We start from the raw sequence: 117,008 nt of genomic DNA, 5'->3' as shown, positions 1-117,008 counted from the left end.
GCCACGCCCCCCGAGCCGGCTTTTTCTAGGGCGGCTCCGAGAGCCTCTCCGCCGGCTGCGCCGCTCGCCTCCAAGGGAGCGCGCCGTGCTGGCCCCTCGCTCGGCTCCGCTCCGCCTCCGCCACGCCGCTCTCCGAGCTTCGGCAGCAGTCAGCGCCCCCTCCGCGCTAAGACCCCGGCTCTCGGCTCTCCGTCCCTGTAGCTCCGTGCCCAGCACCTCGCGCCCCGCAACCTCGCCGTCTCCCAAGTCCCGGGCCCCGCTTCTGTCGCTGTCCGTGTGTCGCTCGCTCGGTCTGTCTCTCCGCCTCCCCAGCCCTTCCTTCTTCCCTCTCTCCCTCGCTGGCTTGCACGTTCGCTCGCTCTCGGACGCGGCGAAACAGCTTCGCAGGCAAATCCCAGAAACCTTTGCAAAAAGCTTGCAATGAAATTTAAGAAGTTCTTCGATTTCGGCGCCATTTTCGAGTGGAGCCAGAGGTGACATGCGATTTTTTAAAAAGGGACTTGGTGGCTGGCGTCTTTCCCGATTGTAACGTGGGTTACGGCAGGCAGAAAAACATCTGGTGATAATTCTGAAAAAAGTGCTGTGGCGTTTGGGGGTTGTAAAGCACATTTTGCGGGCGGGATGGGGGCAAATCTGACCTTTAAAGTGTTTAACGAATGAGTGCGGCCGGGAAATTCTCAGGAAACGGACTGGGAAAAAAAAAAAAAAACAACTAACATGGAGGGGCGGGGAGAGAAAACTGAGTAAGGGGCAGTGACCGACTGTCAGCCTCGCTAGGGTCGGGAGCGACTGGTTTTGACAGAATGTAAATGAACTTTTCCTCTTATTTGCAAACAGTTATGTCTTGGAAAGAAATGTGTGATTAATTTCACATTGTCTCTCCCGAATTAAAACGTTAAAGGTTGTTTAGTTTTCCCTGTAGGGAACTTGACATTGGGAAATTTGGCTAGAATGCGCCGAGAGAAGGTACATCGTGTGTTTGGGGTGTGGGGGACGAAGGCATATGCAAAACTAAAAGACAACGTTGTAGAGTATGAACAGAGGAAGAGGCGTATTCTTTGGCTCCTAAATCATTTAGCCAAACACATTGCAGTTCAGAAGGGGGTGGGGCTATGGCAACTCGAAAGTATCGATTCTTTGTCTATTTTATCAGCGAATGACCCTCTCCTGAAGTGACAAGACGCCCCATTGTAATCTCTTTTCGTAAGTAAATTTCAGTCTCAGGGGAAATACGTAAACCAGGGGATCCAGGTGGCTTTTTAGGGGTGTAAGTCGTTGTACTATCACTGGGAGAGATGAAAGGGGTTAGGGTGAAAGGTATAAGTGAATTTGATTCCAAGAGCAATCTGGAAGGGACCTTCGCCTTTGACACCGATGCTATTTCGAATGAACTTTTGTTTTTCTAAATAGTCAACTAAGGAAATGTTAAATTAGGCATGACTTTAACTTCTGACATGATGGCTCGTATATTTGTGTGGAACAAAATTGGGAGAAAGTTGTGGAGTTTTAAATTATAATTGTAAATTTGCTAAACATGTTTTTTTTCTTCTTAAGGGCAGTCAACGACATTTTTCTCCATTAATCCCAAAGTCAATGTAAAAGTTGTTTGTAAATATCATTGCCAAAACAAGATGGAATGTAGAGATACTTGATTGTCCCAATTTAGAGAATGGGGTTATTGTTACTAATGACTTTTTTTTTTACCATGACATAGTGTATTTGTTACCACTGGATCTCAGTCTGGATGTTATAAATTCGATACTTAATCTTATTAAATACTCTGCACATTTTATTAACAAATAGGACACTTAACATTCATTGTACTGGTTTTGAACAACCGACACAGTTTGTAAATGTAACAAGATACTTATAGTTGGATAATTTAAATGTCTATTACTTGTGCTGAAATGTATTTAACTTTCAAAACCATTACAGTTAGTGCTGATTTTGTTGTTTTAACTTTTAGGTTTGTGATTGAGGATTTCAGAGTGGGTTTTTTTTTTAATGCCTAATTGAATATTGTATTCAAACAAAAAGAGGGCATGCATGTGACTTGTTGCTAATATGTGTCCATTTTAAAAAGGAAAAAGTGGTATCTAATGAGTTAATCATTAAGGAGTATGCGCAGTGCCGGCCATTTCAGGACATGAAAGAGTTTCTGTGGAGCTGCTTGAAACAGGAAGGAGCGACTTGACATCAAGTATTTAAACTTTTTGATTTATGCTTTGATAGATGACATTGATAGGTATAAGTTATAAATAAGTTTGAGTAACCAGTTTAATATGTAAACTGGTATTTCATCTACAGAAAGTTCTCTGTCATTGTTTGAAGCTCTTAAAAATAACTCAGAGCTGGGGTGTTTAAGAATAAAAACACTAGCAGTGAGTTAGGACATCTAATGCTTTTAAAGATAGATGTATAGGTCGCAACGATAGTATAAGAATCAGCTGAAGCTACCGGTGAGGTTTTGGTTATTTTCTTTCAGTCAGCTGAGTCCATTTCCAATAAAGGTTGCTTTTTTGTTTCTTTTCTTTTTTTTTTTTAATGGGGACAATGAATGAGACTTGTAATGCGCAGCAGGAAGAAGTTTCACCAAGACTTGGAAACTGGCAAGAATGATCCAGATGTCCAATTGCCTCTACTTAACCTTATTTGTCTACCTTCAGAAGTAATTAGATTCTCTTCCACACTAATTCCTATCTCCCATCGCTCTGCTTTTTGCCACTACGTTGTTCCAAGATTCATCCTCGGGAAAAAAAATTGAGAGCCACACCTTCGGCTCCACCTGCAGCTCCTGGAAATCAAATGGTGAAGTTATAAAAAGTATCTTAACTTGGAGTGAGGTGGCCTAGTCATAAGTTTTGCCCTATTCCTTGCCATGGGGTGGGGCGGGGCTTCCTCCAGTTATCCAGTCTTTCTTCACCCGCAGGTACCCCAGATCGATCCCCCTTCATTGACTCCGAGGGGATACAGCAGCAATTCATGTTTTGAAGTGTTCTAAATGGTTCAAAACGTGAGGCGCTGCTATACCCCCTCGTGGGGAAGGTAGAAGGTGGGGGTCTGCCAGACGCGTGTTCCTGCCACCAGGTGCCCACTCCCCGCGAGGCCGGCTCAGGAGCAGGTAGGTGGGCGGGGGCTTGCGTCTCTGTTTCTGGTGGGTCGTCGCCCTTGTTCACGCAGCAGGGCTGTAGTCCGGGGAGGGCAGTATTCCTGGCTAGGCTGGGGCACATAGGCGGTGCGAGTCGAGGAGGGACGCGGTGCCCGCGCTCAGCCGTGCCCTAGCAGCGGGAACAGTTCTGCAGTGAGCGATCGGTGCCCTGGAGTATTGTTTTCGCTGCCAGGGTAAGTCTGGGACTGCCATTCGGGCCTACCCAGCAGGTAAGTATTAGGCCATCGCCTGCGGCGTCGGCCCCGGGAGCAGCGAGACCCAAGATTGCATCAAACGTTTGCCCCGTCTTTGCATATGTGACTGGACGTGAATGATGCTTCATTTTGGCACCCCCTTTCCCTGCTCAGGTAGAATGTAAACAATTGAAAAAAATCCCTTCCCAATCAGAATACCACCCACAGGACAACGAAGAAAACCTATCTTCAGTCCCCAACCACGAAATGCTGGGGGGTGGGGAGGACTGGAAAAGGAGTAAGGGGAGAGGAAGGGGGAGCAGCTGCAAGAAGTCTTCACGCCTCTGCGGTTCCTGGTAAACGCGCTCATGTCCTGGGTATGGAAGGGACTTGAGTTCAGGAAAGAAAGTAACGGGCCTCTTCCCCACTCCCTCGCCCTCCCTTCCCCGCTGCTGGGTTAGGGAGGCTCCGTGGAGCTCCAGCACCCTAGAAGGATCAGGTGAGGCGCGAGGCCTTGCGGGCGGGTGAACCCAAGGCGGGGTGGATGTTCCAACCTGCCCAATCTGAGCCCGAGGCCTGCTGAGAAGCGTGGGGGCCTTGGGATAGTTCCAGAATGAGGATGTGCGTTTCTAGCTTCTTTGCGTCCTCCTCTCCCAAAAATTGCCACAATTCCACCCTGGCGGCGCGTTCCCAAGACTCTTTTGTCGCCCCAGGGGCGGGACCTGAGCTGTCGATTTCAGGGGCCCTTCGCGACTCCAAAAGTCCTGGGCGCTGTTGCTCATGAGTGCTGCACAACTGTCGCCCTCTAAAGCCACCTCCATCCCTCACTGGGCTGGCCTCCTGAGCCTTCGGTGAGGAAACGGGGTTCCGAGTTGCCCGCCTGGGAGCTTAACAGCCTGACTAGAAAAGGGCTAATTCGCTTTCTGTGCAAATCACTTGAGCTAATTATTTAATCTGAAACATGGGCAGGTAAAGGACCATTGGCGGGCGTGGGGAGGGAGGCGTGGAATCTTTCCCACACTTCTTGTCACCTTAAAAACACACACCCAAACCCCTCTGTTCTGAATGTGCTGGCTGGAACTGGGCTTCCCGGGGCCAGGAGTGGGCCCCTAGAAGTTTCCCAGTTTGGGGTGGGGCCGGGGTTCCGGAGTCCAGAGCTGGGAGTCGGGTTGAGCGGCCCGGGACGCTGGCTCTCCCAGACTCCCTTGCGCCGGGGCAGTGCGCGGGGGCGGCTCGGGTCCCTCCCGGGCCGGCGGGGACCCTCAGGCTCCCGGGGCGCCGCCCACCCGCCCGATCCGGCGGCGACTCCCAGGCCTCGAAGCCCCCATTCTGCTCCCGCCTCGCCCCGGACGGCCAGCGCAGGGCCCCTCAGGCCCGCAATCTCCAGGCTCAAACGGCGAACAGGTCCCCGCATCCGCCTGCCTTTGCACTTGGGGGTGGGGGAGCCACTTTGTGACGCCCCTTCTGCCTCTCACCAGCTTCCCCCTTTCTTCCCGTTCCGTACGGTTCCCCCTGGAGCCAGAAGGAAGCCCGGTGCCAGCCAGCCTTCCTGAAAGACCAAGCCCGCGCCATCCGGCTTCCTCCAGTGGACGCCTGCAGGACCCAGGTGAGACACGGAACCGGTTGGGGACGCGAGGGGCGGAGGGCGGCGAGCAAGGGATCCTGACTTGGGGGCGTTGCCTCCCGGAATCCAAGCGGCCTTTTGCCCGGGTCTCCCGAGATGCATCGAAATTGAGCTCGTCCACACAACCCTCTGACTGCGTGGTGCCCTTTTCTGACTTAAAACATTCCTTGTACCTTTATTTACACGATCCAAGTTGCAGTGTGCCTAGATTTTCCTCCAAGGACAAAAATGTGAATAAAGCAGTATTTTAGCCAAACATTTCCGTGTCAATTAAGAAGATTGCAATTCGTTCCAGACTATAAGTTCTCTTTAACAACTCCCTAAGGTATTCTTTTAAATTGTTTTTCAACGTTGCTAAATGTGCATCATAATGTGTGGGAGACTTGTATAAAGTGAATCAATTTATACTCAGCTGATTAATTGACCCGATGTTACCACCTCCAAGGAGGCACCTTTCCACTATTTTCTCATTTTTTCCCCAACACATGTTATTTGTTAGTGAGGAAGCTGCGTGCACGTGGCATTGTATAAAGTTTATTAGACAGATGTGGCCCTTAAACTAGGAAGAGCTTGGTCTAACTCTAAATCTAAAATTCAACATTTCGGTAAGTTGTGAGACAAGATACCCAGGTTGTTTGATAAACCAGAATTGAAGACAATTTTTTAAAAATTTAAATCACGGGAATGTTTTTCTTGAAGGCATCCAGCATCTCCAGTTAGCAGTACTGACTTTTTTTTTCCCCCCCCCAACAAAGGAACACTACATCAACACTCTTGGCGGGGACCTGGACACAGAAGACTCCTGTTTCAAGAAAATGCAATCATCTCTCAAAGGCTGTAATTTATATGCATTTTAAAACTCTCTAGGCATTGAAAACCACCCAAGTGTCCCAAATAGAAGGGTAAAATATAATCAATCACTCAGTGTAATATTATACATCCTTTAAAAATGTTATTGGGAAATGTTTTATGATCTGTAAGTCCAAGGAATCCTCTCCCACCATTTCTTTCTCCCCGCTGTTGCCCCATACCCACACTTCTTTGTTCCAATTGGCATGTAAATTTGGTTTTCCCGCCAAATGAGTCAGTCATGATGGGAACCTCAACTGATTTGAACAGATGTATGTCAATGTTACTTGGAAAACTAGATGTCAATAACCAGGGTCACAGAAAAAGGCAGTGGTCGCAACTCTGTAAAAATGTATGCATGCGCACAGACAAGGAGTAAAGTGGAACCCCACACAGGAAAACAGTGGGCTGTACTCCAGTGCTGGGACATTGAATGACTGTATGCTGCTTTTGATTTCCGTTAATATGGGCAACTGTCCAATTAAAAAAAAACTCCTAAGGACTCTGCAGTGCAAATTGTTTTGCTGATTGTTTTAAAACACCATACCTATCAACTCATCAAGGCAAATGGGGCAGCGGGGTACTGGGTTCGTTCCCTGAATCCTGGACTACATAGAGCTCAGGGCAACATTTGCAGAAAACCTGAGCCTATGAGATGGGAGTTAACTTATAGGCAGCTTTCCTGAGGCTGTGCAAGATGAAAATAAAACTAGGTTCAAAAAATATGTTTGGGGAAGATCAGTGAGTTTATCGATAGAAATTAAAAGACTTGAGTCAGGGGCTATATGCAAGTTGGCATATGTTTTTAGAGACCTTTTTTCCCATTGGCCTGCAGTATGACTTAATCTCATAACCCTAGAATTTTATATGTGCATTTGTATTTAGAGTTATTACATGACTCTTAAGCAAAAAAGAGTATATATACATCAAGTGTAGCAAACGTGTATCTCCCTGCCCCCCTACATCCCGCTCAGGCCCACCCATTAGTTACTCTTCAGTGAATAAACAAGGATTGGCTAGCTCTTTCATAATATTTCACCTATCTGCCACCGTTTCCCCCCTCCCCAGCTCCACAGCTGATCTCTGGCAAGTTCAACCAGGCTTAAAACCCCTGTGGGGATAGTAAATTGAGCCAAGAGGGAGGAGCCCCGAAAGACTTCCACTTCCTGTGGTTGCTTGGGCCTTTGAGCACTCCCCCTTCCACTACTGAGCTCTATAATCTGAGCAGTTGGTGGGTGTTTGGAAACATGGCCTTGGCTCCACTGCTGGAGTCAGGGAGCTCAGAACACTGCAGCAACCTGCCAGTGAGAGTCTTGGTTGCTTTGAAGTCTGAGTCTCCCAAGGCAGCTCCCTCACCTGTTCCCCCATGTCCACCCCCACCTGCCATCCAGACGAGACTATTACCCTAAGACCACACCTTCTAAAGGCGTGGCCACAGAATCATCAGTATCCCAACATCCTGCCTTTGTATCGTGTGTTTACATACTTCTCCAAATACTTCCTTTTTTTTCTTTTTTTTTTTTTATTTGTGACAACCTTGAAAGACAAACAGAGCTAAGGCAGTCCAAAAAATAATTACAGACAAGAAAACTGGGGCCTCTGGAGGTTAAGGATTTGTCTGAGGCTACTCTCTGGGGGCTCTTCCTCCAGGCCTCATACTGTGTTCCTTATGTCATTACCTGTTCATCAGAACCGACTGTGCAGTAGTGACCAGAGCAGGAAATGGAGGTGAATGTGTTTGGTTACAAAAATTCCCGGTGAGACTGACTAGTCTTATGATGAGCTTTGGCCTATACATTGGACACTTCTTGGGTAAGGCCCAAGATTGGCCCCAGGATTACTAAATAGTGACTATAAGTTACCCAGCCATGTACAAGTCAATCTGCACAAACCAAAAAAGCATGATTTAAATTCATTTCAAACTTCTGTCCCATGTTTGCTATTTTCTGTAGATTCAATCAAATTATCTTAAGGAAACAAATGAAGTGTCAAGCTATAGGGGTTGACTTAATCTAGTCACTCACTCAATGGAACCTTTTTCAGCCATTGCAAATAATAATGATAGAGACTATACAGAAACCTGGAAAATGCTTATGATATCAACTTAAAAAAATCAGGGCCACAAAATCACATGGACACCATGATTGAAAAATAGGAACAGAACCTGGAGGAAACCTGCAAAACAGACATACTTGTTACTTAAGGGTGGTGGGATTAGAGCTGAAGTTTCTTCTTTCTCTACTTTTTCATGGTGTGTGTGTGTGTGTGTGTGTGTGTGTGTCTTTGTGTGTGTGTGTGTGATGCCACGTTTTCTTGTTATATTGTCAAAATATAATTCTCTAAAAAGTCTTTAGGGGTCATGGGTGATACAGAAATTTGGGATCGGTCAAGGATGCACAGATCTCAGACATCTCGGGGATCATCATGTCACGAGATACCAGTGTGCACTTGTGACAGATTGATAACTGAAAGGTCTGGGAGCCACTCATCTTCATAGCAAAACACGTGGTAAGTATTACAAGACGAATCAATGAAAAGATCAGGAGGAAAGTGGGCCCTAAGCAAAGAAGAAAGGGGTTGCTATGGGATGGGAGGGGATGAGTTGTGTTTTCATAGGAGTGTAATGGGAATGTCCTTAACTATTTGTGTCTTTATTGCTTTAAATGTCTGTTGAATGAATTGAAACTTACATAAGGTATATGATTTTATACTTGTGCTAGAATGCTAAAATAAAGAATTTATGCTCAAGCAAACAACTGGAAAACACTTTGCTATAAGCATTACAGACACAGGGTCATTTTTAATATGTTGAGTCCACACAAGTGGTCAAGAAAAACCATAAAAACTACATGAACAGAAAGCCCCAGTTTAAAAAAAATGCATAAAGATGCTCATTTCAATATTTTAAGGATGGAAGTTAGGAACATCCTGAATGACCAACAACAAAGGATTAGACAAATAAAATACAGTGTAGCTAGCTAGTACAATAGAATAGGATGCTTTCATGTAAAATAATGTTTCTGAAAGTAATTTTCATGTCATGAGAATGTGCTCCTGATAAAACATTTAGCGATTGAAAAAAGGTGCAAAATATTTTCCCATCTCTGCAATATCAGTATATAGGGAGCATTCTGTATGAATAGTTTTGTATCAACATACAGATAAAAGGCTAGGAGGAAACATACAAAAACTTTATTGTGATTATCTCGGAGTTGTGGTATAAAGGTGACCAAAGAAAGATGCTAAACTATTTTTGCGATGTGTTCCTAATATGTAATATAAATGTATTGGGGACATTTTGCATTCATAGTTTTGTATCAATAATATGGGGAAAAGAGGCTATCAGGAAGTATACCAAAAGTCTAGAGGTGGTTATCGCTGACTTGTGTCACTATAGGCAATCAAAAATGATACTAAACTGTTTTTGCGATGTGTTCCTAATATGCACTATAAATATATTGGGAACATTTTGCATGTATAGTTTTGTATCAATATACAGATGAAAAGATGGAGGGAATAAACAAAAAATCTAACAGCGGCTATCTGTGGTTTACTTCTGTGATAAATGTAAGATGCAGAATTACTTTTGCAATATGTTCCTGAATATGTAATATAAGTGTATTGGGATCATTTTGCATCCATAGTTTTGTATCAGCATATGGAGAAAAGTCTAGGAAGAAATATACCAAAACTTGTAACAGTATTATAGTATAAAATTGTAGGTAATGTTTGTTTTTCTCTTTATACTTTTATGTATTTTCCAAGTAATATTTGTATAAACAACAAAATGCATTACTTTTATAGCAATAATAAAACATTTTATTTTTAAAAAGAGTTTGTATTTTTTTAAAGCATGAACCCCTGACATAAGGGTGGGGGAAGACTTCCTATTTGGCCAGCAGTGGGCCTAGAATACTTTTTCAAACATATCTGGGAAACCTTTGTACAACTTCAGTTGGATCTGCAGTGCAAATGTGTTTTCATTTGCTCTTGGCAAAGAAAAGAGAAAGTATAACTAAAAAATATAACCACGACAGAGTTATAATAGTAATATTACTAAACAAACTGCTATCTATGTCTAATCAAAGTAACATTTAAAGAAGTATAGAAAGCTGAAACAGGCTCCTTTTCCTCTAGTAGCAATTCAGGAAGGCGGTACTTGGATGCTTGCCCAGGGCCTCAAGACACATTGGCCAGTTCGAGACATGCCCAAGTCAGGAAAACACCTTACTTAGGTTATTTCCACTCAGCCAACTTCTTGCAGATGCAGGTAAAGCCCCCCTGCATTTTCCCGCAAATTCAGCTGAGCTCCATAGTAACTCTGGTGTTGCAGAATACATGTGACACCCCAATTTAGGCGATCCCTGTTCTGGTAAGAGATGGAACCATTTGGTCACGTATCCGGCCCGTGGTCTGAAGGGCACCTACCAAGGTTTTGACGTTCCTCAGTGGCACTGATTTGAACAGATACACATTACAGGAGGATCTAAGGTCCTTCCTATCCTTTTAGTAGCATTTTGGGAAAGCGTTCCCCCACCAAGGACATATTTGGCACTCTAGCAAGTCCATATGACTAGACATTACTTTCTTTTTTTTCTTTTCTTTTTTTTTTTTTGAGACGGAGTCTAGCTGGCTCTGTCACCCTGGCTGGAGTGCAATGGTGCGATCTCAGCTCATTGCAAGCTTTGCCTCCCAGGTTCAAGCGATTCTCCTGCCTCAGCCTCCCAAGTAGCTGGGACTACAGGCGCCCGCCACCTCGCCTGGCTAATTTTTTTGTATTTTTAGTAGAGACGGGGTTTCACCGTGTTAGCCAGGATGGTCTCGATCTCCTGATCTCTTGATCCACCCACCTTGGCCTCCCAAAGTGCTGGGATTACAGGTGTGAGCCACTGCGCCCGGCCGACATTACTTTCAAAATAGATCCATCATATTCCTTAAAGGAGAAGCTGAGTTGTGAGGCAAATATATATACAAATATCCATTTACAAAGATACAGGAGATCATTCCTCTAATTTTCTGATGCCCTGCCCTTGTTCTGCTTAAGAACATACAATCATACAACCAAACTGGTCCCCATGCTTAAATGTGTGTACTCCTCTTTAAGAAGCATAAGCATTTTTCTCTGCCACACTCTGTCAATCAGGGCGTATTTACTGGGTGCCTACCTCTGTGCTAGTTACTTGTGGGTAGAGGAGAGGGTAAGGTAGAAGCAGGGATTAAGGTGATACTGAGCCAGAGAGGCCTTGAACACACGAATACTTTGTTTGCCACTGGGTACAGAGCAGGGATCAGCTGAGGCTTTGACCTTCGTCTGAGCCAGGTCAGACCACACAGAGAATCTTTGCTAAGCAACCATCTAAGTGGCCTCTTTTCCCCTAGGGCTCACTCTAGTCCCTGCTGGACAAAATGTATGGAATAGGGGCAGAGTGTGGGAGGGACCCCTTTCTAAATGGGAGATCTCGCCTCTAGGGCTGAGAGAGAGAGAGAAATCATCCCAAATTGAGCATTGATCTTAAGCCCCTTTCGTTGACCAGTGAAAAAAATCTTCAGCCACTGAATTTCTTTCTATATATAGAGAGAGAGAGAGAAAGAGAAAGACAGAGAGACAGGGTCTCACTATATTGCCCAGGTTAGTCTTGAACTCCTGGGCTCAAGCGATACTCCCACCTCAGCCTCCCAAAGTATTGGGATTACAGGCGTGAGCCCCTGCACCCGGCTGAATTTCTGAACCAATGAAGTGTCCTAGAAGTTGGCTAGTACAGAGAGTGCGTCTCAGAGTTGGAAGTATGCCAAGAGGGGCTGAAGAGGGGCAGGTGCAGAAGGTGCTGAGGGCTTCCCTTTGTTAACAGGGTACAAACCCTCATTTTACACAAGTCCAGCCCCTCATTTTACAGAAGAGAAAACCAAGTTGCAGAGAGAGAAAATAAGTCACAGAGAGGTTGTGCAGAGAATTGGGCAATGTTAAAACTTGAACCTTGAGCTTCAGGGCTTTTTCCATTGTAATACACTGGGTCAAAAGGACACAGGGAGTGACTCAGGAAGACTCTATGAAGGATATGGGACTTGATGAGCACCTGCAAAAATGGGTGGGGCTGGGCATGGTAGTGTTCACCTGTAGGCCCAGCTACACCAGAGGCTGAGGGAAGAGGATCACTTGGGCCCAGGAGTTCCAGGCTGCAGTGCGCCATGATTATGCCTATGAATGGCCACTGCACTCCAGCCTGGTCAACAAAGCAAGGCCCTATCTCTTTAAAAAAAAGATGGGTGGGGCCAGAAGAGGCAGAGAGGACAAGGGTGGACATTCCAGGCAGGGGGTAATGACATAAGCACTGGAGGAATGGATGTGGTGTCACCACAGGGCAATCTGGAGGAAATTAAGGTCAAGTCTTCCTTCTCAATGTGGGCTATGCAAGCCCTTGAGGGTATAAGACAGTGTCCCATGGGTTGCCAAAAGCCACAGAATATAGATGGCACAATTTCCTAAAGCACAGCTTGGTATCCATAATAAGTAATTTATAGCATTGTTTTTCTGTAAAAACAAGCACAAATTTAAAAAGATAAAACTGAGGCCTCACAAAATCATTTCCAATTTGTTGCAGGCCCCTCCAGGCCGTCCTAGGCCTCCCACTCCAGTCTCATTCTGAGGGAGTATTTGTGCACTGGTCTCTAGGCATTTGGCTGTTTGTTTTTCCTGCCAGCACTCCTTGTCTTCTGATAACAGTTCCCTGGCTCTTTCCTTTGCTGAACTGCCCCTCCTCCACCGCAATCATGGGATTCTGGAAGGGCTGCCCATCTCTGTAAACTGCTGAGCCTTTCACCAGGCACGTGACCCAGGTCAGGCAAACCACATTATCCCATCCTCTCTTCCACAATGATTGTGGTAAAGAAAGTTCACGTGACCCCAGCCTAACCACTCAAAGTACTTGCCTGGGATTTTTTTTTTTTTTTTTTTTGAGACAGAGTTTCAGTTTGTCACTCAGGCTGAGTGTGACGGTGTGTATGCAGGTCTCTTCAGCCTCGAACTCCTGGGCTTGAGCGATCCTCCCGCCTAAGCCTCCTGAGTAACTGGGACGACAGGCGCACCACCACACCTGGCTAAGTTTTTAATTTTTTTTAGAGATGGGATCTCACTATGTTGCCCAGGCTAGTCTTGAACTCCTGGGCTCAAGTGATCCTCCAGCCTCAGCCTCCCAAAGTGTTGGGATTACAGTGGTGAGCCACCATACTCAGCCTTGCCTGTTTTTTTGTTTTTGTTTCTTATGTTCAATGCTGAAATGGAGAGAGCCTCCCTTTCTTCTGTGGCTTCTAAACCTAAAGCTGTATATGGCTATGCCCTCCCTCACCCCGCTCTGCCATGTCTCTCACCTGAGGAATATTAGCAGGAGAGAATGAGAACAGCATGCACATAAAAAAGTAAAACATGCACATAAAAAAGTAAAACATGCACATAAAAGAGAGAGACGACAGACAGAGACACAGAGACACAGAGAGAGCTAATGACATTGCTTGAGTCTTTGAACCCAAGTGGTTCTCGCGTCAGCTCCACTCCTGTCCCTCAGTGACCAGAGCACATATTGTCCCTTTTGTTTAAGCTAGTCTCATTTATTCATTCAGCAAAACTTATCAAGTACTTTCTAAGTGCTGGGCACTATTCTAGGAACGGAAAAAGAGCGGTGAACAAAAGAGACAAAGACCCTGCTCTTGTGGCATTTCCCTACCGCATTGAGTTGTGCCTCTGTCTCTGTCACTTGCAACTGGAACAGTGCTGCCCACCAGACCATGGGAGGCTTGACATGTTGGCCTAAGGACTATGCTATAAACAACAGGGAGACTTTGCATGTTAGCCCGAAGACTACTATAAACAAGGGCTGGGGGGTGGGCTTTGAATATTTTCAGGAGAGGAATCACATGATCTTTCACAAATGTCTGGATTTGAGGCTGGGCTAAGTTGGAAGCAGTGACTACAAAAAGGCCAGAGTGGCTGGCACTCTGATTTGTTCAATTTTTGAAATACCCTCATGACGAAGGTGGCCTACTGAATCAAGGTCTCTGGAAGGAAACCCAATTTGGGAGGAAAATAAAGTGCTTCTAGGAAGTGTTCCGGGCCCAGCTCTTCCTGCCCTCCCATCCTTCCCTGGCTGGGTCCTTTGGTTCAATCTTCCCGGCTTGCTCCACTCTCTCGCCCTCTGCCCGTGTGCTGCACTGCTGCTTGGCTTTGAGGCCGACCTAGCACTGGATTCCTCTCCCCTCGACCGCACACCTGTCTGCACACGGAGTCCACATGCCATGGATAGGAACATGTGAGCTGCAGAGGAGGCTTCCCTCTCCCTGCCCCAATCCGCCTACCTTTTTTTTTTTCTTTAGACAGAGTTTTCGCCCTTGTTGCCCAGGCTGGAGTGAAGTGGCGCGATCTCAGCTCACTGCAACCTCCACCTCCCAGGTTCAAGTGATTCTCCTGCCTCAGCCCCCCAAGTAGCTGGGATTACAGGTGCCCACGACCACGCCCAGCTAATTTTGTGTATTTTTAGTGGATATGGGGTTTCATCATGTTGGCCAGGTTGGTCTCAAACTCTGGACCTCAGGTGATCCACCCACCTCGGCCTCCCAAAGTGCAAGGATGAGCCACCGTGCCCGGCCTCCACCTATCTTTCAAGACCCATTCCATGTGCCTCCTTCTTTTGAGGATTTCCTTGACCACCCCACTCATACTGAACCTCGTCTGACCTCCTGCCATACCCAGTGTCCAGACAGTGGCTCATAAGATGTCCACTTTTACAGGTGTGCCTCCTGCAAATCCATAGGAGGCACCAAGAACCAGGCCCTTCTTCACCCCCAAATCTGTCATGAAGCCCAGCGCTGTTTCCGGCACAGCAGAGCCGGTGCTCCATCCAGGTTGACTGATGACATTGAGCACATAGATGGCCTGGGGATAAGGCCGTCTTAATCCTTTTCCTGGGACAGTCCTGGCTTAGGCTTACTTTATTGTCATAATTATTAGTAGCATCTTCTTTCACTCTCAAAAGTGTCCCATGATAAAATATATTGTAACCATATTTGTTTAGAAGATATTAAAGGGGCTGTTGTCACAGCCCAGTTGAAGAGATTCCCGATACAGGACAAAGTATTTATACAATCAAAACCTCATTATGGCCCAGAATGATGGCTCATGCTTGTAATCCCAGCACTTTGGGAGGCTGCAGTGGGCAGATCACTTGAGGTCAGGAGTTCAAGACCTGCCTGGCCAAAATGGTGGAACACTGCCTCTACTAAACATACAAAAATTAGCTTGGCATGGTGGCCCATGCCAATAGTCTCAGCTACTCAGGAGGCTGAGGCAGGAGAATCACCTGAACCCAGGAATTGGAGGTTGCAGTGAGCCGAGATCACGCCAGTGCACTCCAGCCTGGGCAACAGATTGAAACTCTGTTTCAACAACAAAAACAAATCAGCATTGTGGCAGGGTGCGATGGCTCACACTTTATAATTCCAGCATTTTGGGAGGTCACAGTGAGAGGATAACTTGAGGCCAGAAGCTTGAGGCCAGTCTGGCCAAAAAGTAAGATCTCATCTGTATTAAAAAAAACAAACAAAACAACAACAACAAGAAAAAACCATTTTTTTAAAAACCAGTATTATGTTGCGATTCCATGCTCTGTCACTTGGAACTGAACATATTCCTTAGAGAACTCCGGAAAGTCTTGCCTACTCAGCTGCAACAGGCTCCCACACACTCTCTGGCACATGAAGCATTAAAGCCACAGTCCAGCCTGTCACAAGACACAGGTATTATCTCCATTAATTTCACACCATGGGTATGCAAAATAGCACTTTTATGCGCCTCCAGGACTGGGAAGGCACACGGGCCTGGTCCAGGACCAGAAAGAATTCAAAGGCAAACATGAACAAACCTCAGGTCTAGCAGATGAAGCAAAGGGTTGCTTCATGGTTCTTTTCAGAGTGGCTTTAGTTTGTGAAAGTCTACCTCACAGGGGAAACCAAAAGAAAAAACACCCTCATCCTATCACCCTTCCATCTTCCTATTCTACCTCTGTCTCCCCAGAGTTGTGGCTTCATCCTACTCCTGCTCCTAGTGTAACCACCCAGTGGGTTCACCATGCCCGCTGCCTAGACAGAGCCGATTTATCAAGACAGGGGAATTGCAATGAAGAAAAAGTAATTCACACAGAACCGGCTGTGCGGGAGACTGGAGTTTTATTATTACCCAAATCAGTCTCCCCAAGCACTCGGGGATCAGAGTTTTTATTTGTTTGTTTGTTTTTTGAGATGGAGTCTCATTCTGTTACCCAGGCACTGCAACCTCCGCCTCCTGGTTCAAGCAGTTCTCCTGCCTCAACCTTCTGAGTAGCTGGGATTGCAGGCGCCTGCCACCACGCCCGGCTAATTTTTGCATTTTTAGTAGAGATGAGATTTCACCATGTTGACCAGGCTGGTCTCAAACTCCTAACCTCAGGTGATCTGCCTGCCTTGGCCTCCCACATTGCTGGGATTACAGGTGTGAGCCACCATGCCCAACCGAGGATCAGAGTTTTTAAAGATAATTCGGCAGGTAGGGGCTTGGGAAGTGGGGAGTGCTGATTAGTCAGGTTGAAGATAGAATCACAGGGGGCTGAGGTGAGTTTTTCTTGCTGTCTTCTGTTCCTGGGTGTGATGGCAGAACTGGTTGAGCCAGATTACTGGTCTGGGTGGTGCCAGCTGATCCATTGAGTGCAGGGTCTGCAAAATAGCTCAAGCACTTGTCTTAGGTTTTACAATAGTGACGTTATCCCCAGGACCAATTTGGGGAGGTTCAGACTCTTGGAGCCAGAGGCTGCATGACCCCCAAATGTAATTTCTAATCTTGTAGCTAATTTGTTAGTCCTGCAAAGGCAGACTGGTCTCCAGGCAAGAAGGGGTCTTTTCAGGAAAGAGATATTATCAATTTTGTTTCAGAGTCAAACCATGAACTGAATTCCTTCCCAAAGTTAGTTTGGCCTACGCCTAGGAATGAACGAGGACAGCTTAAATGTTAGAAGCAAGATGCAGTTGGTTAGGTCTGATTTCTTTCACTGTCACAATTTCCTGTTATAATTTTGCAAAGGCAGTTTTACTGGCACTCAACCTGGGCAGCTCTGTTTGCCTGGGATACTCATATTCTTTAGAGTGGAGCACCTGCAAGACAAACAGACCTCCCTCCAGTGGATTAAAGATGGCCACAAATTTTTTGACATTCCTCCCATAGAGACATGGGGTCTACGTCTCCTCCTTTTAAATCTGGGCTGGCTTCAGTGACTCGCTGCCCAATGTGGCCAAAGTGGCCTCGTAGCTTCCACTGGGCTTCTTGGAGCCTTCAGCTTCCACGTGGGCATCCACCTACTCAACGGGCCTCATGCTGGAGAAACCACATGAAGCAATGGCATGGAGAGGTCTTGAGACTACGATTTGGAGAGAAGGAGCTGCTGGGCAGCCCCTAACTGTTCCAGCCCTCAGCAGTGCAGGTCATTCCAGTTAAGACCCTGGATATCGCAAGTCACCCCTCCCAAACTGCCGATTTGTGAGCAAAAGAAATGATCACTGTTGTTTTAACAAACTAAGTTTGGGTGTGGTTTGTTATGTCACAATTGATAAGCAGAACACTCCCTCTTGCCCGTATTAATTTTTTCAGCTTTATTGAGGTATAATTGATATACAAAATTGCACATATTTAATGTATACATTTTGATGACATTTTGCCAATATGGATCTATCATTTGTTGTAGCATAACTCTGATGCGATATTAAGCTCTATAACAGATGTTTGTATGCCGGTGTTCATAGCAGCACGATTCCCATTAGCCAAAAGGTGGAAGCAACCCAAATGTCCATCGATGGGTGAATGGATGAACCAAATATCCATACAACAGAATATTATTCAGTCTTGGAAAGGAAGGAAACTGAGACATGCTACAAGGTGGATGAACCTTGAGGACATTATGCTAAGTAAAATAATCCAGAACCAAAAGGACAAATATTGTATGATTCAACTTATAAGAGTTATGTCCCCATATGAGTAGCACAACTCATAGAGACAGAAAGTAGAGTGGTTCTTGCCAGGGGCTGGGGTAGGAGGGAGAATAGAGTTAGTGTTTAATATGTATAGAATTTTAATTTGGGATGATGGGAAGGTTCTGGAGATGGATGGTGGTGCTGGTTGCACAACAATGTTAATGAGCTTAATGCCAGTGAACTGTATACTTAAAAATGGTTAAAATGGTCAATTGTATGCCATATAAATATAACCACAATAAGAAGAAATGGGGAAAATAAATGTGTGTTGGAAGGGTCAATTAATTTAAATAATTAATTTAAGAAATTAAATATTTAAATTAAAATATTATTTTTAAAATACTTATATAAAAATAATAAATGGCCAGACACAGTGGCTCACGCCTGTAATCCCAGCACTTTGAGAGGCCGAGGTGGGCAGATCGCTTAGGTCAGGAGTTCAAGACCAGCCTGGGCAACATGGGGAAACCCCATCTGTACTAAAAATATAAAAATTAGCTGAGTGTGGTGGCAGGCGCCTGTAATCCCAGCTACTCGGGAGGCTGAGGCAAGGGAATTGCTTGAACCTGGGAGGCAGAGGTTGCAGTGAGCTGAGATCGTGCCACTGCACTCCTGCCTGGGCAACCAAGTGAGACTCCATCTAAAAAACAAACAAACAAACAAAACAAAACCAAGAGGAGGGAGTCGAAGTGCATGGGGGTGGGGAGAGTCTGCTCATCACAGGAGTCTGTGCCTGAGTGGGTTGACGATGATGGCCTTACAGGGGGATGACCTGGAGCAGGGAGTAAGAGCCCAGGAAGGGTGAAGAGATCATCTGTGTGGAGGGGCCACCCAGTGTGGCATACAGAGCCTGAGGAGGGCATCCACGCATGAGGCCAGCCTGGCACAGGTGTTAGAACCTAGAAGGTCAGCCTGGGCAACATAATGAGACCTCATCTCTGCAAACAAATATAAATAAATTAAACAAAAATAAATAAGCCGGGCATGGTGGCTTGCGCCTGTGGTCCCAGCTACTCGGGAGGCTGAGGTAGGAGGATTGCTTGAGCCAGGGAGGTTGTTGCAGTGAGCCTTGATGGCACCACTCCACTCCAGCCTGGGCGACAGAGCGAGATCCTATCTCAAAAAAACAGGACCCTAGAAGGTCGAGAATGGTGTCTGCAAGCAGGGTGTATAGGGCATCCACACAGGATGGTCTGCTGGGGACTATCTGACACTGAGCAGGGAGGAGAGGGCATCCGTGTGGAAGGGTGGCCTGATGTGAGGTCTACAACCCAAGCAGAGTGAGGAAGACATCCATGCCGGAGGCAGCCAGGCAGAGGGACTCAGAATCCAAGTGCAGCCAGTAGGATGTCCACGTGGCGACTGGCTTGTCCTGGAGAGTCAGAGGCCCAGCTAGGGAGTCAGCATCTCCCTGGAGAGGCAGCCTGGCAAGACGGTGTCAGACATGAGCCGGGTCATGAGGGCATCTACACAGGGGCCGCTCGGCGTGCGAAGCCAGAGCCCAAGTGGAGTGAGGAGGGTGTTTGCCAGGGGTGTGGGGTGGCCTCCTGCAGGTTTCCAAACCTGAGATAAAAGGAGAAGGCGGCCGGGAGCAATGGCTCATGCCTGTAATCCCAGCACTCCGAGGCAGGTGGATCACCTGATGAAGTCAGGAGTTTGAGACCAGCCTGGCCAACATGGCAAAACCCCGTCTCTATTAAAAATACAAAAATTAGCTGGGCGTTGTGGTGCGCGCCTGTAATCCCAGCTACTCTGGAGGCTAAGGCAGGAGAATCGCTTGAACCTGAGAGGTGGAGGTTGCAGTGAGCCAAGATTGCGCCACCGCACTCCAGCCTGGGTGACAAGAGTGAAACTCTGTCTCAAAAAAAAAAAAAAAAAAAAATGGTGTGTGTGTGGGGGAAAGGCATGAACTGGGGGCCGGCATGGTGAGCAAGGTGAGGCTAGCCATGTCGGGGGAGGGCGCAGTGTGGCTGTCAAAGGCCAAGCCAGTTGAGGACACTACTGCCAATGGGGAGCCTGGCCTGGGGTGTCAGGGCTCAAACCGGGGAAGGAGGGTGGGCTGGTGTTTGATGTCAGATCATGAGGTGTCAGTAGCTCATCCATGTGGTCGGGGGCAGCCTGGCATAGGGTGTCAGAGCGTGGGTGGGGCATATAGGGTATCCATGCCATGGGGTGGCCTGGAGCATTGTTTCAGAGCCCAAGCAGGGTTCAGAGGGCGGGCGTACATGTGGAGGGCAGCCTGGCATGGCCAAATCTTGGCCCAAGTGGTCTGAGAAGGCCATCAATATGCAGAGTGGGTAGGACTACTGTGAATTCCAGAACACCAGATCCTAGTCACAGTTAACACAGCTGAGGATGGGAATGATGTGTCAAATGAAAACCGGGACAATTAGTGAAAGTCTAAACGCATGACAACCCCACCATCCCCACCCCTGCTGCCCTTCCCCATTGAGCTCCCTGGAAACCACCTTATTGCCCTGAGGAGTAGGCTGGCTTTTACTCTCCGTAGCAGATGTCTCTAGTACCTCTTGTCCCTTCCCCTTGAGCCCCACCGATTTCAGCTGCTGAAGTGCACTGTTTTCTACAAGATCAGCCTGACCTCAAGCAGGCAGCACAGCGTTTGCCCTTGAGGGAGCATTGAGTCTCTTTCTGCTTTCAGTTTCAAGGCCTTCTCTTAACTGGCTGACTTTTAACAGCAGGCTAAACCATTCTCCCTTCATCCCAGGGAGAAGCCTCCATGGTGGGGGTGGGAGCTTTGGTTTAAAGGCTCTGGCTTCCTGTTCTTCAGTGGACAATTCTGAAAGCTTTGTGGATGTTTCCAAGGAAGCCTCCTGTTTCCTACAGGGATGACCTCATTCATAATGCACCTTTTTACTGGCTTTTCCTCTTTCCCCATCTCACTCTCCTGGCTCCCTCTCCCCAATTTCCCAGGACCAACTCCCAGATAAACTACCTGTTCTCAAATCCTCTTCTCAGCCTCTGCATTGAAAGGAACCCAAACCAAGATAGTCTACATTTGGAGATGCCATAATTAAATGTCTGTGTTCTGGTCCAATTATTTTATTTTTGAGACAAGGTACCCTTCTGTCACCCAGGCTGGAGTGCAGTGGTGCAATCTGGGGTCACCGCAGCCTTGAACTCCTGGGCTCAGGCGATCATCCCCTCTCAGCTTCCTTAGTAGCTGGGACTACAGACGCGTGCCACCATGCGAGGCTAATTTTTGTGTTTTTTGTAGAGATGGGCTCTCATTAAGTTGCCCAGGCTGGTATGGAACTCCTGAGCTCAAGCAATCCACTCACCTCGGTCTCCCAAAGTTCTGGGATTACAGGCGTGAGCCACTGCGCCCAGCATGGTCCAATCATTTTAGAGTGAAGCCTGCGGACAGGTCCCATTCATACCACAGAACTTCCAGTCAGCTTATGGACGTCTCAACCCTAAGTATGGACAGCCAAGATCAGGGCCCAGGGCTAGGACAACAGTGAGGTAAGTGATGCACTCTGGGTGCAAAATGTAAGGAGGCTCTCGCTCTCAGGTGCCAACCCTGGGCTCTCTGCTTGCCTCACCCTACTCCTGGCACTGGCCAAGACACTAATAAAAAGCCTCTAAGGTTGAAACAAACAAATAGAAAAAAAGAAACTCAAATGAAAAAGAAACAATGCAAACAATAAAAAGCAATTCTTAGAAATCCACAATATTCTCAGAGGCATAAGATAATTTATTTATTCACCAAGAAGAAAAAAGGGGGAATTTAAAGAACAAGAAAGAGCTCTAGGAAATTAAAGGTTCAAGATACCACTCAGAGAGCAGAACAAAAAAGGCAAAGAACAGTAAAACAGACCAGAAAAGAAACAGGACATTAGAGGATTGTTCCAGATGTGATGTAAGAGTGCCAGAAAGGGGGTACGAAAAAAGTGCGAGAATATTATCAAAGAAATGATACATTAAAATATCCAAAGCTGAAAGACATAAAGTTCCAGTTTTCAAATAATAAAAACACTGCGTGCCCAATAGAGTGAATGAAGAAGCCCATATCAGGTCACCTTTTTGTGTACATTTCAAAAACAAGAATTTAAAAAAAGATTCTGAAACCCCGTCTCGACCAAAACTACAAAAATTAGCTGGGAGTAGTGGCGTGCACCTATAATTCCAGCTACTCGTGAGGCTAAAGGCAGGAGAATCGCTTGAACCTGGAAGGCGGAGGTTGCAGTGAGCCAAGATCATGCCACTGCACTCCATCTTGGGCAACAGAGCAAGACTCCATCTCAAAAAAAAAAAAAAAAAAAAAGAAAGAAAAAGAAAATATTCTAAGAGCTTCCAGAAGGAAAAATAGGTTATATACAAAGGATCAGGAATCAGAATAGCTTTGGATTTTTCCAGAGAAATACTGTGTTGGCAGATAGACAATAAGGAAGCAATGCCTTCAATATTCTGAAGGAAAATTAATATCCAACAGAGAATTTTTTTTTTTTTTTTTGAGATGGAGTCTGGCTCTGTCGCCCAGGCTGGAGTGCAGTGGCGCGATCTCGGCTCACTGCAAGCTCCGCCTCCCGGGTTCACGCCATTCTCCTGCCTCAGCCTCCCAAGTAGCTGGGACTACAGGCGCCCGCCACTGCGCCCAGCTAATTTTTTGTATTTTTAGTAGAGACGGGGTTTCACCGTGGTCTCGATCTCCTGACCTCGTGATCCACCCGCCTCGGCCTCCCAAAGTGCTGGGATTACAGGCGTGAGCCACCGCGCCCGGCCTCCAACAGAGAATTCTATACCTGGCCAAACCAACAATTAAGTGTGAAGCTTGAATATAAACACTTTCAAACATGCACAGTCTCAAAAATTCCTTTTATTGTACCCTTTCTCAGGAAGCTACTGGAGGGTGGATGCAAAATGAGGGAGAGACACCAGCTTTTGTAAATCGCAGGCTAGGTAATTTGGACTAACACTACTGCTAAAAATATCAGAGAAGGTGGACAAAGTCGTTTAAAAATATCCTCAAAAGTATAAAATACTTAACAAGATAGTGAGAACGTAGTACATCGAGCTCCAAAGAGGGCAAGAACCCAGACAGATGAATCCAAATCTTGGGCGTCACTTTTGCTCAGAGATAGGGAGCAAAAGTCAGGGTCCAGGGTCAGTCAAAAATGGAGACTCTGGCTGAGTGAGGTGGCTCATGCCCATAGTCCAGATATTTGGGGAAGCCAAGAAAGGAGGATTGCTTGAGCTCGGGAGTTCGAAACCAGCCTGGGCAATATACGGAGACCCCCGTCTCTAAAAAAATAAATAAATAATGGAGACTCTGGGAAACCATCCCTGCTTTGGGGTGGTATCCTGAAAGGCTCTACCCTAGGAGTAAGGATGACTTGGAAGTAAACTAGCTCTCACGTGCATTGTAGCCTACATTCCATTCATCTGAGTAACCCAGAAAATCTCATACCTGGAAATTAAATTCAGTCGATTTCAGATAGCTAGTAGCCCCAGACACCCGAGGATAAAAGTACAAGTATTCTTTGGAGGAATACAACAATATCCTGGGCTTCAAACTATTTATTTAAATTAAAATCTAATGTCCACGTCATGCAATGCATGTTTGTGCAAAACCTGGTGCTAAAGCATTTGTAGATGACCTGCTTCTGTGTGAGGGTTTCATCCATAGCGGGGCAGTTCTGTCACTGTGATCTATGGAGAGTCAGCCTTTGATACAAGGGTTTGTAAGAAAAAAAAATTATTAAAAGAAAAATAAGAAAAAAGAATTTTTATTTATTTATTTTTTTTTGAGACAGAGGCTCATTCTGTCGCCCAGGCTGGAGTGCAGTGAAGCGATCTCGGCTCACTGCAACCTCTGCCTCCCAGGTTCAAGCAATTCTCCTGCCTCAGCCTCATGAGTAGCTGGGACTACAGGCGCCCACCACCACGCCCAGCTAATTTTTATATTTTTAGTAGCACACCCAGTTAATTTTTGTATTTTTAGTAGAGACGGGGTTTCGCCATGTTGGCCAGGCTGGTCTCAAACTCCTGACCTCAGGTGATCCGCCCACCTCGGCCTCCCAAAGTGCCGGGGCACGAGCCACTGCGCCCTGCCAGAAACAAGACATTTTAAAAAATAAGAACATTTTAAAGAAAAAATTTAATATCCAACACATAATCAAAGATAATCAAATACATCACATCATAAAGTGTTTTTTTTTTTTTTTTGAGACATGGTCTGTCGCCCAGGCTGGAGTGCAGTGGCACAATCTCGGTTCACTGCAACCTCTGCCTCCCGGGCTCAAGCAATTCTCGTGCCTCAGCCTCCCAGGTAGCTGGGACTACAGGCGTCTGCCACCACACCCAGCTAATTTTTGTGTTTTTGGTAGAAACGGGGTTTCACTGTGTTGGTCAGGCTGGTCTCGAACTCCTGACCTCAAATGATCCTCCATCTCAGCCTCCGAAAGTGCTGGGATTACAGGCATGAGCCACCGCGCCCAGCCTCAAACACATAAAGATTTAAGACACCGTGTCAGTGGTTTGAGGCTGGTATAATAGAATGCCATAGACATAATGGCTTAAACAACTTATTTTTCACAGTTCTGGATGCTAGAGGGCCAAGATCAGAGCAAAGCATGGTTCATGGTGAAGGCCCTCTTCATGGTTATATCCTTACATTGCCTTCATTGGTATTTGGAAAGAGAGTGAGACAGAGGGAGGGAAACGGTGGGCGGGGACAAGAAAAGCAAAACATTGTACAACAAAGGATATGTAATCATAGTACAGTACCTCACTCAGCAGAGAACAATGTTTATTTAGTCATTTTAATGAAAACACCAAATGTAAATTAAGCAAAACTTGGTAAAACTTTGTTGGGAGGATGGAGAGAGGATAAATGTGTGTGCCTATATGACAGCTAAATCCTCATCTTCAATATTTGCCAGTCAATCGGTAATATTTAAAATGTAAAATCAGGCCAGGTGTGGTGGCTCACGCTTGTAATCCCAGCACTTTGGGAGGCCAAGGCAGGCAGATCGCCTGAGGTCAGGAGTTTGAGACCAGCCTGGCCAACATGGTGAAACCCTGTCTCTACTAAAAATACAAAGATGAGCCAGGCGTGGTGATGCCCACCTGTAATCCCAGCCACTCAGGAGGCTGAGGTAGGAGAACTGCTTGAACCCGGGAGGCAGAGGTTCCACTGAGGCAAGATCATGCCACTGTACTCCAGCCTAGGTGACAGAGTGAGACTCTGTCTCAAAAAAATAAATAAAATAAAATAAAATAAAAATTAAAAATAAATAAAAAATAAAATGTAAAATCAGAAAATAGCAACATAAGTACAGCATTTTATTTATTTGTAAATCTAATTTATCATTTAATTTCTTCTTTGATCCATGAGTTGCATGGAAGTATTAGTTGACTTACTACAATGTGGGATTTTTTTTCTATTTTGTTAATTTATGATTTAATTTCACTGTGATCAGAGAACATACTTTAGAAGATTTCAAAGCCGTTATCCTCAGCAAACTAATGCAGGAACGAAAAACCAAACATGGCATGTTTTCACTTATGAGTGGGAGTTGAACAATGAGAACACATTGACCCAGGGAGGGGAACAACACACACTGGGGCCTGTCGGGGGTGCTGGGGAGGGCGCGCATCAGGAAGAACAGCTAATGCGGGGCTTAATACCTAGGTGATGGGAAGATCTGTGCAGCAAATCACCATGGCACACGTTGACCTCTGTAACCAGCCTGCACATCCTGCACATGTACCCTGGAACTTAAAATAAAAGTCGATGAAAAAAATTTTTTAAGACTTATCGTATCTCCCTGAATATGCTCTATCTTGGTGACCATTCTATGTGCCCTTGAAAGGAATGTGTCTATTCTGCTGTTGTTAGGTATACTGCTCTGTAATTAGATGCAGTTGGTTGACAGTAAATTTCAGATCTCCATTATATCCTTATAGATTTATTTTTTTTTTTTGAGACAGAGTCTCACTCTGTCACCCGGGCTGGAGTGCAGTGGGTTGATCTTGGCTCACTGCAACCTCCACCTCCCACGTTCAAGCGATTCTCCTGCCTCAGCCTCCTGAGTAGGTGGGATCACAGGCGCCAGTCACTACGCCCAGCTAATTTTTTTGTATTTTTAGTAGAGGTGGGGTTTCACCATGTTGGCCAGGCTGCTCTTGAACTCCTGACCTCGTGATTCGCCCGCCTTGGTCTCCCAAAGTGCTGGAATTACAGGCGTGAGCCGCCATGTCCAGCTGATATTTTTTGTCTATTTGTTCTCTCAATTGCTGAGAGATTGGTGTTAAAATATCTGACTACGACTGTGGATATGTCTATTTCTCTATATAATGCTGTCAGTTTTTACTCATGAACTTTTTTGCTCTATTGTTAGGTGCATACATATTTACGATTGTCATGTCCCTAGTGAATTGTTTATTTTATTATCTAATGGCCCTCTTTCTTTGGGTAATTCTCTTTGTCTTGAAGTTACTTTGTCTTATATTAATATAACCATGCAGCTTTCTTACACTTTTTGCACATTTTTTCCATCCTTTTACTTTCTTTTTTTCACGAAGCATAAATTTCTCCACAAGGGGAATTTTAATGATGGCTCTAGTTTATTCCCTCCCCAAAGGCCAACTGTAGGCTGGGCATGGTGGCTCAAATTTGTAATCCTTGCACTTTGGGAGGCCGAGGGCGGATCACTTGAGGCCAGGAGTTTGAGGCCAGTCTGGGCAACATGCAGAAACCCCATCTCTACAAAAAATACAAAAATTAGCTAGGTGTGGTAGCACACGCCTGTAATCCCAGCTACTCAGGAGGCTGAGGCAGGAGAATCACTTGAACCCAGGAGGTGGAGGTTGCAGTGAACCAAGATTGCTCCCCTGCACTCCAGCCTGGGTGACAGAGTGAGACTCTGTGTGTGTGTATATATACATATATATAATATAGATGTTTTTTAAATGGCAACTGTAACCAAATGAAGTGAACATAACCTCAAGATTGTATTTTATTCACAATAAAAAAGATCATGCTAGAACTGGATCACTTTGCCCTTTCTCTTCTTATCTCCTCCCAGTTCAAAATGTTTGCATTCTCTGAGAAAAGCAATTGGGCTCAATGCTCTCATGCCTCAGCATAATCTTAGTAGTTTCAGCCTTTTTCCGGAAAATCAACTTAGTCTGCCCACCATAGCCACTCTATTTCCTGTCATAACGCCACTTTCCCCAGGCATACAGAGAATGCTTGCCCTTCTTGTACTGTGTCACTTTGTGGTGTTGGTGATTGCTAAACTTCTTACAGAAAGTCTGGTGACTTTTAGGAATGTTCACCAGGTTTGCGAGAGCGCTATCAGCATAAAAAGCCCATCCTTTTAATCTTTCTGCATCTTTATATTTAAAATTAGTCTCTTGTAGATGGAAGAAATAGGCCGGTCAATTACTGGCTAATGACCTTTATACTTGTGTAGGCTTGATTACAACCGTGTTGGGCAAGATGGTAAAACAGCAATTTATCTGTATCTCTGCCCTGCCCATTTCCTTTCTAATTACAACATTGCTGAATAGCACTTCGCTGCCTGCTCTCCTTGTTACAAAAGTAGAAATTTCGGCCAAGCCTGGTGGCTCATGAGTGTAGTCCCAGCTGCAAGGGAGGCTGAGGCTAGAGGATCACTTGAGCCCAGGAGTTGGAGGCTACAGTGAATTGTGATTGTGCCACTGCACTCCAGCCTGGGTGACAGAGTGAGACCCTGTCTCTAAAAATGAAAATAAAAAAATAAAAACAAGCTGGGTGTGGTAGCTCATGCCTGTAATTTCAGCACTTTGGGAGGCCGAAGCGGGAGGATCACTTGAGCCTAGGAGTTGAAGACCAGCCTGGGCAGTATAGCAAAACCCCGTCTCTACAAAAGAATACAAAAAGAAAAAAATTAGCCAGGCATGATGGTGCCTGCCTGTGGTCCCAGCTACTCAGGAGGCTGAGGTGGGAGGATTGCTTGAGTCTGGGAGGTCAAGGCTGCAGTGAGCTGTGATTGTCCCACTGCACTCCAGCCTAGGCAACAGTGAGAAAAAAAATCCACCACAACACCCAACCTCTGAAGTAGGCTCTCAGGAAAAACCTGTGTTCTTCCACATCTCATTGCCCCTGCCTCTACCACCTGCACCTACCTTCCCCAAGAAACACTATCCTGGCTTTCGTGTTTATTATTCCTTTGCTTACAAAACATAGTTTGTCACATATTATAAACCTATGTTCTGGCCACCTATTGCTGCCTTAAAAACTACCTCAAAACCAGCCCGGCGCAGTGGCTCATGCCTATAATCCCAGCACTTTGGGAGGCTGAGGCGGGTGGATCACGAGGTCAGGAGTTCAAGACCAGCCTGGCCAACATGGTGAAACCCCGTCTCTACTAAAAATACAAAAATGAGCCAGGCGTGGTGGCGCGCACCTGTAATCCCAGCTACTCAGGAGGCTGAGGCAGGAGAAGTGCTTGAACCTAGGAGGTGGAGGTTGCAGTGAGCCCAGATCGTGCCACTGCACTCCAGCATGGGTGACAAGATCGAGACTCTGAAAACAAACAACCAACCAAAAATAACCTACCTCAAAACCTAGTAGCTTAGAGCATCCGCCATTGAATTGTATCTCCTGATGTTATGGGTTAGGAATTCAGGCAGGGTTCAGCTGGGTGACTGTTCTTTTCACACAGCAGATGGGCCAGTCTGGGAAGTGCTAGTGAAGTCCTCTCATCCCAAGTCTGGAGGCTTGGTGGGGTTGGGTTGAAGACTGAGTCAGCTGGGACTGTTTACTGGAGCATGGTCTCCAGAATGACTGACTCGGGGTAAGCTGACTTCTCATATGGTAGCCCAGGACATCCAGAGATGTTCCAAGAGAGCCAAACAGAAGCTAGAAGGCTTCTTACGACTTAGCCTCAGAAGCCCTGGAACTTCACTTCTGCTGCCATCTATTGGTCAAGCCAGTCTCTAAGGCCAGGCCAAATTCAAAGGGAGGGGAATTAGCTTCAGGTCTTAAGGGGAGAATTAGAAAAGCATTTGTGGCAGAGGCTAGTCACAGTGATGGGCACCTGTAGTTACAGCTACTCAGAAGGCTGAGGCAGGATCACTTGAGCCCAGTAGTTCAAGGCCAGTCTGGGCCACATAGCGAGACCCTGTCTCTAAAACTAAATACATAAATAAATTAATAAAAATGCATAAATTTTAAAATAAATGGCATGGGAGAATTGGGTTAAAAAAAGAATTTGTGGCCATCTTTAATCTCTCACAGCCCCTACACAAGATTTATTTTTTAGTGTTTTTAAAGCCAGATGGTGACAGGGGCCTTGTACATGCTGAACGATCCAGAGCAAATGTCACCTTCTTATTTAGGCTTATCCTGATACCGTATTTTTCTTTCCCTTTCTTTCTTTCTTTCTTTCTTTTTTCTAAAAAAAATTTTATTATGGAAAGATTGAAACACATAAAAATATAGTATCATGAACCCCCACATGTACCCATCACCCAGCTTGAACAATTATCAGCCCATGAACCATCTTGTCACAGCCATATCTGCACCCACGTCCCCCAACTCCCATATTATTTTGAAAAAAATCCGCAACATCAAGTCTTTTTTTTTTTTTTTTTTTTTTTTTTTTTTGAGACAGAGTTTCTCTCTTGTTGCCCAGGCTGGAGTGCAGTGGTGCAATCTCGCCTCACTGCAACCTCCGCCTCCCGGGTTCAAGTGATTCTCCTGCCTCAGCCTCCTAAGTAGCTGGAATTACAGGCACCCGCCACCTTGCCCAGCTAATTTTTTTATACTTTTAGTAGAGACAAGGTTTCACCATGTTGGCCAGGCTGGTCTTGAACTCCTGACCTCAGGTAATCCGCCCGCCTCGCCCTCCCAAAGTGCTGGGATTACAGGCGTGAGCCACCACGCCCGGCCCACATCAAGTCATTTTTATCTGCAAATTTAGTATATGTTTCTAAAAGATAAGGACTCTCTAAAAAAAAACATAGCCTTAATATTATTCCACATTTTCAAAAATAATAATTCCTTAATATCAATGGATATTCAAGTCAGTGTTCAAATCTCCAATTGTCTCATAAGTGTCATAAATGGGTGTGTATTTTAAAGTTTGTTTGAACTGGGATCCAAATGAGGTCCAAACATAGCTACTGGTTCATCTTTAAGTCTCTTTTAGTCTAGGTTCCTCCATCATGTCTTTATTCCCTGCAATTTATTTGTTGAAGATACCAGGTAGTTTGTCCTGTAGAGTTTCCCATAGTCTGGAGTTGGCTAATTGCATCCCTGTGATGTCATTTAACACGTTACTCAGTCTCCTGTATTTTCTGTAAATTTTTAGTTGACTCTAGAGGCTTGAATAGATTCAGGTTGATTTTTTCTTTTTGTCAAGAATACTTCAGAGTACTATGCAGCCATAAAAAAGAAGATGATCATGTCCTTTGCAGGGACATGGATGGAGCTGGAAGCTGTTAGCAAATGAATGCAGGAAGAGAAAACCAAACACTGCATGTTCTCACTTATAAGTGGGAGCTGAACAATGAGAACACATGGACACAGGGAGGGGAAAAACACACACTGGGGCCTGTCTGGGGTGGGGTGGGAGGTGGGAGAGCATCAGAAAAAAATAGCTAATGGATGCTGGGCTTAATATCTAGGTGATGGGTTGATCTGTGCAGCAAACCACCATGGCACACTTTTACTTATGTAACAAACCGCACATCCTAAACATGTACCCCTGAACTTAAAATAAAAGCTGAGGAGAAAAATAAAAAGAATACTTCATAGGTGGTATACTGGGTTAAATAGTGTTACCCGAATTTCATGTCTACCTGGAATCTGTGAATGTGACCTTATTTGGAAATAGGGTCTTTGTAGATGTAATCAAGTTAAGATGAGGTCATACTGGATTAGGGGAAGCCTAATCCCATATGACTGGTGTCCATAAGAGGGAAATTTGGACACAGACACCCATAGAGGGAAGATGGCCACATGAATATGGAGGTAGAGGTTGTCATTATGCAGTCATAAGCCAAAGAATATCAAAGCTTGCCAGAAACCACCAGAATCTAGGAGGAAGCAAGGAAGCCTTTGGAGGGAGCACAGCCCTATTGACACCTTGATTTCAGAGTTTTAGCCTCCAGAACTTTGAGAGAATAAATGTGGGTGTTTTGTTGTTGTTGTTGTTGTTGTTTGTTTGTTTTTGAGATGGAGTCTCGCTCTGCTGCCAAGGCTGGAGTGCAATGGCGAGATCTCACCTCACTGCAACCTCAGCCTCCCAGGTTCAAGCGATTCTGCTGCCTCAGCCTCCTGAGTAGCTGGGATTACAGGTGCCCGCCACCACGTCTGGCTAATTTTTGTGTTTTTAGTAGAGATGGGGTTTCACCTTGTTGGCCAGGCTGGTCTCAAACTCCTAACCTCAAGTGATCTGCCCGCCTCGGCCTCCCAAAGTGCTGGGATTATAGGCGTGAGCCACTGTGCCCGGCCATGTGTTGTTTTAAGACACTCATTTTATGGTACTTTGTTATGGCAGCCCTAGGAGATGAATCCAGGTGGTGGGCTGTTTCTCCAAAAGAAACATATAAGAGACCAGCCCCCCAAATACAAAACAATTGTAAAACACATAAGATCTAGTTGTATCTCTTTTTGTGATGCTGGCAGCCACTGGTGATTAATTCTATTCTTCTTAGGCCGGGCGCGGTGGCTCACGCTTGTAATCCCAGCACTTTGGGAGGCCGAGGCGGGCGGATCACGAGGTCAGGAGATCGAGACCACGGTGAAACCCCGTCTCTACTAAAAATACAAAAAAATTAGCCGGGCGTGGTGGCGGGCGCCTGTAGTCCCAGCTGCTCGGAGAGGCTGAGGCGGGAGAATGGCGTGAACCCGGGAGGCGGAGCTTGCAGTGAGCCGAGATTGCGCCACTGCACTCCAGCCTGGGCCACAGAGCAAGACTCTGTCTCAAAAAAAAAAAAAAAAAAAAAAAATTCTATTCTTCTTATTAGCCAGAATACTTCCATAAAAAGAAATATCCCCTCATGTATTATTTGAGTAGTCAGTGGTAGTTTGTGTCGAAAACAGTATAAGTGCTTGTTTATTAAAAAGTTTCCTTATAATTATCTGTCTTTTAAAAATCACTAAAGAACTGGCTTGCTAGCATCTTCCAACAGTAACTAATTAACTGAGTTTTGTTTTGTTCTGTTTTATCTTTTTGGTGCAACAAAATGTTCCAGGCTCTTCCTGTATACTTCTTGACCCAGACCTTGAATTAGCCATCTCTCCAAGGAGACCTGTTCGTTTCTGTGGGAAATCGTGTTTCAGTGTTCCAATCTGAACCTTGCCTACAACCTTGCCTTTCAAATTACAAACTGGCCCATCCTTCTGCCTCTCAGTCTCCTTTATCCTCCTCTATTTTTCCATAGTAATGTTCTCCTCCTGACATACTATATATCACTTATTCGTTATTATTTATTGTATATTAAGTGCCACAAAATTAGAGACACTTTTCTTTTGTTGTTGTTGTTGTTGTTCACTTATGTATCTCCGGTAGCCAGAAGAGTGCCTGGTCCATATGTAGTATTCAATAGATATTTGCTGAATGACTGAATGAATTGCACAGGCTTAAGAGGCTGGACTGGACCATACATTTTATCTCATGTATGCCAAAGATACTGACCATAGTAGAGGAAGGAGGTCTTTTGTGAGGACAGACTTTCAAATGACAATTCAATCTCTTTATAATGATTATTGCATGTTTTTCAGATTTTCCATTTTTTCCTTAGTTCGATTCTAGTAATTTACTCTAGGACCTCAAATGTATTTCTATAAAGTCTTCACAATATTCCCTTATTATAGAACATTTCAAAAATACATAGAAGTAAAAGAGTGTAGCTTTTTTTTTGTTTTTTTTTTGTTTTTTTTGAGACAGGGTCTCACTCTGTCGTCCAGGATGGAGTGCAGTGACACAATCTCGGTTTACTGAAACCTCTACCTCCCGGGCTCAAGTAATCCTCCCACCTCAGCCTCCCAAGTAGCTAAGGACTATAGGTGTGCATCACCAAGTCCAGCTAATTTTTGTATATTTTGTAGAGATGGGGTTTTGCCATGTTGCCGAAGCTGATCTCTACCTCCTGGGCTTAAGTGATCCTCCCAACTCAGCCTCCCAAGTAGCTGGAACTACAGGCATGTGCTACCACCGCACCTAGCTACTTTTTGTATTTTTAATAAAGACAGGGTTTCCCCGTGTTGCCCAGGCTGATCTCGAACTCCTGAGGTGAAGTGATCCTCCGGCCTTGGCCTCCCAAAGTGCTGGGATTACAGGTGCGAGCCACCACGCCTGGCCCCCTGGATTATCTTCAAGGAAATCCCAGATATCCCACCATTTTATAATAAGTATCTCAGTATATATATCTAACAGATAAAGAGCCGGGCGCGGTGGCTCACGCCTGTGATCCCAGCACTTTGGGAGGCCACGGCAGGTGGATCACCTGAGGTCAGGAGTTCAAGATGAGCCTGGCCAACATGGTGAAACCACATCTCTACTAAAAATACAAAAATTAGTTGGGCGTGGTGGCGCATTTCTGTAATCCCAGCTACTTGGGAGACTGAGGCAGGAGAATAGCTTGAGCCTGGGAGGCGGAGGTTGTAGTGAGCAGAGATCACGCCATTGCACTCCATCCTGGGCTACAGAATGAGACTCTGTCTCAAAAAATAATAATAATAAATAAAATAAAATAAAACATAAAGACTTATTTCTAGTATTTTCTTCATGATCTTTAAAATCTCTACTACGTCTATAGTAATGTTCTGTTTTATTTTTAATATTGTTTATGCCTTCTCTCTCTTTTTTGTTTTTTTTTGAGATGGAGTCTCGCTCTGTCACCCAGGCTGGAGTGCAGTGGCGTGATCTCGGCTCACTGCAAGCTCCGCCTCTCGGGTTCACGCCATTCTCCTGCCTCAGCCTCCCGAGTAGCTGAGACTACAGGCGCCCACCACCACGCCCAGCTAATTTTTTGTATTTTTAGTAGAGACGGGGTTTCACCGTGTTAGCCAGGATGGCCTCGATCTCCTGACCTCGTGATCCGCCCGCCTCGGCCTCCCAAAGTGCTGGGATTAGAGGCGTGAGCCACCGCGCCCGGCCTCTCTTTCTTTTTTAAACTTTAAATTTTGATATAAGTTCAAACTTACAGAAATGTTGCAACAATAGTACAAAGAATTCCTGAATATCCTTTACCCAGATTCACCAGTTTAAAAAAACTTGCCCCACTTGCTTTATCACTTGCCTTGTCGCTCTGTCTATCTGTATGTGTGTGTATATGTATATATTTTTTCAGAACCATTTGTAAATTGGAGCTATTGTTCTGCTTCACCTGTGGATATTTCAGTGTGTATTTTCTAACAAAGACATTCTTTTACACACGGCAGTACAATCAGAAAATTTAGCCTTGATGTTACTACTCTACTCCAATCTTGACAACTGTTTCAATACCATCCTTTATAGTTACTTTTTCACAGTCCAGGATCACACATTACATTTAATTGTCTCCTGAATCAGGAAGAGTTCCCCAGACTTTGTGACATTGGCATTTTTGACGCATATAGGCCAGTTGTTTTGTAGAATGTCCCTCAGTTTGGGTTTATCTGATGCCTCCCCACGAACAGACTCAGGTTATGCATTTTTGGAGGACTACCACAGAAATTATGCTTGTTCTCAGAGCAGCATAGTAGGAGGTAAATTGCATCATTTTTTTCCCATTATTGTTGATGTTCTTTCATTATCCATTTACAGTGGTGTCTTGCCATTGTAAAATTACCACTTTCCCCTTTGTTATTAATAATTGTGGCTTTGTTTGGGGGTATGTAAGTATCCTATTCCTCATCAAGCTTTCACCCATTGATGACTCTTGCCCAAATCAGTTATTACTACTGTGGTTGCTAAATGGTGAGTTAGTTTCTTTTTTTCTTTCTTTCTCTCTCTCTTTCTCTTTCTTTTTCTTTTCTTTTCTTTTCTTTTTTCTTTCTTTCTTTCTTTCTTTCTTTCTTTCTTTCTTTCTTTTCTTTCTTTCTCTTTCTTTCCCCTCCCTCCCTCCCCTCCCTCCCTCCCTTCCCTTCCCTTTCCTTCCTTCCTTCCTTCCTTCCTTCCTTCCTTCCTTCCTTCCTTCCTTCCTTCCTTCCTTCCTTCCCTCTCTTTCTTTTCTTTCTTTCTTTGTCAGAGTTTCACTCTTGTTGCCCAGGCTGGACTGCAGTGGCATGATCTCGGCTCACTGCAACCTCCGCCTCCCTGCTTCAAGCGATTCTCATGCCTCAGCCTCCTGAGTAGCTGGGATTACAGGCACCCACCACCACACCCGGCTAATTTTTTGTATTTTTAGTAGAGACGGGGTTCTGCCATGTTACCCAGGCTGGTCTTGAACTCCTGACTTCATCCATCTTCCTCGGCCTCCCAAAGTGCTGGGATTACAGGCGTGAGCCACCGTGCCTGGCCATCAGTTCATAGTACTTTCAAATATCCCTTTTGATTTCTTCTTGATGCATAAATTTTTAGAAGGCATATTAATTTCCAAATATTTATGTATTTTCCAGAGATATATTATTGGTTTCTAATTCAATTCCATCATGGTAATGGAGCATACTTTATATGATCTGAATCCTTTCAGTGTGTTGAGACTCGTGGTGACCCAAAATATTGTCTATCTTGGTAAATGTTCCATGTGCACTTGAAAAGAGTATGTTTTCTGACGTTCTTAGTTGGAATATTCCACAAATGTAAATGAGGTCAATTTTGTTGATAATGTTGTTCAAGTCATATATCTTTACCAATTTTCTGTGTACTTGTACTACCCTGTTTTTCATAGAGGGATACTGAAATCTTCAACTACAGTCGTTAATTTGTCTACCTTCTCCCACGGTTCTTTCATTTATGCTTCATGTATTTTGATGCTCTGTTAAGTACATAAGTGTTTAGGATTATTATGTCTTCCTGATGAGTTGACCTCTTTGATCAATGTAAAATGACCCTTTTCTCCTAGCAGTAATCATTGCTCTGAAATCTACATCATCAGTTTTATAATGTCACTCTAGTTTTCTTTTGATTTTTGTTAGCGTACATCTTTTTCACTCTTTTAATATTCTTAGCTTAAAAAAAGGAAGAAGCAGAGCAGTTGTATAGTATGCTACTATTTGTGTTACAAGGCAGAAATATGTATGTACATGTCTACTTGCATATACATAAAATAGCTCAGGGAGTGAGGAAACTAAAATTATCTGTTGGCTGTTGGGAAGTGCACTGGTTAAATGGAAAAAAGGGATGAGAGGAAAATTTCACTGTATACTCTATCATACTTTTTAAATTTAAGGTTATACAAATATATTTCAATTATTCAAATATAATTTTTCAATTATGCAAATTATGCTAATTTTTTAAATTCAAACATTAAAAATAAAAACAAACATAACTCTCTAATAAAAAGCATTATATCAGAAACAGAAAAATAATCATCAAGCAAATAGCATATGAAAAAGTTACCATGTCCAGGCACAGTGGCTCACGCCTGTAATCCCAACACTTTGGGAGGCCAAGGAGGGCAGAATGCTTGAGCTCAGGGGTTTGAGACCAGGCTGGGCAACACGGCGAACCCCATTTCTACAAAAAAAAAAATACAAAAATTAGCTGGGCGTGGTGATGCATGCCTGTAGCCCCAGCTACTTGAGAAGCTGAGGTGGGAGGATGGCTTGAGCCTGGAAGGCAGGGGCTGCAGTGAGCTGTGATCGCACCACTGCACTCTGGCCTTGTAGACAAAGTGAGACTCTGTCTCAAAAAATAAAAGAAACAGCTACCTGCCTCATTCAGTGAGTATATTAGTTTTCTAGGGCTGCCTTAACAAGTACCACATGCTAGGTTCTGGCTTAAACATGAGATTTGTTTTCTCACAGTTCTGGCGACTAGAAGTCCAAGATCAAGGTGCAGGCAGGGTTGGTTTCTTCTGAGGTCTGTCTCCTCGGCTTGTAGATGGCTGGCTGTCTTCTCCCTCTGATTGTGTGTCTGTGTGTTAATTTCCTCTTCTTATAAGGATACCAGTCATATCGGATTAGAGTCCACCCTAATGACCTTATTAATTAATTTACAATTTCTTTAAAGACCTATCTTCAAATAGTCACTTTCTGAGGTACCATGGTCAGGATTCCAACATAGGAATTTTGAGAGGACACAATCATCCCTCATAGTGAATCACCAGAAAGATTTACACAACTCAAGATCAGTTTATACTAACAGCTAAGAGGTAGTAATAGCAAATGATACAGAAAAGAAAGGAGCTGGAAAAATATATACATCGGGCATGGTGGCTTATGCCTGTAATCCCAGCACTTTGGGAGGCCAAAGCGGGAGGATTGCTTGAGGCTAGGAGTTCAAGACCAGCCTGGCCAACAGAGTGAGACCCCAGTCTCTCTTTAATATACATACATATACATCAGGGGGTCCAGAGAAGCCCAGCACAGGCTTCCAATGTCCCTCTTCATTTGAGAAGAAGCCACACAGGATGTGATCTATCCCTCTCGAGCAGCAAGCCACAGAGCATGGACAGAATGTCTCTGTCCAGGGAAGCCTGTTTGGAGTTTCAGGGTCTGAGAGACTCACATAGGGGCTGGTCACACACATACAACCTGCTAGCAACTGGCCATGGCACCTGAAACTCAGGACCCCAAGCATGGATCCGGGTTCACACACGTCATCGATCTTTGCACAAAGCAACCCTGACAAGCTGGTATGGTATGTTGCATCGCTCCAGGTGTACATAACAAAATCACGAATCAGTAAAAGAACACGCTGAAGGCCACATTCCCGGGGGATAGCTAAGGGTGAGTCATGGTTCCCTTGGAGACGTGAAAGAAATAACAGAGCTGCCATGTTACCTCTTTGCTCAGAAAACCCAACCGGGAGATTTCTCTATTCCTAACTCCCATCACTTACAAACGGGAGTTGAGGTACAGGTTTTAGGGATAGGGAAGTGAGGGGGTGAGGGAGGTAGGGATTGAGCACCACTTGGCCTACAAATTACATATACTCAGGAATCATGTTTTAATTGAAATTATCATCTTTACCATGAAAAATGGATACCTCTGCTTTTCTGGGCTTTTTTCCTAATCATGTCAACCTTCCCAGCTCTTGGAACAGAATGCAAAGTCCTTTGCATGATACACAGAGCCCCATCTGATCTCCCCACTCCGGGATCTCCCTGCCCTCATCTCCATGGCCTTCTTGCTTCATGTCTCTGCTCCAGCCACGCTGGCAATCCTGAGGTTCCTCACACACACCAGGCCCCTGCCCGCTTCAGGGCCTTTGCTGTCGCTGTTCTGTCTGCCTGGAGTGTTCTTAGAAATCCTCTTCACTGTCCCCTCATCTCCTGCATGTCTCCCCTCAAAGGTCACCTCATCGGAGGCCTCCTGGCCACTGTATCTAAAACAGCAGCCCCTGCCATTCTCTGCGCCCTTTCCTCAATCCTCAAACCTGACAATATATCGTTAACCTGAATATTTAATTATTTTTTACCTGTTCCTCCTCCAACTCCCAAGGAGAATGCCTGCACCATGGGGGTAGGGACAGTTTCTGGTTCACAGCGAGGTCCCGAGGCCTAGCACCATGCCTGGCTGAGTGAGTGCCTATTGAGTGAATGAATGAATTCGATCCAGACAGACACTGGGTGGAAGAAGGAAAAGATTTAGGACACGATAAGATTCCCTATTTTTAGCTACAGACTACAGAGGAAATATTCAACTAAACTGTTAACTTTTCTCTCAGGATTCACATATGCAAATATTATATTTAACATAAACTTTCTTTTAGAAAGGTGATTCTTGCTCCCCTTTAAGGGGCTAACCCTCTAACAGTTGATTTATTTCTTTATTTTTTCTGATGACAAGTAACATATTTGTAAAAGAAAATTAAACAATGCAGAAAGGAGTAAAGTAGAAAGTGCAAGTCCTTTGGACTGGAGGTTAGCGGGAGAGGAAGAGCTGGGGCTAACGCATTTTGAAGGGGACAGCTGTCACAGTGTTGGCATCATGGCAGCTGTGTCCATAGGGCTCACCAAAATGTCCCCCTGGATAAAATGGCCACATCAAGCTGTCTTCTTGCTTTGCTGTTTATGCCCTTTGCCTGTGTTTTTAGGAAAATGTCCTCGAATGTGTATTTTTTTTTAATTTTTAAAGTTTTTGTTATATTAAAAAAGTCTTTTGTCTGTCCAACAAGTTACTAATTCTTTTCTCCAAATTATTGCTTGACTTCTAACTTTGTGGTGCTTTCCACCATTCAGAAGTGATTTTATTTTAATTATTATTATTTTTTGAGACAGAGTCTTGCTCTGTCACCCAGGCTGGAGTGCAGTGGCATGATCTTGGCTCACTGCAACCTCCACCTCCCAGGTTCAAGTGATTCTCATGCCTCAGCCTCCTGAGTAGCTGGGACTACAGGCATGTGCCACCATGCCTGGCTAATTTTTTGTATTTTTAGTAGAGACAGAGGTTTGCCATGTTGGCCAGGCTGGTCTTGAACTCCTGGCCTCAAGCGATCCGCCCACCTCGGCTTCCCAGGGCTGGGATTACAGGTGTGAGCCACCGTGCCCGGCCTCAGAAGTGATTTTTATCGGATGGCGAATTCTGTCAATTCTTTGCCTTTATTGTCTCTGCCTTTGGTATCATGCTTAGAAAGGTCTTCTCCCAGCCGGGCACGGTGGCTCATGCCTGTAATCCCAGCACTTTGGAAGGCCGAGGCGGGTGGATCACGAGGTCAAGAAATCGAGACCATCCTGGCCAACAGGATGAAACCCCATCTCTACTAAAAATACAAAAATTAGCTGGCCATGGTGGTGTGCACCTGTAGTCCCAGCTACTTGGGAGGCTGAGGCAGGAGAATCGCTTGAACCCAGGCGGCAGAGGTTGCAGTGAGCTGAGATCATGCCTCTGCACTCCAGCTTGGGGACAGAGCAAGACTCCATCTCAAAAAGAAAAAAAAAAAAAAAGGTCTTCTCCCTGCCTCCCCCGGCCCCCACCCACCCCCGGATTAGAAAAGTGTTCACCTAAATTTGCTTCTAGTATTGTCATGGTTTGATTTTATTTTTCATTTAAATTTTCAAGGCACCTGGAATTTATTTGGTGATAATAGACATTTATAGCGTGCTTATGATGTGTCAGGTTCTGTTCCAAGTGCCTTATATTGATCATCTTATTTGAAAGCTGGTAGAAACGGTGTTTTCACAGGTGAGGAAACTTAGGGACAGGCGGTTGGGTACTTATCCAAGGCCATACAGCTGGTGAAACCTAGTCCATCTAATACTAAAGCCTATACAGGGTTCTTGTAAGGATTAGAATTGGTGTATGTAAAGTTTCTGGAATATAGGAGGCATTCAACAGATGATAGGGTTTAATATTATTGCATAGTTCCCATAAACATAATTTTTGATGGCTGTATTTTTCAAAATGGTATCTTTTAAAGTTCAGTTTATTTCTAAACTATTATTCCTTCACAAGTATGAAAAGCCTTTAGAATTCCATGGGAATAAATGAAATCTTTATGTCCAGAAAGTGTTCTCATAAACAGGGAGGGGAACAACACACACAGGGGCCTGCTGGGGAGCCGACGGGGAGAGAGAGCATCAAGATCAATAGCTAATGCATGTGGGGCTTAATACGTAGGTGATGGGCTGATAGGTGCAGCAAACCACCAAGGCACATGTTTACCTATGTAACAAACCTGCACATCCTTCATATGTACCCCGGACCTTAAAATAAAATAAAAATAATTAAAAATAAAAAGCATGTTGTCATAAAAAGAAATTTTTGGAAGGATGTACATCAACATGTTTAGAGTTTCACTGGGTAATGGAAAAACTGGGTTTTCTTAAAAAAAAAAAAAAATCTTGCCTCGGCAGGGTGCAGTGGCTCACACCTGTAATCCCAGCACTTTGGAAGGCCGAGGTGGGCAGATCACAGGGTCAGGAGTTCGAGACCAGCCTGACCAACATGGCGAAACCCCATTTCTACTGAAAATACAAAAATTAGCCGGGCGTGGTGGCAGGCGCCTATAATCCCAGCTACTCAGGAGGCTGAGGCAAGAGAATAGCTTGAACCCAGGAGGCAGAGGTTACAGTGAGCTGAGATGTCGTTACTGCACTCCAGCCTGGGCGACAGAACGAAACTCCGTCTGAAAAAAAAAAAAAAATCTTGCCTCTATATTCCAGTTTTCTAGAAAGAGTGTTTTTTTATTTTGTGATCAGAAAAATAACCACAATAACTGCTATATATATGTTTTAAAGGCTATGAATGGAAGGAGGTGCTGCGTATGTAGAGAGTGACAGGCTTATAAGATTTTCTTTTTGGTAAATGGTAAGAACCTGAAGCTGATAGGAAGGATAAATGGAGAGAGGGTGGCTCTCCAGGAGCAGAAGGGCAGTGAAGGAGGGAAGGAGGTCTTCGAGGAGGCAGCAGGTAAGAGGAGGTTTATGCAGCATTTACACAATTATATAAAGACAGAAAGAATGAAAGAAAAGATGGAAAAATGGATACCCTGGTATCAGGGTAGTGGGATGATGGTTGCATTTTACTTTTATTCTGTATTTGTATCTTCTTGTGCATGTTTACTTCTTTTATACATTCCATTTCCCTCCATCCAGATCCATAACTTTTTAAAATTTTTATTATTTTATTATTATTAAGATGGAGTCTCACTCTGTCACCCAGGCTGGAGTGCAGTGGTGCAATCTCGGCTCACTGCAACCTCTGCCTCCCCAGTTCAAGCAATTCTCCTGCCTCAGCCTCCTGAGTAGCTGGGAATACAGGCATGCGCCACCATGCCCAGCTAATTTTTGCATTTTTAGCAGAGACGGAGTTTCACCATTTTGGCAAGGCTGGTCTTGAATTTCTGACCTCAACTGATCGCCCGCCTTGGCCTCCCAAAGTGTTGGGATTACAGGCGTAAGCCACCGTGCCCAGCCTATTATTATTATTTTTGAGACAGGGTCTTACTCTGTCACCCAGGCTGGAGTGCAATGGCATAATCACAGCTCACTGCAGCCCTGATCTACTGGGCTCAGGTAATCCTCCCACCTCAGTCTCCTGAGTAGCTAGGACTACTGGCCCGTACCACCACACTTGGCTTTTTTTTTTTTTTGGTAGAGACGGGTTTTCACCATGTTGCCCAGTCTGGTCTGGAACTCCTAACCTTAAGTGATCTGCCCGCCTTGACCTCCCAAAGTGCTAGGATTACAGGCATGAGCCACCATGCCCAGCCAAATCCATAACTTTTAAAATCAGGGGGAAATGTTATTTATCATGAAACCAAAAGTAGAAAATCTGTTTCCCAGTGCAGGAGGACCATAAATTAGAGGTAGCTGGGGCACCTGACTCTGGCACAGAAGCACCCTGGAAGAAACTTTTTTTTTTTTTTTTTTTTGAGACAGTCTTACTCTGTCGCCCAGGCTGGAGTGCAGTGGCACGACTTTGGCTCGCTGCAACCTATGCCTCCTGGGTTCAAGTGATTCTCCTGCCTCAGCTTCCCAAGTAGCTGGGATTACATGGGCACGCAACCACACCCGGCTAATTTTTTATATTTTTGGCAGAGACAGGGTTTCACCATGTTGGCCAGTCTGGTCTCCAACTCCTGACCTCAAATGATCTGCCCGCCTTGGTCTCCCAAAGTGCTGGGATTACAGGCATGAGCCACCGCGCCCAGCCCACCGTGGAAGAAACTGCTAGGGCTTCCCACCCTTCAGTGTTCTTTCTAGTGGCCTGTTGCGTCTGTTTTCTCTCTCAGGCCCTTGGTCCATTTCCCCACTTCTTCCCCTTTCTGATTAACTATAATTATAGAATTATCCATTTCTTCTAAGAGACTTACATTTTAATATCTCAGACATTGGGTTGCCCACCCCCCTCCCCGGCTCCCGGCTCTTATAATCAGTAGCATGTTGTAATAGACAATGTGTCATGCCACCTAGGTTCCCCTTCCTGGACAGGTCATCTTTGAGTAGTGGCTGAGAATGCTGCCAGCAGACAGCCCTCAGTGAGTGGCTGACTCTTTTTGGAATCACCTCTTTTGAAGAAAGCTACCTCTGCTGAAGAGATGCCCATTCCTAAGGTAGCCCACATCCAATGACCAGTCAACATAGGGATATGAAGACCCAATTCACTCACCACAAGGCAGGGCAACACTGAAGGGCCATCTCAGCTTCTCGAGCTCCCCGTGGGGTTGGCTGAGGCCTTTGTTGCGACTGCATGGCATCCCAACTTCTCCCTGTGCCCCATCAACCCTACTTGGTTCTCCTCCTCCAGTATTAATCCCAAGGGTGTTCTCTCATAAATGTCCTGCATTCTCACCTCCTTTTGAGCCTGCTTCCCAGAGAACCCAACCTGCAATACATCCTAACTTCACTGGCAGCATTTTTTCTTCCTTGGTGGTACATAAAATAATGCTGTATCTTATAATTGATAGCCTCTTAGATTTGATGAAACACTGGAATATTTTTTGGTCTATCAAACTTAAAACATTTTCCATGATCCCCATTTTTACCCTAACAAGCACAAAACGCCACTTTCTTGGCACTTGAGACAACAGAGGTTATTTTTGGTTGCCTACCCAACACCAAACCAATTCTCCGCTTCTTCCTTCTTCATCGAATCCTGATTCTGTTCAATGTGTCCCAAGGGAAATGGAGTCTAATCTTAGCTCCAGAAATGGACCTGACTGGGCAAACGGCAATCCCACCCCCAGCTGCCAGTGACTGGTTAAGAAATGGGCGCATGGGCCCATTCTGGCCAGTGGGACTTAAGGAGAGATTTTTCACCCCTTTTAAGAGAGTTGACACAGAAAGATTTTCTCAAAGAAACTTGCACTCAGATTACTATTGGCAGCCCTTGTCTGACCACAAGGGCTGGCCTTAGGATAAAGTTGGCTCTATGGACAGCAGAATAATGGGGCGGAAATCGCTTGGGTCTTTGACATCATAATGGAGCAGTGGATCAAATTGATCTGGCCTGAGCTACCTCTGCACTTCCCAATTACATAGCCAATAAACCCCCTCATTGTTTAAGCCAGTTTGAGCTGGGCAACCTGACTGGAAGTCTAGAACATCCTAACTGGCACAAAGGCCCTCCTGTCTGGCTTTCTCTCTTATCACTTCCTTCTACATCCTCTCTGCCACAACCACATTAGAATACTCACCATTCCCCACACTGCCCTGTGATTTTCTTTCTTTTTTTTTTTTTTTGAGATGGAGTTTCACTCTTGTTGCCCAGGCTGGAGTGCAGTCGCGCAATCTCGGCTCACTGCAACCTCTGCCTCCTGGGTTCAAGTGATTCTCCTGCCTCAGCCTTCCGAATAGCTGGGATTAAAGGCACCCACCACCACGCCCAGCTAATTTTTGTATTTTTAGTAGAGACGGGGTTTCAACACGTTGCCCAGGCTGGTCTCGAACTCCTGACCTCAGGCGATCGCCCGCCTTGTCCTCCCAAAGTGGATTTCTTTTTTTACCCATGCATTTGCCCAAGCAGACTTTCCGGCTAAAACCTTTCCCCTAGCCTTGCATCCTCTATATCCACCTGTCCAAATTTCCCTCACTCTCCAAAGTCTCATTTTAAATGTTGCTTTTCCTTGAAGCTTCTCCTGGAATGGCCCATCCCTCCCTTCTCATTCTGATCATTTCCTCTTTGAAATCCCACAGCATTAGATATGCCCTCCTCTTCCAGCACTGAATCCAGCCTTGCCTCACATTAGAGTCACTTGTACACCTGACCTTAAGCCCCCTGAGGGCAGGGATAGTTTGTATTTATCCCAAAGTCCTGAAACTAGTACAGAACCCGAGACACAGGAAGGCCCCAGAATTGTCTACTGAATAGAACAATGATAGTGCTGAATTTGGTTGCTCCTTTTAACCTGTATGACCCCAGACGTTTGTTTTCTATGAAGGCTCAAAACATGGTTATGTTTCCTAATTTACAAATAACACATGTAAACCCATGTTTTGAAAATGGGGGTGGGGAGGATCAACTGAAGGCAGCCTCTTCACCCAAGTTCCAAAGGCCAGGTGGCCCATTGTGAACCTTGTTTAACCACACAGAACACATGAATAGCTAGAACAAGGGATTTAACAGTTACCAGAATGTTTTCAGAGAGGTGACTTCAGAAGTGCCAAGCTTCAGGAAGACCCAGACAGAGAAGGGATCGGACAACTTTAGGAAAGTAGGTGCCAAACAGCCCCTTTGCAGTTTATACACAGGCCTTGGTGTCAGAAAAATAGGTTTGAGTACTGGTTATGCATCAGAGATGTCACTCTAGACAAGCTTCTTATGCTCTCTGAGATTCAGCTTTCTCATCTAAAAAATGGGGATAATAGCCAGGTGCAGTGGTTCATGCCTGTAATCCCAGCACTTTGGGAGGTCGAGGCGGGCAGATCCCCTGAGGTCAAGAGTTCGAGACCACCCTGGCCAACATGGCAAAACCCCGTCCCTACTAAAAATACAAAAATTAGCCGGGCGTGGTGGCTTGTGCCTGTACTCGCAGCTACTCGGGAGGCTGAGGCAGGAGAATCACCTGAACGTGGGAGGCAGAGGTTGCAGTGAGCCGAGATTGCACCACTGCACTCCTGCCTGGGCAACAGAGTGAGACTGTCAAGAAAAAAAGAAAGAAAGAAAGAGAAAGAAAGAGAAAAGAAAGAAAGAAAGAAAGAAAGAAAGAAAGAAAGAAAGAAAGAAAGAAAGAAAGAGAAAGAAAGAAAAAGAAAGAGAAAGAAAAAGAAAAGAGAAAGAAAGAAAGAAAGAAAGAAAGAAAGAAAGAAAGAAAGAAAAAGAAAGAGGGGGGTTAATAATAGTGCTTACTTCAAGAGGTTGCTGTGAACACCAAAAGAAGCAATACACACCAAGTGCCTACAGATAGTAAGCACTTGGTAAAAATGTAACTGCCATTAAAAATAAATATGATGCTCACAGGGTCAGTGGAAAGTAGGAGTAGTGGGAACAGAATAGGAGGGAACAAAGCACCTCTGAGTAGACCTTTCTGTATAGCTCTGACTCTTATTATGTTTCACCGTAATAATTCATTAAAACTGGGATATGAAGGCTGAGGGTGTATTTGTAATAAAAACACTAATGAACCAAACTGCATTATAAATGACGGCCACACTGAAAGGGATCAAGAAGAAAATAAGTAATTTTGGAAAACATTATTTTGACTGGATACTGTAAGGCAAGCTTGTCCAACCTGCGATCCGGGATGGCTTTAAACGGGGGGCCCAACACAAATTAGTAAACTTTCTTAAAACATCATGAAATTTTTTTTTTTTTTTTTTTTTTTTTAGCTTATCAGCTATCGTTAGTGTTAGTGTATTTTACGTGTGGCCCAAGACAATTCTTCTTTTTCTAGTGTGGCCCAGGGAAGCCAAAAGATTGGACACCCCCGCTCTAACGCTTCGGACAAAAAGATCTGTCCACAAATAATGGACTCTAGTCAATCTGTTACATGCATATGGAACTACTTTATGATACTAGGGTCAAACAAATAAGTGAATAAAGTGTACATAACAAGAGCCACATTTCCCACTGTTGAAAAAGCTAAAAAGAAGAAGAGGGGCAGGCTAGGATGAAGGCTGTGGATTACAGCAGAAACATTAGTTATCAACTCATGTTTATTTTAATATGTATACAGACAGACACAGAAATAGATGTAGATGTGTGTGTATGCATGGTTAGTATGCACGTTTTATTTCCTAATCCTATCCACTGGGAGGACCTACAAACAATTTACAAATTGTTTGCATGACACTCCAATAGAAATGAGCATGCCTAGCACCAGATCCTGGTTTCTAATAGCATTCTCCAATAATGGAACCAGGGCTCCTTGAAGTAATGGCTGATTCTGGGTCAGGGTAGGGAAAACACAAGATGAGCCTATTGTGTCTTGTAGTGCCAGAAAATAGACACACTCAAAAAAGAGCAGGGGCATGACAAGAGGACACAGGGGGCAACGGGAAGATGTGGGGCAGAAACTTCCAAGCAGAGGAAGCCACATGAAAAATAATCAAACCTTTGACTTATGTTCAGAGCTCTCAGATATTGCCATAATTAAAGGAAAAGAAAAAATGTTGGGAAAGGAAGTTCTACTGAAAAGCTACCAAGCTTGAATGTCACCTCACTCATTAATCATGATGAGGAAGTCCATTATGAAGTACATCCATATTGGGTAAAGAGAAAACTTGAAACTTATTTGGCAGTGTTTAATGCTTAAAGTTGCAAATAATAATGAAAACCATTAAAACATCATCACTCTTTCAAGTGGTTTAAAGTGTCTATAAAATTCACATTTGAAAATGGCAGAACAAGCTGAGCATGGTGGCTGATGCCTATAATCCCAGCACTGTGGGAGGCCATGGCGGGAGGACTGCCTGAGCCCAGGAGTTCTGAGACCAGCCTGGGAAACATAATGGGACCGTATCTCTAAAAAAAAAAAATTAAAAATTAGCTGAGAGTGGTAGCATACACCTGGCCTGAGCCCAGGGAGGCAGAGGTTGCAGTGAGCTGAGATCATGCCATTGCACTCAGCCTGGGCAGCAGCAGAGCAAGGCACTGTCTCAAAAACAAAACAAAACAAAACAAAAAACCCAAAAAACAAAAAGCAGAGTAAATACAATCCTTCATACCAGAAAGTTATTTTGTCTGAAGCTGTCCACAGGATCATAAAATAAGCCAGCAGAAAAGTCTGAAGAGAATGTTGGAGAAACTCTCTTAACAGTCTTTGAAAATGCTTTCTAGTGCCAGAGGAAATCAGTTTACATTCTTAGAGATCAGCTGTGACCTCAAAAAGCTGTGTTTAATGTACAAGTCATCCGGACTTATTACATTCAACGAGCTTAATGTTTTCCTCTATGTTATCAGTGTATTAATTTCTACACAAGAGCTGGGCACTATAGGTTAAGTGGCAATGAACTAAGAGGGCAGATGGTGGAATACAACTGCCTGGGTTCAAATTCCTCATCTGCTACTTACTAGCTGTGTGATCCCGGGCAAATTATGTGACCTCTCTGGACCTACACTTCTTCATCTGTAAAGTTGGGACAATTAAAAAAACCCAAACAACCTACCTTATAGGGTTATTGTAAGGATTCAAAGGCGCTAAGTATCATTCCATTGCATATAGAATTCAATACATGTTAGCTATCCTTAGTAAGTTTTTTTTTTTTTTTTTGCTTAACCTGAAAAATGTTTTGCTTCTTTCTAGGTAATACAGACATTATAATTTTCAAGTATTTTAATTGCTTTTTAACTTCCTATCATTCTATCATTTATCCAACAAATATTTATTGAGCACTACAATTTTCCAGGCACTCTTGTACGTGCTGGGGATATAGCAGTGACCAGGACTGGCAAGGTCCTGCACTCACGGAGCTGACAGCCTACTAAGAGAGACAGACAGTAAGTAAGAAAGGAAAAGATCAATTTAGTAGATGCTTCTAAGGGAACAGCTCTGCCATGAATGTCTCTGCATAGGCCACATAGACAAGGTCAACAGCAGTCTCACCCATCTTGGAGGAACGCCATGTGATCCTCCCAGGAACACTGTAGCATAACCAGTCTTGGGAAGAAGCTGTCCCAAGGCCATTTGTCACCCACCTGCCTATGTTGTGGGAGCTGCCATAAGGCAGTTTCTCATCTGCCTCCCTGGTTCTGACAAGACATGGGACTTTCAACATTGCCTCCTCACTTCGGGGAGAGCTGCAAGGTTATACAATCATTTAGCTAGAGTCTGAAGCTGACTCCTCCAGGACATAGCAACCCACCACTTGTGTCATTCATGTAAATTATATAACATGTTATTAGGTTACACAGCGCCAAACTGCCTATCACCGGCCATTTTTTACCTACAAAAATGGTAATTTCATATGGTTCAACTTACTAGAAGGTGGTAAGTGCAACTGAAAAAAAAAAAGAGTAAAGAGGTTCAGCAGTGGGAAGCTGGATGCAGTATTCAAGAGGGTAGCCAAGTGGACCTCAGCAGGCTGACATTTTAGGAGAAGGGGATTCAGGAGTTCTGGATATTGCACTCACATGTGGTAACACCTACCTCAACCTTACATGGGTATGAACATCAAATGAGATAACAGAAGTAAAAATGTTTTGTAAACTAAGAAGTTCTAGGACTATAGAAAATTATTTAGTTTGAGTCTCCTACTTTGTTGCTGGGAATTACAGCAAACTCTTTTTTTTTGAGACAGGGTCTCACTCTGTCGCCCAGGCTGGAGTGTAGTGGCACTGTCAAGGCTCACTGCAGCCTTGACCTCCCAAGCTCAAGCAATCCTCCCACCTCAGCCTCCCAAGTAGCTGGGACTACAGTTGTGCACCACCACACCCAGCTTTTTTTTTTTTTTTTTGTATTTGTGTAGAGATGGCGTCTTGCCATGTTGCGCTCAGGCTGGTCTTGAACTCCTGAGCTCAAGTGATCCCCCACCCTGGGCTCCCAAAAGTGCTGGGACTACAGGTACGAACCACTGTGCCCGGCCTACAGCAAACTTTTTAAGGAACATGTGTAAGCTAGATGGCTCCTAAGGTTGATAGTTCAAACCTCACGTGGAGCAGATAAACAATTAAGAGTTTTGGCTTAAAACTTTTCTCCTGCTCCCAGAAAACAAAAGGTGTTGTTGTCATTGTTCTTAGTCAATAAAGCACTGTCTACACAAAGAAGGTAATAGGACATATCTGAGAACAATCTGTTGAGATGTAGCTGAGATTACAATCTGAAAAACTGAACAGAATTCCAAAAGAAAGCCGTGTTATTTTAGCATAGTAAAATGTAATATAAAGTGTAGCATGTGTCTGAAATTTAATGTCTCTCAAGTAGCTAGGAATTTTTGTAGCTCCACCAACCCATTCTACCACATAATCATTAAGATTACAATTAAACTAGCTACTAAAACTTAACAAACAAGGAAAATGGAACCAACAGAAAACTAAACTAGGTTAATTTGTAGAGAAATGATAACTATGCATAGTTTTTTTTAAAGAGACAGGCCTTATTTTAAGGATTTTTAAATTGAAGAATTCATAAAGCGGTAAATTTTTGGGAATTTATTGATTTGCATTTAAAAGGAACTGCTGACAAAGATTCACCGGTAATTATTTGAACAAGTTGGAAAATACAGTTAACACTACTGAAACACTACTAAAATAATTCCAGGACAGAACAAAACTTCTTATATGCTGTCTTTGATGTGAAAATTGACTGCTTCTTACTTTTCTAAACACACGGTGGTATAATTAACAATATTCAATCACTTCTGTTCTTTCCTGCATATATAAAAATTAAAATACCAATTAAAAAACTAATATATCTTCTCTTTATTTCTTACAGATACGAGTTCAATGTTTCACTCAATAGTGGTGTGGTTTAAGATAATTTTTTCATTTACAAGTTAAACAACAATCCACCCAAAGGGAACTGATAGTCTATAGGCTCATAGTGCAAATAAACAGTTTAGGAATGCAGCAACTGACATTTCTAAAGTACAAAACAGATAAAATTCTTAGAAGATACATGCAAAAAGCTCTACTAAGCAGATGGCCACAGAACTAGAACATTGATAATTTTACTGGCGATGTCAATAGGACTCCAGATGTTTCCAAACTCAACTTGAACTCTCATCTTAGGCTTTGTATTTTGCTTTTCCAGTTTCACTAATGACACAAACATGCTATAAAAAAAATCCAGAAATTCACATTTAAAAAATATATTCTGAAATGAAAGGCAAGAACAGCATTTTACATATAAGAACACTATTAGTTGTCAGGGTTCTTACTAAACAAACAGAGATAGTACTACTGTATTTTAGATCAGTAACTTTTGGGGAGTGTATCTTTTGAAAACAAAGCAGTAGTCTAACACATTAGTTTAATTTGTTTCTTGTCTTTTTTTTTTTTTTTTTGAGACAGAGTCTCGCTCTGTCACCCAGACTGGAGTGCAGTGGCACGATCTCGGCTCACTGCAAGCTCTGCCTCCTGGGTTCATGCCATTCTCCTGTCTCAGCCTCCCGAGTAGCTGGGACTACAGGCGCCCGCCACCACGCCCGGCTAATTTTTCGTATTTTTTAGTAGAGATGGGGTTTCACCGTGTTAGCCAGGATGGTCTCGATCTCCTGACCTCGTGATCCACCTGCCTCAGCCTCCCAAAGTGCTGGGATTACAGGCGTGAGCCACCGCGCCCTGTCTGTTTCTTGTCTTAATATGCAGTTTTTTGTTTTTTTGTTTTGTTTTGTTTTTGAGACAGAGTCTTGCTATGTCACCCAGGCTGGAGTGCAGTGGCGTGATTTTGGCTCACTGCAGCCTCTGCCTCCCGGGTTCCAGTGATTCTCCTGCCTCAGCCTCCCAGGTAGCTGGGATTACAGGCACGCACCACTACACCCGGCTAATTTTTGTATTTTTAGTAAAGGTGGGGTTTTATCATGTTTGCCAGGCTGGTCTCGAACTCCTGACCTCAGGTGATCTGCCTGCCTTGGCCTCCCAAAGTGCTAGGATTACAGGCGTGAGCCACCGCAACCAGCCTCAATATGTAGTTTTGAAAGACAAATCAAGGAGAGAATTTTAAGCATATCAAAGTGGGAGGCCAGTGTAAGTGGCAAAAAAAGATGGAGTGAAAAACCTGCTTTAGGTAGTGTGCTGTTGCAGTCTTCCTAAATCTTCCTCAACTATGTTCATAAACACATCCATGGGACTTCTGCCTCCAGAGTAAGAGGCAGGTATTCAAAAGACAGTGAATTAAAAGACTAAACTCGATCATTTATTCCTTACTTATGACCACATTTATCATCTGAAATAATAATACAACAATTATTGTATATTAAAGCTGTTCAACTATTTCAGCCAACAAGAAGTGTCACCCTAGCCTGGCCAGGTTCCAGTTCTAAGGACGTCTGTACTAGACTACAGCTTTATGTGACTAATGGGAACCATCAGTCTGTTCAAATTATGAGGTGCTGGAAGGAGAAAACAATTCTCTTTCCTAAATTTTTATGCGGGTTTTGAAAAATGAGTGAGAAAAAGAAGCAATTACTTACATTCAAATCCCTGAAGTATTCATTATAGTCAAGGGCATATCCTACAACAAACTTGTCTGGAATTTCAAATCCAACAACTAAAAAGAATCATAATTCATCATTTAGATAAAGAAAACATCACTTTCAAATCTAATACTGGCAAATGTGCCTCTCTACAAATATTCTCTAAGCAATTATAAGCCATTGCACACAAAACTCTTAGGTTAAAGGTGGTTAAATGATTGACAAAAAAGGAATTCACTTACAGTCTGGCTTATATCCAACACTTCGTGGGGTCCTTTTCACCAGCAAGCTGTTAATTACAAAATGTGACATATAACATACAGAGAGACTACAGGGCATTACAAAAGAGAAGATTAATGTTTCTAAACACTATTTCATTTCATCCGTGCTGAGTGTACCATGGTCACTTTTAACACACCCAAGGAAAGACTATGAAATGGAGAGCTAAATTATGGGGATTAATAGGAAAGGGCAGCAATGAGTTGACACCACAGACAAGGCCCTTGGTTGATCACCTGGAACCTGAAGGGCAGTTCTGAGACCTGCACCCTGACTACCCATGTGTCCATTGAAGGGGAGCTAATAAGAGAATGAATGGGTACAGAGTGTCAATGAGCAAAGATGAAAGGGGCTCTCAGTCCAGAAACCTTGGAAATACAATCCCTAAACTGTAAAAGGGTGTGAGAGAGGTGAGCATCACCTTTTTCACAACATTCATTTCTTTTTTTTTTTTTTTTAGACAGAATCTCGCTCTGTTGCCCAGGCTGGAGTGCAGTGGCATGATCTCCGCCCACTGCAAGCTCCGCCTCCCGGGTTCACACCATTCTCCTGCCTCAGCCTCCTGAGTAGCTGGGACTACAGGCACCCACCAGCATGCCTGGCTAATTTTTTTTTGTATTTAGTAGAGATGGGGTTTCACTGTGTTAGCCAGGATGGTCTTGATCTCCTGGACCTCATGATCTGCCCACCTCGGTCTCCCAAAGTGCTGGGATTACAGGCGTGAGCCACCGCGCCTGGCCACAACATTCTTTTCTTTTCTTTTTTTTTTTTTTGAGATGGAGTTTTGCTCTTGTTGCCCAGGCTGGAGTGCAATGGCTCGCCCAACTCACCACAACCTCTGCTTCCCAGGTTCAAGCGATTCTCCTGCCTCAGCCTCCCAAGTAGCTGGGATTACAGGCATGCGCCACCACGCCCGGCTAATTTTGTATTTTTTTTAGTAGAGACAGGGTTTCTCCATGTTGGTCAGGCTGGTCCCGAACTCCCAACCTCAGGTGATCCATCCACCTCGGCCTCCTAAAGTGCTGGGATCACAGGCGTGAGCCACCGTGCCCAGCCTCACAACATTCTTTTTTTTAAAGAGATGAGTCTCGCTCTGTGGCCCAGGCTGCAGTGCAGTGGTGTAATCACAGTTCACTGCAGCCTTGACTTCTTGGGCTCTAGCGATCCTCCCACCTCAGCCTTCCGAGTAGCTGGGACTACAGGTGTGTACCACTTCGCCCTGGCTGCATCACAACTTTTAATAACTGGCTTACAAAGAAGAACTTTAGGCTAAAACAACTAGTGTGCCAAAAGAACCAGTAATTATTTTTGAGAACAAAAGCTGGAGGTGGTATAAGTCAACTCTACCAAAAGCTAATTTTATAACCCAAATGCTGCCTGTTGAAAAATATTCAGCCATTTAAAAAAAACTATAGAAGCTGCTTTGAAAGTCTTTATAGATGTTAAAGGCAGTCTCAAGAAAACTTATGCTTTCATACCTTCCTAGATAAATATATATGTTTAAAGAGCTGGAAAGGGCCCAAAGTGATCTCAACCTGGACTGCACATCAGAATCACCTGGGAGCTTTAAAAAAACAGAACTCAGCTACTCGGGCCACAGCCCTGACCAATTACATCAGAATTGCTGGAGATGAGACACAGGCAGAAGTTATCCTGGGTTTTTTTTTAACTCTCAGGTGATTCAAATGTGCAGCCTAAGTAGCTAACCACTGACCTAAGCCGGAGACTCCAAGGGATCATCTAATCATGTCCCTCATGACTCTTCCAATAAATGGATAGAGGAGACACTTCAATTCTATTTCCATTTAGAAAGAACATAATAAGCCAATCACAGCAAAAACCCTTCTCTCTACCTGAACTCAGGAATGCTCCAGAAAAGATATCATTACGCTCAGTGCAATCTGTATTAGGAGTTCAAGAGAACTCAGCACTTCATATACCTAGAGATCTGAATGTTTAATAAAGCTCCATCTCTAAGGCATGACTACAGTTGCATCTGAAGCATTTTCCATACTGTAAATGGGTAACCGCTCTTAAGAAGATATACGTAAATGGCCAACAAGCAGATGAAAACATGTTCAACATCATCAGCATCAGAGAAACACAAATCAAAACCACAATGAGATACCACATCACAGCCACTAGGATGGCTACAATAAAAAGGACAGTAACAAGTGTTGTCAAGGATGTGGAGATATTGGAACCCTCATATGTAACTGGTATAAAATAGTACATATACCTTGTTAAATAGTCAGGCAATTCCTCAAAATGTTAAACAGAGTTACTATATGACCTAGCAATTATATACTCAAGAGACCTGAAAACAGGTATTCATACTTGTACACATTCAAATCAACATTATTCATAAAAGCCAACAGGTAGAAACTCAAATGTTCGCCAACAGATAGATAAGCAAAATGTGATATATCTGTACAATGAAATATTATTCAGCCAAAACAAGGGATGAAGTACTGATACATGCCCCAACCTGGATGAACCTTGAAAACACTATGCTAAGTGAAAGAAGACAGGATATTGCATGAGTCCATTTATATGGAATGTCCATTATACACAAATCTGTATGGACTTTCTGTAGAAAGTAGATTAGTAGTTGCCAGGGGCTGGGAGAAGGGAGAATGACTGCTAATGGGTACAAGGTTTCTTTGGGTTCCAAAATGAAATAGTGGTAGCAGATGCACGACTCTGAATATATCAAAAACCACTGGATTGTACAACTTTAAAAGAGTGAATTTTATGGTACGTGACTCAGATCTCCGTAAAAGAGGAGTATGTTTATAGTTCCAGAACCAGCTACATATATAATGTGTGAAAAATCTTACTATCTTCCCTACATTCTAAAACGCAATTAAGCAGCTGCTCACTACAATGAGATCACAATCACATTATAACCAACAGTGAAACAGTGCTTTGCAGTTAAAAAGATTTTCAAGGCCGGGCGCGGTGGCTCACGCTTGTAATCCCAGCACTTTGGGAGGCCGAGGCGGGCAGATCACGAGGTCAGGAGATTGAGACCACAGTGAAACTCTGTCTCTACTAAAAATACAAAAAAAATTAGCCGGGTGTGGTGGCGGGCGCCTGTAGTCCCAGCTACTCGGAGAGACTGAGGCAGAAGAATGGCGCGAACCCGGGAGGTGGAGCTTGCAGTGAGCCGAGATCGCGCCACTGCACTCCAGCCTGGGTGACAGAGTAAGACTCCGTCTCAAAAAAAAAAAAAAAAAAAAAAGATTTTCAAATATATTATCTCCTTGACTCAGTTTCCCTGAGAAAAAGATGTTAATAATCATTCCCCTTTAAAGATGAGTAAATCCATTCAGAGAGATTAAATATGGAATAGTCGCTCAGATTAAGTGGCAGTGAAATGCCAGACTAAACTCCCAAGTCCATGTGTTTCTCACTTTACTGCTCTGCCTAGAACATGAAAACTGGAACTGGGTGGGAAGAACCTTAGAAGTCATCTAGGCCACGCATTTTTTTTTTTTTTTGAGACAGGGTGTCACTCTGTCACCCACGCTGGAGTGCAGTGGTGTGATAACAGTAGGCCACTTATTCTCAACAGAGGCGATATCATCTCCAAGGAAGCCAAAACTAATTCTCAGCAGGGAGAGTGGAAATATTAGACATTACAAGATTTGTGACCCTCCAAAACTCAATCCTACCTGACAATCTTATTCCTTAGTGTTTAATTTCTGAGTATCATATAAGCAGCACTGACATGGAGTTCAAGGAAGATACATGAAATGTATGCAAGATCAGTGCTACAAAACTATGGTGAATAGATGACTTGGGTCAAGAAATGACTCAAGTATTCTTTGAGCATGTCCTACCTGTGGCAACACAAAATCTCGCTCACGAACCAGTCTATCTCAATTCCACAGCATACACCAGGAAAGAACAACAAAAGAATACCCAGAGGATTAAAGTCTATGCCACAGTAGGTTGACATTTAAAACCCTAAAGAGCATGTAGAAAAATAAGCAAGTGCACTGATTAGTTTCTATTAGGTTGGTGCAAAAGCGATTGCGGTTTTTGCCATTTCATAGGATACTACTTAGTGTCCTATAATGTATCACTTATATACTCTCATAGTACCTGTCCCAAATCTATTTAAAAGAAAAACTCACTGATAAACACTTGAACTGGATATTAGAAAAGCCCATACAGTCAAACTGCTGACATATGACTCACTAGAAGGCTTACTCTGATTCAAAGATGCTCGACAGACACCGTGATTTTTTAAAAAGGGCTTATAAAAACCTGTTAATCACTTTGGAAAAAAACAGAAGTTAGAACATTACCTGACCCCTACATAAAAACTGCAGATTGATCGGAGACTTAATGTTTTTAATGAAATTGTAAAAGGAAAAGAAAAACATATTCTTAAATGTTTGTTTGATGTCACTCTATTAAAAACTTAAGGTAGCAAAAGCATAAACTGTGAGTCAGGTTACCTGGGTTCAAATCTCATCTCTATAGCTGACTAGCTCTGTACCTTTGGGCAACTCCCTAGGCCTCAGTAACCTTATCTGAAAAGTGGGAATAATAATGCCACCCCAGAGTTGCTGAGAGATGAAACTAAAATGAGAAATAAACACAGGTAGAACTATAAAAGCAAAAGTCAAACAGCATAGGTAAGATGAGGAGGTGAGGCTGACTTAATAAAAAAGGAAGCAGGCATTATAAAATTTCACTACAGACACAAAGAAGATGCAGCATACATCACTCAATTCCAGGAGGTCCAGATCTTCAGGGCCCACCCTTTCCTATCACTTCCTCACCCCCTTTGGAATCCTTATTCTTAATTTTGTAAGGGAGCCCAAAATCCTCTGCCATGCTACTCAGGACAAACTGATATAATTAGCATGCTGAAAAACCAAATGTTAATATTAGGCAAGGAAGTGACTGTAAATATGAGCTTTATTAACACATGACAAAATTATTTAAAAGGATTATATCTTAAGTCTTATATGAGATTACATTACTTTTTGAAGATAAAATGACAGCTGAAAACATTTATCCTTACAAAGAAGCAATCACTTAATCCCCCTTCAAATGAGGAAAATATTCTATGTCAAAATGTCATACATACCTTGCGACCTTGACCATCTTTGGATTATACTGCCTGACCAAGGAAAGCAAAGTCTGCATTGTTTTGCCAGTGTCAATTATATCCTTTCAAAAAAGAAGACATTGCATAGCTTTAAATTCAGAGTCACTATATAAACATAAAGTACCAAAACCCTCATGTATAACTGCAATACTGTCATTCTTTTCAGTGCAGTAATTCTCACCAAAATCCACACGGAGATATTCTGGAATCTATAAATCATCTGGCCTTCAGCAAGCAGTAAGAATGCCAGCCCCCAGGACTGGATTTTATAGGTGCAGGGTCAATGACAGCAAATTTAAATATATACATGCACATTTTATTAGGGAGTTATGATGTTGTCCTTCATTATAAAAAGTATTTTAGAATTTTTCCCATAAATTCAAGATAGAGACTCTCTCCTCCCAACTCTCCAATATAGGTGGCTAACAGACTACACTTGAGAAACACTGCTTTATACCATTTTTAAAGGCACCCAAATTAATACGGCTATACAATGACTTTACATAAAAGTGAATCTCAGCTATTTAGTCAAAAGTAGGACTCTAAACAAACCCATCTTTGTTAGGGAAATTTTTTTTTTTTTTTTGAGACGGAGTCTCGCTCTGTTGTCCAGGCTGGAGTGCAGTGGTGCAATCTCGGCTCACTGCAAGCTCCGCCTCCCGGGTTCACGCCATTCTCCTGCCTCAGCCTCTCCGAGTAGCTGGGACTACAGGCGCCCATCACCACGCCCAGCTAATTTTTTGTATTTATAGTAGAGACAGGGTTTCACTATGGTCTCGATCTCCTGACCTCGTGATCCGCCCGCCTCGGCCTCCCAAAGTGCTGGGATTACAAGCGTGAGCCACCGTGCCTGGCCTGGGAAAATATTTTTTAAACCATAACCCTAATGCTTTTCAATAAAAATACTCTTTAAAAATGGAATAAAGCAGTGTGACCCATCAGAAACATCATGGCTGGAGACTTGTGAAAAATGCAGATATCTGGGCTGTGGTAGGCAGAATTCTGATGGCTCTCAAAATTCCTGCCTCCTTTAGGGATAAAAGACTTGAAGACTTTTTAACAAAAAAGGAAAAGAAAAAAAATTCCCGCCTCCTGGTGTACACACCCGGAAGGGTTCCCTCCCCTTGACTGTGACCAGGATCTGTGAAAATAACAGGATAGCCGCTCCTGTGATTAGGTTATGTGGCAGACTAGAGCAAGATTCTCCTGCTGGTTTTGAAGAAGTCAGCTGCCATGTTGTGAGACTGTCATGGGCTAGGGCATGAGCCTTTAAATAGCTGAGAGCAACCCCTGGCCAGCAGCCAGTGAGAAAACGGGCCCTCAGTCCTACAATCACAAGGAACTAAATTCGGCCAACAACCTGAAGGAACTTTGAAGAGGATCGTGAGTCCCTTGATTCAGCTTGATGAGCCCCTGAACAGAGGATACAGCTAACTTGTACTAGGGGAAGTATAAAAAACATGCATGGGAATGATATATATCAACTTTAAGGATAATTGTCATACTTCTGGGAATGAAGGGAAAGAAATCGGGCTTTAGCTGTATTATGATCTTTAATTTCTTAAAAAAAAAAGAACAGAAGCAAATATGGCAAAATGTTAATACTTTGTGGTGGGTACGTAGGTATTGAGCATACCCTTTTTTCTGAGTTCAAAATATTTTATAATTAAAATTAAATGCAGGCCAGGCGCAGTAGCTCATGCCTATAATACCAGCACTTTGGGAGGCCGAGGTGGGAGGATGGCTTGAGGCCAGACCAGCCTGGCCAACATGGCAAAACCCCGTCTCTACTTAAAAATATATATACACACACATATATATATATATATATATATATATATATATATATACACATATATATGTATATATATATATATATATATACATATATATGTATATATATGTGTTTATATATACACACACACACACATATACACACACACACACACACACACACACACAAAATTAGCCAGGCATGGTGGCGCACACCTGTAGTCCCAGCTACTTGGGAGGCTGAGGCATGAGAATTGCTTGAACCTGGGAGGCAGAGGTTACAGTGAGCTGAGATAATACCACTGCACTCCAGCCTGGTGACAGAGTGAGACTCTGTCTTAAAAAAAATAAAAATTAAAATTAAATGCAAAAGGTCCAAGTGAATTGAGGAGAAAAGGGGTATCAAGGAAGGTTTTGTGGAGGTGACGTTTGAGCTGAGTCTTAAATGACTTAAACATGGGATAAGAAGGGAGGGAATAAGGACATTTCAGGTACAAGAAATAAGGAGCAAACAGTGGAAACAACCTAACGTCTGTCAACCAATGAATGGATAACAAAAACGTAATTCAGATGGTATCCAATTTACGATGGTTCAACATGAGATTTTTTTGACTTTAGGATAGATTTATCAAGGTAGTAAATCCATTTTCAACTTATGATATTTTCAACTTCAGATGGGTTTATCAGGACACAGCTGAGGAACACCTGTCTATCCATATAATTTGGCAATAAAAAGGAAATGAGTGCAGATATACTCCACAACATGAATGAACCTTGAAAACATTAAGCTAAGTGAGAGAAGCCAGATACAAAAGGCCACATATTGTATGATTCTATGTATACAAAATTTCCAGAATAGGCAAATCTTATAGACAGCAAGTAGGTAGATGATCAGTTTGCTAGGTGCTGGGGGAAGGGGAAATGGGGAGTGATGGCTAAGGGGATTGGGTTCGTGGGGCAATGAAAATGTTTTAAAATTGAACGTAATAATGATTGCACAATGCTGCATATATATATATATATCATCTATATATCTATATAGATATAAATCTATATCTGTACATTTATAGATCTATATAGATATATATAGAGAGAGAAAGAGAGAGGCTGTTAGACAGTGATAAGTGATCAGGAAAATAAAAGTATTGAGGAGGAATAGGAAGTTGATGGCGTGAAAACATGAGATTTTATACAGGATGGCCAGGGAAGGCCTTAATGAGAAAGTGACTTATGATTAAAAACAAGGGCTCCTAAACCTTAGCATGCATCAGAATCACTCGGAGACTTGTTAAAGCATAGGTTGCTGGGCCTCATCACAGATATTTTGATTCGGTAGGTTCTTGTCTGATATTAATACTTTTGGTCTAGGGAACCACATTTTGAGAACCACTGAGCTAAAGGAAGTAAAGGTTTCCCTTAGCTTACTAGCTGGTAACCCTAGGAAACTGCTTAGCCTCTCCGTGCTAAGACACAAAATACTTTAGGACACAATAACAAATGGAAAATAGTCTATAAATTATAAATATTATTTTTCATGTACCAAATATTACATAAGACAAAATCTAAGATATATATATATATATATATATACACACACACACATGAAATATAAGATATATATGTAGGCCGGGCGTGGTGGCTCACGCTTGTAATCCCAGCACTTTGGGAGGCCGAGGTGGGCGGATCACGAGGTCAGGAGATCGAGACCACGGTGAAACCCCGTCTCTACTAAAAATACAAAAAATTAGCCGGGCGTGGTGGCGGGTGCCTGTAGTCCCAGCTACTCAGAGAGGCTGAGGCAGGAGAATGGCGTGAACCCGGGAGGCGGAGCTTGCAGTGAGCCGAGATTGCGACACTGCACTCCAGCCTGGCTGACAGAGCGAGACTCTGTCTCAAAAAAAAAAAAAAAAAAAAAGATATATATGTATATATTCTATACAGATAAATAGAGAGAGAGTTATGTTTAGAAAGAAAATATTTCAAACTAAAAAAAGAGAGGTAGGAAGTATACCATTCCATTATTGGTAAAAACAAATTACTAAGTAGTCTTTATAAAAAACCAGTCTCACTCCTTTAGAACACAAGCCCACCATTAAAACTGATGCAGAGGAATTTCTTTCCCTGGCTTACCTTTAGGATGAGTGCATACTAAATTAGAAAAGTCATAAATGTTGTGTTAAAAGTAAATGTGAACTTACTTCCACAATCAAGACATTCTAGAAGAAAAAGAGAAATGAAAATCAGCACAATGAATAAAACGGTATTTCCAATTATAAGTCAAATCACATCATAACAACCCTAAGGAATTATCCAAACTCTTGTTTTTAGATGCTTTATTATATCAAACTCTCCTTTAAACCAGTGGGCCATCTGCTGGGATTTGGAAGCCTGTAATACTGAAATTTTCATCATAATGGAAATTTTAAAAACAGAATTTGACCCACCTGTTTTTAAAACACTTTCATTACTTAACAAGAGGTCTCATCTTGGGCAAGTCTTGAAATTTCTCTGGCCTTAGTTTCCCATGTGTTAAATGAAACTTGAAGCAGTTGGTCTCTTATAGTCTCCTGACTCTAACATTCTAAGAATTATATTTGTACAATAACTCAAAAATCACATAATTTAATTTACCATATGGACTCCAATTCAAAATATATTTTCTCATTAGGCTAAACTTGATCTGCATTTTCTGGATGTGTCCATATTCTTGGACTACACTAAAACATGATACCAATGCTTCTTCTCACCATAAACCCTCACTTCGCTTTCTACATTTAAGAATTTTATAGCTGGAAGAGTCCTTAAGAGAAAATATCATCTAATAATTACCCCTCAAAATCGAGAAAGTCCTATCTGTTCTTATGCTAGTTATAAGAATGAGGCAGCATTTCACATAATGGTTATAAACATTGCCACAAGAAGATTCATGATGTATTGTTTATCTGTAGCTCCCATCATACTCTGTCATATAACTATAGCATTAAGATTTCAATGTTCTACATATTCTTCTAAGATAGTGTTTACCAGAGTAGGGCACAAAAGATCCACTGGTTTGCAAGAAAGATTAGAACTTTTAAATTTTTTACCTCACCTTGTTTAATCTATATTTTTGTATGTATTTTGTAACATATATAATATTATTACCATAAATCATATATAATTTAAAATGCATATATTAGGGGTAAATGCTCAGAAAACTTTTTATAAATTGGGCATGCAAATACAAGCTTGAAGACTCACTGTTCTAGGTATTAAAAGTAAAGTTACAACCAAGTAAAGCTTCCACCTTTTCATGTCTCAAAGCAGTTTATTGTTGGAGATAAGATCTCTTAGAAGCCTAAACAGGTCCAAGTACAGAATGAAGTAAGGCTAGCCCATAACTTGTGGCAAGCAATTCATACTATTTCTCTCATGCTGAGCTCTCCTCAGTGAAGCAGCTACTATAGACAACTGCAGCCTATTGGTAGCCTATTTTACAGGCAGGAAAAAATTACTTTTTATTCAAAGTGGAACTCAGGATATGGGGAGAAAATGAATACAAAAAATAGGGTCAATCCAAAGGCACACAGCAAATGAGTAAGACAATTATGTTTTTTTCCCATTTGTACAAGGTCCCAGTAAATTCTAAGTAAATTGCAAATTTAATAATACGCTAAAAAAGCCATGCAATTGTTCAAATGAATCCCAGCATGGTACAAGGAGTAAAGACACTAGAGTCTAAAAAATAAAAGAATGCCATTATTGAGTTTTTGAATTATATCAAGTAGTTACATCTCTACTTAATAAATGAGAAAAATGAGGGCAAGAGGCCATTTGATAAAATGAAAATAGCCAAGAAGTAGTATTAGAGACTTGAATACAGGTATTCGGGGTCCAAAGTTCATCTGCTCAAATACTAACTAGGGAAAAGAGGGAAAAATATTTATATACATATATATCTGCACACAAAAATGCCCCCAAAAGACAAAATGAGGCCAGGCAGGGTGGCTCACGCCTGTAATCCCAGTACTTTGGGAGGCTGAGGCAGGTGGATGCCTGAGATCAGGAGTTGGAGATCAGCCTGGTCAACATGGTGAAACCCTGTCTCTACTAAAGATAAAAAAATTAGCCAGGCATGGTGGCGTGTGCCTGTAATCCCAGCTACTTGGGAGTCTGAGGCAGGAGAATCACTTGAACTGGGAAGGGGAGGTTGCAGTGAGCCAAGATCGTACCACTGCACTCCAGCTTGGGCAGCAGAGTGAGACTCCATCACAAAAATAAATAAATAAATAAAATACAATAAAATAAAATAAAATAAAATGAAACAAAGTTCAAATAATCCCATAATCTTACCACCAAGAAATAACTTTCACTCAATTTATACTTATTGATTTTTCCATAATAAATGTACTTTACTGTGACTATCATGAAAAGAAAGTTATTTTAGAAACAGAGAACTGTTTCAGATCAAATCTATGTAGTAGAACAGAGCCATTAGGTGGGAAAGATGAGATCAAACTAAATCTCAGAAGGCTTAAAAGGCTAGGTCCATTCCAGCACTAAAAACTGACTAGACGAGTAATGGCTTCAACAGCTTCTAAATATGGACAAATCATGCTGAAAGGGAAGGACAGGTCTAGCAGTGGTATATGAAATGAACAGGAGGGGCAAAGCTAATTTCTCCTCTGAAGTTTTCCAAAGATGCTGAGGAGGACATTAGTTTGACATGACCCTGATATGGGACAAGAGAATTTCACACAAGTTTTACATGTTAAAGTTTTCTTATAGATACTCATTCAAGTAAGCAATGAACACTAAAATCTAAAGAAAGAAAAGAGCTTTAGAGTCAGGTCTGTATTCAAATTCAAGCTCTACCACTTACTGGTTCTGTGACTTCGGGCAAGTCTTTCAACCTTACTAAGTCTTAATTTCCTGATCTGTAAAATGGGGATATCGTCTCCCTCACAGCATTGTTGTGAAACTTTTATGAGATTAATGCCTTTATATTTGGCATAGTGTAAGTAAACAATAACTGGCAGCTTCAAAAAAAAGCAGTAGCATTCCATCATTTATTATTAGTTACTCTCAAAAAGTTTTTCAATGTACTAGAAGATAAATATTCAAATACCTTAATATCTCCATTATTTTCAGGTAAACAGCATGCTCCTGAACAACCAGTGGGTCAACAAAGAAATCAAAAGGGAAATCTAAAAACATCTTGATATTAACCTACACGGAAGCACAATATACCAAAACCAGTGGTCCACACTAGGAGAATTTTAAGGTACTAAGAAAACTCTTTGAGATTTCTTAAAATAATAGTATGTCTGAATTTATTGAGTGTGTTTATTTACCAGAAACTGTTGTAAGAGCTCTACTTGCATTATAGCATTTAATCCTCTTAACTCTATGGCTGCTATTATCAACCTCACCCTAATCACATATGGGACACAGAGAGGTTAAGTAACTTGCCCAAGGTCACAGAGTTAGGAAGTACTAAGCCAGGCTTTGAATCAGTTGTCAGGCTCCGGAACTCACACTTTCAGCCACTACATGATACTGCTTTGCTATCTCTTAGGAAACTATGTGAGTCTACCTCACATAGACTCACATAGTTTTTTTTTTTTTTAAAGGCTATCTTTTCCCCCATCAATGTTTTTTGAAGGATCCCAAATTAGAGTCCCACAGAGGCAGAGAGCAGTACTTGACAATATGGACATTTAAGGTTAATGTTGGATTCTACTGTCTTTTTACTACATGACCTAGGGAATGATAATTAACCTAGACTGCTTCCAAGGGTTAAATAACCCATTTAGTTATACTATGTAAACTATCTCTTAGTGATTGATTGAAAGCACACTGTTACTAATTGACTCTTGGTATGAAGTGCTTTTTTTTCTTCCCTTTCAAGATACATACCTTTCCAGTTAAAGTTGAGAGATCATCTCCACCAATTACTTTTATGTCCCCTGTTGACTGGTCATTCTAGTTAAAAAAAAAAAAACAAACTATATATATATATATATATATATAGACACACACATATGTATATGTGTATCCTTATGTACACACACAAACTTCAAATTAAATGAGAACTAGAAGATTTGAGAAGTTAGCTATCTAATGTCCACAGCATTATGATATTCTAAATGATATGAATTATAAGAATTAGGTTTCCTGAAATGAATGACTAGAAAACTTTCAAGTAGAGATTAGTAAAAATTAAAAAGTCCTAATTGGCCATTACTGATTTGATGTTTTTAAGAGTCCTAAAAAATAGGTTACATCCAGTTTTAAGTGGGCTATAACAGCCACCCATCTTCAATCACAGTGATTTCTGAATTGTGAGGGAAGTTATTAGCATGACAGGTGTCTGGTTCTGGCCCTGTATGATTCCCATGAGTCAAGCAAATTGTAAGGGCTGGTCTATATCACACCCAACCCCAAGGATATGTCCCTCAAAAGTCTAGCCCAGGTCCAGTCATCTTCAGCACCGTCTGGGAAACCAGGTCTGATTAGTAGTCCTTTAAGGAATACCTCTTAGGCTCCCATTTTACTGCTATCACAGAATCCAATAAAACCCTTACAGGAGATTCAATGGGAAACGCTCAACATCCACTGTAGTTGGTGGTGACAATGACCATAATTTGGCTGTGCTGGATTCAGGACAGAAAATTTGGGTGAAAAAGCAGGTGAACAAAAGAGCTCTGACTTGCCCTAGCAGAGAGCAAGCCATACCATACCACAAAGCCACAGCAATTACAACGGTGCAGTACCAGCACAGTAAATGAACAAAGTAGAGCCCAGAAACAGACCCAGAACTATATGAGGATTTAGTATACAATAAAGATGGTATTTTGAGTCAGTAGGGAAAAGATGAATTATTCAATAAATGATGTTTGGCCAACTAGTAACCCATTTCGGAAAAAATAAAAGTATGGTCCCTACCTCACAGCATACACAAAAATAAATTCCAGACGGATTAAAATCTAAATGTAAAAAATAAAGCCATAAGTGGACTGGAAGAAAATAGATAATTTTTTTAACATCCGTAGAAAGGGTAAAAACCCAGGCATGACATGAACCAAAACTGAAGAGGTTCTGTAACAAATACCCCCTTTTATATATTGGGCTCCAACAATAAGAACCCATAGGAAAATGGAGAATGAACACAAATAGACAATTTATAGAAGAGAAGGCTATAAGGTGTAAAATTATATCTGAAAAACAAACACTAAAACAATGTGATTCTACTGTTCACCCACCCATACTGGCAAAACTTAAGCCTGATAATATGCTGAGGCGAAATAAGCACTCTTGTTGGTGAGAGTATTAATTGGCATAGCCTCTTTTGAAAATGACATAGCAATATCTGTTAAAATTGCAAACATGCATGTTACTTCACCCAGTAATCCCACTTCTGGGAATCAACGCTACAAAAACACTGACAAGTATAAAAAGATACATTCAAGAGTGTTCACTGGGCCGGGTGTGGTGGCTTCATGCCTGTAATCCCAGCACTTTGGGAGGCAGAGGCGAGACGATCGCTTGACCCCAGGAGTTCAAGGCCAGCCTGAGAAACACAGCAAGACCTTGTCTCTCTTTTTATTATTTAAAAAATAAATGTTCACTGTTATCAGTTGTTCACAAAAACGAACCAACATGTCCATTAACAGGGAACCATTTAAATTAATCAAGTTCATCTACACAATGTAATACCATGCAACTATTAAAAAGCACCTGGTAATCCAATGCACACTGAGACAGAATAATGCTATTAAAAACACCAAGTAGTGGAACACTGTGTTGCCTATGACACCATTTTTATTCAACATTTAAACAAATTTGCAACAGCAATTACATGAGTAGTGACAATGGGGTTTATGAGACTTTTCACTTTTATGTGCTTCTATTTTTGTTATGCTTCTATATATACATCCATTTATTATGGAGTATTACTTTCGAAAAACACAAATGGGCCAGTATTGTTTGGTGTTGCAAGGTGAGCATATGACTTCTGAAATCAACCTTTGCGTATTACTTCTCATTTTAGGGAAATTACAGATATCCCTTATTCTAACTAACTTAAAACCCAGCATTTCAAACATACAGAATTGATGGGGGAAAAAAAAAAAAGAAAGAAGAAAGAAAGAAAAGACAACAAGCTTCAGATGACAGTGACATCAAATTATTTATACTGTAAAGCCTGTTAAATAGTGACATCTTCTGGAGATACTTGGTATTACAGTCCGACTCCAGTTGATCTCTTTACAGAGACAAGAGGAATAAAGCGAAAAATATTCAAGAACTGAAAAGTATGGAGTCATGGAAAAATTGCTGTGATCCAAAGGCTATGGCGATAGGACAAGAAACAAGAGAACTCCAAGCAGTAAGACACTGCTGTTCTATTAGCATCCAAACCTCCATACTCCTGTTTGCCCCAAGGCTTTTTTAAAAAATAGAGACAGGATCTCACTATTTTGCTCAGGCTGGTCTTGAACTCCTGGACTCAAGCGATCCTCCTGCCTCGGCCTCCTAAAGTGCTGAGATTACAGGCTTGAGTCACCATACCTGGCTATTTATTTTTTCTTAACTCTCTTGCCTGGCCTATAGCCACCACGGAAGCTAATAAAGAATATTAATTTAAGAGTAATGGTATAGTTCACTACATTGGAATACAGGTATAAGTGCCTACATTGTACACGAATGGCATACACAGATCAATTACCCCACCTGGGTAGTCAAAGGAACTGCGCGAACCTCCCCCCTTGGCTGTCTGGAACAAGCTTCCCACTAGATCCCTTTACTGAGTGCCTCCCTCATCTTTAAATATGGTTAAGTCTAGGATAACAGGACTGGCAAAGGTGAGGGGAAAGCTTCCTCCAGAGTTGCTCTACCCTCTCCTCTATCGTCCTGTCTCCTCACTCCTCTCAGCCAAGGAGTCCAATCTGTCCTGAATTCAGAGCATCACTGTCAACTACATAAAATTGTCAGAGAAGCTCTTTGGGACTACAAACACATACCCTTAATGTCTTTATTTCTGTTTTGTCTACCTCTTCAGTCTAGGTGAAAAAATAGGAAGGATAATAGGGAAGAACTTTGTTTATGCCTACTTGTCCGCCCCTAGGAATTTTGAAAACCTCTAGGTAGCAATAAGAACTGCGGCATGGTATAGAAAAAGAGGAGGAAAGCTGTATAGAAATGCATAATAAATGGGCAGGAAAAGAACTGCTTGGAACAAACAGGGAGGTTGAACTATAAGGAGAGAAAGCAGAGAGGCTAATCAACAAGGCTGGGTTCCCAAGAGGGCATAATGAGAATATTACTAAGGTAGGAATTACTAAGGGCTCCATGTCCCCTTAGTGGCTTAGTACTATGTAGCTTGCTTTTTGCAGTGAACTTCAGACCTTTCTTTTAGGATCCTAGAATGGAATTTTTTTTTTATTGGAAAGCAGTCATTCTCTCAACATTCAAGCAGGCCCCAAGTCTACAACACTCAATCACATTTTCTCTTCATACCATAATCTCTCAACCATCCTCTGTCCTTTAACTGTTTTTCTATACCCTGATCAAATGCCAAAAAAGTGAGAATGTTAGAATCATATATTTTTAGAGGTAGACTGTATCTCAGATTAAAAAAAGGCAGATATTCCATTTTCCAAAATATGTATGCAGAAAAAATAAGTATGAAAGGATATATGCTCAGGTAATAAGTTAATTTGTTTACTTATATTTTATGAATTCTTTTAAATAAACACATTACTAAAAAAAAAAAACTAAAGGTTTTTGTCAGTTAAAAAATGACACTGATGAAGCACGGCCCTTACAGATCATCTAGTACTACACTGTCCCATACAGTAGCCACATGTGGCAATATAAATTACTTAAAAATTCAGTTCCTGTGTTGCACAAGATGTGTCAAGTGCTCAAAAGCCACATGTCACTAGTGGCTCTGTAGCATATAGCAGAAATATAAAAGATTTCCATCCTCAAAGAAAGTTCTATTGAACAGCATTGCTCTAATTAAATAAAAAATAGCATTTAGCACAACATAGTAATAGAAAAGATTGAAGAGTAAGTGCTGATATTTAAAAACCTGGTATTTTCAGCCAGGCATGGTGGCTCATGCCTGTAATCCTAGCGCTTTGGGAGGCTGAGGTGGGAGGATCGCTTAAGCCCAGGAGTTCTAGACCAGCCTGGGCAACAGGGTGAAACCCTGTCTCTACAAAAAATACAAAAAATTAGCTGGGCGTGGTGGTATGTGCCTGTAGTCCCAGCTACTTGGGAGGCTGAGGTGGGAGATAACCCGAGCCTGGGAGGTCAAGACTGTAATGAGATGAGATTGCACCACTACACTCCAGCCTGGGTGACAGAGTGAGACCCTGTCTCGAAAAAAGAAAAAAAACAAAAAACAAACAAAAACCACCTGGTATTTCTAAGTACACTATTTTCAAACATTCAAACATTCAGAAGTTATTTCATCTTATCTTCATGGTTTCCATTTTATGCCTGGTTTGGGATTAGGATCTGATAAAATAAACGTGTGCAACAGAACCACTTCTCATGGCTGTATAACAGATGATCAATATGTATTTGCTGAGGAAATTATTCAATTTTCTTAACTTTTTTTCACAAAATTTGTGGTTTCAAGGGACCAAACTTGAATACTACACCCTCATGTTCTAAGAATCAGGGGACTTATATAAAACCTCAGTTGCCTGATAAGGACTACATCAAAGTGAAAAGCCATGGGAAAGAACTAGAAAGTATACTTTTGAACCTAGTTCTATAAAGTTTCCTTACGCCACAGACAATACACAGCCCCATTCCTGCCAAATTCTTTCTCTCACCCCTGTCTATGGTCTCGATTCAATAAATAGGAGAAGGGCATGAATTTGCTTTAGATAGATGATGATAGATAGATAGATAGATAGATAGATAGATAGATAGAGACAAAGATGGAGACAGAGATGGAAATAGAGACAGATTTACAGAAGATAAGTTCTAGGTAAACTAGTGTCAACATCAAAGTGTTATACCTACATCTAACTATTCTGGAGAGAAAAGTATACCTCAAAGAAATCGACTACATACAGAGAAAAAGTTTAAGCTGAAAGCTACTGCCCTCTTATATGAGACACTTTAAGAAACTACTTGGGGGGCAAGTGAGAAAATGGGGAGATGTAGCTCAGAGGATACAAAGTAGCAGATATTTAGGATGAACAAGTCTAGAAATATGATGTACAACATGAGGTATATAGGTAATAAAATTGTGCTGTATTTGGGATTCACACTAAATGGGATTTTAAGCTCCTCTTGCCACCAAAACAAAAAAAAAAATGGGTAACTATGTGAGTTGAGGGATACGTTAATTTGCTTCACTGCAGTAATCTTTTAACCATCTATATGTATCCCATAACATCATGTTCTATACCTTAAATATACAGAATACAATTTATTTAAAATAAAAAACTACTCCAATATTTTCTGCATTTTTAATATACTCAAAGAAAGTATTAATTTGCATCTTTGATGTTAAACAGATAGCCTAATTAAGTCACTATCAAGATCAAGACTAAAGTATGGCTATTCTCTTTTGATACCTTTTGAGACACACACACACACAAACACATATGTGTGTTTGTGTGTGTGTGTGTGTGTGTGTATTTTAAGTTATCGTTTTGGCCAGGTGCAACGGCTGACACCTGTAATCTCAGCACTTTGGGAGACCAAGGCAGAAGGACTGCTTGAGACCAGGAGTTTGAGACCAGCCTGGGCAACACAGCAAGACCCTATTTCTAAAGATTTTTTAAAAAAAAATTAGCCATGGGTGATGGCATGCACTTGTAGTCTCAGATACTTGGGAGGCTGAGGCAGAGGATCCCTTGAGCCCAGGAATTCAAAGCTGCAATGAGCCACTGTGCCACTGCATTCCAGTCTGGGTAACAGAGCAAGACCTTGTCTCAAAAAAAAACAAACATTTCTAATTAAAGATAAAGAGTTATAGTTTTATGAACCTTGACTGTAACTGAAGGAAAATCCCGTAATTGGCAAAATGAATTCTGTCTGCTTGCAAAACTTCTGACTAATAGAGAATGAATAATAGGAAGCCCATATTAGAGGATCCACATCAGTTAAAAAGTTTTTCCAAATAAGAGTGACTCTGAGTTCTGCAGAGCTAAAAGATTGGGTTCAAATCAAAGACTTGTATGATCTTGAGTAAGTTACTTAATCCCTCTGTGACTCACTGTTCTCTTTTTTTTTTTTTTTTTTTTTTTGAGACGGAGTCTTGCTCTGTCCCCTAGGCTGGAGTGCAGTGGCGTGATCTCGGCTCACTGCAAGCTCCGCCTCCCGGGTTCACGCCATTCTCCTGCCTCAGCCTCCCGAGTAGCTGGGACTACAGGCGCCCGCCACCACGCCCGGCTAATTTTTTGTATTTTTAGTAGAGATGGGGTTTCACCGTGTTAGCCAGGATGTTCTCGATCTCCTGACCTCGTGATTCGCCCGCCTCAGCCTCCCAAAGTGCTGAGATTACAGGCTTGAGCCACCGCGCCCGGCCAACTCACTGTTCTCAAATGTAAATGAAGATAATTTGTAACTCAAAAAAATAAAAATCAAAAAGTTTTCTCTAAGATTGCAAATCCTAAGGATAATTTCATTTTAATATCAGTCATTTAGTCTGGATACACCATAACGCAGACTAATTTTCCCTCTGCTTAAGGTCCACACAAAAACATTTCCAATAAAATTTACTTGTGTATCAACTTTTCCTCCTGAGGCTTCGTTGTTTTTTGGTAAAAAAATAAAAATAAAAATAAAAATAAAAATAAAAATAAAAATAAAAAAATCACTAAACTGGGTACAGTGGCCCATGCCTGTAATTTCACTTAGGGAAGCCAAGGCAGTTGGATTGTTTGAGCCCAGGAGTTTGAGACCAACCTGGGCAACATGGCAAAACCCTGTTTCTACAAAAAAAATGCAAAAATTAGTCAGGTGTGGTGGCACACACCTGTGGTCCCCGCTACTCTGGAGAGTGAGGTGGGAGGATTACTTGAGCCCACGCAGAGGTTGCAGTGAACCAAGATGGCACCACTGCACTCCAGCCTGGGTGACAGAGCAAGATCCTGTCTCAAAAAAACAAAACAAAACAAAACAAAACAAAACAAAACACAAAAAAACCACTGGCCAGGCACGGTGGCTCACGCCTGTAATCCCAGCATTTTGGGAGTCCGAGGTGGGTGGATCACCAGAGGTCAAGAGTTCTAGACCAGCCTGGCCAACATGGTGAAACTCCGTCTCAACTAAAATTACAAAAATTAGCTGGGCATGGTAGCAGGCGCCTGTAATCCCAGCTATTTGTGGGGCCAAGGCAGGAGAATAGCTTGAACCTGGGAGGCAGAGGTTGCAGTGAGCTGAGATCACGCCATCGCCCTCCAGCCTGGGGGACAAGAGTGAGACTTCGTCTCAAAAAAAAAAAAAAAACTATAAAATTGAAATAAATTCATAGCAAAGGAAATACATTTACATACTTAACCTTCTTTTTATTTATTTATTTACTTATTTTTAATATTTTGAGCCAGCGTCTCGCTACATTGCCTAGGCTGGTCTTGAACTCCTGGGTTCCAGCCATCCTCCCGTCTTGACTTCCCAAAGTACTGGGATTACAGGTGTGAGCCACCATGCTCAGCCCATATTTAACTTTCACTTTCTGAATATCACAGGGCAGAAAAGGTCATCAAATATATAGTACTATATTTCATTGCTCTAAGATGCACATTCACATTTTATTAATAATAGCTCTAAAATTCATATATTACAATTGATGGCAATTTACATTTACAACTGGTAGTGTTTTCTTTCTTGGCAGTATGAAAAATAGTATTAAGTCTTAAAATCAGCGACATCTTTAATTTAATGAAATAGGTATTTGGAATCCCCAAGTAATCTCCCATCTAGGCACTAGGTAAATAAAATCCTACCAAGCTACTTGGATTAAGAGTACGCATATGTGTGTGTGTACACAGAGAGAGAATTCTTTAGAATATTCTAAATAAAAAGTGGCAGTGATATTTGGAATGACTTAAGTCCTTTATAATTTTCTGCAGTTGTGTTTTCTTTCTTATTTTTTTAAGACAGGGTCTCCCTCTGTCACTCAGGCTAGAATGCAGTTCCACTGCATTCCACTCAGTCTCGAACTCCTGCAGTCTCAAATTCCTGGGCTCAAGGGATGCTCCTGCCTCTGCCTCCCAAGTAGCTGGGACTACAGGTGCATGCCACCATGCACAACTAATTCTTTTTGTGTACAGATGGGGTCTCATTATGTTGTCTAGGCTGGTCTCAAACTCCTGGCCTCAAGTGATTCTCCCACCTCGATCTCCCAAAGCACTGGAATTACATGTGTGCCACTGCACCCAACCGTATGTTTTCTAATAAGCATGTTTTCCTTTAATAAGAAAAATGGAGTTTTTATTTCCAAAAAAAAAAATAGATGGGTGTGTTGACATCATAATGCTTCTTTATATATTCTGGAAACATTTAGTAGTTCATAGAATATTTCTTTAGGATTAGTATGGATCTGCCAGATTTTAACTCCCTGTTTCAAATTGGTCAAGATCAGCATGTAAAAATCATACTGACATCAATGTTATTGATGCTGCAAGCAATTTAAAATTTCCATTTTACAGTTTTACCAAATTAAGCTGCCTAATGTTTTATATGCATATATGAATATCTTACATGACAAGCTGCTGAATTATTAAACAGGGTAGAAATGTTACTTCCGGCTGGGCATGGTGACTCAAGCTTGTAATCCCAGCACTTTTAGAGGCTGAGGCGGGAAGACTGCTTGAGCCCAGGAGTTCGGGATCAGCCTGGGCAACACAGTAAGACCCAATCTCTACAAACATAAAAAAAAATTAGCCAGCCATGGTGGTGCACACCTGTAGTCCCAGCTACTCAGGAGGCCAAAGTGGGAGAAACACTTGAGCCCAGAAGGTCAAGGCCACAGTGAGCTGTGATCTTGCTACTGCATTCCAGCCTGGGTGACAGAATAAGACCTTGTCTTTAAAAAAAAACTTTACTTCAAATCAACAGATATTTTCATCTTTATTATTTGCAGAGATAGGGTATTGCCGTGTTGCCCAGGCTGGTCTCGAACCCCTGGCCTCAAGTGATTCTGCTGTCTTGACCTTCCAAAGCACTGAAATTACAGGCATGAGCCATCATCAAATCAAGAGATATTATCAGAAGAGCTTTCTCAATTTCTCCTGTTTAACAGTATCTCTTCCTTGCATAGCCCTATAAATATACTAAAAAGCTTGGAATTGTATAGTTAAAACATGTGATTATTATGTTATATAAAATATACCCCAGTAAAGCCTTTTTAAAAAAATTAACAATGTTGGCCGGGCACGGTGGTTCATGCCTATAATCCCAGCACTTTGGGAGGCTGAGGTGGGTGGATCACCTGAGGTCAGGGGTTCGAGACCAGCCTGACCAACAAGGTGAAACCCCATCTCTACTAAAAATACAAAAATTAGCCAGGCATAGTGGCAGGCACCTGTAGTCCCAGCTACTTGGGAGGCTGAGACAGAAGAATTGCTTGAACCCGGGAGATGGAGGTTGCAGTGAGCTACGATCGCACCACTGCACTCCAGCCTGGGCAACAGAGCGAGACTCCGTCTCAAAAAACTAAACTAAACTAAAATAAACATGTCAATAAATACCAAAAAAAATAGTATATCTACATAGAATTTCACATAAATTGTTTTCTATGTGAAAATTAACCTAAAAATATGCTTTGCTTATGTTTAAGATGTCATGCTTTTTATCAGTTGAGGAGTTCAGCTTAATAATCCTCGAAGATCTAAAACAAATAGGAAAAAAACTAAAAGCAGAAAATGGAAATAAAATGTCAAGCATTTCTACCACTCAAAATTGCTCTTATAACATAAAATGCTTTTTAAAAGAAAATATTAAACTCTCCTAATTATTTTGCTCGTTTTTGCTTATCTAAAATAACATTCTGCACAAATCCCCAAAGATTAGTCATAACGTAACAAGACTGATTAAGACTGATGGAGATGGGGAAGGAGGCTATAGAAGACCAAAAAGATAAATCATACCAACTCTAAGTACATGCTTTGACTCTAAGCAGCAATGTATTAAAGGCTGGCCAGTTATACTGGCAGAAGCTATGCTGACTAGAATGAAGTCCTAGTATAAACCATCAATCAATCAATCAATCACTTTTGTTGAGTAAAAGTCTAAATTTTGTGTTTAAACAAGTCTTTAATTCAAGCAAGACTTTAACAAGTTAAAAGGAGCTTATGGGTAGGAAGTAATGTTATGATGTATGGGCATAAAGGGTTTTAATGGGATAGGGAAAATGTCTATAATAATACTTAAATGGCTGCCCAATCACCTACAGGATTGATGTAAACATGGAAAAGGTCAAAAATTTGGGTCAAATAGATGATTAATGGAGAGGATGAGGTTGAAAGTTAAATGTAGATAAGTGGTCTTATTCTCAATAAAAATGTGAATATAAGGCGAGTTTCTATAAAGACGGACAGGACTCATTCATGAAACAGCAAAAACTGGACATCTGTTCTAATCTTTGAAGAGTATGAAAAATTCCTGTTTTAAAGGAAAACAGTAACTCACAGGAAATACCAACCCAACATAAAATCAGAAATAACAGTCTGAAGTAATAAAAATCAAACGTTTGCACAATCAAATTATGAATGAAATTCACTTGTAAAAATCACACTGATTTTGTTTCATCCACAGTGTCAATGTTGTGATGCATTTCAATTGTGTGACACAGGCAGAGTGACTGTGGATCAAAAGTGGTTTCTGGTACGACTTACTCTCTTGAGTATACCTGCACTCCCCTTTCTTAAGTGTGTTAAAAAAAAAAAGTGGTTTCTTCAATTCGCCAATGCTCTAGCTCTCCATGTGCTTTCTAGGAAACCAGTGTTAACCCACCTTATTTGTCAAACCTAGCTCCAAAGGACTTTTGACTCCCCCCAAACTGATGTAGCTCAAGAGAGGGTATCTGTCACCAGTGAGTATGTATAGTGAAAAAAGTATCCCAAGTCCCAACAGCAATTCCTAAAAGGAGTTTATTTAAAAAACCACACACACCTGTAAAATAAGTATATATCCTCCAAAGTGACTAGTTTTAAAAAAGACAGTATTGGCTTTGATGTAAAGTACTAGTGAATATGTTAGAAAAATCTCACCTTAACCAAGTGAAATGAACGCAAGTATGGTTTGCAGAGATTTGAAGAAAATATAAGAAAACCTACTGTTGCCACTAAAAAGAATCATATATTAAATATACTCACACAATAGCTCTTCAGTCTGATAAAATCTACAGTCATAGGAATGGATCTATCACTATTTCTATTCAGTGCTTTGATGTAATCCAGCAGGTCAGCAAAGAATTTATAGCCCCCTTTGAGCACACAGAGGGCTACAATGTGATGGCCTCCCATCTCCTTCATCACATCTCGAGCAAGACGTTCAGTCCTACAGAAATAAAATCAGGAATTTAACAGAAAGTTTCATACATTAAACTTTATAACAAACACCTCTTAGTCATTAAACTTCCACACCAGCCTGGGCAATATAGTGAGACCCCATCCCTGCAAAAAAAAAAAAAAAAATTAGCCAGGCATGGTAGCATGTACTTGTAGTCCCAGCTACTTGAGAGGTGAGGTGGGAAAATCACTTTAGTGCAGGATGTTGAGGCTGGAGTGAACTGTGATTGTGCCACTGCACTCCAGCCTGGACAATACAGCAAGACCTTGTCTCAAAAAAAATGCATTAAAATTTTTTTTTAAATCTTCCATGTAACACATCCTTTGCCCCCATGTTTCGTAAGGTAAAAAATTTGATACCTTCAAAAAAACCAAGCATACCACTAACATAATTTTTTTTAAATGCAAATAAAAGCAAGACACCATCTTCACCTATTAGACTGGCAGGTTCTGATTAAATGAAATTTCTTGGATAATATACAATATTAAAAGAGACTGTAGAAACTGGGCCAGTGGCTCATGCCTGTAATCCCAGCACTTTGGGAGGCTGGGTAACATGGCGAACCCTGTTTCTACAAAATAAAAATATTAGCTGGGAGTGGTGGCACACACCTATAGTCCCAGCTACTCAGGAGGCCGAGGTGGAAGGATCGCTTGAACCCAGGAGGTTGAGACTGCAGTGAACTGTGATCATTCTGCTGCACTGCACCCCAGCCTGGGCAACAGAGACCTTGTCTCAAAAAAAAAAAAAAAAGAGAGACAAATTGTGAAGAGAAAGGCACTCTCATATAACATCAGGAGTATAAAATGCTTCAACTTCTTAGAGGATAATTTGGCAATACCAAAATATTCAATAAACTCTTTCCCCTTGACCCAGAAATTCCACTTGAATAAAGCTGAACAAGTACCAAACATGTAAAAGAATGTTTCTTCTAGTACAGTCTGTAAGAACAAAATAATGTCTATCAATAGTGGACTGGTTAAATCAGTTATGGTATCTCCATAGATAGAACGCTATGCAACCTTTAAAATACGTTAGATAGCTTTAGATGCACTAATATTAAAAGTGTCCAATAACATTTAAAACTATACTCATATGTTAAAATATAAATGCATATATGCACATTTGCATATAGTATACATGCATAGCCAGTGCTTGGGAAGAAATGTGTACAGAAGGCTGAGAGAACTTTAGTCTTCTTGTTTATGGCCTCCATATTTAGAATATTTTATAACACAAATATTTTGATATTATAATTTTAAAATAAAAACACAGAATAGCCAGACATACAAGGCAAGCATTCAATACCAGGTAAGGTTTTTCACTGTAATTGACTTAATGGAAAATTTTCAAGCTAGATGTGCATAATAATAAAAATCTGACCTTGCCTTCATGTGATTCAGCCCCAGCCCATTACCCTGTTTAGGACTGAGAAATGCAAGACTCTGGCTAGAGTTCCTTCTTCCATCTCCCTTCAATGTTTACTTTGTTCTGGTCCCTACAGAGTCCCACTATACCACAACTGATACTAAGTAATTAGTAAGGCCCTCCTCTTTTATTTTTAATAAAGAAGATTTTAGAAAGCATCAATTATTTAATAAGTTGGCCTAGTTTATGTTCAAATAGCAAGTACTCAGAACAGCTGCTGACATTTGAAATTAACACAAGAAAAAGTAAAAAACCTCATTTTAAGATCTTACTTACCTGTCCATAATTAGTCCATGAGGAATAAACACCCTTTCCAAATCCTCAGCATAATGATTAGGTATGCAAAATAAATCAAGGTCATAACCTGGTTCATCATCACTAATCTGAAAAAGAAATTTAGCTGTTTCAATGAGAGCATTACAGGATACAAACATTTGATTGGATTTAGATGTTAAAAAATAACCTTAGTCTATCAGAGAAATTTAGGTATAACATGATATTAGTAACTGTTAACTTTGTAGGTATGATAATGAATTATATAAGAAAACAACAGGCCAGGTGGGTTGGTTCACACCTGTAATCCCAGCACTTTGGGAGGCTGGGGCAGGCAGACTGCCTGAGCTCAGGAGTTCGAGACTAGCCTGGGCAACACGGCAAAAACCCATCTCTACTAAAAATACAAAAAAAATTAGCCGGGTATGGTGATACATGCCTGTAGTCCCAGCTACTTGGGAGGCTGAGGCACAAGAATCACTTGAACCTGGGAGGTGAAGGTTGCAGTGAGCCAAGAATGTGCAACTTCACTCCAGCCTGGGAAACAGAGCAAGACTCTGTCTCAAAAAAAAAAAAAAAACAACAAAACAAACAAACAAAAAAACAGGCTGGGCGCAGTGGCTCACGCCTGTAATCCCAGCACTTTGGGAGGCTGAGGTGGGTGGATCACCTGAGGTCAGGAGTTCGAGACCAGCCTTGCCAACATGGTGAAACACCCCCGTCTCTACTAAAAATACAAAAATTAGCCAGGCATGGTGGCAGGAGCCTGTAATCCCAGCTACTTGGGAGGCTGAGGCAGGAGAATCGCTTGTACCCGGGAGGCAGAGGTCGCAGTGAGCTGAGATGGCGCCATTGCACTCCAGCCTAGGGGACAAGAGCGAGATTTCATCTCAAAAAAAAAACGAACAAACAATCAAACAAAAAAATATATATATAACTATATGTCTTAGTCATCTTAGTCAAGAATGTAGAAGTAAAGTGATATGATACGGAATTTCCTTTAGGTCACAAAGAAAAAAAGAAAAATTTTAAAGAGCTAAGACAAATGCAGCAAAATCTTAATATTTAATAATATTCTAAACACAAGTGATGAACATACGGGTATTCATTATACTATTCTCTCCACTTTTGAGTATGTTTGAAAATTCAGTAAAACAAATTTTAACACACTGTGGTCTAACAAGATAAAATATCACACTGAACAGGAAAAACTGGCATGGTGTGGTGGCTCACACTTGTAATCCCAGTGCTTTGGGAGGCTGAGACAGGAGAGTTGCTTGAGGCCAGGAGTTCAAGACCGACATGGGGAATGTAGCAAGACCCCGTCCCTACAAAAAACTTTTTAAAAATTTGCCAGGTATGCTGGTGCATACCTGTGGTCCCAGCTACTTGGAAGGCTGAGGCAGAAGGAATCACTTGAGCCCAGAAGTTTGAGGCTGCAGTGAGCTACGATCATACCACAGCACTCCAGCATGGACAACAGAGTAAGACCCTATCTCAAAAACAAAACAAAACAAACAAAAAAAACCACAAGAAAAACTGCTGGCTGATGCAGCGGCTCATGCCTGTAATCCCAGTATTTTGGGAGGCCCAGGTGGGCGTATCATCTGAGGTCAAGAGTTAGAGACCAGCCTGGCCAACATGGTGAAACTCCATCTCTACTAAAAATACAAAAATTAGCCAGGCATGTGGCACGCGCCTATAGTCCCAGTTACTGGGGAGGCTGAAGCAGGAGGATCACCTGAGCCCCGGAGGTGGAGATTGCAGTGAGCCAAGATCACACCACTGCACTCCAGCCTGGGTGACACAGCAAAACCCCACCTCAAAGTAAAAAAGAAAAAGAAAAGAAAAACTGCTGTCCCCCTTACCCCAATCCCAAATCCAAACAGCCTCTCTCATCTCACAGTAGGGGGGAAAAAATCACCCAAAAAAGCTAAGTGATCTTTTGAAAACCCAAACTCTTAGAAGTCTAAGATTATTACAGTCAACTCATGAAGTGTCATCATAAAAGATACTCTAATATTATTTAAGCAGAACCACATATTGGTTGTCTTGGTATGTCTAGCCCCTGGCATACAAAATATTTAATAACACTGATATGGTACCTGTGATGTAAAAATGTACTATGAGTACAGCTTTATAAATACTATATATGTACCTATATACAGAAAAAAATACAACAAAACCATAAAAGCAATTATCTTTGAAAGAAGAGTTACAGCAATTTTATTTAGTTCTTTATTGCTTTGCTATATATTCTAAATTTTTTTCAATGAATATATATCACTTTTTAAAAAAATTCAATGGTCTTTCTTGTAAATTATCTTTGGCAGCATATGTTTTTATATATACATATAAAACGTATGGGAAATTTTTAAAGGATACATTAAATTAAAGCAAAATATACAAACAAAAAATCAGAATACAAAAAGATAAAAAGATTTGGAAGGGAGGGAGGGAGTAAGGAGGAAGGGTGGGTGGGTATAGAGAAATATACCAAATAATGGTAAGAAGTGGGGTCTTGACACTTTCTACACTTTTAAATAAAAAATTTTTTTTTCTCTTTTTTTTTTTTTTTTTTAGAGACGAAGTCTCACTATGTTGCCTAGGCTGGTCTTGAACTCCTGGGATCAAGTGATCCTCCTGCCTCAGCCTCCCAAGGTGCTTGGATTACAAGTGTGAGCCACCATGCCTGGTCACTTTCTACACTTTAATATTTGTTTTTTTTTTTTTTCATTTTCAATGTCATTTTTATTAGTTAATTTGTAATACCCATTCACCATTATATTCAAAGTCTATTTGAAGAAATAAACCAGAAAGAATGAAATACTCTAGCTCACATGCTATTCAATACTAAATTACCTTTCAAATCACATTCAAGAAACTGATGATATAAGCTTTGGCAGTTTCCAAGAAATATTGGTCAAACCGTAATTAAATCTCAATATATCAGTTAGTACCTATTGAGCATCTCCTTTTACAACCTAAGCGTTGTATTAGGTGCTTAAGTACAAGCAGCTTGACTTTTAATACATTTAAAAATACATATTTAAGACTTAAAATCTTATTTATGGAATGCAGTTATATTTTGAGGTTTCCGGTGCTGAGAAATTTGAGATTTGTGTTGTCTTTCAGTCCCCAAAGCTCAGTTCTGAGTCTTCAGACTTTGGTGGAACTTCATGTATTGTCAGGTTGGCCCGTAATACCTGTGGGACAACTTCAGCCCCTGTGCACATGGCCTGGAGGCTGGCTGCAAACATTTTCAGGTAGGTGGACCAGGACATGCCCCTAGTCATGGCCAGGTGGAGGCATAGTGCTATACAGCGGGCAGAAGTCAATATTGATTTGTTTTTAAACAAACATGTACTACTTTCATAAGCAGAAAAAATTTCTATTCTTGGGGGAAAAGATTATGCCAGATCCTCTAGGATTAAATGCTGATGCATCTGCTAAACCTTCACATCATATCAGAACATATTTACTATAGAAAGAATGAAAATGGGACATTTGTGTGTCACCTATGTGAACATTCCAAAAATATTTTACAACAAGTATTTTATAAATTTTATGAACTGAAATTTAGTTCAAGTTTTGGGAAAATACAAACCTTGCTAGATATTATAAAAATGATACAATATGTATTCATTTCAGGCTCATCAGAATATATCTGTTATCACTTGACAAGAATGAAAATGCACCATTTTGTAGTGCTTTAAAATCAGGAAGATCCAGAGTACTAAAAACGACTTCTTCCTTGAAGCTTACTCACCAACTTCCTCCCAGTTACTCACTGCTTCTGCCACATGCATAAACTAGGACCCAGCCAGAACTCCTTGAAATATACACTTATAATGACTACTGCATCTATCAAAATGGTTCAGTGCCTGGCTACAGGTTCTGCAGATGGACTAAGAATTTGAAAAGTCTTGTTTATTTCAAATGAAGCCAATGTGAATTCTGCCCAGAGTTCATTCCAGATATGCAGTCTAAGAATACATACAGATCAGCAGAGATGTATTCTAAAATAGGAATTCTGTCAATATAACAAATTGATTTCCAATCAAAACAGATTTACATACCATATTTATGTCAAGAAGTTGTTTTGTTTGTTTTATTGCATCCTAGGTTTTGTTTTTTTGAAAGATTTATGGTTTAAGCATAAAAAAATTGTCAATACAACTCTTCCCAAAAGGCATAAACAAAAATTCATAAAACTTGCATCACTTGAGATACTTTAGGTATGAATTCACAACTTTGTTACAACTTACTATATATATATATATATATATATGTATTTGGGTATATTGGGGGGATTCTAATTTAAGAAATGCATACTTGGCTATAGACAGACAGTTGTCAGAACTTGGCAGTGGGCACATGCAGGTTTATTATACTAAGTCTACTTGTAGATGTTCAAAATGTATCATAATACAAGGCCGGGCGAGGTGGCTCACGCCTGTAATCCCAGCATTTTGGGAGACTAAGGCAGGAGGATTGCTTGAGGTCAGAAGTTCGAGAGCAGCCTGGGCAACAGAGCAAAACCCTGTCTCTAAAAAGAAAAAAAATAATTTTTTACAAAATAAAAACAAAATGTATCATCAGACGAAATTAAATAAGAGGCAATTCGTTTAAATGACAACTTTTCCCAGCTTGACATTTAACAAAAAGTTGAAGTCCTCTTAATTCATATTTAATGATCAAATATCAAATACTAATTCTTTTTTTTTTTTTTTTGAGACGGAGTCTCGCTCTGTCGCCCAGGCTGGAGTGCGGTGGTGCGATTTTGGCTCACTGCAAGCTCCGCCTCCCGGGTTCACGCCATTCTCCCGCCTCAGCCTCCCGAGTAGTTGGGACTACAGGCACCCACCACCACGCTCGGCTAATTTTTTTGTATTTTTTTAGTAAAGACGGGATTTCACCGTGTTAGCCAGGATGGTCTTGATCTTCTGATCTCATGATCCGCCCGCCTCGACCTCCCAAAGTGCTGGGATTACAGGCGTGAGCCACTGCGCCAGGCCATCAAATACTAATTCTTAAATGGTAAGGACCCACTATTCAGAACCTGTATCCTTATCACTAATATGCAAATATTTATTGAATACTTACTATGTCATGCATACTAGAGAGAGTTAGATAAATTTGATACAGCTACCCTCACAGAACTTACAGTGTAATAGATGGCATGACATGTACATGAGTAACCGTGAACAGTGTTAAACTGCTATTTAAAAAAAAAAGACGGCTGGGCGCTGTGGCTCATGCCTGTAATCCCAGCACTTTGGGAGGCCAAGGCAAGTTGATCACTCGAGGTCAAGAGTTCGAGACCAGCCTGGCCAACATGGTAAAACCCTGTCTCTACTAAAAATACCAAAAAAAATTAGCCAGGCATGGTGGCACAGGCCTGTAATCCCAGCTACTAGGGAGGCTGAGACAGGAGAACTGCTTGAATCCAGGAGGCAGAGGTTGCAGTGAGCCGAGATCGCACCACTACACTCCAGCCTGAGTGACAGAGTGAGACTCCGTCTAAAAAAAAAAAAAGATACAGGTTAAGTGTTATGGTAGTTTAAGAGAGAACTCAAACTCTGTCTCAGAAGCCTCACTTGCATGTGGACCACTGATATGAAATAATATAAATAGGTATAATTCAATAAATAGGAACCTCAGTTTTAATCATCCCAAACACCAAAACTTCCTATTAAACAGGTCCAATAAACTCAATCTCTATAAGAGCTAGACAGAAATCTACTTGGTGGCCTATAATCTTATTATCCCTTCCTTGTCCCATCTGATATTAATTAACCCCATCTAATATGGATTAGTTAACAATCCAGTGGCTGCTTTGACAGGAACAGTTGGAGGGAGTTGGAGATTGCAACATATTCAATTATACAAAAATGCATTCAGCATCTACCTTGATTAAGGCACTGTGCAATAGAATTTGCAGGAGAGCACAAGGATGATTATAAATTTACAACCCTTAAAGAGCTTATAGCTGGGTGTGGTGGCTCATGCCTGTAAATCCCAGCACGTTGGGAGGCTGAGGCGGGTGGATCACCTGAGGCCAGAAGTTCAAGACCAGCCTAGCCAACATGGTGAAACCCAGTCTCTACAAAAAATAAAAAATTAGCCAGGTGTGGTGGCACGTGCCTGTAGTCCCAGTTACTTGGGAGGCTGAGGCAGGAGAATTGCTTGAACCTAGGAGGTGGAGGCTGCAGTGAGCCGAGATTGTGCCACTGCACTCCACTCCAGCCTGGGCGACAAGAGCGAGACTCCATCACAAAAAAAAAAAAAAAAAAAAAAAAAAAAAAAAAAAAAAGATCTTATAATCCAGTGGGAAAGGCATATATACATATGACTAACTGTATAGCATAATAAAGCTCATAATCTGTACCAAAATCTAATTCGACAAGCCCACAAACTTGTGATTTACCAAAAACAGTTATATATACACAAAAAGTAAACCTACAACCCAAAGTTACCCAGCACCAATGATTCTCTCCCTAAGCAGTATCAAGTTTAAAGCAGTGATTACATTCTACTGCCTAGATTGTAAACTGAGTAAAGGAGACCAGCACCTTTCTGCCACTGAACTAGCACAGCCGTCTAAACCAACAAGGCAATGGCAGTGCCCAACTTTCTGTATGAATGTAAGTCACATCTGTTTTATTATTTGTGACTTGGTGTTGCATGTGGTTATTATCAACACCTTCTGAAAGAACAACTACCTGCTCACGCTGCCATAACAAAATACCACAGACTGAGTGACTTAACAGAAACTTATTTCTCACAGTTTTGGAGGCTGGGAAGTCCAAAATTAAGGTACCTGCAAGGTAAGTTTCAATTTGAGGCCTCTTCTTTGGCTTGAAGGTCTTCTAACTGTGTGCTCACATGACCTCTTCTAGCAAGCTCTCTGGTGTCTTTTTTTTTTTTTTTTTTTTGAGACAGAGTCTCGCTCTGTCACCCAGGCTGGAGTACAGTGGCACAATCTGGGCTCACTGCAACCTCCACCTCCCGGGTTCAAGTGATTCTCGTGCCTCACCCTCCCGAGTAGCTTGGATTATAGGAGCCCGCTACCACACCCAGCTAATTTTTGTATTTTTAGTAGAGACGGGGTTTCACTACATTGGCCAGGCTGGTCTCGAACTCCTGATCTTGTGATCCACCCACCTTGGCCTCCCAAAGTGCTGGAATTACAGGTGTGAGCCACTGCGCCCGGCCTGGTGTCTTTTCTTATAAGGGCACTAATCCAATCAGACCTGGGCCCAACCCTCCTGACTTCTTCTAACTGTAATTACCTTCCAAAGGCCCTGTCTCCAAATGCCATCACACTGGGGGTTAGGACTTCAAAAAAGGTATGGGGGGTGGGGGAGGACATAAATGCTCAGTCCATAACAAGCACCCAACATAAAAATGGCTAGAAGAGATCACAAAAAAAGGTCCTGTATGGCTTCGGGGAAGGGCTCAACCCCAAAATATCTGAGAGCTATGGAGGGGCCTAGAAGTGGTAAATGAATGAGAAAATGTGGTTACTCTCCAGATCTGCCTTTCCCAAATATGGCCATTTCTGGCTGAACCAGAAATCAAAGGACAGGTTATTAATTACTAGCTCTAAGTTACTTACCATTTGCTGAGACAGTTCAGAAATCAGAAATCTGACTGCATCTCCTCAGAGATCTAGAACACAGTTCTCAAATTCTAACTTACTTGTGAATGATAAAAATCGCTACAGGTACTTTTATTAATATGAAAGAGTATTGAGAAATTACCTTTCATTCTGACTTTTGTCTAGAATGAAAATCAATACTTTTGCTATAATTGATTACTGAAATAATTTTACTTTCCAGTAAAACTGGCATTACAATTTTTTTTTAATTTTTAAAACTTCATAATTTTTTGCCAGAATGGCCCATGTAAACATACAAATTACCAATAATTATGCATGTCACATCTGTAATAATGGCCTTCACGTAAACATTTTTGTGGTTTACACATAAAATCTCTAATTACAAAGCTATATTATCTAAAATTACAGTAAGCAAGAAAATTAATCCAAGCTAAGACAATACTTGCAACATCAATTCATCATCTGTGACAAGGATTGCTTAAGTCTCCTTGTGGTTAAAAAGGAAAAAAAAAAAGACATGTTGGCCGGATGCGGTGGCTGACACCTGTAATCCCAGCACTTTGGGAGGCTGAGGTGGGCGGATCACCCCTGGCCTGCCCAACATGGTGAAACCCCGTCTCTACTAAAAATACAAAAATTAGCTGGGCGTGGTGGCGGGCACCTGTAATTCCAGCTACTCAGGAGGCTGAGGCAGGAGAATTGCTAGAACCCAGGAGGCAGAGATTGCAGTGAGCTGAGATTGCGCCATTGCACTACAGTCTGAGCAACAAAAGTGAAACTCCATCTCCAAAAAAAAAAGACGATGTTCGTGGGTCCAAACAAGACTTAATGGAAGTGAGTCTAAAAATGAGCTATGTGGGCCAGGCGTAGTGGCTCACACCTGTAATCCCAGCACTTTGGAAGGCCGAAGCAGGCAGATCATGAGGTCAGGAGATGGAGACCATCCTGGCCAACACAGTGAAATCCTGTCTCTACAAAAATTAGCTGGGCCTGGCTGGGTGCGGTGGCTCACGCTTGTTAATCCCAGCACTTTGGGAGGCCGAGGTGGGCGGATCACGAGGTCAGGAGATCGAGACCACGGTGAAACCCCGTATCTACTAAAAATTTTAAAAATTAGCCGGGCGTGGTGGCGGGCGCCTGTAGTCCCAGCTACTCGGAGAGGCTGAGGCAGGAGAATGGCTGAACCTGGGAGGCGGAGCTTGCAGTGAGCTGAGATCGCGCCACTGCACTCCAGCCTGGGCGACAGAGCGAGACTCGTCTCAAAAAAAAAAAAAAAAAAAACATTAGCTGAGCGTGGTGGCGCCTGCCTGTAATCCCAGCTACTTGGGAGGCTGAGGCAGGAGAATCGCTTGAACCAGGGAGTCGGTGGCTGGAGTGAGCCGAGATTGCACCACTGCACTCCTGCCTGGTGACAGAGCAAGACTCCGTCTCAAAAAAAAAAAAAAAAAAATGAGCTATGTGAATTAAAAGAGGTACAACAATAGATAAACCACATTTTATTTTATTCCTAGTAATCAGTAACATTTCCAAACTTCTGGAATGGGCAGAAATTGCTAGTTGGCATATTTTTACCTTTTATATTCAGGTACATTAAAATTCTCAAAAAAAACCCTCAAAGCAGATGATCTGCCATCTCCTTGGATAATTTGTGTTAACTCAGGATAACAGAAAACCAAAATTATGAGTTACTGATGCAATATTCCTAAATGTAAAAATAATTAAAGCTAATAGTAGATTCATCTCCCAATTTCATATCAGTCTTACAAATAAACTACATATATAACTTGCTTGTCTTCCCTTCTGAGGGATAAAGCTGTTAGAAGAATTAAAATCAGCATTCTTGACTATTCAACCAAGGGAGGGATAAATTATTACCCATTCTAGGGACATGGGCTCATAACTACTATAAGTGTAAGGACATGAATTTACCCAATATTACAATTTTTCCTTTTATTAGTGTGCACAGTGGAAGAATAGACATGTTCACTCTGGACAAAAAAAAAATTATACTTATCAGTTATCAGAAGCACAATGCTGAAGACAGTAGTTCCACAACAATTTGAAGTATGTGATTGAACTAGTAAATTATCTTAGTAGTAGTGAATTATTGTAAATGTTAGTAATTTGGCAGCCACTGGGCGGGAAAATAAGAATTGAGGCTCAATATTGATATTAACGGTGGTGACTGACACATAAATTTTATCAAATCTACACAATATAAAATTACAGAAAGGTAGAAGAGTATACCAGTATAACTTCAATATATCTTCACTACGAGGGAGTAAAATGACATGGCCTAGTTACTATCTAATGAACTTCAGAAAAGTAAAAGAAAACTCCAAGGCACCTCTTCTCTGCTGATCTGGTTGGTCCTTTTCCTACCTTTTGCAATACCCAGATCCAAACAATGGAGAGAAAACAAAGTAGACTTGTAGTATGCAGGTCACAGTGCTAAATTCACAGAAAGAAACCCCTGAACTGAACTGCTCTATTTCCTGGTGGTCACAAAGAGTAATTCTGGTTTACACCTACAGACTGATGTCAATCTACACCCTGTTGATAACAGTGTGGCCAAGGACAAAAAAAGTGCTCCGTTTTACCAATTCTGTAAAAAATTATTGGCAGGGTAAGCTCGGCTAGGGCAGGATTACATTTCTAGGAGTACCATCCCTGAAATTTAGAAGATATTATATCCACATAAAATATATCTTTCACATTAATTTGCAAAAATCTAAAAGCTTTTTCTTAGCTCAAGTGTGTCCAAGTTTACCCTGGCAGTTTAAAACGATAGTTACAAGCAGCATGGGTTGTATCAGACACATTTGAGGGCCAATTTCATGTAAGTGATATTGGGCAAGTTACTTCAACTATCTGTGCCTCCAAGGTCATACTAGTGTTTATTTACCTAAAGGGTACCTGTTATGTAACTTTAGGGTGTTTACATTAGATAATGCCTGCAAAATATTTACTTCAACGCCTAAAACATAGTTAAGTATTCAATAAATATCTACTATTGTCACTACTAACTTAAAAGTTTAGAGATTAAGAGCAGAATCTGGGGTGAGACAAACTTAGGTTCAAATCCTAGTATTGTTGGGTAATCTTGGGCAAGTTACTTAACCTCTCTGATTTGCATAATTTAAAAAATTAGTTAATATACATAACAGAGCTTAGAAGAGTATCTAGCACATAGCACCACTGAAGCATTTGTTATTGCTAACATGCAAACAATTTAAGGGAAGGAAATTTTTTAAAAAGGAAGAGGGATTTGCAAACTAAAAACAATGAGTATCTTATGTTAAAAGAAAACTAACAGCCAGCCAGCTCTAGCAATAATTAAATTCACTGTATACTGGGGCAGGTATCACACCCCAAAGCTAAAAGCATCTATCTACCTAGGCCAGGCACGGTGGCTCATGCCTGTAATCCCAGCACTTTGGGAAGCAGGGGCGGACAGATAGCTTGAGCTCAGGAGTTCAAGACCAGCCTGGACAACATGGCAAAACACCATCTCTACAAAAAATACAAATATTAGGCCAGACGCAGTGGCTCACGCCTGTAATCCCAGCACTTTGGGACGCCGAGGCGGGTGGATCACCTGAGATCAGGAGTTTGAGACTAGCCTGGCCAACATGGTGAAACCTCGTCTCTATTAAAAATACAAAAAATTAGCCAGGCATGGTGGCGGGCGCCTGTAATCCCAGCTACTCAGGAGGATGAGGCAGGAGAATCGCTTGAAGCCGGGAGGCAGAGGTTGCAGTGAGCCGAGATCACGCCACTGCACTCCAGCCTGGGCAACAAGAGCGAAACTCCGTCTCAAAAAAATAAATAAATAAATAAAATAAAATACAAATATTAGCCAGGGATGGTGGTGCGCACCTGTAGTCCCAGCTACTCGAGAGACTGAAATGGGAGAATCCCCTGAGCCTGGGGAGAATCACCTGAGCCCAGGAAGTCGAGGCTACAGTGAGCAGTGATTGCGCCACTGCACTCCATCCTGGGTGACAGAGTGAGACCCTGTCTCAAAAAAAAGAAATTGGCAGAATTAAGTAAGTTGATGTTTAGAGATGAAAAATCAACACTTTTTCCTCAGCAACTGAATAAAAACAACAGCTACTACCATTTTTTTAAGTACCTATTATCAGCCTATTTTTTAACTGGTATTACTCGAGAGAGAGCGAGCTGGGTTCGAGACAGAGCTCCTTCTCTTAATAACTGTATGACCTAGGGTATGTCTGTTAGCCTCTGTGAGGCTTCAAAGGTTCCTCATCTGTAAAATGATAATAATCATACCATCGCTACAGGACTGTTTTGAAGACTAATTAGGACTATGTATGTAAACATGATGATGGCTATTATTACTATTCCCCGCCAGGGACCACGCAAGGGTTGTTTATTCACAAAGACTGTCTTATAATCTTCTCAATAACTCCAGGAGGTAGCCAGCATCTCAGATATACATAAAATGACTGAAGTCCAGAAAGGGGAAGTAAGTTGCCCACAGCCACACAACTAGTAAATAGCCCAAACAAGCTGGATTCCCAGTCAGACTCCGTTAATAGCACTGCTCTTTACCTTAAGTCATTACAATGCCTAATATGAAATAGAATCGCTTCTTTCTTAGGGCTCAAGTGGTTAATTATTTAATGTATTCATTCAACAAACCACCATCGAGGACCTCTTACAAGCCAAGTACTGTGCTATGTGCTAGAGTTACCGTGGTGATTCCTGCCCTTAAAAAGTTTTAGTGGGAGAAACAACAGGTAACCATGTCATTGCTAAAACAACAAAAATAATCATAATAAAGCAGGCTAAAGCATTTAACTGGCAGGGGTTTTGACTATTTTAGCAAGCATGATCAGAACGGTTGAGGAGGGAGGCCAGCGGCTTGGCCGGTTCAACAAACAAGAAAAAACCAATGAGGGTGGAGCCAAGATACCAGACGCTGATTACGGTTAAGAATGTTCTTGAAGGTAAGGACCAGATTCTCATTTTCTATATCCTGGGGCATCGGTCAGCATGGAATCCGGATGCCAGCACATGTGAATTTCGGCTTGAAATGACCTAATGCCTTTTCCCTAGTTCCTTCGTGTGTCAAATACGCACGGTTACCGCTACCAGAACTGTAGTGGGGCTTCAATGAGGCCATGCATATCTCCATAAAGATGAACTACAGTGTGTGCAAAACTAAAGGCAAAACCTGGTCCCCACACGCCCTCCCAGGTGGTCGCTTTCCTTACCGAGGCCCCTCCAGAGGTACCCCGAGAACCTCACCATCGCACCCCAAACTTCCAGGGAAGGGCCTCTCCCTAGAAAGCCCCCACGCCCCCACCTCGCGCCATCATTCCCGAATCTGCCCTCGGCTCCTCCCCGCAGCACGCTCGCAGGCGGCACATGTCAACCAAAACGCCATTTCCACCTTCTCTTCCCACACGCAGTCCTCTTTTCCCAGGGCTCCCCCGAGGAGGGACCCACCCCAAACCACGCCATTCCGTCCTCCCTGCCGCCCTCGCGTGACGTAAAGCCGAACCCGGGAAACTGGCCGTCCCCGCCTGCGGGGTTCCCCGGGCCCGGCCGCCCGAGCCCGCACTGCGGACCCCGCGCCTCAGGGCCCGGCCGCCACCTGCCGCGTGGGCCTGAACCGGCCAGGGCCGGCAGGCCGAGCTGCTCACCACGACGCCAGGGCTGCGGGTCGCCATAACGGAGCCGGCCGGCGCGCGGGCTGACTGCTCAGGAGGAGGAAGCCGGTGGCGGAGCAGAGAAGGAGGCGGAGGCGCAGCAAGAGGCGGCGCCGCGCGGGAAAGCCGAGAGCTTCGCCCGAGGGCTCGTCGCAGCCGCCTGAAGCTGAGGAGAAGCAGGCCCCGCCCTCTCCCCGCCCCGCCCCGCCCCGCCCCGCAGGCCCCGCCCCCGGCCCCGCCCGCGCGCCTACGCCGGCGCCTACCAGTTTGCAGGCTCACTAGGTAGCCGTGGTAATTTTCTCCCGGAAGAAGCGGAGGCTCCCCCAGCGAAGCCCCTTTCCCTCCCCACTCAGTCTCCTATTCAGAGGGCGCCCAGATTCCCAAACCTACCGCCGTCCGCGTTGCTTCATGGCGGCCGTAAACCGGGCCCCGGCTCTTCGGGTTCCAGTCACCGCGTGACTCCTTGGACCAGACGTCCCATTCCCAAGACCTTGCATTACCTGTGGCTTCCATTTTCCTGACTCTTGGCCCAGTGCTTCCCCAAACCCTTAACTGGTTGTAACAGTTGAGACCTAGAGCCCTAGAGTCACCCAGATCAGGGTACGCATCTGAGAGGACACTTAACTGCTCTGTAGTTTTGTACAAATCAGACTCTGAACCTCTATTCTTGCCTCACTAAAATGAGCATATTAGCCCGGCGCGGTGGCTCACGCCTGTAATCCCAGCACTTTGGGAGGCCGAGGCAGGTGGATCACCCAAGATCAGGAGTACGAGACCAGCCTGGCCAACATGGCGAAACCCCATCTCTACTAAAAATACAAAAATTAGCTGGGCGTGGAGGCGGGCGCCTGTAATCCCAGCTACTCCGGAGGCTGAGGCAGCAGAATCGCTTGAACCCGGGAGGCGGAGGTCGCACTGAGCCGAGATCGCACCACTGCACTTCAGCCTCCGCGACAGAATGAGACTCCGTCTCAAAAATAAATAAAAATAAAAATAAATTAAAAATAAATAAAAATTAAAAAATAAAATGAGCATATTAACAATACATAAATAGGATCATTTTGAGTATTAGAGGAATATAGGTATGCGTGTGTGTATGTGTATATATATGCACTTAGGACAGTACACAGTCAGCAAATGGGAACTACTGCTATTACTGCTGATCTTTATTTTTGCCTACGCAAGTTCTTATATTGAATCTGAAAACAAAAATATGTTCCCCTGCTAATTAATTCTCAGATAGGTCAGATAAGCAAGCAACAGTTGCTCCAGCAACACCATTTCTTATATACTCAACGCTATAGCTCCAGCATCCACCACAGTGCCCAGCACATAGTTGGTGGCCTCCCTCTTATTAAGGATGCTGAGGGGTATGTGATGGCAGGAGATTTGTAAAACTAGGCAAGTCGTTGAGCATCTCTGGACCTCAGTCTCTTCATCTAAAAAATGAGAATAATAAGCCTGGGTAACATGGTGAGACTCAGTCTCTACAAAAATGAAAAATTAGCTGGGCCTGGTGATGTGCCTGTAGCCCCAGCTACTTGGGAGGCTGAGGTGGGAGGATGGCTTGAGCCCAGGAGGTCGAGGCTGCAGTGAGCCAAGATCATGCCACTCCACTCCAGCCTGGGCAACAGAGAAATATCCTGTCTCAAGAAAAAAAAAGAGAGAGAGAGAGAGAGAATAATAACTACAGCCATGAAGAGTTTTACGAGAATTGTAAAAATCATTTATGTAAAGTACCTCATATAGTATTTGCCACGTAATAGGTGCTCAAGAAACAGTAGCTGTTATAATTTTAGCATGTATGAATTTGTGAAGTCCATACTTCCCTACTTTCCCTGTCTTCCCTCTTTATCCTGGAGAGGCAGCAGGCTATAATGGAAAAGGTACGTATGGGCTTTGGACTGAGTTCAAATCCTGGGCTCCCCACTAACTATTATAGCATTATGACTTTGGGCAAGATCCTTGGTCGCTGCGTGCGTGGTTTCTTATATGTCAAATGAGGTTAATATCTCTGTCACAGAGTGTGGTGAAGATTAAACAAAATAATATATGCAAAAGTGCCTAGCATAGAGCTTGGCTCAATACATGATGATACCAATGTTATGTGTTCCATAATAATTTTGCCTTAAATAGTTCTTCACTTTCTTCTAGCCTCTAAGACTTTTTTTTTTTTTTTGAGACACAGTCTCGCTCTGCTGCCCAGGCTGGAGTGCAGTTGCATGATCTCAGCTCACTGCAAGCTCCGCCTCCTGGGTTCAAGCAATTCTCCTGCCTCAGCTTCCCGAGTAGCTGGGACTACAGGCATGTGCCACCAGACCTGGCTAATGTTTGTATTTTTAGTAGAAAATGGGGTTTCACCATGTTGGCCAGGCTGGTCTTGAACTCCTGACCTCAGGTGATCCGCCCATCTTGGGTTCCCAAAGTGGTGAGATTACAGATGTGAGCCACCACGCTCAGCCTGCCTCTAAGACTTCTTATCCATTCGCCTGTTGATGGACATTTGGGCGGTTTCCAGGTTTGGGCTATTAGAAATAATGCTACCATGAACATTTTGTACATATCTTTTGGTGAATATATGAATGCATTTCTGTTTGGCACAGAACCTGAAATTCATATTAGAACATTTTCATTACTTATCCTTTTAACAAACATTGTGTTCTATCAGGAAGTTAATTCAGAGAACTTCCGGTTATATATTCGTCCCTGGACACATGTGGACTCAGCTACTCAAATTTGTTTCTAAATTAGGTACCCAACAATTCAGAATCCTTCCAGCTTGCCTCTGGCTTGCAGTTCCTTTCTCCAAATCCTGCAGTACCAGATATTCCTGTATTTTAACAGTGGATTTGAAACAAATAATGATAGCCAGATGATTGCAAAAACAAAAAAACAGTACTGTTCTTTCAATCTTGTCATTCTATGTGACAATTTGGACTTTGTATTTAAAATGGAAAACAGCAAATACTGCAATCTGCAAGATGTAAGACTTTTTCTTGGTAAGTGAAAATCTGGTTTACATACGAAATGGTTTACTGAGTTTGGACATTATATTTAAAGTGGAAATGTATTCTTTTAAAATATTGTTTTCCCACTACAGACAAAAGCAAGAAAATAATTATTGCTAATTATTATATGATTATTACTGAAAACAATTTTGTCATAGAGGTGAAAAACGTTAAAAAATTATCTACTCTGGACGTCCTATATGCTAGGTATGTCACTGTTCTTTACTGGAATATCTGCATGCAGGAAGAAATAAGGAAAGCATGAGTGTAACCTAAGATTCCTCTTCCCAATGCCTTTCCAAAAACAATTTTTTTTTTTTTTTGAGACAGAGTCTTGCTCTGTCACCTAGGCTGGAGTCCAGTGGTGTGTTCTCAGCTCACTGCAACCTCTGCCTTCCGGGTTCAAGCAATTCTCCTTTCTCAGCCTCCCGAATAGCTGGGACTACAGTTGCACACCACCATGCCTGGCTAATTTTTGTATCTTTAGTAGAGACAGGGTTTCACCATATTGATCAGGCTGGTCTCGAACTCCTGACCTCAGGTGATCTGCCTGCCTCGGCCTCCCAAAGTGCTGGGATTACAGGCATGAACCACTGCACCCGGCCAGAAACAATTTTATAATCGACTTGTTTGAACACAATTATGAATTATTTGTGCGCCACAACCAAGTCCAACTATATTTCTTCTCTAGAAATTTCTTTATTAAGAAGTGTGTTTTTAACCATGGTGCTGTGCTCTGCCAAAATTTGTATTTCTATGAAAAACAATCATCACAAAAATATTTATACTAAATGTTTACTTTTTCAATGAGTTGATAATGGTTTTCTCAATAATTTCAGATGTTTCACTTTCATCAGAATAACTTTCCATAAGCTTTACTTTTTTTTTTTTTTTTTGATACGGAGTCTCGCTCTGTCACCCAGGCTGGAGTGCAGTGGCGCGATCTCGGCTCACTGCAAGCTCCGCCTCCTGGGTTCACGCCATTCTCCTGCCTCAGCCTCCCGAGTAGCTGGGACTACAGGCACCTGCCACCACGCCTGGCTAATTTTTTGTGTGTTTTTTAGTAGAGACGGGGTTTCACCATGTTAGCCAGAATGGTCTCGATCTCCTGACCTTAGGTGATCTGCTTGCCTCGGCCTCCCAAAATGCTGGGATTACAGACATGAGCCACTGTGCCTGGCCTCCATAAATTTTACTTTTATTCCATAAATGGGGTGTAAAATTGAACCATAATTGGAATTAACTAACATGATGGTTAATTTTTTTCTTTTTTTTTTTTTTTTTTGAGACAAAGTCTCGTCCTGTGACCCAGGCTGGAGTGCAATGGCACGATCTGGGCTCACTGCAACCTCCACCTCCCGGGTTCAAGCAATTCTCCTGCCTCAGCCTCCCGAATAGCTGGGACTACAGGCACCTGCCACCATGCCTGGCTAATTTTTTTTTGTATTTTTAGTAGAGATGGGGTTTCACTGTGTTAGCCAGAATGGTCTCGATCTCCTGACCTTAGGTGATCTGCCTGCCTCGGCCTCCCAAAGCACTGGCATTACAGGTGTGAGCCACCGCACCTGGCCATGATGGTTAGTTTTATGTGTCAACTTGGCCAATATATTTGGTCAAACATTCTTCTGGATGTTTCTGTGAAGGTGTTTTTTGTATGAGATTAATATTTAAATCAGTGGATTTTGAGTAAAGCATATTACCCTCCATAATGTGAGTGGGCCTCATCAGCTAAAGGCCTTAATAGAACAAACACTGACCTCCCCTGATCAAGAAGGCATTCTCCAGCATATTGCCTTTGGATTGGAACTGCAACTCCTCCCTGAGTCTTCAGACCGCAGGCCTACACCATCAGATTTTGGACTCAGCAAGCCTCCACAATTGCGTGAGCCAATTCCTTAAAATAAATGAGTCTCTCCCAACTCCGCATATAGAAATATAGATAGATCGAGATAGATCCAGGTACATCCTGTTGCTTCTGTTTTTGTGGAGAACCCCGACTAATACAACTGATTTTCTATTGGAACCATCCAAAGATATCAACATTAAACTGGCATCATTTAACTGTGAAGTTCTGCTAATAGAGCTACTCATTATAAGTAGTGCTTCACTTTTCATCATGTACAAGGCAACATAAAATGGAAAATGAGCCAATGAATTTTGATCTAAATAAGTCATTTGATCTAAACAAAAGTCCTTCACAGAGCAGTATGTAAATATCTCTCTGCAGCTGTACCTCTTTGGCCACAGTCTTAAAATAACTTCAAACCGGCCTGGCGCGGTGGCTCACGCCTGAAATCCCGGCACTTTGGGAGGCCAAGGTGGGTGAATCATGAGGTCAGGAGTTCGAGACCAGCCTGGCCAACGTGGTGAAACCCTGTCTCTACTAAAAATACAAAAAATTAGCTGGGCATGGTGGTGGGTGCCTGTAATCCCAGGTACTTGGGAAGCTGGGGCAGGAGAATCGCTTGAACCCGGGAGGCAGAGGTTGCAGTGAGCCGGGATTGTGCCACTGCACTCCAGCCTGGGCAACAGTGCGAGACTGTCTCAACAAAACAAAACAAACAAAAAACAAACTACAAACTTTTGAGGTAGATGCTGATGCTTTCTCTGCAGATTTATGTCTTCTGATTTTCATGTGGTCAGTGACATCATTGTGCCCTGTGAGTGGTTGATAAATGTGCACAAATGATTTATGCATGTTATACATTTATCATCAACTTTCTTGAGAAAGAGATTCAGTATTTACTTTTTCATTAATTATGCACTTTAGTTTTCGAACTTATATGCTGGAAAAGTTGCTTGCAAAATTTAAAAAAGCATTACCAAACAATAAAATAGGCCAGGCACAGTGGCTCACACCTGTAATCCCAGCGATGGGAGGCCAATGCAGTAGGATTGCTTGAGGCCAGGAGTTCGAGACCAGCCTGGGCAACAATGCGAGACTCTGTTTCTAGAAAAAATAATTATTATAAATATGAGTTGGGCCAGGCATGGTGGCTCACGCCTATAATCCCAGCACTTTGGGAGGCCAAGGTGGGTGGATCACCTGAGGTCAGGAGTTTGAGACCAGCCTGGCCAACATGGTGAAACCCCATCTCTACTAAAATATGAAAATTAGCTGGGTGTGGTGGCGGGCACCTGTAATCTCAGCTACTCGGGAGGCTGAGACAGGAGAATAACTTAACCCAGGAGGCAGAGGTTGCAGTTGAGTCGAGATGATACCACTGCACTCCAGCCTGGGTGGAGAGTGAAACCCCGTCTCAGAAAAAAAATAAAAACATGAATTGTAGATACACACTGTATAATGAATAACCGTTATACCAAAAGTATTCAGACTACTCGATATATGTTCTATGGCAGGACTCTTCTGCCTTTATTTCCTGAATATATTTTACATACATGTAAATGTATAATTTCCTGCATCCACTGACCTACCAACTGGTGGCCTGGCAGCTTCCTGTATCCTGCAGGCTTTGGCATGGGGACAGCTGGCTGGGACACCACGTATTCAGCAAGGTGCACAATGGTGAATACTCCTCTCACTCCCACCTGGGAATAAAATGAGTTCGTTGTCCCTAACCCTTAGTGCCTGATTGCACTTGCTTTGTTATCAGTGAACGCCCTACATGCTATCCTTGAGCGGGAGGTGTTAGTTATACTGTATTTGGAAAAGATTAGAAAAAGGGAGAAGGGTTATCACTGGTTGCCTTTTAGGTTTACCCTGTGTTAAAGTGAGAACTTGGTTCTCTGTATATGCATCTCACAAACTAGTAGATGAGACCAAGGCAGAAGTTGGAATTAAAAAGTTGTGGTCCTAGGCTGGGCAGGGTGGCTCACCCCTGTAATCCCAACACTTTGGAAGGCCGAGGTGAGAGGATCGTTTGAGGCCAGGAATTCCAGACCAGAGTGGGCAACATGGCGAGACCTTGTCTCTACAAAAAATAAAAAAAAAAAAGTCATGCATGGTGGTGCACGCCTGTAGTCTTAGCTGCTTGGGAGGTTGAGGTGGGAGGATCGCTTGAGCCCAGGAATTCTAGGTTACAGTGATTGCACCACTGCACTCTAGCTTGGGCGATAGAGCGAGACGCTGTCTCTAAAAATAAAAATATGGTGGCCCAATAGACTCATCCTGGCTTATTTAAATGCAACTATTAATACTTAAACTTTGCTAGAAAATGAAGTTTGAGACAAATGCTAAATTAGACAAAACGTTAGAATAACATGTAAACTGGGACTGTCTCAGGGAAACTAGAATGTATGGCCTCCTACAGTGGTATAAGGTATGGGGACGCTTTCCAGTGCTACTCATGGCAGCGCTTAAACCGTAGTATCCTAATCTCTGACTGCGATTTGCTTCCTCTCCGGTTCTCTCTAGCCACCCTAATTGTGCTTCAGATTCATGGAGATCTCCAATTCTACGGTCTCCCACCCTGTTCCTGCCTTCCTTTACTTACCAGTTCTGTTTGGATCCCACCTGAATCACTCTCCCTGACTCCTGGAAGCCCGTTGTAACCCTATGATTCAGCTCTGCCAAGATGGCTAAGCCACACCCTGGCTCAAAACACATCCCATTTTCTCTGTCCATATACTAGGCTGCTGAGTACTGCTGGAGAAAACCCCACAACCATGGAGACTGGTACAGATTCATGGGCTCAGATCTCAACTTGGCTCTAAACACCCCTCCACGGTCCTGTATAAATCCTCGGTTAGCTCCCTTTGTTATTCCCACCAGTAATGTTCTGAACAGTCTAAGGCCATACCTCCCTGAAGGAAAAAAAAATGGTTAAAAAGGGCAAAAATGTTTTGAGACAGGGTCTTGCTCTGTTACCCAGGCTGGAGTGCAGTGGGCGTAATGATAGCTCACTTCACTGCAGCCTTGACATCCTGGGCTCAAGTGATCCTGCTTAGCCTGGCTAATTTTTTTTTTTTTTAGAGACAGGGTCTTGCTATGTTGCCCAGGCTGATCTTATACTCTTGGCCTCAAGGGATCCTCCCACCTTGGCCTCCCAATGTGTTGGGATTACCAGGTGTGAATCACCATGCCTGGACCAAACCATGACCTTCCTTCCCTCCCTCCCTCCCTTCTTGCCTTCCTTCCTTCCTTCTTTCCTCCCTTCCTCCCTCTTTCCTTTCTTCCCTCTCTCCCTCCCTTTTTCCTCTTCCTCCCTCCCTCCCCCTCTTCTCTCTCTCTCTGTCTCCCCTCTCTCTTTCTTTCAAGACATGGTCTTGCTCTGTCGCCCAGGCTGGAGTACAGTGGCACAATCATAGCTTACTGCAGCCTCGACCTCCTGGGCTCAGGTGCCTCCCACCTCAGCCTCCTGAGTGGCTGAAACTATAGGCGTGTGCCACCATGCCTGGCTAATTTTTAAAAAAAAATTTATAGAGGGCCAGGCGCAGTGGCTCATGCCTGTAATCCCAGCACTTTGGGAGGCCGAGCATGGAGAAACCGTGTCTCTACTAAAAATACAAAATTAGCTGGGCGTGATGGCACATGCCTGTAATCCTAGCTACTCGGGAGGCTGAGGCAGGAGAATCACTTGAACCGGGGAGGCAGAGGTTGCAGTGAGCCGAGATTGCACCATTGCACTCCAGCCTGGGCAACAAGAGGGAAACTCTGTCTCAAAAAAAAAAAAAATTATAGAGTCGGGGTTCTCACTGTGTTGCCCAAGCTGGTCTTGAACTCCTGGACTCAAGTGATCCTCCTGCCTCAGCCTCCCAAAGTGCTGGCATTACAGGTGTGAAGACTTTTTAAAAAGTAATGTAAACATGCACCCCTATTCAACCTCCACCATCCTCACTGTAGAAAAATAGACTCAACCCATTAGTTTATGCAGAGATTGAAGGATTCAAGCGTGAACCACATCCATTTCTTTCCATCCACATCTATACTGCTTCTTCCCTGCTTTCCTCCAGGCCCAGGGGTGAGGTGTCCCTTCTCTGGTGAGCAGATCCATCTGTGCCCTGCATTCCATCACCTTTGGTACTTGCCTCTATCAAATGCTGCTTTTATTCTCCCATAGCTTTTGTTTATCCTTCCTTCTAGTTTTTCCCCTTAGGCTTGTAAACAGACTCAAGTTTTTCCTATCCTAAAAATAAGGTAAGTAAACAAATAATTGAATGAATGAACATGTTTAAAGCCCTCCCTTGACGATGCATCTTCCTCTGGTTACAGCTAGCTTTTTGAGTTGTCCATACTTCCTCTATCCAATTCCTCATTTTCCATTTTCTCCTCAAACTCTTTGTGATCTGTCTTCTGCACCCACCATTGTACAAAAACTGTTGGAAAGACATCATTGACTGCGTGACTGCTTTCTTGCCAAATCCAGTGGACACTTTTTTGGCCTTATATAACTGTCCTTTCTATTGCATTTGATAAAATTTACCACTTTGATCTTGAATCTGTTTCTTTGACTTCTGGAACGCCACCTTCCTGATCCTCCTTCTGTACTTCCCTATTTCTTCTTCATGAGTTCTCACACTCACTGGCTCTCAGACTTTTCAGTTTATCCTTCTTCAGTGTTGTTAACATCCAGTGTAAACGGGCCGGGTGCGGTGGCTCACGCCTGTAATCCCAGCACTTTGGGAGGCTGAGGCAGGAAGATCATCTGAGGTCAGGAGTTCGAGACCAGCCTGGCCAACATGGTAAAGCCCCATCTCTACTAAAAATACAAAAAATTAGCCAGGCATGGTGGCACATGTCTGTAATCCCAGCTACTCGGGAGGCTGAGGCAGGAGGATTGCTTGAACCCAGGAGACGGAGGTTGCAGTGAGCCAAGATTGTGCCACTGCACTCCAGCCTGGGCGACAGAGAGATACTCCGTCTAAAAAACAAAACAAAACAAAAAAAACAACAAAATTTCATGTGTTCCATTTTGGGCCAGAAATACAACAGTAGTAATAGTGTGCCTGTCCTTCACAGTGCTTCATATTAGGAGGCCCAAGATGTCAATTTGTTTCATTAATGATGATGTTAATCTGGATTACTTTGTCAAGACAGCCTCTGCCAGATCTCTTCACTATAAACATACTATATTTCCCTTCGTAATTAATATGAGGAATGATAGTTTGAGACTGTGTAAATATTCTGTTCCTCATCAAACTTTGACCCACTAATTTTAGCATCCAATGATGATTCTTTTTGTGTGTGTACTTTTCAATTTAAGAAGTGAATTATAGGCCGGGCACAGTGGCTCATTCCTGTAATCCTAGCACTTTGGGAGGCCAAGGCAGGCAGATCATCTGAGGTCAGGGGTTCGAGACCAGCCTGGCCAACACAGTAAGGCGCCGTCTCTACTAAAAATACAAAAAATTAGCCAGACATGGTGGCACATGTCTGTAATCCCAGCTACTCGGGAGGCTGAGGCAGGAGAATCGCTTGAACCCGGGAGGCAGAGGTTGCAATGAGCTGATCTCACGCCACTGCACCACTGCACTCCAGGCTGGGCGACACAGTGAGACGCTGTCTAAAAAAAAAAAAAGAAGAAGTGAATTATAAGAAAGTTGAATTCTGAAGCTGAGGTCATGCATTTGAGAAGAGAAATTGAGAAACAATGGAATGGACCTTTTTTGTTTTTGTTGTTTTGTTTTTTTTGGAATGCATCCTTAATCATTACATTTAGAATCCTTTGGGATTACACACCTGTAATCCCAATTACATGTAGAATCCTTTCTGCATTTAGAACTCTACTGTGTACCAGGTAGTTTACTAGAAAGTATTTTAAATATTTTATTTTTACTTTTATTTTTTATTTTCCCATAAGTCTTTTGCACTCGTATTTTTAATATTTGAAGCCAGAAGTTATCCCCTAATTTTTATATCTATGCTCACTGTTATTTTCCATGAAAATTCATTTTTTTCTATTTTATTTTGACAAATAATTATATATCTATTTATGGGGTGCAATGTGATGTTTTGGTATATGTTGTGGAATGATTAAACCAGTCTAACAAATCCATCAACTCACATACTTATCATTTCCATTGATGATTCTTGCCTGAAATAACTATTACCGAAGTGTTTGTTGAATGTTGATTTTTCCATTATCATCATTCTTTCTTCATTTATTAGATGGAATGTTACTGCAATGAAGCGAATTCCCTTCTCCCCGTGTATTTATTTATTTATTCATTTTTGAGATGGAGTCTCGTTCTTGTTGTCCAGGCTCGAGTGCAGTGGTGCAATCTCAGCTCACTGCAACCTCTGCCTCCTGGGTTCAAGCGATTCTCCTGCCTCAGCCTCCTGACTAGCTGCGATTACAGGCATGCACCACCATGCCTGGCTAATTTTTATATTTTTAGCAGAGATAGGGTCTCACCATGTTGGCCAGGCTGGTCTCGAACTCCTGACCTCGTGATCTGCCCGCCTCAGCCTCCCAAAGTGCTGGGATTACAGGCCTAATTTTTTTTTTTTTTTTTTGTAGTTTTAGTAGAGACGGGGTTTCACCATGTTAGCCAGCATGGTCTTGATCTCCTGACCTCGTGATCCACCCGCCTTGGCCTCCCAAAGTGCTGGGATTACAGGCGTGAGCCACCGCACCCAGCCAACAGGCCTCATTTTTTTAAATGAAATTATTTACATCATCATGAACTCAGGGATTCTGATTTTATCCTGTAGGGAATGATCCATTAGTAGTACTTAGTACTTTGTTGCCCATGTTGTCCAAGATTTGGCTACTGGGAGTCCCTCCATGTTGGCTCCTGTGTCCTTTCAATATGTCCTCATCACTCTTTGAGCACTTACTTAATTTCTGGCACCACAAGATATTCCAGGCTCATCTTTTACTTTTCCTGCCTTAGCCTTGGAGTCAGCCGTTTTTACAAAGAGCTCTGTTTTTTTTTTCTGTTTTTTGTTGTTGTAGTTGTTGTTGTTGTTTAAATTATAAACGCTGATGCTATTATAAAAAATGGTGGCACGGCACTTTTTATTTTCTTTGATCAGAAAAATAAGCCCTGTGCTTCTGGGATGGAGGCCCCAGGTGAGCACCGGAGGAAGGGGCCTGGGTGGGCGGGGAGCAAGGGGACCGGGGGCCAGAGCAGATGCTGCACCAGGAGTTCTGGTTTCTTATATTGGAAAATGGTATTATTAGAAACCAAGCTCTGGGCAGTAGTTATAACATTTAAATTATGATGTAAAAAAAATTTTTTTTTGAGACAGAGTCTTGCTCAGTCGCCCAGGCTGGAGTGCAGTGGCGCGATCTCGGCTCACTGCAAGCTCTGCCTCCCGGGTTCACGCCATTCTCCTACTTCAGCCTCCCGAGTAGCTGGGACTACAGGTGCCCGCCAACACGCCCGGCTAATTTTTTGTATTTTTAGTAGAGACAGGGTTTCACCGTGTTAGCCAGGATGGTCTCGATCTCCTGACCTCGTGATCCGCCCGCCTCGGCCTCCCAAAGTGCTGGGATTACAGGCGGGAGCCACCGCGCCCGGCTATGATGTAAAAATTAACAGTGTCTTATAATAAGCTTTTTAAGAGTAACTGTATTTTAAAACTAAGGTTTAAAGCTTAAATAATGCACCCTATCATTATTTAGTATATTATGTTGAAATTCGTATATTTAAATATGTATATATTGAGGTATATTAAATAAATTCTTTTAGAAAAAGAGAAACATATGTACAATAAAGAAAACTAGTAGCTCATCAATAAAAATATTGAGACTGTATTGAATATACAGTTTTTTCTCAATGTAAGACAATAAAGAATTTACTTTCTAAGGTAGTGGATATACCAATTACACTGATTTGATCTTTACAAATTATATGAACGGGCTGGGCACAGTGGCTCGTGCCTGTAATCCCAGCACTTTGGGAGGCTGAGGCGGGTGGATCACCTGAGGTCAGGAGTTCGAGACCAGCTTGGCCAACATGGTGAAACCCCGTCTCAAAATACAAAAAATTAGCTGGGCGTGGTGGCGGGCACCTGTAATCCCAGCTACTCGGGAAGCTGAGGCATAAGAATCGCTTGAACCTGGGAGGCAGAGGTTGCAGTGAGTCGAGATTGCGCCATTGCACTCCAGCCTGGGCAACAAGAGCAAAAACTCCATCAAAACAAAACAAAACAAAACAAAACAAAAAAAACAAAAAAAAAACTCCAAAGAAAACAAATTATATGAATGTATTAAATTATCACATGAAGGCCAGGCACAGTGGCTCACACCTGTAATCCCAGCACTTTGGAAGGCTGAGGTGGGAGGATTGCTTGAGCCCAGGAGTTTGAGACCAGCCTGGGAAACACAGCAAGACATCATCTCTGCAGAAAATAACAAATTAGCCAGGCGTGGTGGTGGGCACCTGTGGTCCCAGCTGCTTGGGTGGCTCAGGCAGAAGGATCACTTGAACTCAGGAGGCTGAGGCTGCAGTGAGCTATGATCCTGCAACTGTACTCCAGCCTGGGCAACAGAGTGAGACCCTATCTCAAAAAGAAAAACAAATTATGACATGTATCCTGAAAATATGTACCTCTATTATGTATCAATTTAAAAAATTCCTGGTCAGGTGCAGTGGCTCACGCTTGTAATCCTAGTACTTTGGGAGGCTGAGGCCAGAAGATTGCTTGAGGCCAGGAGTTCCAGACCAGCCTGGGCAACATAGAGAGACCCTGTCTCTACAAAACAATTTTTTTTTTTAATTAGTGGAGCATGGTGGTGCATGCCTATAGTCCCAGTTACTTGGTAGGGTGAGTCAGGAAAATCGCTTGAGTCCAGGATGTCGAGGCTGCAGTGAGCTATGACTATGCCACTGCACTCCAGCCTCGGTGACAGAGTGAGACTCTGTCAATCAGTCAATCAATTACTGTCTTTTTTTTTTTTTTCCTTTGGAGGCAGGGCCTTGCTGTGTTGCCCATGCTGGTCTCAAACTCCTTGGCTCAAGCCATCCTCCCACCTCAGCCTTCTAAGTAGCTTGGACTACAGGGGCATACCACCCACCCCCAACAGAATTCACTTTCCACATAGAAAGCAGAGAGGTTTTACTTCCCCTAACTTAAATGTGTACTCTTTAAAAGGTCTGCATTCTGCTGAGAAGTCTAGGGAAAAAGAAAAATCTAAAACCTTAAAAGGTAAAAATATATATATATACATCTGCTAGTTTTCATGTTTACGTGCTGCATTTGAGTGCTTCTGCTATAGAAAACTATAGAAAAATCAGCAAACAAAACAATGGTAAGGGTTCCTAACTTCTAGAGGAGCTAAAATCCTTAAGGTTATGTTACCTTCTCTTGTGGTTTTCAGAAAGCATCGTCACTTTGGTTATTAATATAGATAAGGCTGTGGCTACTTGGAGTTCTCAGGTATCTGTATTCTGACCAGACATCTCTTTAGAATGTTGCTCTTTTTCAGGATCAAATTCAGAATAAAACTGACAAGGTATCTGTAGTATGATAAATATATTTGGTCTTTGTCCCTGGTTCCTGACAGAGTACCCAAAACCCTTAGGATTTCCTAGTGATAGGAATGACTTTTGTTGTTCATGAGCCCTGCCCCCTCCCCCCACCTCTTTTTTGAGACAGTCTCGCTCTGTCACCCAGGCTGGATGGAGTGCAGTGGTGCGATCTTGGCTCACTGCAACCTCCGCTTCCTGGACTCATGCGATTCTCCTGCCTCAGCCTCCCAACTATGGGACTACAGGCGTGCGCCAGCATGCTGGGCTAATTTTTGTATTTCTAGTGGAGACAGGGTTTCATCATGTTGTCCAGGCTGGTCTTGAACTCCTGACCTCAGGTGATCTGCCAGCCTCGGCCTCCCAAAGTCCTGAGATTACAGGCTTGAGCCACTGTGCCTGGCCTCATGAGCCCCTTTTGATCATACCTGGGTTTAGGCTAAAAGATGACTTTGGATAGAGCTCCTAGATAATCTCGGGATGAGGCTCGTCACCTGAAAGACCAAGTGATTAGAGGGTTGGAATTTTCAGCCCCACCCCTGGCAGGTGCAGAGGGGTGGGCTAGAGATCAAGCTCTACAAAAACTGAAAGACTTGATAAGCTTCTGGGTTGCTGAACACGTGGAGGTACCGGAGGGTAGCACCAGTTGAAGGCATGGGGCTTCTATGCCCTTCCCTGACACCTTGCCCTGACACTCTTCCATCTGGCTGTTCATTTGTACCCTAACACATGGACACAGGAAGAGGAACATCACACACTGGGGACTGTTGTGGGGTGGGGGGAGGGGGGAGGGATAGCATTAGGAGATATACCTAATGCTAAATGACGAGTTGATGGGTGCAGCACAGCAACATGGCACATGTATACATATGTAACAAACCTGCAAGTTGTGCACATGTACCCTAAAACTTAAAGTATAATAATAATAAAATTTAAAAAAAGAGAAATATCCTGGTAAATGTTAAGTAATGCTTCCCTGAGTTCTGTAAGCTGTCCTAGCAAATTAATTGAATGGGAACCCCCAGTTTACAGCTGGTTGGTCAGAAGTAAAGGTCACAACCTGGGACTTGCAATTGGCGTCTGAAGTGGGGTGGGGGCAGTCTTGTGGGACTGAGCCCTCGCCTTGTGGCATCTGATGCTATCTCCAGGTAGTGTTAGAATTGAATTGAACTGAATTATAGGGCATCTAGCTGGTGTTTGCTGGAGAATAGCTTGGTGTGTGGGGAAAACCCCAACACATCTTGTCACAGATGTGTTCTGTGCTGAGTAAGAGTAGAGAGTAGGAAAACAGGTTGTTTTTTTTTTTTTCCTATTACAGTATCTTACACCCAAACCATCTTTTGCATTCTCCTAGACGGCTGCTTGCTTCCTCATCCTGTGACCCACAATGGCATCACAAGCAAAAATGGGGGTAGGATGTGTATTAGAAATAATTAGGGGCCAGGCCAGTGGTTCATGCCTGTAATCCCAGCACTTTGGGAGGCCGAGGCGGGCAGATCACTTGAGGGCAGGAGTTTGAGACCAGCCTAGCCAACAGGTGAAACTAAAAATACAAAAATTAGATGGGTGTGGTGGCACGCGCCTGTAATCGCAGCTACTTGGCGGACTAAGGCAGAATAATTGCTTGAACCCAGGAGGTGGAGGTTGCAGTGAACCGAGATTGTACCATTGCACTCCAGCCCGAGTGACAGAGACTCCATCTCAAAATAAATAAGTAAATAAATAGGTATGATAGGTACGCATATATATATAGATAGAGAGAGACAGAGAGAGAGAGACAGAGTCTTGCTCTGTCATCCAGGCTGGGATGCAGTCGCGTGATCATGGCTCACTGCAGCCTCCACCTCCTGGGCTCAGGTGATCCTCCCACCTCGGCCTTCTGAGTAGCTAGGACTAAAGGCATGCCCCACCACACTCAGGTACTTTTAAAAAGATTTTTTTTTGTAGAGACAGGGTCTTGCTTTGTTGCCCAGGCTGGTCTCGAGCTCCTGGACTCAAGCAATCCTCCTGCCCTGGCCTCCCAAATTGTTAGGATTACAGGTGTGAGCCACCTTGCCCGGCCGCTTCATTTTCTTTATGAACTCTGTAGTAAACGTTTATATTTCAGGCTCACGATATAGGGAAAGCCATCAAATTAAAAAAAAAGGTTCAACTTTCTTTAGGTTAATTTTGTGTAGGTAAAATATTATAATGAAATTATATCTTTTCAAGCAGGGTAGGACAAACTCACGTTCACATGTCAGGGCTAACAAAGTAACTTAACAAATCAACTTGTAAAGATGTGATTGCTAAGTTTAAAATACTTATATTGTTTGCTACTGATTATAGTACACTCTGTACAGGACAGATTCTAACACCCTGAAGATTTCACTAGGCCTTCTCTGTTCCCGTGTTCTTGCCCCCATGGTTATCATAGACTAAATAGTTACAGGTAGGCCCATTCATTGCCTCCATTTGGATACTTTTGGTTACTATAAGCAAGGAGCCAGAACAATCTGGCCTTTCAGTAGGCGGTCTCTGCTTTCCCTTCACTATGGCCTAAATGTCCTTGCTAGAAAATTAGAGCTGTGCTGTCCAATATAGCAGCCACTAGCCACACACATGGCTATTTAAATCTAAATTTAAATTAATTAAAATTAAAATGTTACATTTGGTTCCTCAGTCCTACTGGCCACATTTCAAACGTTCGATAGCCACTTATAGCTAGTGGCTACTGCATCGGACAGTGCAGACATAGAGCATTTTCATCATTGTGGAAAATCCTGTGCAGCAGCCCTGGGCCAGAGAGTCAGTCTTCTGGAAAGAATGACAAAGAATAGTCTCAGAGCCTCAGGAGGAAGGACTATACTAGAAACAGGCTTCTCAGTGTAAGCTGATACTACTACCAGGTGCATAAAACTGACAGACCGCTCCAGTGCACCTAAGACTCAGGATTTCCAGAACTATTTTAGCCTAGAGGCAGATGGCTTCATGAAGGTAGACTGCTACTAAAATTGGAAGACGAAGTAGGGCTGAGTAAATCAGTAACAGAAATCTAGTTGTGGTTGCCTGGGAATTGGTTTTTATGTTCTATTTTCTGACAGGCATAGACAAAGCCCCTTTCTTTCTTGCCCCGCTTCTTTGTTGTTGTTGTTTTGAGAGGGTCTCATTCTGTCACCCAGGCTGGAGTGCAGCTGTATAATCATGGTTCACTGCAGTCTCTACCTCTTGGGCTCAAGCAATCCTCCCACCTCAGCCGCCCAAGTAGGTGGGACTACAGGTGTGCACCACTACGCCCAGCTAATTTTTCTAATTTTTGTAGAGACGGGGTATCGCCACGTTACCAAGGCTGTTCTTTCTCAATTTCTAACGCTGTTTTATAGTCTGTATCAATGCCATTGGGACGAACACATTCTCTCAAAAGTTCATTACCAGTAGACCTCCAACCTAAACTTAAACTTCTAAACTAAAAGCACAGTTCCTTCCTTGGTTGGTATGATATTTCGGTTATCTGATTTTTGGAAGGGGTGCACTTAAAGAAAACTTATGAGGGAGGATGCAAAGTGGGATAGGGAACAGTAGAGAACTGAGCAAGGACACGGTCTTAGATACAGTTTAGCCTTGGCGTCCACAGCGGGAAACATTTGCAGTAGTCCTGCTTGAGGCAGGGGCCAGGGATTTTGTATCCTAGAATCATTCATTGGCTATAAGGGGAGTATAGCTTCCTAGGTTCCCATCAGGCAAGGGCAGATAATCAGAAGTCGCAGGGGTAAGCTGCCCTTGAAACAGATGTGGGATGGGGTGCTAGCTGGTGAAGAGAGCCGGGCAGGGCACCAATAGCATCTACTACACCCAGGTCCACAGGCTACATCAAATGGATACTACTGAACATAAGTCACCATGGATATATTTGGAAATACCTTCATAATATAAGAAACCAGTTTAAAGGAATAATATCTGCATGAATATAATGCTAATAAAGACTATGTGTACTGTATAATTAAGCTATGCCTATTTTCCACCATTTGTTAGAAATTTATTTATTTATTTATTTATTTTGAGACGGAGTTTCACTCTTGTCGCCCAGGCTGGAGTGCAGTGGTGCAAATTCGGCTTGCTGCAACCTATGTGTCCTGGGTTCAAGCGATTCTCCTGCCTCAGCCTCTCAAGTAGCTGGGATTACAGGTGTGCATCACCATGCCCAGCTAATTTTTGTATTTTTAGTACAGACAGGGTTTCGCCATGTTGGCCAGGCTGGTCTTGAACTCCTGACCTCAGTTGATCTGCCCACCTTGGCCTCTCAAAGTGCTGGGATTATAGGCGTGAGCCACCGCGCCTGGCCCATTGGTTAGAAATTTTAAAAGCGGCCGGGCGCGGTGGCTCACGCTTGTAATCCCAGCACTTTGGGAGGCCGAGGCAGGCGGATCATGAGGTCAGGAGATCGAGACCATGGTGAAACCCCGTCTCTACTAAAAAATACAAAAAATTAGCCGGGCGTGGTGGCGGGCGCCTGTAGTCCCAGCTACTCGGAGAGGCTGAGGCAGGAGAATGGCGTGAACCCGGGAGGCGGAGCTTGCAGTGAGCCGAGATTGCGCCACTGCACTCCAGCCTGGGCGACAGAGCAAGACTCCGTCTCAAAAAAAAAAAAAAAAAAAAAAGAAATTTTAAAAGCCTTGGCTGGGCTCAGTGGCTCACACTCGTAATCTCAGCACTTTGGAAGGCCGAGGCTGGTGGATCATTTGAGGTCAGGAGTTTGACACCAGCCTGGCCACCATGGTGAAACCCCGTCTCCACTGGAAATACAAAAATTTGCTGGGCATGGTGGTGGGCACCTGTTATCCCAGCTACTTGGGAGGCTGAGGCAGAAGAATCACTTGAATCTGGGAGGCAGAGGTTTCAATGAGCCAAGATCACGCCACTGCACTCTAGCCTGGGCAACAGAGCAAGACTCCATTTAAAAAAAAAAAAAGGGAATTTAAAAAGCCTTTTAAAATAGTTTATTTTAATAGGTGAATCTAGATAAAACTATAAAAACTACATGATATAGAAATGTTTCTACTTCCACTTTGTGGATGGACTTTTAAAGACTTAATACCTGACATCTTTTTCTTTTTTGGAGATGGAGTCTCACTCTGTCGCCCAGGCTGGAGTGCAGTAGCACAACCTCAGCTCACTGCAACCTCCGCCTCCTGGATTCAAGCGATTCTCCTGCCTCAGCCTCCTGAGTAGCTGGGACTACAGGCACACGCCACCATGCCTGGCTAATTTTTGTATTTTTAGTAGAGATGGAGTTTCACTATGTTGGCCAGGCTGGTCACGAACTCCTGACCTCAAGTGATCCACCTGCCTTGGCCTCCCAAAGTGCTGGGATTACAGCCATGAGCCACTTCACCCGGCCTCCTGACACCTTTTTCTAATAATTATTTAGCAATTGTCTTTTATCTGTTATTTTGATTGCATCTCCTAATATTCCTACGTGTCTTTGGGAAGTTTAAATTAGTATAAAACTAGAATAATGAGCATTTGATTTGATACGGTCTACCAGAATTGCCTGTAGTATATGCCTATATTCATACATATCTTTACATATATAAATTATAATATATATGACAAATAATATGTAGATAGTAAATATAATGTGAATTTTCATCTCGATTTCAAACAAAACTCCAAGAACATGCATTTGCTCCTCCCACCATCTGCAGAGATTTCCATAACAATGGCAAACAATTAATAGCATTCACCATTGGAGAGATTTAAACACCGGATGTTTGAAGACAACCAGAGATGATTGTTAAAAATTGGTGGGGAAGGGGTGTTCAATAATAGTATTGTGATTGCATTTTTTAAAAGTATGCATCTTAGAGACATATAATGAGATATTTGAGGATGAAATGATGTCTTTGGAATTTGCTTCAAAATAAACCATGGTGTGTGGGGACAGGGAATTGGGAGGAATATATATGAAACCAGATGGGAAGTTAGTTCATAATTGTTGAAGCTGGGTAATGTGTTCATGGTAAAAACTTTCTGCAGGGCATTTAGTGATATGAATCTATGGACTTTAAAAAATATGTATAAAACTTTGGTGGCCAGCCGCGGTGGCTCAGGCCTGTAATCCCAGCACTTTGGGAGGCCGAGGAGGCTGGATCATTTGAAGTTAGGAGTTCGAGACCAGCCTGACCAACATGGTGAAACCCCGTCTCTACTAAAAATACAAAAATTAGCCGGGCGTGGTGGTGTATGCCTGTAGTCCCAACTACTCAGGAGGCTGAGGCAGGAGAATCGCTTGAACCCGGGAGGCGGAGGCTGCAGTGAGCCGAGATCATGACACTGCACTCCAGCCTGGGTGACAGAGTGAGACTCGGTCTCAAAACAACAACAGCAACAACAACAAAAACTCTTTGACTTGGGAATTTCTGTTCTAGAAATTTATCTTAAGGGAAAAATCAGACAAGGGCAGAAAGCTATGTACAAGAATGTTCATCTCAGCATTGTTTATTTTTAGATGTTTATTACCCACGTGTCCTATAAGAAAAAAAGAAGTGTTACTTCAGTAAAATGAAAAAGGAGTCTAAGATAGATGAGGACAGGAGATACAAACAAAACAAAACAGTCACAAGTTAAGGGTGAAAACAGTGTAGAAGGTCAATTTCCTCTATTTTGAGTGCACTTCAGTGGAAAAAGCTGAGAATCATTCTGAGTACTGGGGAAGAAGAATGTTCTCTCTAGCTCATCTGAACAAAATAGTTTGTACACTTTCCTTCAGATGGCTCTTTAGTTAAATATCCTGATGACCTCTCCAAGGCTTATTCCTGTTCCTTGAGTTTGCTGACCCTAGTTTTGAACCTTCTTCAGACTCCCTTGGAAAGAGCTGCTGTTTCTGCTGGTGTGTTTAACTTTTAAGCAAAATTGAAAAATTATAGAAAAGGTGCTGGGCGTGGTGCTTCATGCCGGTAATCTGAGCACTTCTGGAGGCTGAGGGAGGAGGATTGCTTGAGCTCAGGAGTTCGACACCAGCCTTGGCAACATGGTAAAACCCCATCTCTACAAATAATACAAAAATTAGCGGGGTGTGGTGGTGCGTGCCTGTGGTTCCAGCTACTCGGGAGGCTGAGGTGGGAGGATGGCTTGAGCCCAGGTAGTTGAGGCTGCAGTGAGCCACAATCATGCCACTGCACTCCAGGCTGGGTGACAGTGCAAGACACTGTCTCAATCAATCAATCAATACAATAAAATTTTAAAAAGAAAATTATAGAGAAGTTGCAAGAAAAGCACAAATAATTCCTGTATATCCTTCACGAAGGTTCACCAACTTGTGATATTTTGCCCCATTTGCTTTATCTTTTCATATATACACACACATTTTTTTCCTGAACCAGTTAAATTGTAGACATGACACTTCATTACTCCTAAATACTTCAGTATGCATTTTCTAAGAATAAGGATATTCTCTTATATAACTACAGTACAATGATTAGAATCAATAAACTAACATTGACATAATATTATGTAATATTCAATCTATGTTTACATTTAGCCAATAGTCCCCAAAATGTCCTTCAGAGCAAGGGTTCCCCCGACCGCGAATCGGCATCCAATTCAGGATGAAGCATTACTTTTAGTTGTCATGTGTCTTTAGTCACCTTCAGTCTGGAACAGTTCCTTAGCCTTTCTTTGTTTCTCAGGACATTTTTTTTTTTTTTTTTTTTTTTTTTTGAGGAGTACAGGCCAGTCGTTCTGTAGAACATCTTTCAATCTGGGAGTCTCGGCTATTTCTTGGCGATTAGATCGGCACTATTTGCAACAACAAAATGGCAACCATAAAACCTGGAAACAACTGTCCAATGATAGGGAAATGGTTAAGCAAACTACGATACATCCACAAAATGGACTATTATGCAGCCAATAAGAATGACAGCGTATACTGACCTGGGAAGATATTTCCAATTTTTAAGTGAAAAAAGTAGATTATAACTTAATAGGTATGAACCTATTTTTTGTAGAAATGTCTGAAAGATTTTACAAAACATACAATTGTGGCCTGCGGGTACTAGAATTATGGGATATTTAAAATTTTTATTTTTACTTATCTGTATAATTTATGTGTAATAAACATCAATTCACCTGTTAATAGTAAAAAAAAATACACTTAAAATGAGGCTAGCTTCTTGATTTTATATGTGAAGGATCACAGTGTGGAAAAGGGAACTGGGATGCAAGGCTGGTTCAACATACGCAAATCAATAAATGTAATCCAGCATATAAACAGAACCAAAGACAAAAACCACATGATTATCTCAATAGATGCAGAGAAGGCCTTTGACAAAATTCAACACCCTTCATGCTAAAAACTCTCAATAAATTAGGTATTGATGGGACGTATCTCAAAATAATAAGAGCTATCTATGACAAACCCACAGCCAATATCATACTGAATGGGCAAAAACTGGAAGCATTCCCTTTGAAAACTGGCACAAGACAGGGATGTCCTCTCTCACCACTCCTATTCAACATAGTGCTGGAAGTTCTGGCCAGGGCAATCAGGCAGGAGAAGGAAATAAAGGGTATTCAATTAGGAAAAGAGGAAGTCAAATTGTCCCTGTTTGCAGATGACATGATTGTATATCTAGAAAACCCCATCGTCTCAGCCCAAAATCTCCTTAAGCTGATTAGCAACTTCAGCAAAGTCTCAGGATACAAAATCAATGTACAAAAATCACAAGCATTCTTGTAAACCAATAACAGACAAACAGAGAGCCAAATCATGAGTGAACTCCCATTCACAATTGCTTCAAAGAGAACAAAATACCTAGGAATCCAACTTACAAGGGATGTGAAGGACCTCTTCAAGGAGAACTACAAACCGCTGCTCAATGAAATAAAAGAGGATACAAACAAATGGAAGAACATTCCATGCTCATGGGTTGGAAGAATCAATATCGTGAAAATGGCCATACTGCCCAGGGTAATTTATAGATTCAATGCCATCCCCATCAAGCTACCAGTGACTTTCTTCACAGAATTGGAAAAAACTACTTTAAAGTTCATATGGAACCAAAAGAGAGCCCGCATTGCCAAGTCAATCCTAAGCCAAAAGAACAAAGCTGGAGGCATCACGCTACCTGACTTCAAACTATACTACAAGGCTACAGTAACCAAAACAGCATGGTACTGGTACCACAACAGGGACATAGATCAATGGAACAGAACAGAGCCCTCAGAAGTAATGCCACATATCTACAACTATCTGATCTTTGACAAACCTGACAAAAACAAGCAATGGGGAAAGGATTCCCTATTTCATAAATGGTGCTGGGAAAACTGGCTAGCCATATGTAGAAAGCTGAAACTGGATCCCTTCCTTACACCTTATACTAAAATTAATTCAAGATGGATTAAAGACTTACATGTTAGACCTAAAACCATAAAAACCCTAGAAGAAAGCCTAGGCAATACCATTCAGGACATAGGCATGGGCAAGGACTTCATGTCTAAAACACCAAAAGCAATGGCAACAAAAGCCAAAATTGACAAATGGGATCTAATCAAACTAAAGAGCTTCTGCACAGCAAAAGAAACTACCATCAGAGTGAACAGGCAACCTACAGAATGAGAGAAAATTTTTGCAACCTACTCATCTGACAAAGGGCTAATATCCAGAATCTACAATGAACTCAAACAAATTTACAAGAAAAAAACAAACAACCCCATCAAAAAGTGGGTGAAGGACATGAACAGACACTTCTCAAAAGAAGACATTTATGCAGCCAAAAAAACACATGAAAAAATGCTCATCATCACTGGCCATCAGAGAAATGCAAATCAAAACCACAATGAGATACCATCTCACACCAGTTAGAATGGCCATCATTAAAAAGTCAGGAAACAACAGGTGCTGGAGAGGATGTGGAGAAATAGGAACACTTTTACACTGTTGGTGGGACTGTAAACTAGTTCAACCATTGTGGAAGTCAGTGTGGCGATTCCTCAGGGATCTAGAACTAGAAATACCATTTGACCCAGCCACCCCATTACTGGGTATATACCCAAAGGACTATAAATCATGCTGCTATAAAGACACATGCACACGTATGTTTATTGTGGCACTATTCACAATAGCAAAGACTTGGAACCAACCCAAATGTCCAACAACGATAGACTGGATTAAGAAAATGTGGCACATATACACCATGGAATAGTATGCAGCCATAAAAAATGATGAGTTCATGTCTTTTGTAGGGACATGGATGAACCTGGAAAACATCATTCTCAGTAAACTATCACAAGGACAAAAAACCAAACACCGCATGTTCTCACTCATAGGTGGGAATTGAACAATGAGAACTCATGGACACAGGAAGGGGAACATCACACACCAGGGACTGTTGTGGGTTGGGGGGTGGGGGGGAGGGACAGCATTAGGAGATATACCTAATGCTAAATGACGAGTTAATGGGTGCAGCACACCAACACGGCACATGGATACATATGTAACAAACCTGCACATTGTGCACATGTACCCTAAAACCTAAAGTATAAAAAAAAAAAAAAGAATAAAAAGGACTTACTATTACAAACCAGCTACTTTCACTTACAATCACTTTATCTTCTATACTCCTTAAGACAATGCAGTGGTTTAAGGGATATCACCTCCATTTTGACAGACGGGGTGGTGGCTGAGGCTGAGAGAAGGGGAATGGTACCTTGCTCAGAGTTACCAGTTATGAGTGGCCAATCTAGTTTTCAAACCCAGGTCTTTCAGACCATAAAACCCTTATTTTTCTCCGCCTCACATTGCTCCTGTGTAGCCCTCCTGAAAGGCAGGGCTAGGAGAATCAACAGGTGGAAGTTGCAAGAAGTTGATTTTTTTTTTTTTGAGACAGGGTCTTGCTCTGTTGCCCAGGCTGGAGTGCAGTGGCGTGATCATGGCTTAGTACAGCCTTGACCTCCCGGGCTTAAGTGATTCTCCCGCCTCAGCCTCCCCAGTAGATGAGACTACAGGCACGTGCTGCCA

The 117,008-nt window shown here is 42.5% G+C and overlaps 1 protein-coding gene across 5 annotated transcripts; it reads right to left on the bottom strand.

Moving 5' to 3' along the window:
- Positions 1-23,386: 23,386 nt before the first annotated feature.
- Positions 23,387-91,813, bottom strand: HPRT1 (hypoxanthine phosphoribosyltransferase 1). 5 transcript variants are annotated; one of them, XM_063635052.1, is made up of 11 exons: positions 91,623-91,813; positions 78,330-78,436; positions 76,430-76,613; positions 64,998-65,063; positions 61,298-61,315; positions 57,306-57,388; positions 52,162-52,208; positions 51,917-51,993; positions 36,361-36,477; positions 25,508-25,597; positions 23,387-23,542 (listed from the first exon to the last, which is right to left on the bottom strand). In XM_063635052.1, exons 1-10 carry the CDS (start codon positions 91,647-91,649, stop codon positions 25,508-25,510), a joined length of 816 nt encoding a protein of 271 aa, XP_063491122.1. In that variant the 5' UTR covers positions 91,650-91,813; the 3' UTR covers positions 23,387-23,542. The 5 variants fall into 5 exon arrangements, with proteins under 5 accessions (XP_063491122.1, XP_063491121.1, XP_063491123.1 ...); XM_063635051.1 differs by lacking the exon at positions 23,387-23,542 and adding an exon at positions 23,774-23,925; XM_063635053.1 differs by lacking the exon at positions 23,387-23,542 and adding an exon at positions 82,662-82,875 and having other exon boundaries at positions 25,211-25,597.
- Between the last annotated feature and the right edge of the window lie 25,195 nt (positions 91,814-117,008).

Source organism: Symphalangus syndactylus, chromosome X, assembly GCF_028878055.3.
Source record: "Symphalangus syndactylus isolate Jambi chromosome X, NHGRI_mSymSyn1-v2.1_pri, whole genome shotgun sequence".
Lineage (NCBI taxonomy): Eukaryota > Metazoa > Chordata > Mammalia > Primates > Hylobatidae > Symphalangus > Symphalangus syndactylus.
This window is presented reverse-complemented; position numbering and strand designations above follow the sequence as displayed.

Bases quoted from the DNA above. Each gene is read 5' to 3' on its own strand.
- HPRT1 (XM_063635052.1), bottom strand. From the start codon at position 91,649: ATGGCGACCCGCAGCCCTGGCGTCGTG. The intron at 51,994-52,161 runs GTAAGTGAATTC...GATTCTTTTTAG, and splicing joins TGTTGGATATAAGCCAGACT to TTGTTGGATTTGAAATTCCA. The intron at 36,478-51,916 runs GTAAGTAATTGC...TTTTTTTTGTAG, and splicing joins AATACTTCAGGGATTTGAAT to AAATGGGGTTCGCCGTGTTG.